At 59.2% G+C, this 106363-nt stretch overlaps 7 protein-coding genes and 1 long non-coding RNA gene across 20 annotated transcripts in view; 3 read left to right on the top strand and 5 right to left on the bottom strand.

Annotated features, from left to right (window-relative positions):
* CRABP1 (cellular retinoic acid binding protein 1) overlaps positions 1-1614 on the bottom strand; it is a 5968-nt gene extending 4354 nt beyond the window's left edge. Inside the window, exons 1-2 of the mRNA XM_045825042.1 lie at positions 1465-1614; positions 832-1010 (exon numbers count right to left, since the gene is read on the bottom strand). Coding sequence (XP_045680998.1) covers positions 832-1010; positions 1465-1534 — 249 coding nt within the window. The 5' untranslated portion in view covers positions 1535-1614. The remainder of the gene's footprint in view (positions 1-831; positions 1011-1464) is intronic.
* A 10973-nt stretch (positions 1615-12587) lies between these two features.
* On the top strand, positions 12588-23471 carry WDR61 (WD repeat domain 61). 4 transcript variants are annotated; one of them, XM_045825104.1, is made up of 11 exons: positions 12588-12634; positions 15218-15268; positions 15822-15849; positions 17516-17621; positions 17982-18154; positions 19636-19784; positions 19992-20085; positions 20447-20540; positions 21971-22063; positions 22520-22598; positions 23246-23471. In XM_045825104.1, exons 2-11 carry the CDS (start codon positions 15257-15259, stop codon positions 23333-23335), a joined length of 918 nt encoding a protein of 305 aa, XP_045681060.1. In that variant the 5' UTR covers positions 12588-12634; positions 15218-15256; the 3' UTR covers positions 23336-23471. The 4 variants fall into 4 exon arrangements, with proteins under 4 accessions (XP_045681060.1, XP_045681062.1, XP_045681063.1 ...); XM_045825106.1 differs by lacking the exon at positions 12588-12634 and adding an exon at positions 12647-12714; XM_045825107.1 differs by lacking the exon at positions 12588-12634 and adding an exon at positions 12727-12916.
* An 876-nt stretch (positions 23472-24347) lies between these two features.
* DNAJA4 (DnaJ heat shock protein family (Hsp40) member A4) lies at positions 24348-33957 on the bottom strand. The gene is made up of 7 exons (XM_045825035.1): positions 33636-33957; positions 30525-30705; positions 28667-28771; positions 27479-27706; positions 27154-27384; positions 26130-26230; positions 24348-26034 (listed from the first exon to the last, which is right to left on the bottom strand). The coding sequence occupies exons 1-7, from the start codon at positions 33765-33767 to the stop codon at positions 25819-25821; spliced, it is 1194 nt and encodes a 397-aa protein (XP_045680991.1). The 5' UTR covers positions 33768-33957; the 3' UTR covers positions 24348-25818.
* Positions 33958-40065: 6108 nt separating this feature from the next.
* LOC123809789 lies at positions 40066-47329 on the bottom strand. 2 transcript variants are annotated; one of them, XR_006784095.1, is made up of 5 exons: positions 47232-47324; positions 44760-44922; positions 44017-44121; positions 41805-42296; positions 40066-41625 (listed from the first exon to the last, which is right to left on the bottom strand). It is a non-coding gene; the product is annotated as an uncharacterized LOC123809789 (long non-coding RNA). The 2 variants fall into 2 exon arrangements; XR_006784094.1 differs by having other exon boundaries at positions 44760-47329.
* Positions 42776-68848, top strand: ACSBG1 (acyl-CoA synthetase bubblegum family member 1). 7 transcript variants are annotated; one of them, XM_045825082.1, is made up of 16 exons: positions 42776-43002; positions 43662-43804; positions 52468-52566; positions 53452-53552; positions 58050-58270; positions 58566-58654; positions 58874-58994; positions 61069-61149; positions 61238-61387; positions 61696-61872; positions 62546-62727; positions 63544-63774; positions 64426-64643; positions 65969-66108; positions 66517-66763; positions 68181-68848. In XM_045825082.1, exons 2-16 carry the CDS (start codon positions 43698-43700, stop codon positions 68264-68266), a joined length of 2250 nt encoding a protein of 749 aa, XP_045681038.1. In that variant the 5' UTR covers positions 42776-43002; positions 43662-43697; the 3' UTR covers positions 68267-68848. The 7 variants fall into 7 exon arrangements, with proteins under 7 accessions (XP_045681038.1, XP_045681037.1, XP_045681041.1 ...); XM_045825084.1 differs by lacking the exons at positions 42776-43002; positions 43662-43804 and adding exons at positions 48854-48966; positions 49499-49669; XM_045825083.1 differs by lacking the exons at positions 42776-43002; positions 43662-43804 and adding exons at positions 49044-49059; positions 49499-49669.
* Positions 68849-68980: 132 nt separating this feature from the next.
* IDH3A (isocitrate dehydrogenase (NAD(+)) 3 catalytic subunit alpha) lies at positions 68981-82039 on the bottom strand. Of its 2 annotated transcripts, XM_045825087.1 has the most exons (11): positions 81910-82039; positions 79933-79995; positions 77783-77866; positions 76152-76266; positions 74926-75113; positions 74308-74441; positions 73437-73539; positions 73271-73335; positions 72359-72443; positions 71779-71931; positions 68981-70359 (listed from the first exon to the last, which is right to left on the bottom strand). In XM_045825087.1, the coding sequence occupies exons 1-11, from the start codon at positions 81934-81936 to the stop codon at positions 70276-70278; spliced, it is 1101 nt and encodes a 366-aa protein (XP_045681043.1). In that variant the 5' UTR covers positions 81937-82039; the 3' UTR covers positions 68981-70275. The 2 variants fall into 2 exon arrangements, with proteins under 2 accessions (XP_045681043.1, XP_045681044.1); XM_045825088.1 differs by lacking the exons at positions 79933-79995; positions 81910-82039 and adding an exon at positions 78014-78147.
* A 2789-nt stretch (positions 82040-84828) lies between these two features.
* Positions 84829-94685, top strand: CIB2 (calcium and integrin binding family member 2). Of its 2 annotated transcripts, none has more exons than XM_045825030.1 (6): positions 84829-84975; positions 87710-87744; positions 89763-89874; positions 91402-91549; positions 93651-93846; positions 94152-94683. In XM_045825030.1, exons 1-6 carry the CDS (start codon positions 84925-84927, stop codon positions 94171-94173), a joined length of 564 nt encoding a protein of 187 aa, XP_045680986.1. In that variant the 5' UTR covers positions 84829-84924; the 3' UTR covers positions 94174-94683. The 2 variants fall into 2 exon arrangements, with proteins under 2 accessions (XP_045680986.1, XP_045680987.1); XM_045825031.1 differs by lacking the exon at positions 84829-84975 and adding an exon at positions 86521-86602 and having other exon boundaries at positions 94152-94685.
* A 327-nt stretch (positions 94686-95012) lies between these two features.
* Positions 95013-101531, bottom strand: SH2D7 (SH2 domain containing 7). The gene is made up of 6 exons (XM_045825048.1): positions 101356-101531; positions 100249-100338; positions 99334-99499; positions 98827-99042; positions 97098-97769; positions 95013-95758 (listed from the first exon to the last, which is right to left on the bottom strand). The coding sequence occupies exons 1-6, from the start codon at positions 101529-101531 to the stop codon at positions 95708-95710; spliced, it is 1371 nt and encodes a 456-aa protein (XP_045681004.1). The 3' UTR covers positions 95013-95707.
* Positions 101532-106363: the final 4832 nt, after the last annotated feature.

The raw sequence follows: 106363 nt of genomic DNA, 5'->3' as shown, positions 1-106363 counted from the left end.
GCCAAATTATGCCGGGGGAGCGGGTGTGCCCCTGGAGCTGCCTCACTGCATCCTTGTCCGGAGCCCCGTGCCCAGGGAGCCCACCTGGATGTCACACAGGCACCACTCAGGAAAGGACAAAACAACTCCTCACTCTCTGGAATGTTGTTAGTACTTTTTTTTTTTAAATACCAGGGAAAGGAAGACATGTCGCTTTTTATGTAAGCGGTGGCAGCAGCGATTATTTTTCCATCTGTCCTCAAAATGCTGGAGTAGCAGACCGTTCATTCCACTCCGGGCGGAGGTCAACCCAACGCGAACTTGCCCGTCTCTGATCCAGTCCCTTGCTCCCCGCCCCCCGCCCCCCGCCCGGGGTTCATCAGGGAGATACACGGAGAAATACAAAACTCTTGCCCTTGAGGACTGAGAGACAGAGAGAGCACTCAGTCCATTCCCAGCAGGAATCCGCCTTGCTTTTGGAAGGATTCCACCTTTTCTCTAAGGAACCAGGGAGGGCGGGCGGCAGAGGTGCTGATCCACCTGCGACAGAAAACCTGGTGGCCCTGCCGCTCCCGCTCCCCAGGCGCCCGCACCCGGGGTCGCCGCCAAGCGCTGCAGAAACCTCGGCGGGAGGCGGCTTAGGGATGGGGCTGGAAGCGAAGGGTTAGGGCTTTCTCCCGCCCGGGGCACCCGGCTGCACAGATGTCTGAAAACCGCGGTGCTCACGCCCTGCTGGAAAAGCGCGCCACAGGCTGCAGGGCCGGGGGGCGGGGTGGAAACGGGTGCGCGTAGCTGCGCGGCACACCGGCAGGGTGTGGGGATTCCCGGGCGATGCCCGGCTCTGCAGCTCACCCTGCACTTGCGTCCATCCACGGTCTCCTCCTCGAAGCCCTCTCCGACCTTGAAGTTGATCTCGGTGGTGCGCACCGTGGTGGATGTCTTGATGTAGAACTGGTCCCCGTCCTGGCGGATCTCCACGTGCGGCTTGGACGCCGCCGCCACGGCCACCTTCCGCAGCATGGCGTTCACACCTGCCGGGAAGCACGCAAGCCGCGGGCTCGGGTCCCTGGACTGGGGGCACCTTCCACACCCTCTGACTGCAGGTAGGAGCCTTAAAACGGAGCCGTTATCCCCTGGCCCCGTCCCGATTTTCCGGGTGAGAAAGTCAGAAAGAGTAAGTGGCTTTCCCTGGGAAGGCCCGGCTTCAAACTGAATCCCCAAATTTAAAGTCCGTGACCCTCCTTGGACTCCGAGAATAAATCTCTCCTCACAATTATCGAGCAGGAGATAAAGGCAGAGCCGTCGGGGAAGGCGCCCAGCACCCAGCCAACGTGCGCTGGACGCGCGGGCCCACTCCCGCTCATACACGGCGAGCACCGCGGATATATCTTCCCGGGAACTTTCTGCTGCCTGGGGCCGGTCCCCGAAACCCACCCCCCTGGGGGTTCCGCAGCACCTCCAAGGGTTGCATCCGAGCCCGCTTACCCAGGGCCTTGAGGAGCTCATCGAAGTTCTCGCTGCTGCGCATCTTCCAGGTACCGGCGAAGTTGGGCATGGTAGCGGCGGCGGCGGCGGCGGCGGCGGCGGAGGCAGGGGTGGTGGTGGCGGCGGCGGCGGTGGCGGGCGCACTCGGAGCTGCACAGCCGAGACTGCGCTCTGCGCCCAGCGCGCGCCCCGAGTCTACGCAGAGCGCCCCTCACCCCGCCCGCCTCGGCCCCGCCCTCGGCCCCGCCCCCGCGGCCCCTGGCGGCCGGGAGCCCAGCCCCCAGATCCGATGCCCCTTCTGCGCCCTGGGCGTTCTGGTCTCCAGGGTGCAGGCCTGCCACCCGCTGTCCTCCAGCTGGACGTGGAGGCGCTTCTGCCAACCGCAGGCCACCCTTCTTAAAGTGGGTGCTGGGAGAGGGTTAGATGAACCAAGATGGTTCATCACAAGGGGGTAAGTGTGGAAGGTGGGCCATGTGGACTTGGGGAAGCATTGCACCATTCTCTCCGCTGTTCTGTGTGTTTGAGAGTATCCATAATATAAAGTAGAGGGGTCACCCGGAGACGGCAGCCGCTTTCTCCCACAACCAGTGATGCCTCTGGGTGCGCCCAGCCATTCCCCTTGTGCTCCCAGTCGGGGACCCCTTTCCGCATCCCTTACGCATCAGGCGCCGGACCAATCAGAGCGAGAAGCGGGAAAGCCTGACCCCCAGCACGCTCCTGGACGTAGCCGCTGGAATCCAGCATCCCGCGAGATCCCGCGAACCAACCCCCAACCCCCGCCAGGGCCTCGCATCCTCAGGGCAGGGGGAAGAACAATTTGTGCCAAGACAGAGCTGTGTGTTCGTGGGTCCCCGTGCCTCAGCTACGCTACTGTGCGTGGTCTGAGGGGGGTGAGGCAAGAGTGAGCAGAAGACATCCACCAAGCGCACAGGGCCACAAAGTCACCTAGAAGGAGCAGAGGTAAGCCCTGGGCCTGTTGCATTTTTGTAAAGTTGCCGCTGCTTCAGCGCGGAGAGTGGATGGGAAGGTCGGACATCGCCAGGAGCACTGGAAGGGGTCCGTAGCCCTGTGCAGGGAAGGGTGGTGCTGTGGGCAGTGGAGACGTGAAGGGGACCGGGAGGGGTTAGAAGAAGAGCAGCGGTTCCCCTCCGCGCCAGTCGGGATTTGGGGCGCGCATCAGAGCAGCCTGGGCAAGCTCTGTTGACAGTCAGACCCCCGGCCCCGCCCTGGAGAGGTGGGTGCAGTAAGTCAGGGGTGCGGCCCAGGAAGCTGTGTTTCCCAAGCCTGCAGGTGACTGTCCTCGTACAGCCGCGTTGGCCCTGCAATCCTCCGGGACCCGCTGTGCCCTCAGGGCAGTGGGGCGTGGGAGCAGGAGGCCAAATGACTCCAGGTTTCCGGCTTTGCTTTCGGGGAGAAAAGGAAAGAGCTTGAGGCCTGGACGTCCTGTGAGGTTGAAGGACGTGTGTGTCCGGGGCGGCAGGAAGGTGTTCAGGATACCGAGGAAGCCAACGTGCATCGTGAACGAAACGGAGGGGCGAGCGGTGTGCGTCATTTCCTGGGCATATCTGTGGGGCGGCCTGCAGAACCCACAGCACTCCGCCCCCTGGAGGGCTGTGGAGCGCGGAAGATTTTTAAGGAGAACGGTGACTTGGTGAGATTGCGCGTCAACCAGACTCCTCCTCTGGCGTCGGTCTGGAGGGTAAATCCAAGGGCATGAGAGCTGAAGCCCTGAGACCCACGAAGGGTCCGCTGCAGGGTTCCGGCAAGGGGCAGAGAGCACTCGGGCCGGAGGAGGGCCACGCCGACCCGAGTTTGGACGGTCACGTCCGTCAGATTGGGTGTCGGAGGGGAAGGACAAGGACGTGTGTGCGTCTGGTTTCTAGCTGAGAGGGGGCATGGAAGGTGGGACCGCCAGCCCAGGGGTGCCGGTCAATCTCGTGAGAAGTCCTCTGAGTCCGCCTCGGGTGTAGTGGCTTTAAGATTCCTCCGGTCGCACAGATGGAGCCGCTCAGAGCGTGAAATTCAGTGAGGCGAGGAGGGAGCATCCTGGAGGGCCTCCAAGAGGAGGGGGGGTCCCTGTGCCCTGGTGGCAGCTCCGGGCGGTGGAGAGAGGGCCAGGTGTGGGGTGGCGGTGTGGGCGACACGGAGCACAGCATTGGAATGTGGGGGTACCTCAGGCTGCAGCGGGGAGGTCTGGCGGGGCAGCGGGAGGCCCGGGGACAGGGCTGGGAGTTTCTAGTGCAATTCTGGTGACACGTGGGAGGTGGCAGAGCCCCACCTGGGGGTGGCCAAGATCGGCAGTCAGGCCGTGGCCCCGTATGCCTTGGTCCGAGGACACTGTGCCGGTGAGCAGGCAAAGGCGGCTTCCCGGCTGAGCGGGCCGCCCACAGCCGCTCAAGCCTCCGTCTGCGGCTTCTCGCCTGTCCCCAGGGCGCCCTGGGTGTGCGTGGCACGCTCACTCACACACGTGCCTGCGGTCGGGATCCCCTTGGGGTTTTGGCCGGAACACTGATCTTTGAACCTCTGGAGCAAAGAGACTCTTGGAAGATCAGCTCCGTGAATAAATAGATTCATGGACTCGCTCTGTGTTTGGAAAGAACACTCTGAGCCCAGCATGGGGTTCACGGGCGGAGGGACAGACAGGGGAAGATCACTCCACCCAGACCAAATTTGGGACCGTGTGGAGGGGCCTCTAACTTGTGGGGGTGTCGGACTTTCCCAGGGAGGGTGACACGAAGCCCAAGCAGGGCTCTGAAGGGTGACAAGGGCCTTAGCAGGCGGAGAAAGGGGACACGCCGGCAGTCCCAGGCCGGGAGCCTCGTGCTCCTGACGGCTGCATGGGGGCCATCTGCAAGGAGCTGCCCGTGAAAGGGGCTCCCCTGGGTGTCAGACGGCCTTGCCGTCGGAGCACAGCACCCCGAGTCCAGGCCAGAGTGGGTGTCATCAGCTGTCTGCAGTCACAGCCCACTCCCGGTGTGTCCCCGCCGGTCGGGATTTTGGAGGCGGGAGCTGGGCCCGGGCCCCCTCTCTGAGTCCCCTTTGTTCTCTGCTGGCCCCTCCGCCTGACTCCTGACTCCGCAGACCCCACGCTGCCAGCTCCCCCCAGGCCGCTGACCTGCCTCCCTGTTGTCCCTGTCGGGGACGTTTCTGCTGAGGTCGGCTTCTTCTGCTTGGAGGGGCGCCAGGGCCTCAGCCTCCCGGGGCCTGCCGGCCTGGCCCCGTGCCCTCGGGCAGGCCGGGTTCAGGCTGGAAGAATGGAGGTCAGAGTTCAGTCCCGAAAGCTGGGGGCTCTGAAGAGGGTCCCAGTGGGGGTATTCAGGACGCAGCCGTGGGGCCTGGGGCCACGGCGCGGGGACAATCGGGGAGTCAGCAGAAGAAGACAAAGAAGAGCCGGATTCCTGGGGAAGGCTGGGGGCGGGGCCGCACCTGCCTGTGCCGGGGAGGGGGCTTCTTCTAGGTTAATGGAGTGGAAGGTGCAGGGGCTGGGGAGCTGGGACCGTGCAGCCCGAGGGAGAATACATACCAGCCGTGGGCATTTACTGAGGTCTGACGGCGCGGGGCCCTGTCCTAGGTGCTCCGTGAACGTTCATCCGTGCGTGCGGGCATCTGTCCAGCATCCGTCCATCACCAGGCCCAGGGACTGACCCTCACGCAGATGAAGATGCAGCTCCCTCAGCTGCTTTAAGACAGAGTTGGGGGTGAACCCGGTGGGTTGCCCTCCCCCTCTGCGGTTTATTGCACAGATGGGCACCAGAGGCCCAGAATGGGGGCGGCTCCTGGGCTCAGACCGCACCGTGGAGCAGGGGGACCCTGGTGCCCTGCCTGCCAGCCCCGGGGATCCTGGAACGTCTAACTCCCTGAGCTCTAACGAAGACAGCTCTGCTAATAGCCGGGACCGAGAACCAGGTGCAGCAGGTCCGAGTCTCTGGGCGCTGGGCGCAGCTCTCCAACGGTCCCGGCTTCCCGGGGCCCAGGGGCTTCCGGGACGTGGGGCTCTGCGTGGTGAAATGGGACCGTCCCCGCCAGACTGGGACGAGTCGGGCACCGTGTCCAGTGTCGCGTGAGCTCTGAGAGACGTGCTTTGTGGCTGGGCCCTGTGGAGACAGGTCCTCTCTTTTCTCCGGCGTCTGCCCCGGGGGCTGTGTGTCCGTGTGTCTGACTGCGCTCAGGGGGGTCCGTCTGTGTGTGTCTCCATCTCCGAGCCTCCGCACGCTCAGGGATGTTCTCCGTGTGGTTGTCTCCGTGTGCGTGTGCACCTCCCTGTCCACAACAAGCATCTGCTCCCCGGTGGCCCGTCCGGTCACACATGCCCCTTCTCCAGCTCCGCTTCCTTCCCCTCTCCGCCCCACTGCCCAGCCCAGGGGCTTAGTCCAGCCGGCCCCTCCAGCCTCCAGCCTCCAGCCGGCAGTCCCAGAACCATCACAGCACACTGTCCCCATTCATTCACCCTCAGTGCAGCCTCCCCTGTGACCCCGAGCTCTGCTGCCTCACACTTCTCGCCCCCATCTGGGCCTCCGCCTGCTCTTCTTCCCTCTCAGCACCCTCCCTCCTCCCCCAACCCTGGTCCTGGACGTCCTGCCTGCCCATGTCCTGTTCTGTGAATCCTTCCCGTGTCCCCAGGTTGGGTGAGCTTTTCTCCCTTGGCCTGGCCCTGCGGGTCTCACCGCAGGAGCCGAGGAGATAGAGGGAGCCCTCACGGTTCACTGTGCCCCCACAACCCCGTGTCAGGCACCGGGCTAGGCCTGGCACACTGTTGTTGAATTTCTACCACCATCCGGTGAAAGGGGACCAGAGCTCAGAGAGGCTGAGGCACCGGCCCAAGGCCACAAAGCTGGGAGGTGGTGGAGCTGGTTCCCCAGGCTGCCTGGTGGCTGCCCGCTGCCCCGGCCCCCTTGCCGTGGGCCCCCCACCCCCCAGCCCCACACCCACACCTGTTTGTGTGCATATCCCCCATGGTCCACGCAGGCCCCGGGCACCTAGCGGACACCCCACGAAGGTTTACTGAGTGACTGCCTGCTCTTGAAAATGACAACCTGAGCTTTCATTAGTCTGATTTACACGAGAGCTGGGATCCTGTGGGCTCAGGGCCAGGGAAGGAGCGGCTATAATTTATCAGGAAACTCGGCAGCCGTTCCTGCGTCCCTTGCAGTGCCGGAGGAGACGGTAAATGATGGCGGGCGGCCCTGTGCGCGGCGGAGGCCCGCCCTGCTCCCGGCGCGGAGGAGCACGTGACGGGCCCTCCGCCGTCCCCCACGTGGGCCCGTCCACCTGCTGCCCGGAGGTGCCACAGGGGGGTCAGCTGCCTCTCATCGATCGCCAGCTCAGGATGCCAAATGGTGCCTTTGAAAGTCCATAAAGAAAGGGACACCATCGGGGCCTGATCAATCACCGCTGCGTCTCTTGCGTGGCGCGTGCGGGCCAGGACAATGGCTGCCGGTCACGGGGCTCAGGCGCCGCTGCCGGATTAATGATCTTGGGGACAAGAGCGACGCCCACCTCCGCTTCTGCAGCCCCAGCAGCCCCAGCGCCCTGCAGCCTTCCCTAATCGAGGTGGAGAGGTTGACGGATGTGGGGCGTGGGGTCTGTGCGAGCCCCCGGGCTCCTCCTGGGGGCGGTGGGCAGGACAGCTGCTCTGCCTCCCAGATGTCCGGGGGGAGGCCAGTCCCTTCCCCGTCAGCCAGGCAGCTGGGGGAGCCCGGGGAGCCGCACCTGAGGGGCCTTGCAGGGTGAGGGCTGGGGCGCCGCTGCCCGCTTCTCCCTCCAGGCGAGCTGCGTGCCCCTCCGGGTTCGGAGGCCGCTCCGCTCCGCAGGGTGCGACGCTGCGCAGGGTTTTTGGCCTTTGATGGTGATTGCATTAGCGCTGATAACTCGAAAATTAATCTTCCTAATAAGACGCCGGCATTCCGGCGGCGCTGCAGACACGTCCCTCTCTGTAGGGCCCCGCAGGCCCCGCAGGACGTGAGTATTTAATTAACGTCCGTCTCCTGCTCGCTGGAGTGTTTGTAAATATGATTCACGGGCATATTGTTACCGCCACTGAGCACCGCGGCCGCTCTGCCCGCCAGCCTCCCTCCGCACAGCCGGCTCCTGGCAGCTGACCCCCTGGGGGGTCGCCCCTCCCACCGCAGAGCTGCCCCAGCGGGACTGGGCACCGTCCAGGGGCGGGGGTGGGGGGGGTGTCGGGCCTGCACACGGGCCCCCTGCCCGTTCACAGGACCCAGGGTGGCGATCAGAGGCCTCATTTCACACGGAACTTGGACCACAGTTGGTTAAGAGGCCTCACGAAGGGCCTGAACCCCCCTTGAAGAGGGGTTCTGGGGAGCAGGGATGACCCCCCATAGAAGGCAGGACTCCCCCGTGGCCCCCTCCCCTTCCCCGTGGTGGGGAGAGGCCAAAACAGGGTCCCAGGAGGTGCTGCCCGCACCCAGCGGGAGGGTCTTTGGGGCCCAGGTGACCTCTCACCTTCAGTGACACCTCCATTGCTACCTGGTGTCGGCGCCCCAGAGACAGGGAGACTGGGTCTCCCCAGGGAGGTGGGGTGTTCCTGGCTGCTGTCATTCTGAGGCACGTCCATGAAGCATTGCAGTGGGATGGCAGGCCCAACGGCCACTAGAGCCTCTGCCCCACGGGCCCTCAGGAGGAGGAGCGGGGAGTGGGACTCCCCGACTCATTAACAAGGACCCATGCATCCCCCGCCCTGCCCTCACACATCCATCTCCCAGACAGCAGACACGGCCGTCCTGGGGCATCACCCTCCATGTGGGGGTCGGGGGCAGGGCTGTCAGGTACGAGAGGGAACACTGGTTTGGGAAATTCTCTCCTGGTCCAGGCCACTTCAAAACCACCCTGGGGCCCATGTGGCCCGTCTCCAGGACCCTCAGCATCCTCCTCCCCACCCCCCCTCGGTGGGGGGTGAGCCTAGGTAAGACAAGGGGCGGGAACTGCCGTCCTGCCCACCTCGGAGATGCCAGGAGGGTTAACCTGGAAACGGCCCAGTCCTGCTGTCCCTCTGCTGGGCCCACTTGGAAAAGTGAGGCCGACTGCCTGTAAGGCCGACCTCCCCTTTGACGCAGGCTCACAGCTCAGGCCACATTCCTTGTGTGCAGTTTAGGAAGGGCCCCTGGACACGGAGTCCGGGCTCTGGAGGGGAGGGGAAGAGGTCATTCATCATCGAGCTGTTTCCTCCCCCCAGGCCTCTGCGGTCCAGGCCGGGGTTCTGCCTGCTCCTGGGCAGAGGTGGCTTTGGGTTCCACAGCGGTTCTCCACAGCGTAGTTGGCCTGGGTCTCTTCTCCCTGCCTCCCACCCGAGACCGTCCTGTGGGCAAACTCGCTCCAGGGACTGTGTCGCTGGATCTACTTCGAAGGGGGTGGGGGGGGTGTCTGTGGGAGCTCCTCACATTGCTCTTGTCCAGACCCGGTGGCTGATTCCTGAAGGGACCTTGGGCAAGTCCCCGGCTTCCTCAGGCCTCAGTTTCCCGGTGGCCCTCAGAACTCCATCTGCCCGGACACAATGCCAGCGGAACCCCAGCTCCGTAAGACCAGGCGCCAGCCCTCGTGGGGCTGGCACTAGCCCGGGGCCAGCAGAGTCCCCGCCTGACTCGCACAGCTTCCCCGGGCTCCTCTGCCCTGCTTCCTCGTCCGGCTGTCTCTGGGTAAGCCCGTCTGATCTGGTTCTGTCCAGTTTCCAGCCCACACCCAGCCTGTGTCCGTCCCGGCCCGGATGCCCCCCAGGCAGCAGGGGCCTGGGCACGGCCCTCATTCATCTTCCCCAGTGGCCCGGAGACAAAGGGTCTGATGTGTGTGCAGCTGGGCCTGCCCCCGCATCACCCCTCACAACCAGCACCGATAATGGGCCTCCAGTGAGTCCCCCGTGGCCACCTGCTGGCCAGGGGTGGCCGGGCACTGCCGCTTGCAAGCGCGGGGACCCGATGACAAAGCAGGTCTCTCGGGCGAGGGGGTGGAGCGGGAGGCATGACCGCGGCCCCACGGCGAATCCCATCGCTCATTTCTGACGGGGACGCATTGTGCCTCTCAGGCACCACTTGCCCCTGGACACTGAGCTGCCACGTTCATTGACAGGGGATCTGTGGAGGCAGCTACTGCAGAGGGGGACTTTGTCCTCAGAGGCCTGGCCCAGGGAGCCCTCATCTTCTGTGAGGACAGAATTATCCCCTGCGAGGCCGGAGCTCAGTACCCTCTGGGCTGAGAGCTTGCCATTGTTGAGGGCGTGTGTCTCCAGTGTGTGTGTGTGAGTGTGTGAGTGTGTGAGTGATCTGGGAAACTGGGTCCCAGGGACAGCTCGATGGGCTCCAAGTGACTGCAGGTTCATGAGTTGGCTGGCACCCAGGACTCCTGACCCCCCTCCCACCCTTTCGAGTAGGGCTCTCACATGCAGCTGGGCTTCCCCAGACTCTGGACGGCCAGGTCCCCCACCTGCAGTCTGTCCTCTCACACCCCGACCTTCCCTGGAACCCAGCCTGGCCTCCTTCCTTGCTGAAGACCCAGAAGGTGACAGAGCAAATGGGACATGGTGGGGTTTGGGGGAGTGCCAGCAGCCCTGGAGTCATGGGTGGCTACTCCCCAAAATCCCAAGGATCCGTACTAGAGGGGCAGGAGGCCGTGGACAGGAGTGGGCATCGGGGGCCTCAACACACACTGGCTCTGCCCCAGAGGGCACCTCGTCGGATGGCCTATGGGGTGGACACTACGAGGTACAGACACCCCATGTACTCTGGGGTCCAGCATGACACCCAAAGAAGGTGTGCACCTTCTTTGTTTTTTAATTTTATTTATTCTTGTTTAGAGAGAGAGAGGAAGGGAAAGAGAGAGGGAAACATCAATGTGTGGTTGCCTCTCCCGCATTCCCAAATGGGTACCTGGCCCGAAACCCAGGCATGTGCCCTGACTGGGAATCAAACCAGCGACCCTTTGGTTCACAGGTCCACGCCCAATCCACTGAGCTACACCAGCCAACACCTCCTTATTGCAGCGGTTTCTTCATATGGGTCAGCTACAGCACGTCAGTCACTTGAAACCGCCCACAGGAGCCGTGTGACCACCACAGCCGCTGGCAGGTGCTGCGAACCAGGGTTGGCTCCTCTCCCAGGAGCCTGCCGTTAAACCTTGGCCAGCACATCCCTGGAGCCCTGCTCCTCCTCACCGTACTCCTCCATCCAAGTGGGCACCCCCCACCTTCCCCACACCCTCACCCACCAGCCTGTCTTGTCTCCTTCTCTGCAGACTGTGGTGCCGGCTCACCCCTTCCACACCCAATTCTGCCACCCTCCCAGGCCGCAGCCTCCCCCTGGCAGGCCCACCACACTGGGCCTTCTGGCTCACCTGCCTAACTTGGCTGCTTCTTGGGTCAGCAGGTAAATGACCAAGAGGCCGGCAAAGTCATGGTGGGCCTGGCTGCAGCAGAATTCTGGGTGCTGCTGGGCATGACCAGCCCCTGCCTTTCTGATGCGCAGAGCCCAGTCCTTCAGCTGCCCTTTCACTCCTCTGGGCTTGTGACTTAGTCTCCCAGCATAGGGCGACTCCTGCCCATTTTCTGGGTGTTTCGGCCCCCATTTTCTGGATGAGGAAATTGAGGCCTGGGAGGCCTTCAGTGGGGGCCCCATAATGACTCAGCAGCATCTGGTCCCAGCCTCAGGTCTGGAGGTGGTGAGGAGGGCCACAGGTACCTGCTACTCCCCATCTCCTTCAGCAAGCCCCCCGCCAAGTGGCCAAGAGCAGGCGGAGACTGCCACCGTGTGGCCACCAGGAGTAAAGCCCTCGGCTGGTGGCTGCATTGCTTAGACTGTCCAAGCAGAGAGCCGGTTCCAGGTGCTTCTCTGGCTCAGCACCCCTGGAGCCGCTGGAAGAAGACGCGAAGGGCACCCTGAGTGTTTGAATTTGAACCCAACTCCTGCCTCTGCCCCCCTTTCCTTCCTGTGACCTGTTCCCCACCTTCCCATCTCCTAACCCTGTGGGATGGGGAATGAAAAAACTAATAGCCGTCCATCTCCCAGTGGGGCCCGAGTTCCCATCCTCATGCTACCTGCTGGCTGAGTGACCCTGGAGAAGTCACTGCGCCCCCTAGCGTCAGCTTTCTTCTCTGTGTGAAACACGGTGAACCCCTATGCTGAGGTTATAATCACGGCACCCTGTGTCTGTACCTTCGCTGTCCTAGCTCTCCAGATGTTTAAAGCCAACACAAAACTGTGGAGATGCCTGGGTCTCCCGAGTGGGGTTGTGTACTACAGTCGGTGGAAAGCCCATCTGCTGGGGCATGGGAAGAAAATATTAGACCCTCTGATTATCTTCATTATCTCACCCTTTTAAAACTCTTTTGTATTTGCTTTATCACATATAAAGTGTGTTAGCAGAGTAGCACATACACATGATTTAGAAATAATGTACCGCATGTATGTATAAATAATTTAACAACATGTATGTGTGGTCACTGTTTTGGGGGTCCCCTGACATTTTTCCATATATGTAGATATGAAAGAGGTCTTTTAAAAAAACAAACATGACATGTCGTTACTATTCATGATACACTCACATCTATTTTTTTAAATATAGTCTATTTCTTTTGGGGGAGCTGCATAGTTGAACTCTTGGTTGACAAAAACTGACTTAATACCCAAAACAATTTGCTCCAACTGGAAATTAACAGTAGCAGATTTGGAAGCAAGCGAACAGAGGGTGAAAGCCTCAAGTTTTCTGACAACAGGTAAAATTAAAAGGCATAAAGGTAACCGGTGTGCTTTGGAATCTGCCACACTAAGCTTGTGACTTGCATTTTTTAGAACAAGGTTCTATTTCTCTGAAAATTCTTAAACATCAGAACCCGGGAAGTCCTCAGGTTTAGTCCGATAGCAGAAAAGAAACGGAGAAACCCGAACCCGCACCTGCGACCGCAAGAACCTGAACCTGCACCTTGGGAGCAGTTCCCGCGGCTCCGCCTCTCGGGGAAATGGGCGGGGCGGGGCGTGGTCTCCCCGCCTGTCCCCACCCACTCCCCCCTCCAAGATGGCAGGGCGTCGGCAGGGGGCGCTGCGGCGCGCGCCGGCGCCCAGGAAGCGGGAGAGATGCCCCACCCCCCTCGTGAGTTCATCACCGTGCGTCGCTGTCGCGCCGAGTGCGTCAGACGTGCGCCTGGGCTGTGCGACCGGGCTTTGAGTCGGTGAGTGTGGCTTCCGGGCTGGTAGGGGTACTCGTCGTCCGGGCCACTGATGGCCCAGGCGGGAGAGCGGATGAGCCAGGGTGAGCTCGAAGCTGCTCCCGGCGCGGGCCCGAGGTGGCTTCTGTGACATTTACCCTGCTGCCTCTCGGGGTGCATCCTGGGAATGTTCGGTGCAGCCTGAAGATGGGGGCTGGTGTCTCTGCGGGATAGGTCCCTGTCCCCGGAGATGGAAGGACCGTCCCAACCGAACTTCTCCTGAGAAGGGCCACGCTGTGTCCCTAGGTAGCGAGCGCCCCATCACCGGACAAGTCCAAGCTCAGCCGGGTTCTCCGTGCTTCAAGTCCCGTGTGGTGTCGTGGGTCATTCATGCCAGAGCGCTCCCACCCAGGCACAAGGGGTGCCGTTTGGAGACGCAGAGGAGCGAGCGCGAATTCCGCTTAAGGAATTGTGACAAAATTGCCTCAAAGAGAGAAAGGGGCAAAAGCGGGCTTTGGGGTCCCCTGGGCTCTGAAGTTCTTGTTACCAGAGACTGGTGTAGGAGGTGATGGAGCTTGGTGGCCTCTAACATAGCTTGTATCACCTACCGTCAGAGCGACTTTGGGGAAGCATCCTTCACCGCTGTCAGCCTCACTTCCCGTGTCAGGAAGATGATAATAGGAAAACCTACCGACTGGGTTTTCTTACTGAAAACGAGGGTTCAGTGAGCTAATCCAAGTGTATGGGCCCGACTCAATACATTTTCAGATGTGACCCCTTGGTGGAATCACGCCATTGTGTGAGGAGGCTGCCTCTGGGAGGCCGGCTTCCTGCAAGCCCCCTACCCTTTCCTGTTTCCCTCTGTTGCTGCGTATGAGAGGGGGATTGGAAGGGGAGAGGGCTGGTGCCTGAGCAGAGGTTGAGTGCCAGTCACTTTGGCAAAGCTGTCTGTCCTACCCTGGGCAGCACCGGCTCTTGGATCGCAGAGCAATTGAGCACCACCAGCTTGGATGTGATCTTGACAGGCAAGGGTTATTCAGACATCGTTTGGGTTTTTTGTTTTTTCTTTTCTGTATTCTTGGAGAAACTTCACAGTAGCCTGTTGGATTTGGCAAAGTTAAAGCAAGTAACCTGAACCTGGATGCCTTAGCTGTGTGATCTCTTTTGCTCATGAATAGAATGGAGGGGGCCATGAACATGGGTGAGAGGGAAAATTACATCCTTATGTTCTCTAGCCTCTGATTGAAATTTAGCATTTTCTGCAATGATCAATGTAGGCACCAAATCACAATATTAACAGTGCCACTTTGTTGCAAGTAGAAATCACAAGTATCTTCATATTTGAGGATACTGTGTAAGTGCATCACAACTTTGAAATTATGGTAGTTACTGGGCTTGCTGCTGGGTATTGTTACATAAGGTATTACTAAAAAGTGACATGTTACACTCTCGCATGTTTTTTCTTTAATGTTTCTTTATTTTTAGAGGGAGGGGAAAGGAGGGAGAAAGAGAGGGAGAGAAACATCAGTGTGTGGTTGCCTCTCACACACCCCCCACCGGGGACCTGGACTGCAGCCCAGGCATGTGCCCTGACTGGGAACCAGACCCGAGACCCTTTGCATCACAGGCCCACGCTGAATCCACTGAGCCACACCAGCCAGGGCTCACAAGTTTGTTTTTGATAAAATCTTATTTCAGCATACAGTTGACCCTTATTATTTTCAGCATATGTATTTAAGTGCATTTTGTATTATTTATACAGCATCTATATATTCAGGGTCAGTGTCAAACTTGCCTATGAGCGAAAATTTATTGGTAGCGCCCAAATCAGTACTTAGAGTGCTTTTGCGGTCTTCTGAGGATGTGTGTGAGGTGGTGAGAAGTTCAGGTCACCTGTTGTACACACAACACAGATGAACAAGGAGGCGCTCACATTCTGCCTTGTTCAGCTCACACTGTAAACAGGTGCCCTTTCCGGTCTTTGTAGCACCATGACCTGTGCATTTTTGTGCTTTTGGTTGGTGTTCACTGTTTACTCTAGCCTCCAAGCACAGCGCCACAGTGCTGTCATAGTGTTCCTACCTGCAGGAAGGCCATGCTGTGCCCTGCAGAGGAAATGTGTGTGTGAGGTGAGCTTCATTTGGGCATGCAGAGTACTGCTGGCCAGGAGCTCAATATGAAGGAATTACCACTGCATAGTAAGTAAGATGTCTTTACATGGAAACACACACACAGCAAAGCTACGTATTGATTGATTAACGAAAATGTTGCCAGAAGCTTGCAGGACCTAACCGGATATTCCCCCTGGGAGCAGTAGAAGAGTAAAAGGCCCTTTGGTTTTAGTTCTCTGATGATCAGGAAGGAACAGAGACTGGACCCTCTGTGGTCAGAGTTGGGGAGAAGAAAACATGGGAGGGGGAAGGTGTTAGTCAAGTCCCTGGGCTCCAAGGGGCTTGTGACGGGAACTCCTGGGACTGACCCATAGGAAAGGGTCAAGGCAAACCCCTGGCAAAGGTTTGCCTGATTTTCTTAGTCAAGGGGAACCTCCTGTCGCCCCCTCTGTCCTGGTGACACCCCCCAACTGAAACCCTGGTGTTGTTTCCACAGAGCTGTCTGGCCTTCAGCCCTTCATCCTTGGCTAAGGAAATGACCAACCAGGTAAGGCCGGGGTGAGGAGAGGACACCAGTGGGTCTGTAGGCAGGTGTGCAGCTGCGGTGGGGAAACGAGGCTGCAGGCCCGCCCTGCCTCTGAAGGGCGGGGGCGGTGGCACCTGAGGGGTGCACACACCTGGAGGGGGATTATGTTATCCGAGTCTCACCAGGTTATGGAGGAATTGAGGAACTTAAGTGAATTTGTACCCAAAAACAAAGATCGGGAAAGGAGAGACACATCTTTGTAATAAGATTAGGGACAAAGTTAACAGGTTATTCTGTAGGCTGTACAGTTTTATACAACTGCAACAATTAAGTTGCAAAGTGGACTCTGAGCTTCCTGGTAGCCAGAGCACATTTATTAGTCTGTTTCCTTAGAACTAACTTATTCCTGGTGTGGCTCCAAATCCTGCAGGAGCAGGAGCCCAGGCGCTGGCAGGAGGTGAGGGCGACACCACACGGGGACTGTGTCTGCTGGGGCAAGCAAGCGTTTTAGGCAGGGGGTGTGAGACCTCTGAGATCTGACCCTGGGTTTAATGCGGCTCCTGTTCCTTTTCAGTACAGTATCCTCTTCAAACAAGAGCAAGGTAAGCAGCCTGTCCTGTTCGAGCAAATTCACCCGTGAAAACGGTGTTGTCTCTGGTGTCTCTTAAGATTCTTATGCTGACGCGACACCCAAGTGTACTCGCTTTGTGGCAAAATTGGCAGAGGTAGGTGAGGACAAATACACTTAAAAACAAACAAACAACTACAAAAATCAAAGGCATTCGGATGACAGGCTGGAGAGCTCCCAGCTGAGGATGTAGTTGTGAGCTTCCCAGCTGCCAGGTAAAGAAAGGAAATGGCGTTGAGTGTCGGCTCATCGGGAGGGTGAACTGGAGCCTGGCCCTGAACTCAGAGCTTGCTTCAGGGGTCTCCACTCAGCCCACAGAGGACCTTTGACCTAAATGGCAGCGGAGGACGTGACAGTGAGGTGGGGAGCGCCGGGACCCGCAGCAGGGGCGGTGGGCATGGGAGCAGGGGCAGGTCCGGGTCCCAGCCGGGAGTGTGGCTGGCCCGTGACAGAGGGCGTCGCACCTGGGAAGGGGGCAGCGGACTCTCCCTCATGCGTCTCAGCTCTTAGCACGGTGCGGGCGAGTAGGAAAGGCCCGGAGGGACGTGTGGGACGGCTGATGAGCGCTCTTCCGCTGTAAGCGGCTGACGTGCAGGTGGTCCGAAGTTCAGGCCGAAGCATTCTCCCACCCCAGCCGGGATGGGCGACCAGGGGCTGACCCAGCCTCCAGGCTGCAGCCGCAGATGCAGCCGGTGCCATCCAGGTCGCGCCGGGTGGGTGGGGATCGTCAGAGCCGTGACGCCGTGACTCACAGCTGTTGCTGCAGTGCCCTCACGTGCACGTCTGGCAGGGGTGTCCCCGCAGAAGTGCAGCCAGGCAGGAAGAAAGCCTCCACGCGCCGACACCCTTGCACGCCTGCCAGGGCTGCAGGCCCCGCGTGTGGCCCACGGGGGCAGCCTCCGCACCCACAGCTCCGGGGGGGCTTTAGTTACTGGGGAGATTGGCTTTGATTCCCAGCTCCGCCCTTCTTCGCTTTTGAGCTTGGGCGAGCTACGAGGCCTCTCCAGGCCTCTGCTTCCTCGTCTGTAAGAGGAGGGTGGCGCTCACAGTGCCTCCTTCCTCGGGCTGTGGTGGCGGTTAACTGAGGAACTCCTCACAGAAGGACTGGTGCCAGAGCTGGCCCTTCGGGCGTAACAACACAGCTCGCTGGCAGGCCTCCGCTGCTCGCAGGAGTCGCCTGCTGCTTCCCAGCGACCTGGCGGGTCGCTCTTAGCAGGCGTAGGTCTCTCTTCCGCGCAGTGGGCAGGGAGGGCGCCCCGCCGGCCCCGCGTGTTTCAGTCTGGTGGATGTAGCCATTCCAGACGGACGCATGCTGGGCAGCGTGTCCAAGTGGACCGGTCGTCGGACCGCTGCAGGACCGCCACCCCCCTGGCAGACACCAGGTGTGCCGTGGGCAGGCGGCTCCTTCAGAAAACTCCGATTCTCACGTGCAGCTCTGCAGTTGTGATAAAAGCTGTTCGTGAGGCAGGAGGCAGACAGGCGGATTTGCCTGAGAATTGTTGGAACTGTGTTTAGCTCCGTTTTATTTAGCACATTCAGTCTAGAAGTTGCATTAAGACTCTTTAAATGACTTTTACGTGTGTAGTAAATTTTACTCCAACCACGTGGTTAAATGACTTTTTAAATGTTTTCCATTCTAGCCCATGACGATGCCATCTGGTCAGTGGCCTGGGGGACAAACAAGAAAGAAAACTCGGAGACGGTGGTCACGGGGTCCCTGGACGACCTGGTGAAGGTCTGGAAATGGTGAGCACCCTCGCCCCCGACGGGCAGCCTTGGAGGTCGGGCCCTCGGGGCGGGGCGGGGGGGGGTTTGCTTCCGGGCTCCCGGGTGAAGTCAGGAAAGTGCTCGCTGTTGCCAGAAAGCAGCGGCAGCAGCGTGGGGCTGCGGAGGGGCGGCTGGCCTCTCGCCTGCCTTCCTGTCGTTCACTGCTGAGCCCCGCAGTGTTTCAGAAGAAGGCCACAGCTACAGCGTGGCCGCCCGTGGTGTGCCGGGGCTCCTCACACGCCTCCGATCCCCCACTTCTCAGACCCTGGGAGGCACGGTCGGGCGCCGGGCACGGTCGGTTGTGTGCGAAGGAGCCCGTTTCTTTGTCCCCCATCGAAGGTGTGATGAGAGGCTGGACCTGCAGTGGAGCCTGGAGGGACACCAGCTGGGTGTGGTGTCTGTGGACATCAGCCACACGCTGCCCATCGCTGCGTCCAGCTCCCTCGACGCTCACATCCGCCTCTGGGACTTGGAAAATGGCAAGCAGATCAAGTCTATAGATGCAGGACCTGGTAAGAGTCCACGGCCAGGCGTCCGGGGCCCGAGCGCCGCCCCTCAGAGGCAGCGCTCCGCGTCTGTTCGGGCAAACGCTGTCGTCCTTTGGGAGTAAAGCTAGATGTTAAAGGGAGCCGTTCCATGGCTAGGTCTTCCTCGTTCATCGGGCGTTTGTAAGTTGGTTTGCTTTTTGAAACAGACACTTCATAAAGTCTGTGATAGAGCTAAACGATTTTCCATTACTTTGAAGGTGTGCATTAAAATTCGTGAGAAGCTTTTATTTTAAGACTCCCCCTGGAGTATGGAGCTGGCGCGTCTGTGCTGGGAGCCACTGTCCGCCAAGAGCCCAGGCCTCCCCTTCACTGCCCTGCGGGCTGAGCAGTGCACCAAGTCCCTGGTCCTTTAGCCCCAGGGTTGAGGCAAGGGACTCGGGACGCAGCCTTTCTCTCCGTTCCCTGTGACCCAGCCAGCACCGGTTCTGGCAGGTGTGAAAGGGCAGGGCTGAGGGCCCGAGGGACAGGGCCTGGGTGGCAAGTGGACAGCTGGGTCATTCCTGCGTCTGGGCCCTGGCCCCACCAGCTCCCAGAGCCCTGCATGCCTGCGTCTGAAGGGGTGTCCATGCTCCCGGGAAGAGAAAGGCTAATGTAGCATCCATGGCCCACGGGTAGGCCCAGAGCCCACGGGCGGGACTCTGCCGCCCGTCCGTCCTGGCGAGGACAGAGCCCTTGAAACCAGTGCAGTTGCCCCAGAACACTATCCAGTGTGCCTTCCCGACAGTGCCTCTTCCCTGCCCTGCTCCCTGTGAATCTGTGCAAAATTCCTGGTCACAGTGTGGCTTTGTGTGAGAGTATTTCTCGTACATCTCCCTTTATTTGCAGTCTTGGGGAGGTGAAGTGTCACCCCTCTGATTTCACCCTGAACTGACGTACGCAGCTCAGCGAGTGTCAGTAGCGCCGGGTGCCTGTGCGGCCGGCACCCCGTCCTGCTCCCTCAGCCCCAGGCAGCCGCTCCTCTGCTGTCTGTGGCTGGAGTGTTGCCCTTCTGGAGAGTCTCACGTAGGTGGAGTCGTGTCGTCTGCCTCAGCCCATTCCTCCTCGGGCGCGACGTGTCTGGGGTCCCCCCTGCTCTGGCACGGGGCAGCCGGCCGCTCCTCTTCATTGTCTAGACTGTCCCCCCGGGCGGAGGCCCCACTCTTTGCCCCTCGGTTCCCTGTGGGGGACACCGGCCACTTCCCAGTTGGTGGCTCGGAGTGGCGCTCCCGTGCACACCCGCGCGGAAGCCTCGGCGCAGACCTGGTTTTCTTGTTCTCGGGCGGTTCCCGGCAGGGCCGTGGTCTGGTGCTGAGGAGAGGCGTCGCTGTCCCTTAGGAAGCTGTCGAGCGTTTTTCAGAGTTGCTGTACCATCTTATGTGCCCACCAGCGTTTTAAACGTTTTTAAAAGTAAGGTCACATCTTTTCTCACGGCATTTTTGTTTGTTTGTTTCTTTTTTCTTGTTCAGTGGATGCCTGGACGTTGGCCTTTTCTCCCGATTCCCAGTACCTGGCCACCGGGACTCACGTGGGGAAAGTGAACATTTTCGGTGTGGAAAGTGGGAAGAAGGAATACTCTTTGGACACGAGAGGGAAATTCATTCTCAGCATCGCATACGTAAGGAGACCCTGCTCTCTCGGCTCCCTGCTCCTCGGCTGCGTTCGCCCTCCCAGCCGGCTGGGTTCCCTCCTCGGGGCGCGGCCGCCTCGCCGCGGGGTGGCCTGCCGGCCGGGAGAGCTGCAGCCAGCGATGTGCGTGTGCGCGTGCTGGGTGGGGCTGGTGTGACGTGCGGCCTCACTCGTTCTCCACGCGTTGTGCGTGCAGAGTCCCGATGGGAAGTATCTGGCCAGCGGAGCCATAGACGGGATCATCAATATTTTCGACATCGCGACCGGGAAACTGCTGCACACGCTGGAAGGTGCGGCCCCTCGCTTCCTTTTGTGCCAGCGGGGGTGTCGGGCCCCAGGGAAGCGTCGTTGCTTCGCCGAGGGGCAGATGGGCAGTCAGTCTGCAAGATAGCCACCCCAGAAGCCTGGGTGCCTCCGAGATTCAGTTCCGTCCCTGCCGTTGTCACCCAAAGGATTGGCTGTGGAGCAACAGCTCAGGGGAAGGGGGCTGGGTCACATGGATGATTCCAGAACACGAGGCAGGGTCCAGTTTGTACGCTCCTCTCGTCCCTCCTCTCGGTGTCCTTAGAAGGGACAGAGCTGGTCGGAAGCTCACGGGAGGGGACAGGAGACAGCGGTCACCAGGTTAACGAGGGCCTTTGTGAACTGCAGGCCATGCCATGCCCATCCGCTCCTTGACCTTCTCCCCGGACTCCCAGCTGCTCGTCACTGCCTCAGACGACGGCTACATCAAGATCTACGACGTGTGAGTCACCTGCTGGGACACAGGCCTCTCCCCTGTGGACGCTTGTCTCTCACTGTCACTGTTGGAGACTCGTGTCGGGTCTTGGGGGAGCCCGTCCTCCTCCCCAGGACCCCCGCCTGTGAGTCTGTGAGTGCAGTGGGCCCTGCAGGGAGGTGTGCGCGGGCTGCCGGCCGGGTCAGGGACTCGCTGCCGTGTCTCAGGCACCCGCCTCTGCGGGGCTCACTGGTGGTAGATTCTGTGGGGCAGGTGAGTAGCGTGAAGATGGGGAGACAGAGCCCCGGGCTGTAGCTGCCTGGGGTGATGGCCAAGAGTTCCCAAGGGGTCGGCCACTCCCACTGGCCCTCCCCTGCCCTGGTCGCAGCCGTTCCGGGTCGGGGAGCCTTTTGTGGTTGGGGTTTGACCCGGGTATGGACAGGAGTCAGCACCCCCTTTGGTGGACGGCTCTCCTTCGGAGCCTGGTGTTTCCGGCAGCCTCGGTCCCACGCCCGTTGCCCCAGGTCTCCCTCGGAGGTGGCAGAGCGGGTCCTGACGCTCTGACGTGGTGCTGCGGTCAGCACGCCTCTGGCTCCCGGCTCCCGAACCTGGCGTTCGGATGCACGGGGAGCGTGGGCCACAGCCACGGCCGTGGGAGTCGTGGCAGCGCTCCTCTGCGCCGGTTCTGACAGCCCTGGAGCCAGAGCTGCAGCTGCCGGAGAGCTGCAGAGGACGTGGGCCCGGAGGGGCGGGCGGCTCTCGGTTCTGTAGGCCTTCGTCGCCGAGTTCCGTCCGTGCTCCCTCCAGCCGTGAGGTGGCCGGATGGAGTAGCGCCCCACATACTGCAGGGGGGACAGACCAGGCTGAGGTGGGGGTGCTGAAGGAAGACCCGGAACTTCCCACGGGGGCTGCATCCTTGCACCGACCCACGGGGGGGTGTTCACAGGAGTGAAGCTGCTGACCTCAGTCAGGCCTCAGCGTCGTTCTTCTGTTGTGGGTCATTTCACCTCACTTTTTTAGAACGTGAAAACGGCGGTAGCAACTGCACTTGCACTGTCCCTGGTCAGGTTAAAAGTGGTCTGTGCGGTGAGCTGTGGAGGCGCCGGCCCTGCCTGGAGCCTGCTGCTGTCCTCAGCCTCCCGTCCTCAGAGCCGCCTGCTGCACCCCTGGAGTGCGGCTCCCCCTTTGTTTGAGCTTCCAAGCTCCCTGCTTGTCCTGGATCTTACTCTTGGCTCTTGGCGGCAGTGACCCATTTGGGGTCAATGCTGCTGTGAAGCTTTCTTTCTGTGGTGCGTGATGCTCCTTCCCTGAAAAGGGGATTTTAGATCTCCTCATACTGTTGTTATTAAGGCCAGTAGATTCGGAGCAATTAGACAGGCAGAGTTAATAATGGACCCTCGGTGACTCACTGCAGAGCTAACGGCGTCTCCGTTTTCTTTGACACCTGCTCCTTTCAGACAACACGCCAACTTAGCCGGCACGCTGAGTGGACACGCGTCCTGGGTGCTGAACGTGGCGTTTTGTCCTGACGACACTCACTTTGTTTCCAGGTACTTACGATTCTTAGCCCTCCCTCGAAAGTGTGCACTGCCTTAAAATTTGAAGCAGGTTGACCCGTTTTTTATTCAGGTAGCCTTTGTTGTCTGCAGTGTTTTTATTTTTCGGTTGTGGAGTTAGTTGCCCTTAGCTGGAACAGACATGGATTCTTTTGAACAGTTCAACTCCCAGTTTTTCCTTACACACCGAGGATTCTGCCTTCAGGGGTTAAAGGGTGTGAGACTCCTGATGAGAACGCCGCAGGTGGGGGCCAGGCGGGTCCCAGCCTCAGGGAGGTGGCTGCTCTGGGAGTGGACTGCTGCCCCGAGGAGCCCGCGCCCTGGCCAGCGCCCGGGTGGACACAGGCAGAATGTGGTGGAGCGAGAGTGTGGGGTGTTGAGTCGAGAGTCCTTCCGACTTCAGACCAGCCTGAGAGCTTTTCTACTGCGAGTGTTTCCTTTTGCAAATAGTTCATCGGACAAAAGCGTGAAGGTCTGGGATGTGGGGACGAGAACGTGTGTTCACACCTTCTTCGACCACCAGGATCAGGTACGATGTCGGTGGCATCGAAGTGGCTCGCCAGCATTGGCCGACCCCCGCGCCAGACGCTCTCCTGTCCTCGCCGCGCTGCCGGGGCCGGAGGGCCAGCGGGCCCGGCGCCGAGCTGCTGCTGCTCGGACATCCTGCAGCCTGTGTCCTGTGCGCACTCTCTGGGCAGCGCTGGGCACGCGCAGGCCAGGGAGCATGGAGTTGGTCGCGCCACCTCCAAAGGCCCTCGCCTGGGTGCAGCCCGGCCGGGGCGGCGGGAGAGGGACCCTCCTGTTCAGCAGTCTCTGCTGCTTGAACAGTCATCACTTGTCATTTCGGGAGCTGTCCGAGGAAATGTTTTAATTTTTTAAAAAACAAATTTTGTAAAGGTTTTGTTTTTATGGGGGGGAAGGGAAGGAGAAAGAAAGGGAGAGAAGTGTCCATATGCAATTGGTTCCCTCTCGCTCGCACCCTTCTGGGGACCTGGCCCATAACCCAGGCAGATGCCCTGACTGGGAATCGAACCGGCGACCTTTTGGTTCCCAGGTTGGCACTCAATCCACTGAGCCACACCGGCCGGGGTGGAAATGAGAATAGAGTAAGGATATTCATTCATAAAGAATAAAGAAAGGCGTTAGCATAACTTTTTTTTTTTACTTTGCTTACAGGTCTGGGGAGTAAAATACAATGGAAATGGCTCAAAAATTGTGTCTGTCGGAGACGATCAGGAAATTCACATCTACGATTGCCCGATTTAAACGTCAAGGTTTTCCACGCTGATGCTGCAGAGAGAATGTACAGATCGAACATAACATTCCTTATCTTTGTAGCTTGTTTCAAAGAAATACAGCATTTATTATAGCAGAAACATAAATTTTGTAGATACAATATAAACCTTTTCATGTTTTATTGGAAATGCTGCTCATAACATGTCCTTAGTGTGAACACCAGATTCTCAAACATGCTCCTTCTCTGCGCCGTTTTCCTGGCGCACAGCGAGTGGCGTTGGCCTCCCACGGAGATCCAGGTACCTACTGATCCAGGCACAGCTTAGAAGTACAGGCTCACCCTGGGGTCCCAGGACGTTGAGTCGTGCGGAAGCTGTGACGAGGAAGAGGAGGGTGTGCTGCAGGGGACATCGGACTGGCTGGGGACGTCTCTCGGTCCTTCCTGTCTGGACTTCCCTCTATTTGCTGTACTAACACTGGCCCCGCCACACTCTCTGCTTTACCCTAATCGCAGACAAGTCTCTAGCTCGCTGGCGGGCACTGCTGCCGTAACAATCAATGCACAGGCTCCCGCCTGCGCCTGCTGCGGACTCCTGCCCCGCCCCTTGGCCCCGGCACCTGGGCCGGAGACTGGCTGCGTCCGAACAGGTGTGCACAGCTGACACCGGAGCTTGCTCTTCTCCTTGATCGTAGCGACACGCACCTGTACGTCAGGCCCTGTGCCCCCGCTTCTCTCTCCTGCCCCTTGCCCTGCTCGCCCCCCTGTGACCACACAGGCCCGGCCACACCCCCAGCCTGGCACGGCCCTCCCTCAGATGCTCAGGGAGCTGCTCGGCGGTGACAAGGCTGCCCCGCGCCCTGCCACCCTTTCCCACGACTCTGCTTCGTCAGAGCCGTCAGAGCCGCTGTCCCTGCAGACGCTGGCTGCGTCTGCCCCTGAGGGAAGCTCCATGGGTGGAGACTCCACTCCGTTCTGCCAGCAAGCTGGCGCTTGACGCTGTTTGTCTGAGGCCCAGAAAAGAAAACGCCAGAGCCCTTTGTCTCTCATACCAGCTCAGCTTTAATTTTAAAGTGACAAATGTACAGGTGGGATACATTTTAAGCCACACCCTCCAGATTCCACTCACGTGAGAAGGGAGGAGCCGAATGTAACTGCCCGCCGCCCACTAAACCGCTCTCCGGCGATCGTTTATGAGGAAGTCCCAGCCCGGGGAGAGGACGCCCCGCCGGTGCGCTCCGTCCGTCTGTACACGGGGGTTTCCACGCGGGCTCCGTCGGAGGCACGGGTTTATGTCTGTCCTGACCGGTGATCACAGTGGCACCATGGGCTCTCCCACACCCACGTTGAGCAGACTATGCTCGGCCCCCCGTGGCTCCCAGGGGGGCCCCTGGCTGTGCCGCACTCGCAGGTGCTGTGTGACCTAGCGGTGCAGGTGACGAGTGGCCTCTGCTTTAGCCCAGCAGCTTAGAAGGTAGTTTTTCTCCGTGACTGTTGTGGGAAGGAGGGGAGTAACGGTTCAGAGTTGAGGTAACCCCCCATTTAAACTGGGGCCGCCTGCCAGGAGCGAAAGAACCTGTCCTGAGCAGGGCGCCCGTCTGTGGCTGTGTGGCGGGGGGCCCCGAGTCTGGGCGGGCAGGCGTCGTGTGCCCCTGCGGACCCCAGCTGTGCAGGAAGTGCCAGGGGCAGACCACCCGCATCCTTCGTGGCTGCACCGAGGCTGCTGGGGACACAGGAGGTTTCATCCTCTTCCCGAGGAAGCACTTTGGTGGGCAAGCATGCCAACACTAGTCGACAGAAAGTCATCAAAACCACCAAGAACGAGGTGCAGGAGGCACAGGCGGACAGTTACGCCCGTGTGTCACTCACAACACTGGTTTGTCCTCAGCAGCAGGAGGAGGCCTGCAGGGTTCAGGAAGCCTCCAGGAGAGGCGACCAGACACACTGACGCTCCACTCCGTTCACTCGGGTGCAGGGCACCGGGAGCCCCGGCGGCCGCGGCCCAGTCCGCGTGGACGGGCGCCGCAGCCAGGGCCCGTCCACAGACGCGTTTCTGCTCGCGAGGAGGAGGGTCGGCAGGAAGCCAGACTCGAACGTCCAGTTCGCAGCGTGGAGGTCAGCCCTCGGCGCCTCCGCGGCGTGGGGGGGAGGGCGACCCAGACCAGACCGGGGGGTGGGATGGGGGGGCGGGGAGCTGCAGACCGAGGGCTGCGGCCCGGCCTGTGCTGCTGTGGGGGAGCCGAGGCAGGCGGAGCCTCGACGCGCTCGCCGTGTCAGCGCGGCCCCTGGCCTGCCGAGGATCCCGAACAGGGAAATAAACTGATTCCGTGTGCAGACTGGAGGTGGTTTACACTTAAAACGTTTAAATATAAATTAAGTTACAACAGGTTACAACCAAAAGAAAACCCAGAGAGACACTCAGCCATGGAAAGTGCTGAGCACATGCGCAGGCCACCCGACCAGGCCGTCAGAGCGATGCCGTTCCACTGGGCCGGCTGACATCCGCGGCGGGCCGTCAGGCTGCCTGGCACTGCACGCCGGCCCGCGGCCCGTCGTCCTCCTCCTCGTGGGCCTCCCGGTGCTGGCGCCAGCTCTGGTCGCTGGGGTCGAACTCCTGCAGCTCCACTTGGTCCATGTCGTCCGTGACCCTCACCTTCTGCCGGGGGGGCAGCAGAGCTTCCAGCTGAGAGAGCCTGTCCGGAGGGAGCCAGTGCTTTTCGGGAAAGACCACCTGTAGAGGGCGAGGCGGGAGAGAGCAGGAGTCGGGTGCTCCCTTCCCGGGGAGGCCGTCTGCTATGTGCCGTGAAGGCAAACACGTGAACTCACCAGGAACTGGATGATCAGGCTGCCTTTCTCCAGGGGCGCTTTGTAGATGGGCATCCCCTCGTTGCGCACGCACTTCAGGTCCCCGTGCTTCACCACCTCCCCTGCCGCGGCAAAGGTTCCGTTAGGAGACGGGGCTGGAGGGAGCCCCGAAGGGTCGGACCCCCGCCCTCCAGCCTTCCGTCTCAGACGGCCACGGGAAAAGGTGCTCACACCCAGGGAGGGGGTGCGTGGGCGGCTCGGCCTCCACCACACCTGTGCAGGTGTTCTGTGACGCAGATGAGGGACCCTAACTGCTGTTCTGAGGCAACTTCAAGCCCAGGTGCTAGCCTGGCGCCCCCCTCCCCCCCGCTCCCCGCTTCAGCGTGCCTGCTCTCCCCACAGCCCCTCCCGGGCAGGGGCGTGGGTGCCCTTGCGAGCTCACCCCCTCCTGGGAGCCAGGAGACTGATGTCTGCCCGAGCTAGCGGGCTGAGCAAACTCGAGAACCTTTCTGGTTCCTCAGGTAGCTCCCTGCAGCCCTGGCAGGTGAGTACAGACAGTCCTGTGGATGTCTGCATGGGTAAGCTGAGAGGTCTTTCTTCAGGAAAATTCTGTTTTTAAACTGTCCCTCGCATGTCGTCAACATCACTGAGGCTGGAGGAACGTGTGGATGGATCACAAAGAACCGCCTGACAGAAGAACGCCTCTCATCGGCTAGGTCTTCCTCTTACGCAAAAATTACGTTTAAAATTCTAGTTACACTGGCAGTTTCCAGGTAGAGTCTTAGAACCCCCAAGATTCCTGTTTGAGGCTCTTCCCTCCTCCTGCTGCCACTGTGAAATTTTTTTCTAGGAGATTATTTGAAAATCCATAAATTTCCCAAGCCACGCACGGGGACTTGAAACCTAGAGAAAATCTAGTCGCTAACGCGTGCAGTGACGGAAGGCGGCCTCAAGGGTGAGACCGGGCTCCGTGGGCAGCAGTCAGCTCCGAGCCCGAGCGCCCAGAGACAACAACGAGCACGGAAGCGCCGGGAGCCAGCGATACCTGACTTGGACGTGATGATGAGGACGCGCTCGTCCAGGGTTTGTATCGTCTTCTTGAAGCCGCAGAGGGCCTCCGACAGCTGGATCTTCATTTTCATGATCAGGTCGTGGCCTCGCCTCTGAAAGACGCTGTGGTCCTTCTGGTCCAGCACGATGATGACGTCCCCGGGCTCCAGCTCGGGCTCCTGGTCGCCCTCCCCGTGGAACACTATCTTCTGCCCGTCCTTCATGCCTGCGGAACGTTGTCCCCTCCCGATGAGCCGCGTGTCCCGCTCGGAACCCACACGCCGTGCAGGGCCCCCGGGGGCGCTCCCGTGCAGCCTCACCTTTGTCGACGTGCACCTCGATGATCTTCTTCTCCCGGACCACCTTGGCGCCCTCGCAGCCCTCGCAGCGGTCCTTGGGGTTGATGCGCTCGCCCTGGCCCTTGCACTCGATGCACACGGTCTGGATCTGCTGCACCATGCCCGGCCCGATCTGCTGGATGTGGACCTGCATCCCGCGGCCCTTGCACAGCGGGCACTTCTCCACGGAGCCCTTCTTCCCGCCGACACCTGCGGGCGGGGCGGGGGGACAGACAGACGGGAGCTGAGCTCTTCCCGGAGGGGCACGGCTGCTGCTGCGGGACAGCCGTGGGGGAGGAACCGCTGCCTGGACTACTTATGAACGTGACACGCGAGGTGGAAGTGGCAGGGTGGTTCTCGCTGCGACGACGGCCAGGTGTTCACATGGGGCTTCGACCATCTGTGTTTTTGGTGGCACCAGCCCCAATTCAGGGCTGAACCTCCATCAGCTGTGGCTGCTTCCACCCCGGGGGGAGGGCCACCCATGCCACAGGTGACCGAGCAGGGTGGGCAGTGGAGGATGGCCATCCGGCTCAGCCCGCTCTCTGTGGGACGGCGTGGCCCTGACTGTTCTTTAGAAATCAATCAGATTTTAAAAATTACATAGATCACATGTGCATTTAAGTCAAGGGTCAGTCGATTACAGCCAGCTGCTTGTTTTTGTAACTAAAGCTTTACTGGAACACAGGCGTATCCATCTGTATTGTCTGTGGCTGTGTTTGTACTAAGAGTTGAATAGTTGTGACAGAGACCATGTGACCCACGAAGCCTAAAACGTGTGCTATCTGGTCCTTTACCAAAAGAGTCTGCTGACTCCTAGGTTGGGTGAACTGCCTTATTTTCAAATTTTTTTAAATAATTGTCATATATTAGTGGGTTTGGAAGCGGCGGGGGGAGGGGTGGGGAGAAAATACCGACAACTGTAATTGAACAATAAAATAATTTAAACTAAAAAGTAAATAATTATCATATATTAAATAAATATGCAGTTTACATAAAAATATACAAACGAAACAAATTTGTTCCTCGGGTCGCCTGCTGGCAATCTGTATTTGACCCTCCCTTTGAAAAGATCATTCCATTTAATTTTTCTGAATTATAAAACACTTAGAATTGTTTCCAGATCTAAGGGATCAGAACTTTGAGAGTCATTGAAAAATTGATTTTTACCTTCACATTTCTCACAAATTATATTTTTCTGCAGGGCCAATTTCTTTGTGACTCCATTATATAAATCTTCAAGAGTTACAGACAACTGATGTACAACATTCTTGCCTTACCAAGGGGAGGAAAAGAAAAAGCAATTAGTAACATGAGTAAATGCACCACTGTATCAAATGCCACCCACAGGACACTCGTGTGAAGTCTCTCCAGAGACTCGGAGCTGTGCCTGTGCCACCGCCCCGCCCCCCTCCCCCCGCCGCAAGCTCATTCCTCTGGCTCTCTGCCAGTGATGAGAGCTAACCCCCTTCTAGCCAGGAGCTAATGAATCATTTGTAGATGTCAACACAAAGTCTTTCCATCTTTATTTCCAAAACAAATCTGAGGACAGCCAGCGAGCGCGGAGAGAACCTAAAGCAACGTTACAATGAAATTGATTGCCCAGGTTCTCCCCGCGAAAGGAGCCCTGTGCGCACAGGGGAGTGAGTGTGTGCCAACCACTCTCCGGACCTTTCACTGAAACTTCCTTGAGCCTAGCGCACTTGACTCTTTGAGCCCTTCTGTAATTTGTGGCCAAGTGGGAACTCTTTCATCTGCACAGGCAGGACAGTGGGCCTTTTGTCTTCAGGGTGGGAGTCTGTCTGCGCTGGCGCTGTGCCCGCCTGTCAGGACCCGGAGCATCAGGGCCCTCGCTGCTGCTCGCGGCCCCTGAGACAAGCTGTCCTTGTTTACCGGCTGTCAGCTTGGAGAGACGACTGAAGGAAGGGCAAGAAGCTGCTCATCTCAGACAGTGAGAGAGCTGGGTGAGAGAGGCCCAAGGCTTTAATCACATCTGCATCGTCCAGTCTACGAGCGGGCAACATACCCAGGCAGCAGGGCAGGGACTTTTCCCCAAAACACACGGCGATTTTCAGCATACGGTTCACAGAATCGACAGTCAAGCTTTCTGAAGCTCGACGTCAACTGTAACGTAAGAGCCAGTGCAGCCTTGTTTAGGGGCCTCTTGTTGGCCGCCTGCCACCCTTCGTAAACCTCAAGGCAGAACTTTCTTGTTCTGCTTTTGTCCAGGATTGTAATATTGGTTATCCGCCTGGTTTCAAGGTCCAGAGCACTTTATCAACAGTCTGCTGAGCAGGACAATGGGGGCTGTGAGAGATCACCAGGAACAGTCGCAGGTGACAGACAGCCTGCAGTTTGGCAGGAGGTAAAAGGTAGAAAAAGTGGGAAGAGCAAACCCCGGAACTCAGAAACTGTAGCCTAGGGCCGTTCAGCTCAGGACTAAATCCCTCATTCATTTCACGGGGATTAGACTGCTAACCCTAATGCATTCTGCAGAGGGAGGCAGCTAGGTTCTTTTACCGAGATGTTTAAACATAAAAGGGTAGATTTTGTTGCCTGGAGCGTCTCCTGAGCAGGCTGAGAAAAGGAGGCCACCCCGCACACAGCAGAGCACCCGCCCAAGACAGGGTCCGAGCCCAGGGCAGAGGCGGGGGAGGCAGGGCGTGCAGGCGGGCAGAGAGGTGCTCTTGGCAGTGACATCACTGATAAGCCCAGGAGGTGCCCCCATGTCCCTGAGGACACTCAGGAGCTCGACCCCAATAACAGAGAAAAGAGGGCAAGATGAACCTGACCTTCCTCCTTTCTACGCGCCCCTCCATCTTCTCCTTTACACGTGGTATTTAGAGGGTGGCAGCTTATTGCTAAGAGGTTCCAGGAGGCCTGGATACTAGACGCAGGATGAAGTAGTTAAGACTAACGGTTCCCAAATCACGACAAGTGTACCCTCTTAAGTCAGGATCTGTCCTGATTCCAACAATGAACAACTTGGAAACTGTACAACCTGCTTACGGCCTTCACGAGCATTTACCTCTTCTCTCTCTAGCCATCCGCCCTCCGCCGCCGAAGAACATGTCGAAGATGTCCATGGGGGAGGAGAAGTTGGGGCTGCCCAGGCCTCCCTCCTTGATCGCCTGCTCGCCGCCCTGGTCATAGATCTCCCTTTTCTTTGGATCTGAAAGCACTTCATATGCCTGGGATATGAGCTTAAACTTTAAAAGAGAGAAAAAAAAAAGAGCAATTAAAAAGAGATAAGGTGCCCTGGCACCTTAAGAGATAAGGTTAGAGCATCGTCTTGGTACACCAAGGTTACGGATTCGATCTCAGGTCAGGGCGCAGACAAGAATCAGCCAGCGAATGCATCAGTAAGTGGAACAACAAGTCAATGTTTCTCTCTCTGTCTTTCTTTCTCTCCCCCTTCCTCTCTCTCGCCCTTCTTCTTTCTCTCTCTAAAATCAATCAATAAATTAAATTTTAAACAAGATAAGCCTTGGGTTGTGTTATTAAGCAAACCCACCATATGAATGCAATGTCAGAGGTATTCTGCACCCAACCCCCCAGGGTAACTGGTCTGTCTGTTATCTGGAACTCAATTTTTCCATTTACTCCCCTTGTAAGGTGGGAGACACGAGGTGAATGTTATTAAGGGACCAGTGGCAGGCAGGGCCCCTACAGAGAACAAGGGACAGCAGCAGGAAGGCAAGTGTCTCCTACTCAGGTGGCACCAGACAGGAAAGTCATGGGGAACTAGGAGGCAGTAAGCCCAGGCCAGGACTTTACCTACAACCGGAGCCAGCCCGGGACTCATGAGGATTGCTTTACAGGGTTGCTAGCATGAAATTCAACTACAGATGTCTTGTGAGCGCCTATCGCCGCAGGCTGCAAGCACTGTGTGCAAACCTACACTTCCCCCCAAAGTCCTGCCCCTCCCGCAGTTTCCCCAATGTGCCAGTTACTGGCAAGGCCAGAACCTCATTTACTCTCTCCCTCCTGTCTCACCTGTCAACAAATCCTTTTGGCGCTACCTTCAGATACACGTATCTTCAGTGCCCTGAGACAGACAAAATACCCCATGTGTTGCATTCCCACCAAAAATGTGATCACTGGAATCCAATTGTAAAGAAAAAAATCAGAAAACTGAAATGGAAGGACATTTTGCAAAACTAAAATACAGGAAAATTAAATGCAATTTATGATCCTGGAATGCACCTTGCACTGGGGGGGGGGGGATGGCTCCTTTATGATTTTTTTAACTTTCATGAAAATCTTATTCAAATTGGGCCAAAAGAACAAAGGCATCTGGAGAGCCCGTTAAGGTAATAGCCAAGAATATATCCCTGTCCTTGCACCAGAGGGAGGAGCTCACTGAGTATCCCACGGAAACCAGCCACCCAGGAAAGAAGCACAGGCTCCAGCACAGAGCGCCTGACAACAAACACTGTGCCCAGTGCTAAGCAACACGGACAACAGGGCACAAAACAAAGACCGACGCACCAACAGCCATCTCAGTTATCCTGGAGCCGGTGGGGACGGGACTGCCTTAATCTATTTTTGAAGAGTCATTAATAATACAGTGAGAGACTTGGGAGGAAAGAAGGTTCCACCAATGGCAGCTGAAGTGGAGGAGTGCTACACACAGACTTGCGAGAAAAGAAAAGGTCGACACAGTGAGCTGGGACACAGCAGGGCCAGACAGGAGGTTATCTGGTGAATGAACGAACGAGTTCTCTTTAGGGACCATCGAAACTGAGATATCGTCCCCTTAGATTTCCAACCCCGCTTCCGCCTGCACTGCAACGATTTCCCTCCACGGGGCTCTCTCCTCCCACACGGAGTTCTTTCCATTGTGTTCTCTTGCTGCTGCCTCCATTCATTCAGCCAGCCGACAGGCACGCGTGGGCGCGGGGGGCCCTGCCGGCTTGGCACTGGGGAGCAAGGGTGTGTCCTGAGGACTCGCACTCAAAGCAGGCTGAGGGCCGGCTCAGCAGCTCAGCCCAGGGTGCAGGGGCCACCTCCTGGAAGAAGTCCCGCCTGAGAACGGGTGTCCGGGGCTTTCTTCCTTCTCTGGAAGATGGGCCCGTCGCCAGCTGCGGGGGACCTGCCAGGCTTGACCAGCAAGGGCCTCACTTACTAAGGGCCTTAGCAACACTAGTTCAGTGCTACTAACAAATAGTGGGTTAACAAACCAAACAGCGCGCCCGGACAGCTGTGCACAGGGCAGCGCCCACAGAAACGCATTTTAAGAAGCTGCTTTCGCACAGGACACCGTTAGAGGAGCCTGGTGGCACCTTCCTTCCCAGGGATTCTCAGACACGGGGCCCAGGGGCCGAGGGGCCCGCGTCCAGGGGTCACTGACACCCCGCAGTGGGCCTGAACCCAGCCGGCCTCAGACACATGGTACCGCAGGGAAGCTTTTTAACCAACTTGTGACAGCCCCAGTCGGCACCTGTGGCTAAATATAAATATTTTATCACTGTCTCCAACCGGCCACCCGTCCAGAAGCAGCTGTCTCCAGCTTGGCAGCCAGGTTGTTTGATATGAGCGTCGGTTGCCCCGACTAACTGCTGGGGGGGATAATGGGTCACTTCAAAAGGGCCCGGGTGTCCCTGCGCTCAACTCCTAGAAAAGCCCCCTCCTCCACTCCACCCCATCCCACCCCGCTGGGGACAGCCGCATTTTATAAGAAAATGACACGGCGTGAAAGGAGTGGGAAGGGCGACCCGCTTTCAGCGGGGACAGAGCCCGGTCGTCTGGGGACAAAACGCAGGCTGGGACCCGGGTGAGAAGGGCGAGCGGAGGTTTCCAGGACGCAGGTTCCAGGGGGGACTGGTCCTGAGGACGAGCTGTGAGTCATTTGTCACCGAGAGCCTGGAACATTCGCGTCAGATGAGGCCCCCCGCCTAAAAAGGGCGACGGGACCGCGCCGCGGAGTCTGACCAGGTTTCCCGGCCGGAGCGAGGGGCGCAGACCCCACTTCCGGCTCAGGGGTCGCCGCGCCGGGGGCGAAGTCCGTCCCCGCGGGTCGCGCCGCGTCAGCCCCGCCCCCCGCCCGCGGGCCCCGCGGGCCCCCGCACGCCCCCCGGCCCGCCCCCCACGTCCCGTCCGCGGCGTCCCCCACGCCGCCGGCCCCGCGCGGCCGCACCTTCTCGCCCTCGTCCGGGTTCTTGTCCGGGTGGTACTTGAGCGCCAGCTTCCGGTAGGCCTTCTTGATCTCCTCGGGCGCGGCGCTCGGCTTCACCCCCAGGATGTCGTAGTACTCCGTCTCCTTCACCATCTTGTCCCCGCGGCGCCGGCGGGCGACGCCGCTCAGGAGGCCGCTCCGCGCCCCGCCGCCCGCCCGGCCCGGTCACCTCACGGCCCGTCCCCGTCCCGTAAGCCCCGGGCGCGTCACGGCCACGTCACGGCCGCGTCTCGCCGCAGCCCCGTCACGGCCTCGGTCCCGTCCGTCGCGCTCCCGCTCGCTCTCGGGCGCCGGCGCCTCCGCGGCGGCTTTTATTGGGCGCGGGCGGTAGTTTCCGCGGGGACGATGACGCCACAAACGCCCAGAACTTTCCGGGGGTTTCGACGGCCGCCTCCTCGGACCTCCCGCGCGGGCGCGGGCCGCGCGGGGTCGGCGGGGCCGGGGACTCGGCCGGGGGCCTCTGTGCGGTCACGGGCGCCGGGCTGCGTGCGGGGACCGCGCCTTGCGGGGCCTCCTCGGGACGCGGAGCCGGCTGCAGCGCCGCGATAACGCCGGCCGCCGCTACGCCCAGTTCTGGGCGCCGGGCACCCCCGGGAGCGGGCCCGGCGTGGGGAAGGGGGCCGCGCCGGTGCCCCCGGGCAGGCAGCCGCGTGCGTCCCGAGATCCCGGCCCGGATCAGACCGTTACCTGCATCCAGCAGCCACTCGTGCCACCTCCCAACCCTGTGCACCCCCTGGGGAACCCCTGCCCTGACTTCTAAAGTACATTCACTGCGCCTGTTGGTGTACATTATGTTAATGGCGTCACGTGCTATTGGCATCAGTGCCCCCCCCCCCCCCGCGTTGGCCTTTTTTTCCTCGATGTCCGGCTGCTGTTGGGGGGCAGTTGAGTTGTTTGCAGAGCCGCCTGTGGAGCGCATTCTACGGTGTTCTCTGCGCGTGGATGTGACAGTTTTCTGTTGGATACACTCCCAGGAGTGCAGTTGGCTGGGTGGGTTGAGAGTGACTTGCCCCTCTTGCCTCCCCCCCCCCCGCCCACACCCCCCACCATAGAGATGCCTACTTGGTGCTTTGAGAAACCCCCTGGGGGACCCTTTGTGCCCCAGGCTGCACTTTGGAGAGAGGACAGTGGGCAGAAGTGGGCACAGGCGGGCTGCAGCCACGTGGTCTTCAGAGCCATTGGGATAAGCAGAAGGCCTGTAACTGCCAGGTGGAGACTGGTTCTGCTCAGGCTGCTGGGCACAGATAATCAGCTCACCTTGCCCCAGCCTCTGACCCAGGGTGGGGTGGAGGGACCTCCGATGCCACTGTCGCTCCACCCAGGGCAGGGGCTGCATCTCTCTTTCCCAGTCTTCCCGAGGCCCCCCACAGTGCCTAAAAAATGGAAGATGCTTGGTAAATATTTGTGGCATTTAACCCACCTTTCTAAAACACCAATGAGCCCTGGGCAGTTTGGCCCAGTTGATTGCAGCATCATCCCATGAAAAACAGGGTGGCAGGCTGGGTCCCCAGTCCGGGCGTGTAGAGGAGGCAGGCAGTCGATGTTTCTCTCTTTTTCCCCTCCTTCCTCTTTCTCTAAAAAGCAATAATAATAAAGAAGTCCACGGGTGAGGATCAAATGCCTGTGAGTTGAGGCTGCTGAAAGCCCCAGTGCCCCACACTGTCCTCACCTAGAGCCCTGCGTTTGTTTCCTGTGCTGCCGTCACGAAATGCCACCAGCTTGGTGGCTTCAGACAACACCAAGACAAGACAACAGTTCATTCCCTCCCGGTTCTGGAGCTCAGAAGTGGGCTTCACAGGGCTAACGTCAGGGTGTTGGCAGGACTGCGTGCCTCCTACAGACTGGAGAGAAAGATTGCATTTCTTCCCTTTTTCCAGCTTCTAGAAGCTTCCGGCCTTCGCAGGCCCCTGGCCTCTTTATCTTCAAAGCCAGCAGCACAGCATTGTCAGATCTCCCTGGGGTTGTGTCCGTCATGACATCTTCATGCACTCTGATCTGCCTGCATCCCTCTTATAGGGAAGGGTCCCCGAGATTACATTGGAGAAACTGGACGATGTAGGATAGTCACACCTCAAAGCCCTTAACTTGATCACATGTACAGAGTCCTTTCTGAGGGCAAGTTAACGCTCCCAGGTTCGTGGGAGTAGGTAAGGACCTCCTCGGGGTCCATGTCCACATGGTCGGTGCACAGGTGGGTCCTGCTGGCTGTCAGTCAGGTGCTCTTCCCCCAGCCCCGCCTACTCCCAGCTTCAGGTGCGGCAGCAGCACCCTCCCTCCCGGGGAGAGACCGGGAGAGAGTCATCCAAACCTCTGTTTTCCTCGTGGTGACCAGCCTCTGTCCCCGTTTAGAGCTTTCTAGGGTCCCAGTGATAAAAATAACAAGAGTAGCTCTCATTGAAAGTGTCCACACAGCTCTAAGTGCTTTCTGTGTATTGAACTCACTGCCACCTTGGGAGATAGGAATTACTGTCTTACAGATAAGAACACTGAAGCCCTGAGCGGCTGAGTAATGTGTCCAAGGCCACACAGCTTGTAAGCAGCTGTTTGGTCCCAGGTGTCCCTGAAAACAGCCCACGGCAAAGTGTATTCCCTGAGGCTGTGCTGGGAGCTGATCCCAGGGCAGAGAAGTGAGGGCAGAAAAGAAGTGAGGCCACAGGGAGGAGAGCACGTACAAGGCAGTGAGAGTGTTTCTGCCCACTGTTTCACAAGAAAATCCAGGTCTTTGCTCCGCCACATGGGACACCCAGACAGGCCAGTGCTCTGCACTTTGGACAGGTCTTCTGGGGGAGGGACCCAGTGGAGAGTGAGGACAAGGAGGTGGCAGACTCAGATCCTTCCGGTCCGCACCCCTCACCCTCCTGTGCTGAGTTGTTCATCTCATCTTGGATCACAGGAGTTATTTTGCTGTCCTCTTTGCTAAGCTGGTTTCAGTTAGGGGTTTCTGCCCCTTGCAACCAAGACTTCCCATTTTACAGATAAGGAAACTGAGGCTCAGAGAAGTGAGGTGACTTGGCCTGGGTCACATAGCTAATTCAAGAGCCGTTGTGGTCCCAGCTGGTGTGGCTCCGTGGATTGAGTGTTGACCGGCGCCCTAACTGCAAGGTCTCTGATTGGGGAGGTGTGAGAGGCAACCAATCAATGTATCTCTCCCACATTGATGTTTCTCTTCTTTTCTTGCCCGCTCTATAAAAGCAAATAAATAAAATCTTTAAAAAAAAAAAAGAAGAGGAGGAGGAACCATCAAGCCCCATGTCTGCCCTGGGCCATCCAGATCCACGGCTCCCCCGGCCCGGGCCAGGGAGGAAGGTGCCTCCTCGGCAGAGGGCGCTGCCTTCCTCTTTTTTGTCCCAGCTTCCTCCCTGAAAGGGCCACTCCCAGCCCTTGTCCCTGCTCGTTGGAATCCTGTCTGTGCCTACTTTCTTTTTTTTAAATTTTCAGTATAGTTTATCGATTATGCTATTACAGTTGTCCCATTTTCCCGCTTCACTCCCCTCCACCCTGCACACCCCCTCCCACCCACATTCCCCCCTTTAGTGCATGTCCATGTGTCATACTTATAAGTTCTTTAGCTTCTACATTTCCCATACTATTCTTGCCCTCTCCCTGTCTATTTTCTCCCTACCGTTTATGCTACTTATTCTCCATACCTTTTCCCCCTCTCTCCTCCTCCCACTCCCCTGTTGCTAACCCTCCATGTGATCTTCATTTCTGTGGTTCTGTTCCTGTTCTAGTTGTTTGCTTAGTTTGCTTTTCTTTTTGTTTTATGTGTGGTTGTTAATAATTATGAGTTTGCCATCCTTTTACTGTACATGTTTTTTCTTTATTTTCTTTTCTTAGATAAGTCCCTTTAACATTTCATATAATAAGGGCTTGGTGATGATGAACTCCTTTAACTTGACCTTATCTGAGAAGCACTTTATCTGCCCTTCCATTCTAAATGACAGCTTTGCTGGATAGAGCAATCTGGGATGTAGGTCCTTGCCTCTCATGACTTGGAATACTTCTTTCCAGCCCCTTCTTGCCTGTAAGGTCTCTGTTGAGAAATCAGCTGACAGTCTGATGGGAACTCCTTTGTAGGTTACTGTCCCCTTATCTCTTGCTGCTTCTAGGATTCTCTCCTTCATTTTTACCTTGGCTAATGTAATTATGATGTGCCTTGGTGTGTTTCTTCTTGGGTCCAACTTCTTTGGGACTCTCTGAGCTTCCTGGACTTCCTGGAAGTCTATTTCCTTTGCCAGAATGGGGAAGTTCTCCTTTATTATTTGTTCAAATACCTTTTCCACTTGTTGCTCTTCCTCTTCCCCTTCTGGTACCCCTATAATTTGGATGTTGGGACGTTTAAAGATGTCCTGGAGGTTCCTAAGCCTCTCCTCATTTTTTTTTGAATTCTTGTTGCTTCAATCTTTTCTGATTGGATGTTTCATTCTTCCTTCTGGTCCACTCCATTGATTTGAGTCCCAGTTTCCTTCCCATCACTGTTGGTTCCCTGTACATTTCCCTTTATTTCACCTAGCATAGCCATCATTTGTCATCTAATTTGTGATGAAATTCAACCAATTCCGTGAGCATCCCGATCACCAGTGCTTTGAACTGTGCATCTGATAGGTTGGCTATCTCATTGTCACTTAATTGTGTTATTTCTTGGGCTTTGATCTGTTCTTTTGTTTGGGCCTTTTTTTTTGTCTTGACGTACCTCTTACATAGTAAGGGAAAGAGCCTTAGGTGTTCACCAGGGCGGGCAACCCAGTTGCTGGGTTGTGATGCAGTATGTGGGGGTGGGGTCCAAGAGAGAACTATGTCGCTTGCTCTGCTCTCTGCCGGGTTTCAGTCCCTTCTTCTGCTTCCCCCAAGCAAACTGGGCCCTTCTGGTGCTGATTCCCGGGTGGGTGGGTTTGTGTACGTCCCAGGACCCCGTGGGTCTCTCCAACGCACTCGCCTGTGAGGCTGGGAGTCTCTCCCGGAACCTCAACCCACACAGGTGTTTTTCATCAGTGTTTTGAGTCTTTATTTTCCTGCGCTGGGACCCTGGGTTGTGTGGTCTGTCTCGCTCTCCAGTTTTGCCTGGTTTATCTGCACATGAATGTGGGACCCCCAGTACGCCAGCAACCTTGTACGCCAAGCCCCCTCCACAATCCTCCGCCTTGCTGAGTCTACCTCATCCAGACCGGTAGGAGGAGTGGAGTCGAGCGCCCGGGGTCTGCCAGCCGACACTTTGCACTTTTCGGAGAGTCCTCTCCACCTGGCCACCCGACTCCGCCCCTCCTACCGGCCTGGATGAATGTTACTTCTTTAACTCCTTGGTTGTCGGACTTCCATACAGTTCAGTTGTCTGTCAGTACTGGTTCTTCTTTTGTTTCTAAATTGTTATTGTCCTTATTTTGTTTGTGAGAGGAGGCACAGGATGTCTACCTATGCCTCCATCTTAGCTGGAAGTCCCTGTGCCTCCTTTCTTCTGCCCTGCTTGCGGGAGAGCTGTCTGGTGACCTAAACCTCTGAACCTCTGAGTCCCAGGGAGAGGGGTTTGAGCCTCAGAACTCCCTGGGTTCTCTGTGGAGCTGGAGGAAACTCAGCTCTGACTCTGGGACCCAACCTCCACCCCATTCAGTCAGAAAGGGATCCGGGAGGACAGGGCTGCAGCACACCCAGGTGCACTGGGGACCACAGCTGTGGCCGGGAGGCATCCTGTCCTGGGGTCCGGGCGGCGGCAGCAGAGGAAGGTGGTGATTGCCCGGTCCCTGAAAATGTTCCTTGGAAACCTGGGCCAGTGGGAGGTTCTGCAGCCACCAGGGGCCAGCAGAGGCTCGTAGTTGTGCCTTCTCGCTGGCCCTGGACCCGGTGGCCTCCAGCCAGAGCCCCAGGCTGCATTTAAAAACTTTAAAAAAATAAAAATTATGTCTTATGTATGTATGCACACGGTGACAGAAAAGGAGGCCAGAGGTTGATGTTCAAAGTTCACAGCAGTCCTCCTCCGGCCCAGCCCCCAAACACCGTTCTCTTTCCGTCACTGCCTCCATTCCGAATACCTCTCTCCTGAGGGCCTCGCAGTTGTAGAGCAGACGCCTGCCTCTAGACCTCAGCCGACCAGCCGGACAGGATCCCCGTGTGCGGCGATTCAGGTCGACTCCTGTAGCCCCCTCCCCGTCACGGCTCCTGACCTTGACCAGTGCCGTCGCTCCCCTTTCCTCTCCCCCCACGGACGCCCACAGCATCGGGCAGCCCTCAGTGAGGGTGTGAGCGACCCGGTTCCCTCCCGTCCTCCGCCAGCCCTTCCGGAACTTCCTCTTGTGACCAGGGGTGACATTTGCATCCTTTCATGAAAACAAAAATGAACGTTCCCAGCTTTTTCTGTAACAGATTCCAGAAGTGTCCTATGATGAAATGTTAGAGGTGGTACATGGACATTTGAAAAAACAGCTTCACATTCATTTTAATAAACCTTAGGAAATACCTTTGTGCGTATGAGGCAGGAGGTGGTCGGGAAGGAGGAAACTCCGGAGGGGCCCCAGGGCTGAGATAAAGGACATCCGTACTGGACAGAGACCCTGCTCTAAGACCAGCGGTTCCCGGTGTCTGGAAAAGCGCTGAGTCATGGTGAATGGTGACTTCACCTGCACAGATGCGGCGTGACCCGGCTTCATTGTAGCAGCATTGTCATAAATCAGCACCGTGCAACCCCCTTCTCCGGTGGCCAGTCACGGAAAATCGTGGGAGACCGCATGCACAGTAGCTTTAAAGTAATACAACTACTTGTACATGCGCAGTAAAAGCCCACCAAAACTAGCCAGGAAATATCCACCCTATACGAACAGGAACCCTCCAGCCCAGGAGGTCATTCTCTGCTCAGAGTTGGCCCACTTCCATGTCCCGTGGAGTGCACTATTGCTTAATACATCTCTCTCTCTCTCTCTCTATCTCTAACTCTAACTCTATCTCTCTCTGCTAGAAACTCTCTGTGTGTTTAGTTCAATTCTTTGTCCTCGATCACCAGGAACCTGGTTACCTGTGCCCACTTGTGACACGTGTGTGTGTGTGTATATATTATGAGCCCTTCCGTTTGTGGTTTCACGATCTAATTGCTTAGGATGAAGGTAGAGTTGACTTTTGCCTTACGAAGTGAATCGAGGTGAAGAACAGGTTTAAATGATGTACGGTCCCAGAGGTAGGCGTGGCGAAAGTTGTGAAAGGGGGTTCAAAGGTGGATCGGAAAACAGGTGTTGATTGTCAGAGGGCAAGCTGCGGGGCGAGCAGGGATGTGGCTGGGGCGGCTGCGTGGCCGGCTGCGGTGCTTTCCCTCCCAGTGGGCCGGGCCCAGAGACCGCTGTTGACAGTCACGCCGCCTTCCTGCTCGTCCCGTGACTTGTGTTTGCAACTTGTTTCCCGTGGTGTTCCTCGTCACCCTTCCTCCCACTGTTGTTGTCAGCCGGACCGCGTGTCTTCAGGTTCAGTCGCCGTCTGGGTCACACTGCCTGTCCCGTGGAGTCCCCCTTTTTGCCCGGGGGGCTCCCAGGAACCGTTCAGAAAAGGGGCTGCCACAGAGCTCGGTGTGCAGCCTCGGCCGCACTCGTCGGCCACAGGTCATCCCCCTGAGAAAGGCTTACCGAGCGTCTGCTCTGCGCCAGGCAGAGAAGGTCAGAGGAGGAACGGAAGGGACAGACAGATACCCCTGCCTCGCGGGAGTCTGCCTTCCGGGCCAGACAGGTGGGGAGGCACACAGCGCTGGGCGGGAGATGGCGGTGAGGGCGTGGTGCCGGATTGGACGGAGGGTCAGGGAAGGCCTCTCCGACACGGTGGCATCGGGTGACGACAGGGAGGTGAAGGAGAGTCAGCCAGTAGGGGGCATCACCCGTCCAGGCCAAGGGACTGTCCATACTGAGGCCCTGAGCAGAGAGGTGGGACGCAGGCCCGGGTGGCTGGGTGAGGTCACGGCGACTGCAGTCCCGCAGGGGCCTTCCTGCGGCAGGGGCGGGCAAAGTGGACCATGCTCAGGGCGGCAGCTCGCGCCCCCAGCTGATGGAGGGCTCTGCCCTCAGCTCACGCTGTTTTCTGAGTCCCTTCCAGCCCCTCCCATCCTGTTTCAAGGACTCCTCACTCCTCCCAGCCCCACACGCCCTCCTTCTTCTCACTTCTCACCTACTTTCGATCTCCTGTCTTATCTCCAGGGGTGGAAAAACTGGCTCCGTGTGCGCCCTCCCGTTCCAGGCCAGCAGCTTCTGAATCTTTGTTCCTGGAGTCTTTGTTCCTGCTCTCATGTGGACCCACGGGGAACTCGGCCTGCACTGGGCACCAGCGGAGGGTAGGGAGCAGGCAAGTGTGCAGAAACCAGGGTACCCCTCAGCACCTAGTGGTGCCACGAGGAAGCCCTGCCGACCCAACTCTGTGCTGGGTGCTTCCCAGCATTCCTAGCTCCCTCCTCACCAACACCTTCAAGACCCACCCTTGGGTGTCAAAGCTCAGGTGCAGAGGGTGGAGTCCCTTGCCCAAAGTCACTCAGCAAATAATCAGAAGAGGCAAGAGTTGAACCAGGCCTGTGTGGTGCCAGAGGCTGGGGTTCCCACTTCCTGTGGTTCCTCCCTGGTGCGTGCAGGCGTCCTCGAGGGTCTGCAGAAAGCCAGGAGCCCCCCCCTAGAAAATACAGACAGACGGACACGTAGGCACGTGCACATGCCCTGCACATAGCAACACACGTACACTTGTCACACACAGAGACACACAACATGGACATGGGCGTGCATGCACACACCACACACACACACCACACGTTGCCAGTGCCTCAGGCCTGCCGAGGCTCCAGGTAAGGACACCTGTGTCATCCTGTGTCATCCCTGGACTGTCTCTGGACTGTGTACCATGGGCTGGGCCCCACCTTGCCACACTCTGATGGTCCCTGGAGCACATCCGGTTCCAGCCAGCTAGCCTTACCCCCCAGAAGCTCTGCTGGACTCACTGACCCCTTCTGAAGACAAAGGACTCCCCACCAGCATCTCCTGTATGCAGTTATACTGGGCACAGTCATCTGCCCCAGCATGCACGTTTACCCAGAGCCTTGGAATGAAAGCTTATTTGGCATCTGGGTCCTTACAGATGTCGTTGGCCAGATGCGACAGGGGAGGCGGCCCTGCGCAGATGGCGGCAGAAACTGGAGTGGCGCATCCGCAAGCTGAACGTGGGGATTGCCAACCGCCCCCAGCAAAGACCCTTCCCTGGAGCCTTCGGAGGGCTCAGGCCCTGGCGACACTGCGAGGTGGCCCTCCGGCCTCCAGCCCTGAGGGCGTGCACTTCTGTCATTGGGAGCCACCCCCGCCCCCGAGCGCCTGAGGACTGACACTCGGTGAGTCCGGGGCGGACCTCGGCTGCTCAGAGGAAGCCCTCTGTCCTGCCCGCCCCCCGTCGAGTGTGGCTGCCAGCTCATCTGCCACTGCGCTTCCCTGGGGCTGAAGGACAGGCCGCGCTGAGGTGTAGGTGCCCTGGACGGTCCCCTTCCAGGTCCCCTGTATCGTGTGACCTAACTAAAAGCCTGCAATGTCTCCCGGAGGGCAGCACCTGAGGGTCCTCCTCGGGCGTCCAGTCTGCAGCGTGGGCCTGGGGGAGGGGGCCCGAGTGGGTGAAATCCATTCCCGGGCCCTCGTCCAGTGCCCGTGAGGCGAGGCAGCAGAGTGCGGGCAGTGGGGGTGCGGCTTGGTGCTGGGGAGGTTTTCTGGGGACCCAGAAGCCCTGAGCCCATTGGCCAGGCTTCCTGGGAGACCGGGAGTGGATTTGCATCAAAAAGAACACTGGCTTCATTGAAATTCTCCTCCTCGTGAGTGGAACAAAACCACCAAGGAAAGGAAAGTTTTCATTCTGAGCAACTGCACCACTGAGGAGCGTTGTGAGCTTCTAAAAATAGAGAGGAAGCGGCTCTGCGGTAGCCTCTCCCCCTGCCTGGAGCCTGCCCCTGCTGCCCACTCGAGGCCGGCCTCGCACAGCGCGAGACCGAGCCCTCTCTGGCAGGTTCCCGAGGCGGACGGCACACAGTTGTTGGGCTGCATGCAGCCACCCCCCAAGAACCCCAGCATGCCAGATAGCAGAGAGGTCCTGCAGGACGGCCAGCCGGACACGAGTCTGGGGACCACCCAGGAAAACTTGGGGACCGGGTGAGTTGGCATTCGGGTGTCTGTCCACCGAGCGCGAGGCCGGGGCCCGGACTCTGCTGTGTGAACCTGGGCAAACTGCTCTGCTCTCTGAGCCTCAGTTTCTCTGTCTGGGCATGAAGGGAGGGTCTGCACTGAGACGTGTGCCGTGTGGGGCTGCTCCCTGGTGTCCCCCGTCTGTGTGGCCAAGGGAGTGTGACAGAGCGACGACTCACCTGCAGGGGTGAGAGTCGAGCTTCGGCAGGATGGAGGAAGAGTTTTCTAGGCACTAAAGACGCTCCCCATCTCGTCGGGTACGTGGAGTCAATGACAGGCAAGGCCTGGGAGAGCCAAAGGGTCTGCTCTGGTCTGCTGTGTGACCCTTGCAGGTCACCGCCCCTCTCTGGGCTTCAGCCTCCCTGTGTGCCAGAGTGCAGTGGGTCGAGGTTCTCCACCGCCTTTCTACTGTGTGTGTCCTTCTAATCTGCGGTCCAGAGGGAGGAGCCCAGGCCCTGTCCATCCGGGCTGGGGGGACCCTGAGCAGGTGGGACCCACCCCGGTCCCGGAACCCCCCAGCATGTGGAACCCCTGAGCCCAAGAGGGGCACTTGATACAGGCCTTGGACGCCAAGGTTCAAGGGCGGCATCAGTGGGAGAGGTGTGAAAGGGCGTGTGGGTGGAAAGAACAGGGTTGCTGCGGTGAGGAGGCAGTGGGAGGACAGGAAATTCAGGGACGGGAGAGGTCTGGGTGGTGGCGGAGCACAGCACGGTGGAAGGGCCGGCTCTGAGCCCTCTGCAGAGCCAGTGTGTGTGGTGTGTGGCTGTCTCTGACGGGGCGGGGGGTGGAGTGAGGTGGGGGGCAGAAGGTGGGAGGGCGGAGCGTAAGGGAGTTAGTGTGAATGCGCCTCGGCACAGAGCCCTCCACAGCTGGGCAGAGGGCCCAGAGTGGACCCCGGCTTCCAGAAGCAGGGGCTCCTCACCTGCAAGGCCTCCAAGAGCCTGAGGCCCAGCCCCTCACTGGGCAGCGAGTCTGCGGCTGTGGACTGTGCTATCCATCGGGGGTGCCCGTGCAGTGCGTCCGGTGGAGACTCTTGCCTCTGTGGACCTGATGCAGCCCTGGCTGGAGGAAGGGCCCCAGAGGACCTGGAGAAGGGGGCAGTTGGTCCTGGGTGTGGAAGGTGTGAGTGCTCGGGGGCAGGCAGCAGCCGCGTGGACTGAGGGTGTGCTTAAGACGGGGCAGGTTAGGGCCAGGCGGACTCCTGGGTCTGGCTCGGCTGGTGTGGCCAGGTGAGGGGCGCCCAGGCATGGGGATGGCCAGGGCCACAGGAGGGGCGCAGAGGGGCCCCGGGACACGCGGCTGCAGCAGAAGCCTGGGAGAGTCTGCCTGGGGAGGGGAGTCTGGCAGCGGCATGGGGGTGGGCTGGAGGCAGGAGGCCAGAGGAGGGAGCCCGAAGGGTCAAGTCAGGCTCAGGGAAGGGTGGTGAGCAACCGAGCACACCCCACCTGGCGCCCAGCAGCCTCCCCCAGCACTGCCTGCACAAGCCTCGGTGCAGAGAGGGGTCCCCCAGAGCCAGGACTCGTCTGTCAGAGTGTGTCCCGTCATTAAGTGATGCACGACTGCAGTGATGACAGACACAGCCGACTGCCCGCTGCTGTCCTCGGCCCTCACGGAGAGGGCAGTTCCGACCTAGATGGAGCCTCCCACACACCCGGGCCGTCTGGTACAGCCTGCCGCTCCTGGGCTGCCAGCCCGTGCAGAGCATTAGTGCCCAGAACAAGGTGCGACTGAACCGGGCACGGGAGAGGACGACGCCATGAGAGGAAGCGGACAGGAGCTGGGTGAGGCCGCTGCTGGTGTGGCACAGCGCACAGGCTCCCAGCGAAGTCCTTGCACGCTTAGAAAGAGCACACTCTAGAATGTGGTAGAAACTCTGGTGCAGAAACACAGAAACCTGTAGCTCAGTCGTTTGTTGTCACTGGCAACAGGCGTGTGCTGCACACAGTTGTGTCTGCCCTGCTTTCGTGCACCTGGCCGGCCAGCCGGCAGTAGGCTTGTTTGCACCTGCACCATCACGCACGTGTGAGCAAAGCAGGGTGCCGCCTGTTTGGAGGGCTGCAGCGTCGCTGGGTGACAGGAAGTTTTCAGCTCTGCCATGATCTTACGGGGCCACCGTCACACTGAGGTCTGTCCACCGAAACGTCGTGGCTTTATCGTGAATCATCACATGCGTCTCACTTATGCACAAAACTCTTCAAAACACAGTTGAGGGGCAGGTATGCTGAAAGGGTCTGCAGATGAACGGTGGCGGCAGAGCAGCAGAGGATCGTGGGACACCCCCCTCTACACCTCCTTGTTTTCCACCGCTCCCCCCCACCCATCACTCCATAGCCCTGAGACCACGGGGTGCAGCCTGCTGGTTGAGAGCATGAGATGCCCACTCACCTGAGTTTGTACCTCGACTCTGCTGACCCCAAGACCTTGCCTGAGTTACATGACCTCTCTGCACCTCAGTTTCCTTATCTGTGAAGTGGGGACAGTGGCAGCAACAGTGCTGGGCTTTTGTGAGGACTAAACATGTCAGGTGCTGTAGGCAGCAGTGCCGGACCCACAGAAAGTGCTGGGTGCATGGCAGCTGCTGGCCAGCACTAGCATGGTTCCTGCCGTGCTGCTTCCCCTTGCCCCACAGGCCTGGCAGCCTGGTGGCACCCGCCTTAAAGCCTGGCCCTGCCCAGCACAAGCGGGAGGCCAGCCAGGCACCCATTGCAGCCCTGGGGAAGTTGGGAAGCCCTTTGTCTGTGACAGCTGAGGAAACTGAGTCCCACACAGGACCAGGGACTTGCCCACAGCCCCCCGGCTGAGGCAGAGCCTGGCCTACGATCCTGGTGTCTTGGTGCCCAGAGAGTTTCTCCTGGGCACGATCAGACTGCCTGCCGCCTCCTTCCGGGCTTGGAGGCCGCCCTGATGACTGACGCTTGGTCTGTGTGACTCGGCTCCATGGGGTTGGACACTCTGGGCGCTGCCAGCTGGGTCAGCAGTGAGGGGGCCGGTCACATCACTACACCCCCTCGACAGCAGCCAGGGGAAGGCCTTCAGGGCTGAGGCCTTGGGCCAGGGGCTCAGAGAAGGCCAAGGGCCCACTTGGGAGGATATGTCCTCGACCGCGCCCCTCCACTCCAGGAGACCGTGGGTCCCAGAAGTTCCCTGCCTTGGCAAGCCCCGCGTGAGCTGGGTCTCTCTGCCAGGCCCTGGGTCTGCACCCTGCTAAGTAGCCTTCCTTGCTGCCAGTTGCCCGGGGCTCTTGCCCTCTGCCTCGCCTGGAATAATCACATCTTCTCCCTGCCCCAGCCTGGGTCCGGTGCCTCCACAGCGACCTTGAATGCATCCTTGTTTATCGGCTGCCAGTCCTGTCATCTCTGAGCCTTCGAGGCAGAGCCAGGCTCCCCCTGCTCACCTCTGTCCCTGCAGTGTCTGCGCGGAGCCCGTGCTGCGCTGGCGGTCACGGTCGGTCGAGAGGCAGTCAGGGTTCACTTCCAGCTCCGGGAAGGTGGACTTGAGATTGTCACTGCACAGCAGACAACGCTGTGTTAAAGGGCACCACCCAGCACCTGCACACAGTGCTCTGGGAGGGGCTTGGCCGGGCGGCTGCAGGAAGAAGTGCGGGGCTTCCTGCAGGAGGAGGGTCTGCCAGGGCAGGGAGAGGGGAGGTGGCACATTTCCCGAGCCCTTCTGGTCCGGGAATAAGCCCGTTTGCCCGACCTCCTCATCAGTTTGGAAACTGCATCCAGCCTGGCCATCGGGCTGCGGGATGAGGCTGAGCAATTGGGGCACGGGTTCTTGCGAGCCCCCAAATGACCACCATCCTCACCACCCACGTCTCCCCAGGGCCACCTCCCATCGTTGCCACCAGTGCGGGAGGGAGAGCAGAGGACACGCAGGGGCGCCCTGGCTCTGTGGGGTTCGCTGGGCTGGGGTTCGCAGACACGCTTGGGATTCCAAACCTCTGGAACCCGAACCAGCAAAGAGCATCTGGGTGCACCGATGGGGACAGACGGTCTCCCCGCAGGCTTTCAGAGGGACTCGGGCCAGCACCCTAGGCCCAAATGTCAGGGTCTCCTGAGGTGCCATGGGCAAGGATTGCTGGGGAAAGAGGCCTTAAAGGGTCTGGATTCTGGTGGAGGGCAGAATTTTCTGGAGGTTGGCGCGCCGGCTGTGAGCTTAGTGCAGGAATCTGGGGGTCGCCTGCCTTCGGACTGTGTGGAGGGCCTTGGAACAGCTGCGTCCCCACCGCTGCCCGTGTGCCCTGCACCTTGGCCTTCACACGAGCGGGCTGCCTCCCTCTTTCACCTCTTGCAGCCACACTCGCCTCAGAGGCAGTGTGGGGTTCCGGGGTTGGGGTGGCTGGGGGGCAGGGCTCCACGAAACAGGGCCCTGGTCCTGGAAGATGCTGGTGTGATGCTGCGAACCTGCACGCCTCTGCAGTGAGGGAGGAGGTGGAGGGGGCACTAAGGGCAAAGGGCAGGGTGCAGGGATGCCTGTGACCATGGAGCGGGGGCTCTGGGGGCGAGGGTGAGGCGGCTGGCGGGGTTTCACGACGCAAACAGTGGGCACGCTGGCAGCACGTCCTCGGAGTCCAGGTCTCCCTCAGCCCTCGAGAGTCAGGCCCCGGTCTCGCGGGCCGGGCCCCCCCGTGGCGGGGTCTCTCTCACCTCGTGTGGAAAATGGGGCTCTGACCAAGCCCTCGTCAAAGCTGCTGAGAGGCCGCAAGGAGCCAGCGCAGGTGAGGTGCTGGCCTCAGCACGTGCACTCACTCAGTAAGGGAGAGCCAGGAGGGCGAGCTCCCTGCCCGTGGCTCCAGGTGAGTCAGGCTGCCGCAGCGACTGTATCCCTGCGGGTCTGTCCAGGACGACAGCCAGCACTGCACCTCCCCCACCCGCACCGGCAGGTCCCTCTTAGGTAAGTCCCACAGGTGGGCAGTGGGGCCCGTGCCAGGTGGGTCAGAGGTGTCTAGGGCCACACCTCGAAGGCAGCCCCAGGCAGACTGGGCTGGGTCCCCATTCGTGCCCAGCCCACTGTCTCATTACCTGGAGCCCAGGGCACCGGCGGTGCGGCTCCCACACTCACGGAGCCTCCGCTGAGCCCACACGGGATGTGGAGCTCCGAGCCTGCCGGCCCCCAGGAGGAGGCAGGTGAGCCCCGCCACAGCCAGGCCCTCCTGGCGTGCCCTCGGGAGTCCTCTGTGGGGTCGTCAGGCGGGTGGGGCTGTCTTCGAGGTGACGCAGGTGTGCAGACGAAGAGAAGTGAAGGGCGGTGGGCGCAGGCAGGGGCCTGGGGAGGCCGTGTGAGGGCGGCTCACAGCCTTGGTGGCCGCAGCTGGGAGCGCGGAGGGCCCACTCTCCTCCCGCGCGGGGTTCTCGGGACTTGGGGAGCGGGCCACATTCTCCTCAGGGAGCGCTCTCTGTGGTCCTGGAAGACGGGCCTCCCTCCTTCGGCCCCAAACACAGACATGGGGACTGGAAGCAGTGACAGGAGGGCAGGGGCTGTGGACCGGCCCTGGGGACGGGGAGCCAGGAGCCCGGAGGCAGCACCGTGGTCAGGACCGTGTGGGCTCGGGAGGGAGCAGATGACAGTCGGGTGCTCGGCCCGGTGAGTCACGGCCAGGAAGGCGGGCGACAGCCCTGGCCTAGCCCGGCCGTGACTCATGCTGTGTCTCTCTTGCAGGGCAGTTTGGTGGCACGGGGCCTCTCTGGGGCTGACGCTGCCCCCCTGGGGGACACCAGATCACGTTCCCTGAGGCTCACTCCTGGGTGAGCCTGCGGGGCACGGCCACCCCTCGGGGACCATGCCGGAGGCGCTCCTGCTCAGGTCTGCCAGCTCTGTCCTGAGGACCGTGTAAGGAACAAGAGCCCCCGGCCCCTCGCTGCCACTCGGGGGTGTACCTGGGCCCGGCATGGCCCCTGAACCCGCAGGGGTGGGTTTGGGGCGTTTCCACCCACTCGGTCACCCTGCTGATCTCACCAGAGAGCCTTCCGCTGCTTACTGCCCCAAAGATCCCTGGGAGCCCACCAGTGGTGACCACGAGAGCTGACTGCATCCTGGGCGGTTTTCACGTGTCACACTGCCCTCCCGGCAGCCATAGGATGGAGGCAGAATGTGGTGGCCCAGAGACGCACAGCGACTTGTCCACAGGCCCCCAGCCAGTAAAGCCAGTCGAACCCAGGCAAGCCGACTCTGGCGATCCTCAGTGCTGTGCTGTTCCAGGAAAGCAGTTACTGAGCACCGACTGCGGACAGAGCAGTGGCCTGGCTGCTGAGGGCTGAGTGGGAAGAAAGGGCGGCAGAAGTAAACAGCAGGTGGATGCTCCTCCACGAGGGGCTCACGTGGGGAGAGAGGGCTCCCTTCGACATGCGAGCGTCACACACAGGGAGAACTTGAGAGGGATTCGGTCTGGCCGGCGTTGGCTGATCCCCACGGCGCACCTCAGTGGTGCTCGGGGCCGGGGGACAGCGTGGAGTCAGGCGTGGGCCTGCTGTCAGGGAGCCCCCCAAGCCACAGGGGCCTTCAAGGGCCACACCTGAGTTGAGAGCACGAGAGGGTGCTGGGGGTAGCCTAGGAGGGCTCGCTGACGCAGGGGCCGAAGGAGGCTTGGCAGGCTGTGTCTTCATGCGGTCCCGGCCGCTCCTCTGGCCGGAAGGGCTGCAGGCAGGAGAGGCCCCTGGGCCAGAGGAAGGGAGGGAGCGGGCTGTCCCAGACTCCTCCGCCTCCCCCACCCCTCCCCGTGTCTGCACTCAGATGTGCCCTGGGAGTGTCGTCTCGCTCCCTGTGCTGCTGGGCAGGTGCTCGAGACGTGCTGTTTCTGTGAGCAGGGGGTGAGGCTCGGCGCTCCCAGCGAGTGAGTGAGCGGGCGCGAGCGCACCCCTGTCCTCGGCCAGCCGATCCTTTCCGGACCTCCCGCCTACGGAATGGGAGAGCGGACACGGGCACAGCAGCCTCCCCAGCCGTTTCCCCTGCACTGCGGGCTCCCTGCGGCCCCAGGATGGCACCCAGGCCCGCAGCCCTGCATTCAGAGGAGCCTGCTTGTCCGGGGTGGCAGGCACCCTGCGTGCTTCACCGTGGATGGTCTCAGGGTCTCGACGGCAGGAGTCACACCTCGCCTGTTGGGACGTTGTCCCTGCCACTGGGCCTCCCAGGGTAGCAGCAGGAACCGGGGAGGCCCCCAGTGCTCTCGGGGAGTCAGAATAGTAGAGACTGCTCCCCAGCAGTCCGCCAGGCTTGGTCGTCCCACGCAGTTACCTCATCTCCTGGTCAGCTGCAGGGGAGGGGACGCTGGGTCGCTGCAGGCCAGCCCACTGGCCGTGGGGGGAGCTGGCCGCCAGCGATGCCAGAGGGGCTTGAAACACCGGAACTCCCCACAGCATTGCCCGCGGTGACGTGCAGGCGGCAGCCACGCTGGGGAGGGCGCACGGGGTCATGAGGCGGGACAGTGTGGGCCGTGACAGACGTGACCCTGGGTGGGCGGGAGGAGTCACAGGGAGGCTCGTCGACCTCCGTTTCGGGTGACGAGCAGGGTCATGTCCCACGGCAGGGGCTCGGTCCGAAAGGTTCCAGCGAGGGCAAGGCCACCCTTCCCCCACCCGGGCAGTTGGGTGTGGGCCAGGCAGAGGGGCTGGAGAGCACCCTCCGTGGGCCGTCCACGAGGGTAAGTGAGGTGTTCCTGTCACGAGGAGGACAGGCGGGGGGCCGGGATCCACGCTGCCACTGAGGGAGGAAAAGGACTGGCTGGGGAGTGGACGAGAGCAGTGTCTGAGCTGCAAGAGAGGGCTGCCAGACGCCCGGGGACGGCCTCTCGGGGAGAGGGCAGCCCCTCCTCCCCATAAACAGAGGGCTCGCATCACGATGAGGGTGGACGCCGGGCCTCAGCTTCCTTAGCGGCCATCTTTTTGTTCAGTCTTTGGTCGACTGTTTTAAAACTAGAACCAGTTTACACAGTTTATTAGGTGGAAGAAATGCCGCCCGTCCCTTTTGATGGTGAGGATTCAAAAATAGACTTGTTTGTGAGGAAGCAGGGAGGAAGACGGGTGATTACAGCGAGGGCCAGCCTCCACTAATTTAGGGGTGGCTGCCCAGCTGCTGGTGGCAAAGGCCGGTCAGCTCTACACCCTCAGCTGCCCTGCGGCCAGCCCTCCTGTCTCCTGAGGATGGCCCGAGACACAGCACGACCTTGTACCAGCGTGGGACCTCCAGCCAGCTGTGCCCGTGTTGTGGCATCCCCCCCCTCCCCCCCCGTGACTATCTGAGCCCAGAGCTCAGGGGCTCTTGGGTAACATTATAGTCTTCTTCATCCCAAAGTGGAGGTGGTTTCTGCTCGACAGCCCAGGAGAGGATCGGCGGTGCCAGCGGCCAGCGTCAGCAGGACATGTTCTGCGGCGTTCAGAGCCTTCCGTTTCCCCGGCCTGGCACAGTGGGCCTCGCCGCAGAAGCACACTTTGTCTTCTTTACACCCTTCCGGCAGCATGCCCTCCACAGGTCACCACAGCAACGGTCACCGTAGCAACAGAAGGGCAGCTGAGGCCAGGCCTTGCTCACCAAGTTCCCAAAAGGGGATAGCTCAGCCCCCCACTCATCCCCCTTGTCTCCATCCCTCTCTTTTCATAACCTCCCGATGTCTTTTGCTTTAAAACCTATCTCAGGTTCTTAAGCAGACTGCCACCAGGTGGGCCCAGGTGTATTTGCAAATTTAGTTTGAACCCGTGGTACCTGCAAGGAGGGAGGCCGACTCTCAGAAGCAGGTAACTGGCCGAGCTGTCGGGAACTGGGCCCCCGACAGACACGGGCCCTCAGGGCCGCCCTGACTGGCCACACAGGTTGCTCCCCACGCCACTCTGGTGGGCTGTTTGCAGAGCTGGCGGCTGGAAAGGGTCCCCTCGGCTGTGTGGCGCTGCCTCCCTGCTCGGGTGTGCTGGGCGTGCTGGCCTCCGTCTGCTCACCCACCTGAGGCGGGTCTTCCCCGGTGTGGTGCCGAGGCACGGGGACCTGAGTTGGTAGTGGAGGCCCAGTAACCAAACCACCAGGGCTGGGCTGGCTGGAAGGGGAGTCTGGGGCCGCCACACCTGGGAGGCAAGGGGGGTCTGGGCCGGGCACGAGGGCACGAGGGGTGAGCCCCAGGCCTCCCCGGTCCCATGCTATTCTCCATGTGGGTGACTAGACAGAGGGCCCACCCACAGGCACCACCAAAGAGGAGAGGTCCTTGCTGGGCCTGCTCAGGACCTGGGAGACCCTGGGAACGCCCTCACTCCACTCTGGGTGTCTGAATGTGGCTGTTCTCAGTGCCTGTGGGGAGTGAGGGGTTGGGGCTCCTCTGAAAGCCTGCACTCGCCTGGGGTGGCGCCCAGCATCCTCTAGTGCCAGTCCAGGGGTTGCCTTTCCACACGGGGATACCGAGCCCAGAGAGAGCCGTGCACTTGCCCAGAGTCAAACAGCAGAGTCGAGTGGAGCCGGGCGTGGTTTCTCTCTCTGCCGAGCCCTTAGAGCCTGCAGGGAGAGGTGGGCTGGGGTGGCGGGATGTGGTCAGCCCCTGCAGGCGTCTGGTCGCCTGACCCCCGCTGGCCGGGACAGAGGCCAGGACCGAGGTGCTCGTCCGCCGTGTCCTGACCATCGTTTCTCCTCCCTGCCAGCTCTCTGACTGGTGGGCACACACTCTCCAAAGAGCCCCTAAGCCACGCTCTCGACTTCCCGTCCCCAGAGAAGGCAAAGGATGCTCCACCCAGCTCTCCAGGTAAGCCAGCCAGGAGCCTGGGCCAGGTGAGGTGCCAGCTGGACTGCAGAACCGGCCAGTGCAGGGGGCAGATGAAAGTCCAGGCGGAAGCAAGTAGGGCGGGAGCCGCAGGGCAGAACTTGGAGGGCAGGGCAGGTGGGATCGCCAGCACCAGCAGGGCCCCGTGTGACGCAAGGGGGTGGGGGGAGACTTTTTCTTGTGGAAGTTCGGGAAGGGCACAGGCAGAGACAGGGGCCTTCATGCTGCCCTTGGAGCAGCGGGGTGAGGGACAGGCCTGCCGGCCGCAGCTGGCAGGCTGACCGGGTCACAGGTCCCTTCGTGACCTTCCCGGTCAGGCAGTCGCACCTCATTCGTTTTCATCGGCTGCTGCCCGGCGTTGTGGCGGCAGCAGAAGTGCAGGAGGATGGACACGGCGGCAGCAGAAGGTCATGGCCTCTGTGCTCCGTGCTGTCCTTGGGACGGAGCCTTGCTGCTGCCCATTCACCCGCCCAGATCACCAGTTGGGGGCGAAGGGCTTCCCCCAGAGGCTGAGTTCTGGCTGCGAATCCTCCCAGCTGTAGGCTGCTCCGGGCGGCGGGGCGAGGTTTGGTGGGGGCTGTCGGTGGCAGAGGTGGAACTGGCCGTGTGCCTTGCATGCTGTCCTGCAGTTTGCACGTGCCCGGCCTGTCTCTTGTGGTTAGACGGGCCTGGGTTCGGGGCCGTGGGGGACGCCCTCGAAGTGGGACCTGCCAGGCGTCTCTGCACGGGGCAGGGACAAGGCCAGAACCAGGGCACACCAGGGGGTCTCAGCGTGGCCTTGGCAGGGAGCCGGCCTGGGGTGTGCCCTTCCCAGGTGTGGCCACTGCCTGTCATGCTTGTCCCCAGAGATAGAGAAGGAACCGGGCCAAGGAGAGGTCAGGCTGGTGTCTGCGGGAGGGGTCTCCTGTGTCCTCTTCCCAGGGCCAGGGCACCTGATGGCGGGCCAGGTCACCCCGGGAGGTCCGTCTGCGGGCCCAGGCCCCATTTCCGCAGGCTGGCTGGTGGTTCCTTCACTGCAGTGCTCGAAGGGCAGCTGGGTGTGCGGCGAGGCCCTGGTGCCCGGGGAGTCCTGCCTGTGGTGGCGGGACTCGAGGGGCAGGTGGGGAGCCAGTGTGGGGACAGCCCCCGGTATCCCTGGAGCCCCAGGAAAGCATGCGTGTCCCCAAGCCCGTGCCTGGGGACAAGTTATCCCAGCCCTGTGGCCTCAGTAGCTCTGCAAGCTACTGAGCTTGTGTCCCTGCGGCCATGGGTGCTGGGAACAGCAGGTCCCACTGGGGGCTGGCATGGGGCAAGGGAGGCACAGGCTCTGGACCCGGGGGCAGGGTGGGGAGCCTCTGTCAGGCAGGGGAAGGCCATTCTGGCTCATGGGGACCCTGGGAAGCTGGCTGGGCAGCCCGCTGAGCATGCACCGGTGCCTCCCTCCAGGGGCAGAGCCAGGCTACTGGGGGCTGAGCTGCACAAGCTTCTCTCCGCCATCCAGGAGCTCCCCTCTGAGGGTGGACGGGCCCAGGTGTGGGGCACCTGCAGACTGAGGGAGGGAGGCCTGCTGCCCGGGACCTGAGTGGCAAGGGCAGGCTTCCCAGAACAGGAGGACCCCCCTCTGGGCTGGGTCTCTGATGCCGAGGGGTCTGCCCCTGGGAGCTCAGTGTCTGGGGTTGGTGGTGAGGAGGCAAGAACAGTCTGAGGGGCTGAGGAGGCTTCTCGACACCACTGCTGTCAGCAGGTGCCCAGGACAGACGCCCCAGGAGACCCCGGCCCCACCCAGGCAACACCAGGCGGCCTCGCCGGCTCCCTCAGGCCTGGTGTGCGGGTCCAGCGCCACCGCAGCCCCCGGCATGTCTGGGTGCGGCTGCGGTGGCGCCCAGAGTCAGCACGCCTGAGAGCCTGCCTCTCGCCAGCCTCGGAGTCCCTCGTCTCCACGACCCCTCTGCCGCTTCAGGGGCCCCTCGGGGCTCTGCACTGGGGGGAAACTGGAGCAGCCATACCTGGGGGCCTTGAAGCGGCCCTTCCACAGGGCACGTTGCAGGGGCGTGAGAAGAGGCAGCTCTCTCTGCAGCAGAGACTGGGGGGACATTTGGGGATTGTGAGTGAGGCCAAGCCCTCCTCCCCTCACAGCTGCCCCCTTCTCGACGAGAGCACAGACCAGACCGTGTGCCCAGCCCAGAGGGACTGACTTGCGTTCCTTCCTTTTATCTTCATGGCAGCAGCGGGGTGGGCACTTGCTCGTTCTCATCTGACTGGGGGAACCGAGCACAGAGAGGGCCAGCGATTTTCTCAGGGACCCACAGCCCACGGAGGTAGATCTCTGACTGGGCACGCCGCATCTGGGGGACCTAGATAACGCGGAGCACAGCGGGGTCCCCCGGGCCTTGCCACCCAACTGCTGAGCTGGCAGCCTCTCTGGGAGCTCTTGGAGCCTTGCCTTCAGGAACTCAGATTCGCCTCAGTCTCCCCGAGTTCCCAAGGAGCTTGAGGGTCCTCGAGCCCCAGTCCCCAGATGCATTCCCAGGGGGCAGCCCGCCTGAGTCGGGCCGCAGAGCTGCCAGAACCTGACCTCCACACAAAGGCAGCCTTGTGCTGGCCCTGGAGACACATTGCTTCCTAGACCTTTGCAGGCTGAGCGTGAACCCTGGCCGGAATGAGAGGGGAGGGGGTCTGGCAGAGCAGCTGCTGGGGCTGGGCTGGGGCTGGGGCTGGGCTGGTGGAAGTCTGGTGAGGGCCTTTTCCACCCCCACTTTTCTAGATAATGCCCACACCCGCTGGGAACTCGGCCCAGCTTGGTCTCCAGCCCAGTGAGGCTGAGGGATGCACGGGGCCAGCCTTTGTCCCTTGCCTCTGCCCTTTCCCTGGCACAACAGGCAGTCGATGAGACACAGGCCAGGGTCAGGCCAAGACCGGGGGCAACAGGACTGCAAGCAGGGAGGGAGAGGGAGGGGCAGAAAGTGCACGCGGGGCCTTGGGAAAGCCCCCCACCCCACTTCCCTTGCTGCAGCTCCCGTGCCCAGGCTGAGGCCCCTGAGGACTCTGAGCATTGGGCTGTAGGGGGCCCAGGCCAGCAGGGCGGGCCCTTACCAGGCCTGCCTGGGGCTCTCAGGCATGCCGGGAGTGGGTATTGGGGGAGGGGAAGGCCCGGGACCCTGGACACATGGTCATTCATTCGGGTTAGCCCTCCCAAGACTGGGGTGGGACAGAGGCTCTCTTGTCCTCCCCCGGGGGTGCCCTGACCTCTGCTCGCAGGACTGCGCAGCCATGGGCCCCGCCTTCCAGGGTCAGCAGCCTGGGGGGAGTTGGTTAACAGGACGGAAGTTACATGAAGGAACTCTGTCCAGAGGTCTATCAGAATTGTACAGGGTTTTTCTCCTGGTCCAGTTAGCCCATTATAGAAACCTGTCCTGTGGGGAAGTCGGGGACCTGGGCTGCGCGTCAGTGGGGAGGTGGCTGAGGAAAGTGTGAGGTGGCCAGACAGTGGGGTGCTGTGCCCCCGCATCCCCCGTGAGAGAGACCGCCCTGTCTCGAGGTCACAGGTGGGGATTGGCTCATGGCTGTGTTTGCTTTGGCCCACAAAGTATTTTTTCCAAGTGTGAGCCAACATTTAAAAATCAGGTAACTACACATCAACACCCACCTTGCAGGTAACTCTTGTTTCCTTTCCAACTGGGTGCTGAGTCCTAATGTGACGGCCGCCCCCGTGGACGTGCATGTGCTGTCCTTCCCGTGGTGCCCGCCGGGCCCTGCTGCCCCCACAGTGAGGGCCGGCCTGGGCGCGGGGCCTCATCCTGGTCAGAGGCGGGGACATGAGAGCAGCCGGAGGCCTGCGCCACTGGGGTTCGCCCACACGTCCCAGGTCGCCTCCTCCATTCATTATTGACGATCCTACATTATTTATCTCGATGTGGGTACATTACTCACCTGGCCCCCAAGGGCATGTGGGGTTTGCTCTTCTCAATTAATATGGTAGTAACACGATCCTTTTCCCACCTTTGGGTAAAAAATTACAGCAACCAAGTAAAACCTATCCCCTCGTACCGGCGTTTCTGTGACGCGGCGCCCACATGGCAGTGTCAGTGTGCTGACCTGGCAGGGCCCGGCGGGGCCTCCCCTGTTCCTACCGCGTGCTTCTAGGTTACTTCGGGCCTTTTAGAACAAGTACTGTGTTGTGATCTTTAAGAAAAGGTGGTCAGTGCCGCAGGTAAAACCTGTGGCTGAGAAAGGGCTTAGTGACAGGTCGCAGCACTTCCCTCTGACCCTGGCCCCTGGCGAAGGGGAAGGGCCCCATGCCCCGCCCTGTCCCCGCTCTCCCTTCCCGCCCTTCCCTTCGGGGCTGTCAGCCCTCCTCCAGCCGCCTCCCACCTGTCCCAGCCCCTGGCCTGTCTGCCTTGTTGGGACCACAGGGCCCGCATCCCTGCCCAGGGGAGGAGCAGGGGTGGCGGGGTCGGCCCTGAGCCAGCCTGGCCCCAGCTGTGCTCTCCCCACCTGCAGAGGAGACGCTGTGGACCACCCGGGCAGACGGGCGGGTCCGCCTGCGCATTGACCCTGGCTGCCCTCAGGCCTCCCAAACCGTGCACCAGATGTTCCTCCAGGCCAGGGACAAGTACGGGCACCTCCGTGCTCTGGGCTTCAAGCGCCGGGGCTCGTGGGAGCACATCACGTACTCCCAGTACTACCTGCTGGCCCGAAAGGCCGCCAGAGGCTTCCTGAAGGTGAGCAGCCCTTGGGGCCAGCCCCTCCCCACCCCAGGCCCGCCTGCCGGGCACTCTCACAGGCCCCCACCCCCATTTGTGATCGTGTGCAAACCTAGGTGGACTGGGAAGCCGGACGCTGACCTGCAGAGGCCCTGGGGGGAGGGGGGAGCAAGAGCTGCTGGGTGACGGACCCCCAGGACCTTCTTGGACTGAGTGGGCCCCCGGGAGGGGCTCCGAGGTCTGGGAGGGGCCTTGATGGGAATGGGAGGCCCAATTCCCTGTCCGCTTACCTGGCCCGTCTCTCTGGCTACAGCTCGGCCTGGAGCCGGCGCACAGTGTGGCCATCCTCGGTTTCAACTCCCTCGAGTGGTTCCTCTCGGCAGTGGGCACTGTGTTTGCAGGGTGAGCGCCGGGGCCGGCCAGGGTCTGGGGGGTAGTGTGCAGGGAGTAGAGAGAGGCCCCACCATCCCCCACATCCCACCTCTTCCCTGAGACCCTGTGCAGAGCTGCTGGGGGAGCCCGGCCTGCTGGGGGTGGGGGCGGTGAGGGGCTCTCTGGGGCTGGCCTGAGGGGCGGGGTGGCCAGCTGCAACTGCCTGACCCCAAGCCTGGGCCCCTGCAGAGGCATCGTCACCGGCATCTACACGACCAGCTCCCCTGAGGCCTGCCAGTACATTGCCCTCGACTGCCGCGCCAATGTCATCGTGGTCGACACGCAGAAGCAGCTGGAGAAGATCTTGAAGGTCTGGGGGGGACTGCGGGGGTTAAGGTTGGGTGTCCCTGGGGACTTCCAGCTCGCAAAGGACTCCTCCACCTGTGGGCAGAGCCCTGTTCGTCCGCCACAACCCCTGTGCACGCACAGGTCACGGCACCGAGGTCCAGAAGGTCCCAGGGACAGGCCCCGTGTCACTCCAGAAGCGGGTGACCAGGCCTGGGCTGAACTCTCAGCCACCCTGCTGCCTCCTGTGACTTACTCAGGGCCAGGCTTCCTGCGGGGCCAGGGACCTGTGCGGGGGGAGGACCGGCTGCCCCGAGGTGGTGGGGGCCGCAGGGCAGGCTGTCAGGACAGAGCACACCTGTGGAGCCAGCTGGGTCTTCCCTAGAGGGCTGATGCCACCTCATTCACGTGAGGCCCCGTCCCCATGTGCACCACACAGGCATGCAGTGGCCTGGGGACACCTTGGTGTCTGGATGGGCCAGCTGCGTGCGGGGGGCTCCCCGCGGCCGGTCCGCCTGCCCACAGTTCCCGACGCACAGGCTGGCTCCGATCCTCACGCGCTCCCTCTTGGATGCCGCTGGCGTCAGTGTGGGAGCCGCAGGCACTGCGGACCTGCCTTCTCTTCCTGCCAAGGGCTCATCAAACGGGCTCCCTGTACCGGCGAGGGGACTGTCCCTCTGCTTGGGGATCCTGGTCCCTCTGCACCCTTTTGGGACCCTGTGATTTCAGGATCTCCATTCTGAGTGTCTCCATGTGTCTGACTTGGACCAGTGCTTGGGAGGGGGAGAGGAGGTGTGGGTGTGGATGGTTCAGCCCAGGGTGAACTGCCCTTCTCACCCTCCCCACCCCATGCACCAGGCCCTTCACGAAACCGGTGGGGGACAGGTTCTCCGGCGAGTGCCAGGTTCCTGGCTACCAGCTGTCCTAGAGCTCAGTGGGGCCCTGGTTCCCTCAGGAGTTGTGGCTCTGGGGGCCCCAGAGGCCCCTGCCATGAGCCGACCCCCTTCTCCAGCTTTCCGGCAGGTTCTGGTGGGGAGGGCTGGGCACTTCCGGAGCCCCCGGGAGGCTTTGCCTTGCCCCCTAGGGAGAGACCTCCTCCTCATAAATGCAGATCGAGTCCACATGCCCATCCCAGCACCACTTGCAACAGAAGAAGCAGGCCCACAGTTAGGAAACGTCCACTCTGGGCAACTGCCCAAGTTACGCTCATCAGGAAAGTTCCCAAACGCCAATTGGAGCGTCCTGTGGACCCCACCGGTCTGTCACCCCAATCCAGCAATCGTCAGAGGTGTGTCACCGCTCATCGCACTGATTCGTTCGCCTTTTGTGCTGAAATATTCGAAGGCAAATCTCACGTTGTCGTTGCCACCCCTGAAAATTTCAACGTGCATCTCTAAAAAAAGAAAAGGACACGTTTTAAAAAGTAATCATAGCAACTTTGTCACATTTAACACGAGTAAAACAGGCCCCTCACATCCGGTCCCCGCAGTGAATCTTCGCGGCCGGGTCGGTTCTGCTGAGCCGGGGTCCAGGCCCTGCGTGTGGCAGCCTCCGTTCGGATCAGAGCCACCGGCCCCCCAGCCCCGACCAGCGAGGCCCCACGCGAGAGAGGCCCACTGCCTCAGAGCTCGGAGTGGGCCCCCCACCACACCTGCTGCCTTCAGCATGCGCGCCGGTGAGCTAGCTGACCCGGCTCCCGTGTCAGAGCCTCCGGAGTCTGGGTCAGCCCTGCCGGACGGACGGACGGACGGACGGACGGCCTCGCACAGCTGCCTGCTGGCTTGTTCCTCTACCTCACACTTGCAGAGTGAACATTGTGGGGCGAGAACACCCAGCAGGGGGCGCTGCTGGCCTCATTTCGCAGCACTCACTAGGCAGGGGCCCTCAGGTGGGGACCACCTGTAGAGGTGCTGTAGGTGGCCGTGAGCTCATCCATTGTGACATTCCCATCGACCTTTCTCCACTTGTTATCTTTACCTGGGGGAGGCCAGTGACCTTTCCCACAGTGTCTGCCAGGTGGACTGACACCCAGAGATGGGGCTCTTCTCCAGAGGGGACTATTTTTAATGGAACTCCATCTCTTCTTCCTGCCAACACAGATCCGGACAAGCCTGCCCCACCTGAAGGCAGTAGTGACCTACCGAGAACCCCCTGCGGAGAAGGTGGCCGGCGTGTACACGGTACGGGCAGAGGGCCTGGGCGCCTGGCGGGGCCTGTCTGGGCCTGTGCCGCTGACCCAGACGGCCTGCTCTCGCCCTCCGGCTGCAGATGGAGGAGCTCATGGAGCTGGGGGAGCAGGTGCCCGAGGAGGACCTGGACGCCGTCATCAACGCCCAGCAGCCCAGCCAGTGCTGCGTGCTCATCTACACGTCCGGCACCACCGGCAGCCCCAAGGGCGTGATGCTGAGTCAGGACAACGTAGGGCCGGCGCCGCGTCTTGGGTGGGATGGGCTGGGCTGCCCCGGACCTGGGCGGTGGCCCCCAGCAACCCCAGGGAGGCCCCTCTGACCCGCAGCTCGGGGAGCAGGGATGCATGGGGCTCTCTCCCATCGGTGGTCCAGACCAAACCCAGCAGAGGAGGGGACCTGTCCCTGGGGTTTGCTGCAGGGAGGACAGACAGCCCAGGGGTGACCCAAAGAGATAGCCCACGCCCCCAGGTACCTACACTTGTGCGCACTTCCAGGTCTGGCGGGTGGACTCTGCCAGGCCGCCCGCTCTTCCTCCAGATCACGTGGACAGCACGGTACGGCAGCCAGGCCGGAGGCATCCAGCCATCAGCGGTGCAGCCGGAGGTGGTGGTCAGCTACCTGCCCCTCAGCCACATCGCCGCCCAGATCTACGACCTGTGGACGGGCCCCCAGTGGGGGGCCCAGGTCTGCTTTGCCGAGCCCGACGCCCTACAGGTCAGCCTGCCCCGTGCCCGGGTGGGTGTCCGAGCGTGTGCCAGGGCCCTGGGCGTGCACGAGGGACGGCCCCAGCTGCCGGGTGCCTGCCAGTCAGCATTGTCCCCGGTGCGTCGGCACAGCCCTCGGCGGCCGCGCGAGAAGGGAGCTGATGGCACTGCCTGAAGGAAAGTCGGGTGGGAGTCCTTCTGGGGGGCCCAGCACCGTCGAGGACGGGTCGTCCTCGGAGGAAGGTCACGGATGGTCGCAGATGGCCACCGCCTGCCCTGCACCTGCCGTAGCAGCTGCACCTGTTCTTTGGATCCTTGTTTTAGCCATAAGGACTTTCTCAGAAGTGCCCCGCACCCACCCGCAGTTGACTTGTGCCCATCTGGCATCTCATTAGCTCAAATGGAGTCACACGTCCACCCCTAATCCAGTCACTGCTTAGAGGGATGGGAAGTCGCCTTGAGTTAGCTGAGGAGGAGTTACCACACAGGACTTAGGAAGTGGCAGAACTACACCAGGGTCCTGTGGGCAGAAGAGAGTAGTGAGCAGATGGTTGCTGAGTTGCAGCCGACAGCACACCTGTGTGCAGGATGCCTGTGGTGTGTGCAGGGTGACCCTGGTGACAGGGCCTCCTGCCCCTGCTGGCCCTGAACCAGGAGGCCTCTCTCCCTCTGGCGGCGAGCAGGGGAGCCTGGTGGACTCGCTGCGGGAGGTGGAGCCCACGTCGCACATGGGGGTGCCTCGGGTGTGGGAGAAGACCATGGAGCGCATCCAGGAGGCGGTGGCTCAGTCTGGCTTCATCCGGCGCAAGATGCTCCTGTGGGCAATGTCAGTGATGTTGGAGCAGAACCTCACCTGCCCGGGCAGGTACAGAGGGCTGGGTCACACCCCAGTCTGCAGCCGAGGACCTGCCAGGGCAGGCCTCTCTGGGCCCGGAGCCTGTGCAGGGGCGCCGGTGGTGGCTGGGCTGGAGCCCCCGTCCTCTCCCCAGGCCCCATGGGACTCTCTGGGTTCTGTGAGGACTGACTCGCTGCCCCAGATGCACTCACCTCCCGGGAGCAGCTCCTGACCTCAGCAGGTGGCCAGAGAAGGGGCCACAGTGATGGGCTTTTCCAGCCTCCAAGTGACCACTCGGATCTCTCCTGACGCCTTTCAGCCGCCTCTTAAACTGCCCCCAGTGCCGTGGGAGGGTCAGGGGCATAGATCTGGCCTGTTCCGGTTCACAGACATTGCCCCGATGTTTCCTGGGGCAGCCTGTGAAGGTGCACGGTGTCTCACGAGACAGGTGTCCCTGTGTCTGTGCCTCCACTTCATGTCACACACGGAGTGAATGTGCATGACAGCCCGGCCATAGGCTTCAGATGGGCTCACACGCCTGTGCAGGCATGTCGCACACATGCTTCTGGCCTCGGCACTCACGCTCCGTGCGCACGTGTGCCCGTGCACAGTTGGCTCTGCCCGACTTCTGGGCTGAAGACTTGCTTGCACACCAGCACCCGCACACACACCTCTGTGGACGTGCGTGTTCACAGGCGGGCCGGTATTCAAAATATGTGGTGGTGGGTTCGGTGTCGGCCCCAGCCAGTCACATGGAGACCGGCCGGGCCAGCAGTGTGCACCGCTGAAGGACCCGCCCTGTTAACGTGTGTGTTTCTCTGTGGCCCACCCTCCCTCTTCCACCAGCGACCTGAAGCCCTTCACAGCCAGACTGGCAGATTACCTGGTGCTGGCCAAGGTCCGCCAGGCGCTGGGCTTAGCCAAGTGTCAGAAGTGCTTCTACGGAGCCGCCCCGATGACTATAGAGACACAGCACTTCTTCCTGGGCCTCGACATCCGCCTGTACTCGTGCTACGGCCTCAGTGAGACCTCGGGCCCCCACTTCATATCCAGCCCCTGCAACTACCGGATGGGCAGGTGCGTCTGGGGCAGTGTCCGAGCGCCCACTCCCTTGTCACACCCCTCAGCGCCGCCTGCTGACTGGCCCCAGAGCCTGGGCCCCTGGCCAGGCCTCAGTCCCGCGGCGCGGGTCCCTGCCGGTGTCCCGCGGCCTGTGGCGGGAAGCCGACTGACGGCCCCGGGATCCAGGAGCAGGGCTCTGACGGAGGGGTCCCCCTTCGTAGCCCCTTCCGTGGGGAGGGTGTGACAAGTGCCCCAGCATCACTGATGGCCCCCAGGGGGCGTCTGACCCCAGGGGGCGTCTGACCCCAGGGGGCGCCGCTCGGGGTCAGAGTGCAGGGGTAGGCCAGCCTTCGGGGGGCAGAGGGGACAGTCCGGTCTGCGGGTGAGTCGAAGGACCCTCTGTTGGGCTTAAATACCCCCCTCCCTGCTCTCCTGTCACAGAGCCTCAGGTTGTCCCCTTAGGGACGCCCGTGCGTGCATCCGTCCCCTGGGACCTCCCGACTGGCGGCTCCCCTCGCTCCTGGGCCCCTGCTGAGACAGAAGGGCCCGGGAGGGGCACCTCGTGGCATCGGTGGAAACAGAGGCTGGGGATCCCGGACTCTCGGGGGGCTGACCCGGGGCTAGAGGAACGGGCCCCTCTGACCAGGCCCCCGGCCCCCACCCCAGCTCCGGCAAGGTGCTGCCCGGCTGCCGGGTGAAGGTCGTGAACCGGGACGCGGACGGCACCGGCGAGATCTGCGTGTGGGGCCGCAACGTCTTCATGGGCTACCTGAACATGGAGGACAGGACGCGCGAGGCCATCGACGCCGACGGCTGGCTGCACACCGGCGACCTCGGCCGCCTGGACGCTGACGGCTTCCTCTACATCACAGGACGACTGAAAGGTGGGGGAGGGGCCCCGGGTGCCAGCACCCGCGTGCGCGGCGAGCAGGGAGCCCTCGGGCGCTGCCACCTGGAGGGCCGGCCGCTGTCCTCGCCCTTGGCTCCCGTGGGGCAGACGCGATCATTTATCAGCTCCGGTCACTGAGGAGGGCGCCCGGCCGTCTGAGGGCTCCCAGCCGGCAGATGGTGCAGCTGGGCTCAGACTCCTGGGCGAGCAAAGCCAGTGTTCCCAGAAGATGTAAAGGTGTGAATGGGTGTTTCCACACGAAACGTGGGTACGACGTGTAGAACACAACTTGGATGTGGAACTTTAGGACATGAGACTTGCAGGAAGTTTCTCACGAAGAACTCGGCTTTCCCAGGGAGTGAGCTGGGACTCCTGTGCAGAAAGGGGGCTTTCTGACTCCTCCCCGGGACCTGATGGCCACCTGGCCAGGTGTCTTGCTCCATTCTGTGTCAAGGCCAACACAGGACCTGTGCGCAGAGTGGGAGCAGCTCGTCTCTCCCGAGTCAGACGGACTCGGGGCAGGAGCACAGCGCAGCTGCGTCGGTCAGGCCGTGTGCACGGAGTGCCCCGGCGTTGCCGTCCAGCCTGGACGTAAGCCGGCACTCTGCGACGAGCAGGCCGCTGGGCTGAGGGCCTGGCCCGGGCCCTGCACACGGGCACCCAGCACGCATGCGGGTGAAAGGGCGGGCCGTGGACGGGCGGGCGCGGGAGAGCCGGAGGGAGCGGAGTTCTTGCGGAGAGGAGCGTCGCGCAGGCTTCTGGAAGGAGGCGGCCCGTTAGGAGGAGAGGACGGGGCGTCCCCGCGGGCAGGTGTCAGCAAGGGGAGAGGCTCCGGGGCGGGGGAGGCGCCGTGCCGCCCTTGCCCCAGCCCTGCGGTTGGCCGTCTCCCTGTCAGAAACGGGAAGAGTGCCTGCCTCTGTGCAGGCCTGCAGCGAGGCTTGAGTGAGTCGTCACACGTGGCACTTAGCAGAGTCCGCCCGCGGTGCCTGCTGTGCGAGGGGCAGGGCGTGGCCACGCAACAGAGGTGCGGTGGGGGGGTGATTCGGGGCTGAGGGGGAGGGTCAGCGAGCACCCGGGTCTGGTAGGTGTGGGAGCAGGCGGAGAGCCTTGGCCGGTGAGCACAGGGGAGTGAGCCCCGGGGGCTGCCCCCGTCCCAGCAGGTGTGAGGGAGGGGCTTCTGAGGGTGCTGCTGCTCCACCGCCACAGAGGGGCACCTCTGGCCTCCCCACATGGCCAACAGTGCTGCCCACGGCTCTGGCCTCCGGGCTGTGGCCCAGGCTTGTGTCCATGTTCATCCGGGGCCTGGCCTTGCCTCCCCAGAGCTCATCATCACGGCCGGCGGGGAGAACGTGCCCCCGGTGCCCATCGAGGAGGCTGTGAAGGCTGAGCTGCCCATCGTCAGCAGTGCCATGCTGATCGGGGACCAGAGGAAGTTCCTGTCCATGCTGCTCACCTTGAAGGTGTGTCTGTGGGTCTGTCCCAAGTGAAGCCACGTTCAGACAGGACACGCCTGGGTGTCAGGACTTCGTCCTGGGGCAGGCAGTGCTGTGGCACTGAGGGGCAGCCGCCCTGGGGGGACGCGCCTGCTGCCCCGGCCGGCACGATCAGCAGCCCGCTGCCAGGACAGGCTGTGTCTCCTAGCATGGCCTGCTCAGCAGGAGCACAGCCTGTGGGGCAGCACTCGGGGTGTCGTTGCCTGGGGTGCAAGTCTCAGGCCTCTGCTCTTTCTGCCGCAGTCGGGCGGCGGTCGCTCTCCAGAACCACAGCTCGCACGGTCCACCTGCTGGACAGCAGCAGGCATGCTCCTCCGAGCCCAGGCCGCATCCTGAGCAGTGGGGCGTGGACCTGACCCCATCTCTGGTCCGCAGTGCGCTCTGGACCCGGACACCTCTGACCCGACCGACCAGCTGACCGAGCAAGCCGTGGAGTTCTGCCAGCGCGTGGGCAGCCATGCCACCACGGTGTCCGAGATCGTGGAGAGCCAGGACAAGGCCGTGTACCGGGCCATCGAAGAGGGCATCCAGAGGGTGAACGGCCGGGCGGCCGCCCGCCCCTACCACATCCACAAGTGGGCCATTCTCGAGAGGGACTTCTCCATCTCGGGCGGAGAGCTGGGTAGGTTTGCGCCGGCTCCCTTCCCCGGGGCCCAGGTGCAGTGTGGGAAGACGGGGCCGGGGCAGGCCTGGGAGCGGCGCGTCCAGAAGCAGCCGTGGCCAGTGGAGGTCCCTGGCGGCCCTTCCCTCGGGGGGGCACTGCCCAGGGTGCGGGCTGTGCTGCTGTGTGTCCTTGTGAACACACGACGTGTGACTTTGACTCTGGGGCCACCGTCCCCTGAGATCACCGTGGGGCCACCTGCAGACACTGAGGCCGTGCTGGCGGTTGGGGTGGAGCCGCATGGCTCTAGGGGGCGAGGCCACCCTGACCTCCTGTGATGTCACCTCATCTGGTGGCAGGGACTGGTAAAGCCCTTCTGGACCATGGCCCACAGAACCAGAGGGACTCCGGCGTGGCCTCAGCCGGGGGCGTGGAGTCTCTCGTGGCAGCTTGGGGTGTTTTCACGGCCCAGGGGGAGTGGCCTGGCCTGGCTCCCCGGACCGCTCGAGGCTGACCCCAGATGCAGCAACACTGAGCTGCTGTCAGGTCTGGAGCGTCAGCCAGACGCAGGTGACTCTGACCCCGAGCTCTCCAGTGCAGAGTGAGCTAGCGCAAGCTGAACTCTCCGCCGCCCAGCACCTCGGGTCTGAGCCGTGTGCACCCTTGCTTCTGAGGGAGAGCCGAGGCCCCCCAGCCAGGCACCCCCGCCCCGTCCCAGGCAGTCAGAGAGCACAGTGTCCAGTGGCACACACGCTTCCCGGGTGCAGGCGTGATGTGCACATCGGTTACTGTTGTGTAGCACAGTACCCCCACGTTTAGCGGCTGCAATCAGTGAGCACCTCTCCTAATTCCTGTGGTCAGAAATCCAGGCAGCTAAGCTGGGTGGTTCCCGTTCGGGGTCTCTCAGGTCACAGCAAGCACTGGCTGGGCAGCAGCCCCCTGGAGCTCGAGGGGCTCCGTGTCCGTGGCTGTTGGCCAGACCGGAGACCCCGTGACAGCTGCCTGTGTGCTCACAGCACAGCAGCCGCCGTGCCCCAGAAGCGGCGGTCCTCAGCACCCAGGGCAGAGCCATATATAGTCTTGCGGTTTGCGTTGTTTGAGTCATTTCTTCATTCAAAGGACAGCACAGAAAATGCATCGAGGTCGGAAATGGGTGCAGGTCAAGGGTGAGGTGGAGGTGGCTCACGTCACCCCACCCCTGAGAGCAGCTGGCCTGCCGTGACCATTCTCGGAAGTGACAGACAGACGCCACTGCTGTGCTCTGCTGGCACTGCGACCCGTGCCAGTGGAGGGGTCGTGTGCAGCCAGCTCGGAGGCCAGCCGCCCATTCGTCCAGCCTATCCCAGACAGAGCTGCAGGGCTCAGCGAGCCTGGCTCTGACCACACGCCGCAGAGTTCTCGGAGGCCTCGTGCGCTCACGCTTTCCGATCCGCTTTAGGTCCCACGATGAAGCTGAAGCGGCTCACGGTTCTGGAGAAGTATAAAGACATCATCGATTCCTTCTACCAAGAGCAAAATAAGTAACGGGAGGGCCTCCTCCTCCCTCCGGAAGCCTACGGGCCTCTGGAGGGACCTGGTGCACGTCCTCTTCAGGACGGGTGCAGGGACTTCCGGCAGGCCTGTTGGGTCTCGGGCCAGGTGTGGCCCGGCGCCTGCGTGTGCCAGGTCTCACGCCAACAGCGGCCAGCGACTCCGAGCAGCTTCACGTGCACGTAGTTTCAGTGCCGCTTTTTGTTCAGGGGACAGGAGACCAGCTCGGCTTCCAGAACTGAAGGGCTGACACTTCACGGCTTTAGTTCCAGGTAGAATTTATGGGCCGGGAGCTCACTGAGCAGCGCGCCAGCGGCTGGCTGTGTGGAGGGAGGGGAAGTCGGCTCGTGTTACTGCAGGTGCCACCGGGACAGTGGCTGTCACTCACTCACTCTGGAACGTGCCGGACGGGCCACCGGCCAGTCCACACCCAGGCTGTCCCCAACACGCGCCTACTGACCTGCTGCTCCGTAGGACAGCTGCTGCCGGCTTGTATTTAACGCGTGATCTGGATATTAAACTTTTTAACGACCGTCAACCAGTACGTGACTTTTCTTGTCGGTTGAGCAGGCAGGACCAGCGCCGCCAGTGGCGGGCGTTTACCTGCAGGGCTGTGCACCACAGGCACGGGAGGGACCGTGGGCCCCCGGGGAAGCAGAGGCGCCTAGCGCGGGGCTGAGCCCCGGACCCCGAGAGCACACATCTCAGTCAGCTCTGGAATTCTTTATTAGTGTGAACACAAGAATAATTCACAAATTTCAACAAAACAGAGGAAGCAACAGCTGAAACAGTGAAACACACGTGAGATTGTAAGTCTGGTTACAAGCCTTAAAAAGCAGCCAGGCAGGGATACCTGTCCTTAAGGTATCCTGTGACCCGGGCCCATTATGCAAAGCCTCAGGTTTGTGTCGTTACACGAGGAGCAAGGGACAAGGTGGGTTGCCTTTGGTTTGGGGCCAAAGGGTGCCTCTTCGTGAAAACAGTGACTCGGCGCCTGAGGGTGCAGAAGAACCATGCTGGGGGAGCGGCGCCTGAGGGCCGAGGCTGAGCCCAGGGCCCTGCTGCTGGGCTGTGACCCGGCTCAGGTGTCTGCTGTCTGCAACCTGGCCTCTCCCTGGGGGTGCTCCGGGGCAGGGAGGGCAGCCTCTGAAACACAAATAGTGTGGTCAGCCTCTCAGCAGGACCGGCTGGAGGGGGACACGTGCTGCGGAAGGGTGACCGCACACAGGTCAGCTGCCACGCCCGACTGTCAGGTGGGGCCTCCGAGGCTGTTACCCATGATGCTTAGTGTGTGTCCAGTGAGAAGGAAGTTCGGCCCTTCACTTCATGAAAGGCTCAAGGTAACAAAATAATTCAATGTAGCTGTGTCTTTGTAGCCACCGTATCACTATATCTTAGTAACAAAAGTTACCTCTCGTATTTCTTGGATTTGAAGTCTTTATTCATAGTCAGTAATTCATATAAAGGACAGATCTGTGTTAGTTTTCCGTATCATAAAGAAATACACCGTAGTCACAGTTTGTGATGTGAACTTTCCTAGGAAATTTCTCTGGTGCCCGTTCATTTGATAAGAATGTCATGTTGTGCTATTATGTCAGTATTCTGTTTTATTTCTATTATGTTTTTCATAAACTAATGACAACTTTTTCTTTAGAAAGTTAGATGTTTTCTCTTATTAATGGCGTATCATATTTACAGCTGAGGAAAACGGTTTCAACTGAAGTAAAATGGTTAACAATGGTAAATGATACAGTCCACTTAAGAGCTTACAAAAAATGTATACCAAATAGACATCAATAAATAAAACAAGCACTTGGAAAAGTCCTTGGAAAGCACACCCAGGGGACGTCACCTGCGCCCTTTGCGGACTTGGGTGAAAGGCCAGGCCCAGAGGTGCTCTGTCGGAAGCCAGGAGACCCGGTGCGCTCGGAGTGGAACGTGTTCTCGCTCAGCTCCACGTGGCCTGGGCGGCGGGGAGGGGGGCGGGTGCCATCTGTAAAGTCTTAATCTAAGTCTTTCACTCGGTGACAGATTTCTTGTGTGAAGTCCGAGCATTTTGCATTGCCTCCCAAATCTTTGGTTAAGCTCTGAGAAGAGGAAAAAGCAAAAGTAAAAGTGTGTCTCATAGTACACCAAAGCAAGGATATTTCTGTTTAAAGCGTGTGGTGAGACACCAGCTGAGCAGGCTCCCCGCTGCCGTCTCACTCAGTTCACTTTAAAGCCAGCCCCACTCACCACACCTGCCGACCCCAGGAGGACGGCCGAGTCCCAAGGAAGTGTCTGACTAGGGACATGTGACATCTAAGCAAGGGAATCATAAATCCCATGGGGAATTTCTAAAGTTGAAAAAACCTAAGACATCTTTTGATCTGCTTTTAGAGGCTGGGAAACAAACACTAAGGTAATCTAAATCGCTGACTACTGCACCTCCGTCTACAGACAAGAAATCCTCCCACACAGCCACTCTTTCCCTCCTGGAGGGACTTGTTTCCCTCCAGCTTCTCCTCTCGGCACTCTCAGACAGACCTCCATGTACTGACCTGGTGTCACCGTATCCTGCTTAATTAAAAGGGCCTGCTGTGTAATTGGTACCCCTCTGCTAGGCTATTTGTGAACAGGTTAAATTCACAAATACAGCGTCAGAAAAAAACAACAAATGAAATCATATGCCCTTCAATAGGACTGCTGGGCTGTTGAAAACAGCTGGGGTTTCCTGTAAGAAGTAAGTAGCCACCGCCACCTCCGTGCTCCCTGGGTCAGAGGGCTCCGCCGCACCCCGCTGGGGCCACAGATGCTTACAGAAACGGAGTTTGTTGGGCAAGAGCCAGACTGGGTGAGAACCCCAGCTCTACCACATGAAGCTGTGAGGCCTCTGACAAATTACCTAATCTCTCTGTGCCTCAGTTTTCTCATCTGTAAAACGGAATTCATTATAGGACTTCCTTACAGAGTAATGAAGAAGATTGGCTGAGACGACATATACAAAGACCAGAGGGCGTAAGGACTGGGTTAACATCAGCCATTGCTAAGACTTTATATATTTCTGATGCACGCGGTACAAGTAACACCACGGTGTCGTCACAGACACCACTGCGTCTGTGTCTGCTGCTGGCTCCGGAGCTCCTGGAGGCCAGGACCTCATCCTATTCCTCAGTTTCTTTATGCTTCACACCTTGAAAGGTACACAATAGACTTGTTGGGAGGAGAAAAAAGCCGCATAGACAAAGGTGAGGGCCTTGGCCACGATCACATTGCCAGCCATGCGTCACCTGGGTCCCGACCGGCTCTGACTGTGAAACCTCTGCTCTCCCCACGGCTCACTCCCTGCTTCTCAGCCCTCTCCGGTGAAACACGTGGAGCCTCCCTTCAGGAAACATGCGCACACACATGTGCACCGCCCCCGGGTTCACTTGGGTCCCACGCGGAGAAAGCCTGTGTGGCACCAGGCAGCTCCCTCCCGGGAGAAACCACAGGAGACACGCGGGAGCACAGCACCGCTACGGTACCTTCCCGTCCTTAATGGTGGCGAAGCAGGCCGCCTCGATCTTCGCAGCGTGCTCGAACAGCCCCATGTGGCGAAGCATCATCACCGCGCTGAGCAGCAGGGCCGTGGGGTTGGCCATGTCCTTGCCGGCGATGTCCGGGGCCGTCCCGTGAACCTGCCTCGGGGAAACGCGGCGCAGTCAGGGGCGCGGGGCTCTTGGCCCTCTCTCCTGACCCGCGGACGCAGTCGCTCAGCAGCCGCTGCGCCCAGCTCATCAGACACGGGTCTAGCAACAAAGTTGCAGAAGAATGAAGGGCAAAAGTGATTGTTTCAAGAAACTGCAAAATTATGGACTACCTTTCCCTGTCAACTTCCAGTGAAATACTTCAACTGAGGAAGTTTAAATATTAAGGATACAACAGGGGAATGAATGAACCACACTTATATTAAAAAAAAAAAACTCACTGTATTAAAAAAAACATGATCTTCTTTTGACAACTGGAAAAACACAAAAGTTTGAACACATTTGTGCAGATCACCCCTCCTGGGTTCTCATGCCATTCTGGCCCCATTCCTGCTTTGCGTGTCAGCAGGGTCCTTACCGACTCGAAGATCGCGACCCCGTTGGCGCCAATGTTGCCACTTGGTGTCACGCCGAGACCTCCAATCAATCCCGCACACAGGTCGCTGGGGGCAAAGAACGTCAGGAGTGTGGGTTTGAAAACTAAAATGTCTCACCCAGCACCCAGACTTCCACTTTTAAATATCGTTCTCCACTGAAAGGAACCAGGGTTCCTTGGAGAAATGGCCATCTCAGGACTAGGGTAGGAACATCGGGATGATCCTGGAGCGTGTGACCGTGCCAGGCGGCAAGCAACAGCTCAGAGGGACTCGCCTGGCCAGGCCCAGACGTCTCCACGTGCACGATGGTGATGGTAATGCTGAACAAGAAAAATGAGTCCTAACTGATTGACACAGATATGTCAATTTGTACACATGGAACAAAGAAAAGTTCATCCCACAGAACACCCAAGTAAGGAATGTAAGAAGGAATGACGGACTCAGAAAATCACCACTTGGCCAACACCACGAGTGTGAGTGTGTAAAAAGAGGGAGAAATACAGTAAAAGTAAAATGTTGACATCTGGGGAATATAGGTTCTGAGTACACAGGAATTCTGTGTGCCATTCTTGCTACTTTTCTGTAAGTCTGAAATTATGTCAAAAGTTACAAAAATGACTACCCACCTCCTCAGTGATATAGAAAACATCGAGGTCAATCAATCAACCAGCCAACCAATAAAACACAGGAAGACTGTGCAGCAGAACCCGCGATCAGGGAGCAATGGCCAGGAGCCGAGATGGCGCAGAAATGGGGAGCAGCCCACCCATGTGTAATCACAAGACTGCCCCCAAACTGTTGCAGCTCAGCTCACGTCCTACAGCAAACAGGATTCATTTTGGGACCTTTATAAAAAAAAACACTACAGGCTACAAGGGTGCAACCAGACTTACCTCAGGATGTCTCCATACAAATTTGGCATAACAAGAACATCGAACTGGGATGGGTCTTGGACCATCTACAAGAAACACATGTGTGCATTCAGCAATCAAACCTGTGCAGCAGACAGACACACTGCACGCCGCAGAAAGGAGTAGGCCAGCAGGAATGCATACTTACATTCAAACATACTGTGTCGAGGTACATCTCGTTAAATTTAATGTCTTTACAGTTCTCTGCAACTTCCCTGCATTTCTGCAGAAAAAGCCCATCTGACATTCGCCTGTATTTAATCAAATAAAAACATTGAAAGCAATGTTTTCACTGTAACATTGTAGCAATGTAACACTGAAGCATTAAATTGTTGAAAGCAAAAACTTGCAGAAAGAAAAGCATCAAATCAGAGAAATAGTCAATTTCGAAAGCCAAGATGTGTGATTTCAGTTACAGTAAAATTATATTTTAGGAAGTGGTGTTACCCAATAAGAATTAAAATACGTATGTATTTATAAGAAAATGCTAAAATCACTTTAAAAGATTAACAGAATTATTTGAATGGTTTGACTCTTTTACATGCTCAACACTGTCTTAGGTCAGGAAACCTGTTTCTTTCCATGTTCACGATGGCCTTTATCCGCTGGGGCCGAGGAGAACTTGACGGGCTAGAATCGTGCACTGCGAGGGTGAGCATTGCGAGTGTGGACTGCTGCAATGCCCCTGAGCATGTGACCGTCTCACAAACACTCCCACTGTGCCATTTCTACGGGGGTTCCAGACTCTACAGCTTCCTTCTCTTTTATTCCTCAGTCCCTCCTTAAACTCCAGGACCTGAATTCCTGACCAGCCCCTGCCGCAAATCTTCTCCACTCACTCACCCCCGGAGGCACATTAAAAGTAGGAGACTGTGACAAGAGAAGTATCTGACCCTCCCACCGTTCAACAGGGTATTTTTTGGAGACATCAGGAGTCAGTGCACAAGCTGGACAGAAGAAAGTAAACCCTGGTGCTCCCCCACAAAGCATGACAGGGTGCTGGGTCTACAGGGACTCACATGATGTTGGCTTTGTGCACGGCGGTCACGTTGCTCCGGTGATTGTTCCGTGCATACTCAAAGGCGAACTCTGCGATGCGCCTGCTGGCCTCCTCGGTGATGAGCTTGATACTCTGCACAACGCCATCCACGATCTGAAAGAAGGAAGTCAAGACAGGAAGTCCTGCCTTGCTGGAAAGGGGCTGGCAACATCCTGGCACTAGATGGCTGTATGAACTGTATCGTCAGTGGCATGCGCACATGGTGCCAGCAGTCATGGCTAGCATCACGCATACAATGCATCAGTGGGGTGAATGTTGATCCAGCCCTATGAGGTAGGCTCTGGAAGCCTCATTGCACGGATGAGGAAAACTGAGGTTCAGAGATGGTCACCTGCCCAAGAGGACCCCTGCAAAGTCAGGATTCAAAGTTCACGCAGGGGGCGTGTTCCCAGGCCTGTGCCATTGCCTGAGCGCCCACGTGAGCACGTGGCCCAGAGACCCAGGGCCGAGACAAGCGCCCACACCTCAGGCCACAGCGGCCTGTCTCGGGAGCTGTTTTCACTGGGAATCTGAACAACTGCCCGAGTGCACGGGAAGCAACCCAGCTGAGAACAACAAGTATCTGAAGTGAACCTACCACATGCTCGATTCCACTGTACTCTCCTTCTGTGTTCTCTCGAATGGTGACGATATTTACATCGGTGTAAGGGGTTTTATAGCCTTCGATGGAGACACAGGGTCGGACATTTGCATAGAGGTCGAAGGTTTTACGCAGTAATAGGTTCATGGATGGGTGACCAGCAGCTATTGGGGTCTTCAAAGGGCCTGTGAGAAAGAACAACACCCAGATGACAATAGGATCTTCTCTTCTTTATGAAACACAAGTACATAGGTTTGTTTGAAACTGCTTTTTTTTTGGTTTTAACTTTCCATCAGAATTGTATTTAGGACCCCTCCTTTAACATGCATGGTTCGTGAACTAAGGGACACTTTTTTTTTTAAGATTTTATTTATTTATTTTTAGAGAGGGAAGGGAGGGAGAGAGAGAGAGAGAGAGAAACATCGATGTACGGTTACTGGGGCCCGTGGCCTGCAACCCAGGCACGTGCCCTGACTGGGAATCGAATCTGCGATGCTTTGGTTCACAGCCCGAGCTCAATCCACTGAGCTATGCCAGCCAGGGCAGTAAGGGACACTTTCACAAAAGAGCAAGTTGCTTGAAAGGACAGGCAGGTGCTCTGTTCGTGAGTTGAATGTTCTCTTCATCGTGGGTGAGTCCATCCTGGCTGGTCACCCTCGGTAATCACTCAGTGCCCACTGACCCCATCTCTGAACTTCCTTGTACCTGTGTTCTGCCTCAGACTGTACCCATCCCTCAGATTTAACTGACAGAAGGAAATCTCCTCAACGGAGATTTCTGGAACGTTCACTGAGCACCTCCTGGTTGAGGACCAAGCGTGACATGATCTAACCCTCACCACCATCCTATGAAGTATCAACTTGGTCACTGTCACTTAAAAGTAGAGGAAAAAACCAAAATTCTCTTTGAAAACCAAGAGTAAGAAATTTGCGCAGGCCTCCCGGGCAGTATGTGGCTGAGATGAGATTCAAATTTGATCTGTCTGGATCTAAAGCCTCCCCGTGCTAGGATTTTGAATCACGACCTAACTAAAGTACATTCGACATTAGCCAGTAATACTCTGTGTTTTCGCTGTGGAAAATATGTCCCAAAATGAAAAACACAGGATCTTACTGTGAGTGAGTGGCTTCACTGGAGGCTAGCTGTATTTGGCTTAAATGCATCAACTTTGAAAAACACAAGGCTGGGAGCAGGAATCAGCACCGCGCCCCCTTCAGAGCTACCTTTCAGGCCCATCTTGTTCTTGTCCATGGACTCCTTGGCTTCCGGAGGGATCATCCACTTTCCTCCCGGCCCTTGGATGGCAGTGACGTTCCGCTCCTCCCACTGAATGGGCGCCTGGACGCCACACCGCAGAGCACGGTGAGGGGGAAAGACGACGTGAGTGACAGTCCCGCACCATCATCACCAACACACTTCTTCACCTTTGGTGTGAGCGGTGAAAACACACTCTATCATAAAGGTCCAGAAAGTCCCTGGCGTGCAAGGACAGATGTCGTTCTCCAGCCTGCCCTGAGGGACTGTCCACCCCGTCCAGTCAGGCCCCTGGCTGCCACCTGCCCACTCCGGTTTTCCACAGCGCTTAGCGTGGCTATAATTAGAACATGGTCATCAGCAGAGAAGTGACAGTTCACAGAGATGTTACACAAAACTGATGAACGTGGATGAACTGGGAAGACACTATGCTAAGTGAAGTAAGCCAGTCACGAAAGACTGTATATCATAAGCTTCCAGTCACATGAAACGGACCGAGCACATCTGTGGAGACGATGTAGGTTAGTGGTTGCACGGGCTGGTGAGGTGGGGGCAGGGTGAGAGGGATGGCGAGCGGGGGGTGGCTGCTGATGGATATGGGGTTTCTTTCTGGGTGATGAAGATACTCTAAAATTAGATCGTGGTGAGGATTGCATAACTGACGAACGTACTAAAAACCTTTAAATTGTATACTTTAAGTGGTGAACTGTACAGCATGTGAATTGTCTCTCAATACGCTGTTAAAAAGAAAGCCATATTGCACAACCTACAAAGGCAGCAGTTTGAAGGCGTAAACCACAGCACCGTCCTTTCTTCCCACCCACATCCTTCAGCTCAGACACTCGCATCTGGCTGTCGCCACCCCGAGTGTGCCGGAGTCGGGGCAGAGCAAGGTGCTCGCCTCGTGGACAGCGCAGGGAGCGAGCCTGTTTTTCCGGTGCACCGAGGTGCTCCCGCACCAGCATCACTTCCTCTGCAGGAGTTCTGTTTACGAGCTCACGTAAAAAACAATGTGTGCGTGTTTTAAATAAACTGCATTCCTCAACTTACACCTGTTGGTACCATAACCACCACTAATTTAATCTTACACGTTTATCATCTGCAGCTATAAAGAGCAACAATAAAGCATCATGTGGGAAAAGGCCCAAATTTTCTAACTTCCCAAAACAAAACGGAGGCTGGGCTGTTAGGATAATACCTCACACTTGATGATAATACCACATCAGAATTTTTCCTAACCTTTCAAAATCTGCCATGTGGTGTTTTGAAACAGCAATTCTGTCCTCTTGGGCAGGAAGACAGAAGGCGGTAAACAGGTGACTGGGCCAGGCTGGGGGACCTAAGCCGAGGCAGGACTGAGATCCACAGAGACCTCGGTTCTGCCTTCTTCACTGCACAGAACTGGTGCCGATGTGGCGGCTTACAACACCCACACAGTGACAGTGGCCAACACCAATGCTCCAGTTACAGCCGTGAAGATTAACAGACCATACCAACTCCATGCAAATGCAAATGACTCACCCTAAGAGGTCACGGACTGCCACGGGCTAAGAAGCTCTTCTACAAATTGCTATTTAAGGTATGTTTAAAGTCCACTTACTTTGGCAGCATCAAAAATCTTCATAACCGAGGCTGAAATCTCAGGGCCAATACCATCTCCTGGAATTAAAGTTACCGTCTGAACCTGAATATAAGAAATCATCAAAGACGACAGTAAGAATTTCTTTTTGAAGGTTTAAAAAAGAGTATCATTGATAAAGAAATCCACTTTATGTGTGTTGGGGGGGTGCATCTCAAAAAGACCCAAATGCCATTAAGAAAACAGACCTACCTGCCCCCGGGGCTCATCAAAAAGGCAAGATTCAAGAGACTCCAGGATACTACTCTGTAGCTGAGCTCAGAGTTACAAAAACAATTCAAGTGGCGGTCTTTAGATAAAACAAAAATAAACTACCAGACTCCTCCCCTTTGTTATTTCTTTTCAGGCAGGCTACAAAGGGACCCATTAATTCAAGTCTGTAAAAGCAGAGAGAGCAAAAGCTTTCCACAGGGTTCTCGCTAAAACTGAGAGGGCTTCCATGAAGGCAAGTGCTCCCCCTCCACTGGGGTCCTGGACAGCCGAGTGGACCCACACAAACCCGGTCAGTCTCATCAAACACTTTACGACCGACTTCCAGACGCAGGTCTCAGAGAAGACGAGGCTTCACAGTAAGGGAGGGTCTCTGTTTTTCTGAGTTCCTCTATAAAACTGGCTCCTGAATGACAAATGTAATCGAAATAAACTCAGCAAAGTTGACTCGTAAGCAATGAGAATAGCTCATGTAATCGTACCTGCAAAGTCTGAGTTACACTCAGAGCGACAAGTGTATTTATAAAGTAGCCTCAACGATTTCTTTCAAAGGCTCCAAACCAAATGAAGCCAGCATTTCAAACGTAGAAATAAAAATGTGTGAAGGGAAATGATGAGAGGATTTAAATTAGTTAAGATAATATTCAGACCCTCTCTCTCCACTTAGAAACCATACATCAGTGTTGCGGACCTTCCTGTACCTGGAGGTCTGGCCCAGATAAGGTCCCTGGCCTTTTCCAGTTCCAGCTGCCTGCGCTACTTTTTTTAAATCCCTGGTTCAAGTTTCCTTGGTCTTTTGCCTTCCAGTGATACTCCCTGAGCAGGTGGACCTATTCAATTTTTCTGTACAACTGAAGAAATCCTTTCAAAAATTAGTGTCTCTTCATATTTCTTTCAAATATACTCCCCTCCCCACCAGGCTAATATTTTTAAAAAAACAGATAGCTTGAACACTAAGTCATAGCAGAGCGCAATGATCATTTCATTAGCTTTGCAAAACGCATTTCAAATGCCCACTTCACTGTCCTCCAGCTCCAAGTGCAGCCGTGCTCTGCATCTTTGCAGGAGCAGAGCCCAGAACCTCTGGCTGCTTCTTCCTGTTCTCCCAACATGTTGCAACAAATGTTATCAGGCCACCAAAAAAAAACACCCCACTTTATTCTACAATAGAGAAAGTAAATGAAAAAAATATATGCTTTAGCCTCATAGACGCCACATAGAATAAATAATATGTGATACGGGAGCATAGGAATCATGAAATCCAAACCAGATTCTGCAAGGCTAAAATAAAAGCATACAGGAGTCACTGACCCACAGTCTTAGAACGCTCCAAAAATGTGGTATCAGCTTTTAAAGCACAGAACTCTAATGCCGGGAGTTCCAAAAGCAGCGGATTTCATGAGAGACAGACACGGACGTGACGCCTATAAAGGCCACGGAAGGAAAGCATCAGCCTGCAGGATTTATAGATGTTGGAGATGCTCCTATTTGGCAGCCAATCTACCGTTTTTAGGGATGCTCACAAAATAAAAATGCAAAGCAGGTTTTGAAGCTTCTCAATGATTTTTTCTCAACGTGTACTCGTTTTGCAGAAAGAAACTGTCTTACCAAAATGAGACTGTGAAACAAAGTAACAGGCTCAAGGGAAATTTCTATCTATTTTTAACAAGGCTCTTTCCAGATATTAATATTACAGGCTTACATAGCGAGCTGTAATATAATTCTTTTTAAATGTTACCTAATAGATTTCTTCATGTTAGCCAATTTAAATATACAGTGTAAGTATGGCCAGTTTTCCCTAATTTTAAATAAATGCAGATAAAGGGCTACATATAATGTGTTAGAGCATCTTTCTTGAGAAACTTCTAAAAGGAAAAAATAAAAGATGTAATTATACTCACACCACCAGCAAAACCTCTGGTCACCTGTTTTGGGTTGTGAAATGCCCCCAGCAGCCGAGAGACCTATATTAATATCAACAAAGAAATGTCATGCACAGAATTAAACCACATGCATTAAGGGCAGAGATGAAGTCATTTCTAACAGCTGCGAATGCTGCAAGTTTGCAGAGATATTCAGGAACTTCCAAGTAATACTTTCTCATATATTCAATGCGGCAAGCTACCTCAGATCTGAAAATCTAGATACAGCATTCAGATTACCTTTTGCTTTGAGAACTTAAGTACTATATACTACTCCAAAGGCAATTTTATGAATGTACTTGTCAAAAGACCTTGAAGGTAGAAAGAAACTATACTTTCTCAAGTCAAACAATGGATTTTCCTCATAAGATACCTTGGAGGTACCTCCTGCTCCAATCTCTAAAGGGGAGAAAGTGGCTCCACAGAGGTCAGTGGACTGTCAAAGTTCCCACAGGAAGTCCATGCCAGAGGAGAACCTCCCTCGTCTTCTGATTCCACACCCCAACAGGCTCTCATGTGTGTTTTTTTTCTTGTAGGCCACACAAACTGACTGGCAAACTGAAGGCAAAACAAACTGACTAGTGCTTTGATTATCAACAGTGGTGCTTAGTCCCTCCTCTCAGTACCTACCACAGTTGAATGAGGTGCTAAGAGTGTAAGCTCAGTGATTAAGGGAATGACTTCTGTTGAGACAGAGTCACAGAAGCTGCTTCCCCTTCAGGAGCAAATGTGACATCACAGTCACCGTCACACACAAATCCAGGTCCGAAGAGGTACCAAGCAGAACCCAGTTACGGAATAAAACCGTTAGTGATGTCCGAGAAACTTGGTCTGTGTGATGACTGCAAAATAAATCCTCTGATAATCCCTTAGGAAAGCTTCAGGCATGTGTTCCTTCTGCAGGAACCAGGTGACTTCACATTTCTTTTATTTAAGCCCCAAACAATGCCGTGAAGCAAGTATGGCTATTTTACACATGGACATATTAAGGCTCAGAGATGTAAAGTAACTTGTTCAGGGTCACACAGCCACTTAGTTGCACCATCAGGATTTAAACCTAAGACTCCTACATTCCAATGTAGACCTTTCTCCACCAAATAACAGAGCATGTAGACCTCACTTTAAACTTAAAAAAAAAAAGGAAAGAGTGTCAAAATCTACAGGCAAAAGAATTAAGATTTTTATGGTAGATTTCTAGGGGACTTTTCTTGACCAGCACCAGAAAACCTGAGAGCCTGATTTCTCCTCCTGTGCCTATAATCTGTGGTGTGACCTTGGTCCCAGAGCAGGCAGAACGGGACTAAGAACCAGGAACATCCACCCAGTCCTCTGGGTTCCTCTCGGTCTGACACCGACTTCCTGCGTAACCTTGAGGATGACCTCTAAGGGCGCGAGTGAGCGCCACCCAGAAACCAAGAAGCCGCAGAGACCGAGCCCTGCCGAGCCCTCGCATCCCAGCTGTCAGGATCGCGGAAGCACTCCAGACCGCAGATCCTCACCGTAAAGGTGGAAGAGCTGCTGGTTTTCCTCTACGAGGGCTCAGATGGCAATTCTAAGGTGTAAGGTGTCCGTGTCCTTCCAAGGGGGCAGAGCCGCAGGGGCAGACCGGCGAGAGCTGGGCAGAGGCGGGGGAACCTGGCAGGAAGCAGCCTGGGGTCACCCACGGAACCTCGCCTGCCCAGAGTGCGCGGCCCGCGAAGGAACCCGGCCCGGCCAAACGGACCCGAGGAGGCCCAGCAGTCAGCGCGAAGCGGGTCGGATCTCGGACCGTCCAGATCCGCGCGGGGCCTGGGCTCCGGCCTGGGGTACCACGGGGAGCAGGGCCGCGCGACCCCTCGTCCTTGTCATCCCCGTCCAGCGCGGCCCTCCGGATGCGGGCTGCTCACACGCCACGCGTGGGTCACCTCCGCATCAAGCCCGCCGGATCCACGCTGCCGCCGCCCTCCCGGCACTCACCTTGGACATCCACGCGGGACCCGCCATCGCGTCTCTCTCTTCACCGCGGCGACAGAGCAACTCTACTGCGCAGTCGCGAAGCCCCGCGCCCGTTCACGCTCCAGGGAGGCCCCGCCCCCTAGAAGCCCCGCCCCAGAGCCCACCCAGGGAATTCTTGCCTCTCCTCCGCCTTCCAGAATACGCACCGCCTTCACTGGCCAATCGCGGGGCTCATCTCGTGGTGACGTAAGCAGCCAGGACCCGGAAGCTGCGCGGTTTGGCTCTCCCAGGCTTCTCCAGCTCCTCCATTCATTGACTCACCGTTTAGGTAGGATTGTGGCTCTGAGACTTCCAGTAACTAGTCACTTCTTACTATCTGTCTTTTTTATTATAACCATCCTTCTTAGAGTGGGTGAAGTGGTATCTCACTGGGACTTTGATTTGCATTTTCCTGAAGGCCAACGTAAATAAAGCCTTTCTTGTCCATTCTATTTTAAATGGCAATCCCTCTCCTCCCTAGTGTCTATGCCCCTTCGCTGATTTATTTTTCTGTAGCACTTATCTCGCTGACATACCACGAATATTTCACCTATTTATTTGTTTACTGTTTGTCTCCTCCCCAGGGATAAATTCCAAAAGGGCAGGATTTTTGTCCCGTGGTTCACTGTATTCTCAACGCCTGTAGAAGCGGTAACAAAGTGTCCCCCTGCGCTAGTCAGGGCCCAGATTTAAACCCACCGATTACCAGCTGTGTGACCGTGGGCAAGTCACCTTCTCTGAGACGATTTCTTCATCTGTGAAATATGATTATGACACCAAGCTCTATAGACTTAAGAGGCGTTTGTGGAATAATTTCCAGTAAATGGGCACAGAGCAGATAATCAATGCCACTTTCCCTCCATCCACGATCCCCGTGAACAAATACACTGTCTTTCTGGGGACCACACCCAACATCTGGGAGCCACAGGAGCACGTGACTTGGAATCAGAATGAGGTTGAGTCTTGCTTTGCTACTTTGTAGTTGGGTGGTGCTGGGCAAGTCACTTTTCCTCTCATCCGTAACATGGGAACTCCTCACAGCATTGTTGTATTAGTTCAAGAGAGCCTCATTCAGGGCACTAGCAATGATAGGGGACTTAAGAGTTGGAAAATTTTATTTTAAGTAATAGCTAATAAGCTTAGTAATCAATGCACAAATGCACAATGAACAAAGCAAAGCTTTGTTCCAGGAACTGAAAGTGTGACCTGCCCTGACTCCAGGAGACCATAAGCAGTTCCACCTTTGTTCCTCCAGAGGACTCCAAGCAATTCAAGATGATATCTGAGCCATTGTACTCCAGGGTGAGATGCCACAGCCCAGGACACAGCTAAAGACCACCGCCTGGGGCATAGCTTAAGACCGCTGCCCAGGACAAGAACATTGAAGTGTTGTTTTTTTTTCTAATCCAATTAACATTTCCCAGAATTTCAAAACCCCTCACCACACCTTGCTTATTCCCTGCTACAAAAACCTTGGCCTGGAAAGAAAAGACAAGATGGTATGAACTGGCCATCTTCTCAGATCACCAGCCATCTGAACAAAGTGCCCATAAAGATTCAATCCCTGTCCCTGCTTACTGGGTTTGGTAGTGACAGGCAGCCCGAACTCTGGTGTCTTTTCCGGTTTCAGCAATAGCAATCAAAAGGGATTTCTTATGGGAATTTTCTAGTCAGGGTGGTGCTTTTATTTTTCACCTGTGGGAGGAGGGACTCCAGAAATGAAAACTCAGTCTTCTGCAGAAGTTCTAGCTTTTCAACCTGGAAGGCTGCAATTCAAGTGAACAGAGATTAACAATCGTAAGAGAACGTGCCAGAGCAGGTTCTGAACACAGAATACTGGCCTGTTCATGAGGAAGAAGGGGAACCTTTGTAAAAGTGATTGTGTGGTTTGGAGAAGTTTCAATTTCTCCAGCTCTAACATGGGAGAAGGGGGAAGTGCAGATTGGGGGAATCTTATAAAAGCATGTCTCTGCTCTAAAAGTCCACATTCTCTGAATTCTTGGTCACATGTACTAACTTCTTTCCCATGTCTGAGGCCCCTATCCCACCTGTCCAATATAAAGAAAGGATGAGGACACAGCCTCTGAGTCCAGCCACTTTCTGCCCCTTCCCAACCATGGGCTCCTGGGAGAGTTACTGCACTACTCCAGTGCAGTGTCCTCGTTTGTGAGATGGAGATAATGCCTGTAGAATGGGCTGCCCTGCGGTTAGAAATAACTCCTGTGTGAGCTGGACCCCTAGAAGGCACTTGGCGGCTATGGCATTTGCATAAAAGCCACCGAAAATGCCCTGGCCTTTGTCACAGTCTGTGTCTGCACATAGTAAGTCTTTTAAATCGTATCAAGTCTCTAGCCTGTGTCCAAGGGCTCAAAGATACTCGAGCAAATCTCGTTCTCCCACCTAAGAGGCCCAGAGCCTGAGATGCCTCGCCCTGTTGCTAGTGGCACCTTAGGAGTAGGCCGCAATGACCCCTCCTTCTCCTCGAGGGACGGGCCGGAGAAAGGCCTGACCAAGGTCGCGTCCACAGGTCTGGGATACCCCGCCCCTTGGCCAGGGGAGCCAGGTCCCTCAACTTGTCCCCGTGTAGCTCTCGAAAGTATCTACCCTAGATCCCGAGCCGCACCCCTGCATCTCCGCCGCGGGAAGTGCCTGGGTCGCCACGCCGGCACCAGCGGGAGCAGGACTTAGCAGCAGAAGCATTTTTTCCCGGCCGGCGCCGCGTAGCGGAGCCACAGCGCCCTGCAGCCAGGGACCTGCATCTTTCTTCCGCCACGCCCCACTGCTCAGGCCCGCCCCTCTCGGGGACCACGCCCCGTTCAGCCCCGCCACGCCTCTCTACTCTGCCCCTCCCTCAAACCACGCCCCCACAGCTAGGCCCCGCCCCACCCTCGGGCCCCGCCCCGCCCCGACTACACCCCTCCAGTGGGCTGCGCGGCAGGATGCGTGCTGGGCTCGGCGTGCGCAGTGGGAGGTGGCGCCCGGCTGGCCGCGCGCATCATGGGGAACAAGCAGACCATCTTCACTGATGAGCAGCTGGACAACTACCAGGTGAGCCCGCGCCCCTGCTCGCGTGTTCCCGTCGCTGCCGGTTTTCCGAGTCACTCCTGGCCTCTGCCTTCACTCTGAGCATGACCTTGGGTGGGCCGCTGCTCCTCCGAGCCTCACCGGGACAGCGAGCCTCTGGAAAGCACAGCCGAGCTGCGTCCTACCTGGGTTGGGAGTCAGGTGCTTCAGCCCCCAAAGGCGGCTGCGGCTGTAAGTTGAGGTGTCTTGTCTAACCTGGGGAGTCTTCCTCTGGCCCAGCATGGAAATAATGGAACAAGGAGGCGACCCGTTACCAGCCTTACTTACCTGGTCACTCTGCCCCCACCTCCACCACCGAGCGCCCTACAGGCCCCCTGGACCCTTCCTCAGGAGGTCCCAGATGGGAGGCCGTGCTGCAGATGACGCCCACGCTCCTGGGTGCCTGCCCCTCCGGGTGGCTCTCGTCCTTCAGAGCCCTGTTGGGGTGACTCCCTCTGACTCCCTCAGGCAGAGGCCCTGACTGGGCTGTCACCTGTGTGCAGTGCACTTTGGGGACACGCCACCAGCAGGGTCTCCACAGCCGCCCTGCGTCGCCGTCAGGAATATGTATTTGGTGCTGGTCTTGAAAGGTGGGTCCTCTGCCTCCAGCAGCCCTAAAATGAAAGTGCCTCCCCCTGGGTGCCCTAGTGTGAATAACAGATTTCCCAGCTCCCCATGAGGACCTGACAAGGAATGGGGACCCACACGTTCCTTCAGCGTCTGTTGTGTATCAGGCACTATACTTCCTGCATTTACTTATTGTCAGCTCCTTCCATCCTGGGCCGGTGGATAATTGGCCCCATTTTACAGACGGGTAAACCAACCCATTCAAGACCCTGCTGTGGGTCTCACGGGAGAATCCAAATCATGAATCCCTGGTTCACTCTTTGTTGGGGGCGGTGGGGCTGTGTGTGTCCTTTGTCATCAGGAGAGACAGTCGCCTCCAGTGCGGCCTCACTGGAGGAAGTGTGTGCCAGGGGAGGGCGCTAGTGGGAGTGGGAAACCTGTAGGGGAAGGGGCTTTTGCTTTGCTGGAAGGTTCAGAAATAAGGCAGCCCTGCAGCAGGCCCATCAGGGCCAGCAGGAGGCGTTCCAGGTGGAGGGCGCAGCTTAGCTAAATGCATAGAGGTGAGCACAGGTCAGCAGGCAGACCAGGCTGAGGAGTGAAGAGTAGCCCTGTGGGGGCAGGGGCCTGGGTTCCCACTCAGACCAGCCTGGCATCGGGTTACCCTTTGCAGCCAGCCCCTGTGTTGGGTTCTGACCCTTTGCCAGAGCCTGGCTGGACCCTGCCGGGCTGCTGGGATGGGAGAAACGAGAGCTGTGAAACCTGAGAGCCTCACATGCCCCCCCCCCCAACACACACACACACCAACTCTCCAGGCAGCACCGGGCCAGCCTGGGGGTTGTGGGCAACCCTGAGTTATAGCTGCTCCCCAAGTGATCTGCAGGGTTTCGTGTCCTCCCGCCCCAGGTGCCAGTGATCCCTAAGGTTCAGGGTTCTTGCCAGACCACTTCTCTGCCTTGCAGATCCATCCCCCAGACCCCCTCAAGCTCCAGAGCATTGCTGGCTGCCTTCCCCAGACCCCAGGCTGCTCCTCCAGCTGATCAGTGAAGTATGTGTCCTGTAACTCAGCCTCCCTGGGGATCCCTCCCGTCTCCACCGCCAGGGCCCTGGCCAGGCCTCCTCAGTCTCATGCGGACTGAAGGGTCTAACTGTGCCGTTGCCCTCCCCTCCTTTCTGCCCCCTCCAGCCACCCACACCTTCTGCCACAACCCCTTGCTTTTCTCACCCCACCCCTTCCCTCCTTCCTTTCTCTTTCTTTCAGCAGACACTGAACACCACCCCTCTCACACAACTTTTTCCAAGGAGAAAGAGTTGCCGTTTGCTGAGCCTCAGGGCTCCCATCTCTGCCCAGGGAAACAGCACAGCCCCCCATAGGCTAGCAAGGAGGATGCAACAACACTGGATAGTCAGCTGGAGCTGGGCCGAGACAGAGAGATGAAGGGGGTGGCAGTCTTGGGGCACCTGGCCCCCTGGGTTCAGGCCCCTGAGAGCCCAGGGGGTCTCAGTGGTACTGAGTCAGAATCACAGATAACCATCAGGGGACCTCTCCCCTCCGCCCCCACCCTGCCCCCCAGCTGGGTCCTGTAGCTCCCTGGGGCACAGCCCTCCCACTCCCATGGACCGTGTGGTGTGGTCCTCAGCTTGGGCTGCACCCAGCAGCACCCGAGTGGCTTTGAAAACAGCTGATATCCCTCCCCTGTCCAGATGCTTCCAGTCACTCACTGCCACCATCTTCTCCCCACCAACCCCGCACCAGCCTCTCCACTGCCTCCCTGATGTGACCTTGTTGATTTCTGTGGCTTTGCTGCCAGGAAGGTGCTCCTCCCCTCCCCCCCAGTCTGCGTGCCTGGGACTCTGGGTCTCCAAGCATGAGGTTCCCTTCTCTGAGGCTGTGCCGTGGTGGAGGCCACCTCCCAGCCACTGCCCCTCCGACCCCTTAAGTGCTCTCCCTCACAGCCCTTGTCCCTGCACCCAGTCCCCTGGGTCAGGTCCAGAGCTTCAGGCGGTTTCTGGACCCAGGAGACTGCTGTCCCCAGTGGGCTGGGTGGCCGTGAATGTTCCGGCCCCAGCACTGTCGAGGGCCGCCCGTGTGGGTGGTCTGAGGAAGGAGGAGGAGCTGGGACTGCCCAACTGACTGTGCGTGTTCTCTCTACAGGACTGCACGTTCTTCAATAAGAATGACATCCTCAAGTAAGTGTGGTTCTGCTCGCCCCTCCGAGTGGGAGGGGCGGGGCCTGGGGGCGGGGAGGGGCCTGGGACCCCAGCGGGCTGGCCCCGCGGGTTGAGCTGAGGAAGAGCACTGTCTCTGTCGGCAGCCGGAACCTCCTGCCCCTCCTGGACCCAGATTTTTCTGCCAGGCATTGAACATCTGCTGGTCGTGTACCCGGCTGTGTGGTGGGTGGTCTCGGGCACATTTTCATGTGATCTTCACTGTCACCTTGTAGCGGGAGAATCCGACTTCATGCCCCGTGTGGCCGGCGTCACGTAGCTAGGGACTGAAGACGTGGCCTCGGACTCCAGGCCCCTTGCTAATTCCCTGAGTCCTGGGGCCTCTCAGACGAGGGGTCCCTGTTGGTCAGACCGGGGTCCCCTCAGGGCCCTCCTGCTCGGCTCTGATGACCTCTGACCCCTGGGAGCCTGAAAGTTCTGCGATGCCCCCACTGCCCTTGGCTGTCCACTAAGCGTGTCTTCCTTTCCCAGGATACCCTGGGCATTCCTTGGGGGTTGGGGAGCTGGGCCGAGACAGAGATGAAGGGGGTGGCAGTCTCAGGGCTCCAGGACCAGATGGCGAGCAGGGCGCACAGAACACCAGGAAACCTGGCCCCCTGCCTGGGCTATCGGGTGGCACTGAGAGCCTCAAGGGCTGGGGATCACTTTCCCTGCAGGTCGGCGGGCGGGCTGGGGCGGGAGCCACTGGTGGCTTCCCCAGAGGGCTGTGGGGGCCACGGCCCCGACCCCTCGGCTCAGACAGGCCGCTCTTCCTGCCTGCCTGCTTGGTGGGCAGGGACACCCCACCACCCCCCCTGCCTCGGCATCAGCACTCCTGGGCTCTGCTGCCACCTCCCAGGTCTGGGGCAGCCTCGGGCGACACCTGAGCCTTGCTGAGCCTCAGATCCTTCCATCAAATGGGGATCGTGCTCCCACCCCCAGAGCGCTGCTGAGAGGCAGGAACACCAGGGTGGGGTTTGACCCAGGCCCTGCTTCCGGGAGCCTCTGAGCACTGCTCCCCCTCCCCGCCTCCCTCCACCCCGATCCAGGTGGGTTTCTGGGCGAGCTGCACCCCAAGCACCGAGGAGGAGAGGTGAGCTGCAGGTTCTTCTCGGCAGCTCGGGGCCCCGCTCAGAGACACTGAGTCGGAATCACAGATAACCATCGGGGACCTCTCCCCTCCACCCCCACCCTGCCCCCCAGCGGTGCCCAGTTGCTCCCTGGGGCACAGCCCTCCCACCCCCACGCTGACTCGGGTGGGCAGCCCCCCACTCAGCTCCCTTCACTCTGGTGGGTAAGAGCTCAGCACCGCAGCCCCTCCATGATAAGTGGGCCAAGTCCTCATCCCTTTGGCACCGACAGAGGCCCACCCAGCAAGCCACCTGTTTGTTACTTTGTATCATCTATTTTAATTACTCTTGATTTTTTTATTCCACATGTGATACATGACCATAGAAAAATTAGAAAATAAAGCCAGTCAAGAGAGGACCAAAACATGACTTCTGATCCTCCCCTCTGCCCTCGAAATAATGACTAGGAACCTTTCCGGATATTGAAACTTTGGGTGCGCTGCTTTGCCAATATTTTCCCTTCACGCGTGTTTATCGAAGATTCGGATCGTGTTGTGTGGTCGTTTCTTTAAAATTGCTTTTCCTGAGGCCAATGGTAAAAATAGATAAGAAAAAATGATCTCACCAGCTCCATAATGCATTTAGTTGGAGATTTTGGTTTTCAGTGTTTTGCCATTATATTAGCCCTGCGGTGACACTGTGACATATGACCCTCACCTCTGGGATTATTTCCTGGCATAAAAGTCCACCCAGAGACTTCTGGGTCAGAAGATGTGTGGACTAGGAAAGCTGTTGATTTTTGTTGCCAAGTCACCCTGCAGCGGCATCAAAGCAGCCCGCCTCCCCAGCGGCGGTCAGCTGGCAGAGGCGTCGGCCCGGGCGTGGGGTCCAGGGGCGCCCCCTGCAGGGCTTCCTCTGCTCCCCTCGCAGGCTCCACGCGAGATTCTACGAGCTGGCCCCCAACCTCGTCCCCATGGACTACAGGAAGAGCCCCATCGTCCACGTGCCCATGAACCTCATCATCCAGATGCCGGAGCTCCGGGTAGGTGGGGGGCTGCCCGTTGTCGTGACTGCGCGGCCCTGAGTGTGCCCTGAACCTCTCTGGGCCTCAGTTTCCTCACTTCACTGTGAATAACTGAGCTACGTGTGGGGCTCTAGGTCGGCGCTCACCTGCTTGTCCCTTATTTACTTACTTTTAGAGAGAGGAGAAGGGAAGAAGAGAGGGAGAGAAACATCAAAGTGTGGTTGCTTCTTGCACGCCCCCTACTGGGGACCTGGCCCACAATCCAGACATGTGCCCTGACTGGGAATCGAACTGGTGACTCTTTGATTAGCAGGGCCGTGTTCAATCCACTGAGCCACACCAGCCAAGGCCGCTTGCCACCTTGTGAAACAGCCAGTCTGCTGTCCTTCTCAGCCCTTCCTTGGCTTTTTCAGACAGTTTCCTCTCCTGCCTTGCTGGCTGCAGCTTCTCACGGCTGGGTCATCCTTGGCATCACTTCTGGATTTATCTTGCAAGGACTCCTCTGGGGATCTTGTCAAAACACCTACTCAGGCTCGGGAGGTCTGGGGACCCAAGGCTGTGTTTTTCTAGAAAGCTCCCAGGTGGGGCTGATACCTCTGGTCCTCGACCACATGTGTATTGGACATGAAGATGTCATTCATGACGTCCTCACCCGTAATGCACGTGAGGTGCCCCCTGCCAGCGAGGAAGCTTTGGGGGCACAAAAAGCAGTTGTGTGGGACTTCACAAAGAGGCCCTCGCCAGGCCTCGGATGTGTGACTCAGGGGTCCCCGCGTGATATCCACTGGGGCCTGTGCCCCAGTCGTGACCTCAGTACTGAGGGACGGTGAGGCCAGTTCCGGCCCTGCGCAGGCACCCAGCCTGGCCTGCAGAGGGGATCGAGCCCAGGCCCGCGGGCCCTCGGACACTCGGGTGGGAGGCACGTGGTTGTCTCCGAGCCTCCAGGAGGTGTCCCTGCGTGATCTGGGGTGAGGAGGGAGTTGGCGGCCTCGGGACTGGTCCAGGAGAATCCGGGAGCTGGGTGGTGGCCAGCCTGGGGCCTGCCATGCTCTCTGACTCTTGCTGCTTGTCCCGTCCAGTTATCCAGCCCTTTGGGGGTCCCACTTCTGCCTCCCGCTGCGCTGACCTGGTCCGGCCTGAGCTGAGGGCTGCCCCTGCTTGGGGACGCCCTCCCCTCTCACACACCAAGGCGGAGGCCGCCGCCGTGGGCTCTCCTGGACATTGGGCCTGCCCCCTGGCCCCGCCTCCCTGGAGCTCACCCTCCAGTGAGCACGCCCTGGCTCTGCCAAGTTCTCTGTGCTCACCTGGGTGACACAACGGCACCTAACACCCCAGTGAGGTCTCGCAGGGGCTGGCCTGCTGCACCCTCCACACTATAACTCCTCAGTCCTCCCCGAGCCCAGTTAAGTGGGTGCAAATGTCGTTCCCATCTTACAGATGGGGAAACTGAGGCCCCGGGGGGGGTCGAGTAGGTTGTAAGATGTCTGGCCCTGGGGTCCTCCCAGCTAACCCACCCCAGGGAGACTGTCGTGGTTCTGTGTCCAGGAGAATCCCTTCAAGGAAAGGATAGTGGAGTCCTTCTCCGAGGACGGCGAGGGGAACCTCACCTTCGATGACTTTGTGGACATGTTCTCCGTGCTCTGCGAGTCGGCTCCCCGAGACCTCAAGGCCAACTACGCCTTCAAGATCTACGGTGATGAGGGCCGGCAGGGGAGCGGCTGCTGGGGGCCTGTGCCACTATGGGGAGGGAGGGTGGGCACTCGGGTCAGCGGGCCATCCAGTTCCTGCTGGTTTCCACCCCGGGGGACGCCGGGGACACCAGGGAGACTTAGAAGAATGCCTGCCCAGCAGGGTGGCCATTGCCGGCAGTTGGTGCACAAGAGACCCCATGGGGCCCTCAGAGCAGAGGTGGGACCTGCCCCACCTCGGTGGGGAGGAGAGGGCCCACAGAGAGAGGTTTCAGTGGGGCCTGGGAGGACTGGGGTGGGCGGGGAGGTGGCGAGCGCCAGGCGGAGGGAGCAGCAGCCTACGAGGACCCAGGACATGGAATGTGCAGGCCCTGGCAAGGAGGTGGGGCTGTGTTGGGGGCATGCAGTGCCCCCTAGGGCCGGGCTGTGGGGTGCAATCAAGGAGTTTGGGCCTGGTGCCCAGGCCACTAGGGGCCACTGAGGTTTCAGGTGGGGAAGGGCAGCTCTGTGTTCTAGAAGGGTCTCAAGGCATCAGCTGAGGTCAGGGCTGGAGAGGAGGCCTCGGCCAAGTAGTGAGGCTCCCAGAGGTCCCCAGGCTGTGGGAGGTGAGCCACCTTTTCTCCTGCCAGCCCTGCCCTCCGGTCAATGCCCCACCCGCCACCAGAGGGCGCTGGCCACCGCAAAGCCCTGGTTGTTCCACAGCGGTGGGAGACGTCCAGCCTACTGGCGTCCAGTCCTCAAGACTGTCCTCAGACAGGGACACCGAGGCCCATGGAGGGGCTGAGCCCTGTCCTGGACCAGAGAGCCTCGAACAGACCTCCTGTCCCCGGGGGACTTTGGTCAGCCAGGCACCAGGGGCCCCGTTTTTCACACAGGGAGTTTCACGTTTATTTAGAGGACTTGGGTCTAGATGCATCTGTGCCTCCCCGTGTTTGCACGTCAGAGACAGAACCCACCCTGCCTGCCAGCCGTGGTCGCTGGTTCCCAAAAAGCTTCTTGAGTTCCTCCCGTCACCCCTCGGGCCCTGAACACCGAGGCCCTGCTTCTGGGTGGGGCCACTGTCTGCAGAGAGTGGCTCCCTGCTCGCCTGGGCTGGGGGCAGCCCTGGGGAGATGGGGTCCGCCCTCCAGCAAGGGCCGCCCCCTGCTGGACCCCAGTGTCCTCATGTGAAACGGACACAGGCGTCCCCCTCTCTCCAGCCTGTCAGCCAGCACAGGCCTGGGCAGGGCGGGCACCTGTCCGGGGTCTGGGCTCCGAGAGGCAACACTGACCACCAGGGGTGTGACCTCAGGGAGGATCAGGGATGTGAGCTCCTGTCCTTCCCATGCCTCCGTTTCTTCCTCTCTGTCCCAGGGTTCTCACTGCATCTACTGGGTCGCTTTGCTGTGCAAACTCAGGGAGCTGGCGCCTGCCGCACTCACGTTGGCAGTTAGGCAGGCCCTTTGTCACCGTCGTGGTGTCAGGGTTGGAGCAGCGGCAGGGGCTGCGTGGAGGGAGCCCTCGTGTCCAGGCAGCAGGCCCCACCGGGCGGTGAGGTTGGAGCCGCAGCGTGAGGGCCGAGCAGCGGTCTGCTGGACTGATGGGTGTGAAGGGCCCCTCAGGCAGACGCAGTGTCCAGTGTGAGGACCCGGTTGTCAGGCGGGGACGAGTTTGGAAGGGCGCTGAGGCTGCTGTGGCGGGCCTGTTGCCCAGCATAATGACGCAGCATTCCCAGCACTGTGCACCCTGGCCAGCCATGGGCTCCCCCTGAGGGGTGCCTGCGTCTCCTGGCCGGCGAGTCTGGCTGGGGGCCGGGGCAACAGGGTGCCGTTGAGGACATGTGGCCTCAGCGTCACGTCAGAATCCTCCGAGCAGCCCTCTGGCCTGGATTCAGGCACTCGGCTTCTCTGGGCCTGGGGTCCTGAACTTTGCAAGGACCACTTTTACAGGGTCACTGTGGGGTGAAGACCCAAGTTCCCAGGAAGCCTCACGTGTGGGTGGTTGACACGCCTCAGTCGCACCCAGTGGGGGGCGAGAATCCAGTGTCCCCAGCGCGCGTTGGCGGGGCGGGGTGGGGGGGTACACGGCGTGCCCAGCCCGGTCTGAGTGTCCCCGCCTCCCCTGCAGACTTCAACACCGACAACTTCATTTGCAAGGAGGACCTGGAGATGACGCTGGCCCGGCTCACCAAGTCGGAGCTGGAGGAGGACGAGGTGGTGCTGGTGTGTGACAAGGTCATCGAGGAGGCCGACCTGGACGGCGACGGCAAGCTGGGCTTCTCTGACTTCGAGGACATGATCGCCAAGGCCCCCGACTTCCTCAGGTGCTGCCCAGGGCTACCTGTGGGCTGCCCAGTGCCAGGCCTCCTGGGGCCCCCCGGGGACTGAGGCCCTGTCACCATGCAGAGCCGCAGTGGGGTCCCAGGCCACACAGGTGGTGTCCCAGCCCAGCTCCCGTCCCCTGCAGGGCCAGCCCTCAGGCTAAGGGTGAGCGGCAGGCAGCCTGGGGTGGATCCCAGGGCACTGCCGGGCCTGCAGGCCACCCTTCCCTCGGTGTTAATAACACGAGCCCTGCGTCCTCCCAGAGAACTGTCCAGGCCCTGACCCCCTCTTCTCATTCTCTTTCTAGCACCTTCCACGTCCGGATCTGAGGCCCCGGCGGAGGTTGCGGGCCCCCAAGCCCACCATCCTCCTCTGCTGTCAACACGGTTGTGACCTCCAAGCTCCCAGCACGGGAGCTGCAGCCTCCAGGGTTTACACCCACGGACAATATCTTGGCCCTTGAGCAAAAAAAAAGCCTTAACCAGGGAAGGGGGAACGGGAGGAGCAGGGCCCTTCCCAGGCCCCCCTGGGGTTCAGCCCCAGGACACACAGCCCCTTAGAGGCCTTCCCTCGGTTCCCCGAGGTCCCTGGCACCCAGTTTTCCTGCCTCAGAAATGTCCCCGTGGGAGGGGAAGGCAGAGCACCTGACGGGGCGTGTGCGGGGGCGGGGAGACAGAGGTGGGGCGCCGATTTGACCACGTGTGGGAAACATACCCTGGTCACCCGGGGCAGAGAGAAAGAAAGAGGATGAGATTTTAATGGGTCGTGCAATCCCGCTGCACCCCCACAGCTGGGCTGCAGTCTGTGCCCCCCCCACCCCCCGTCCCCATCTCCCCATCCTTCCCCATCCTTCCCCACGTGACGCTGTGCAAACATGAGGCCCAAAGGGCCCTGTCCCTGCATCGGCCGCTCCCAGCCCTGCGGGGCCCTCCCTCGTGAGTGCTGCGCGCGCATCTGCGACCTGCGGCTAGTAAAACCCTCCGCTGTCCCTGTGCCGTCTGCGTCAACCCGCGTCGTGTGTATCAATCCGCGTCGTGTGTATCAATCCGCGTCGGGACCTTCGCCCCTCATCCTGGGAGCCCGCCGCTCTCAGCGCTTCTCCCCTGGACTAGGCCGTGCCTCCCGCTTCGGCGCCAACTCTCACTTGAGGGCTGGAGCCAAGGTGCCTCTGTGCCCAAGTCCTCGAGGGAGCCCCGCGCAGGACGGACGTCGCGTGAGAGATGTGCGCGCTTCCTCCGTGATGGTCGTCCTTCCGGTGACTGCGTGTGGGGCTCAGCGCGTGCTGGGCGCAGGCTGGTGGCCACGCTCGGTCCTGACAGCGCCCCCGGGAGGCACCCGTTTCTCAGCGGGAGGGGCTGCGCGGCGCCGAGGCCACCCAGGGGACAGTTCCCACGAGTGTGGAGCGACCGTGCTCTGCCCAGGATGGGCGGGGAGGTCACCAGGCGGCTGGTCAGTGTGTCTTCCGCCTCCCGTGTCTGGGGCAGTGGGCAGGAGCAGCCGGCTGAGGGTCACCCTCAGGGAGGCGGGGAAGTGGGTGGGACAGAACAAAGGGTCCCAGGGGAGGGGGGTCCAGGCAGAGCCACCCGACCTGAGGGACCACCGCCCTGCCAGGCCAAGCGCCCTGTGCCCTGAGCCTCCTGGGAAGCCGGGGCCGCCTGTCGGCCTGGGTCTCAGGGGAGGAGTGTGAGTCCTCCTCCTCTGGCCGGCTGGGTGGGAGGCCCCTCCCGCTGTGTCTCTGAGCCTGCTTCCGGCCCAGGCTGGGGGTGTCTGAGGGGTGCCTTCGGGTGAGTCAGGGCCTCTCAGGGACCCCTGCAAGGCCGGGCACCGGGAGACCCGCGGTGTGAGCTGCTGGAAGCCAGGCCGTCAGGGTCTGGGCTTCTTGTCCGCAAAGAACAGCCTCCGGAACCTGTCAGGCTGCAAGGAGGGAGAGGACGCTGGAGCCTGGGGTCCCCAGGGTGCCCGAACCCCAGCACTGGTGTCTCAGGCGGAATGGGGCGGGCTAGACATGGTGCCCCCAGGGACCAGGGAGGGCGGGGGCTTTGTGGCCAGGGGCAGCGCAGTCCTGGGTGCGGCTGCTGTGGTTCTTAGGCCTTTTCCCCAGCTGGATCAGCCTACGGGTCCAGGGGAGGGAGGGCCTCCTGGGCACAGCCCCTGCCCCCCAGGGAGGGGCTGGCCGAGCTTCCCTGAAGGAAGCCTTCCAGCTGGAGCTGGTCAGGGCTGTCCCCACAGGGAGTGGACTCTGCCTGCTCGTCAGCCCTGGGTGTGGGTGGGGTGTGCTGGGGCCCAGGGCCGAGGAACCGCCCCCCCCCTTTCTTATCAGAAGTGGTCAGAACAGCAGCTCTGTTCCCCGAGGGCTCTCCGGGCTGTGTCCCAAGCTTGTGAAGGTGCCCTATCCTCTCGGCCAGCGGTTTTCAACCTTGTGCATCTCACGGCCCAGAAACTAATTACGGAAATTCTGCAGCACACCAAAAGATAGATTTTTTTTTTTTTTTGCTGCTCTGACAAAGAAAGATGGGTATAATTTTGATTCATTTACCCCGGATGGCTCTTGTTCTGCTGGCTGTTGTCATTCTTTTACTTGACCATCTGGGGGAAAAGAGGGCAGTGCCCCCCACTAAGCAGGTATCACATGGTTTAACCATTCTGGCCACACAGCATGTGAAAATCGCTGCTCCAGGGGCAGCCGTCCAGCACACAGCCTGAGGACCACCGCCTCCTATAGGCGAGGGACAGGAGTACCTGATGCCCCGTTAAATTTCAGTCTCGGATAGGTGATGAACAGTTGCAGTATTTGGAGTGTACTCATGCTAAAAAAAGATTACTTGTTCTCTACAATTCAAATTAGCTGGGTAGCCCGCCATGCATCTTGCTCAGCCTGGTGGCCTTCTCTTGCTGGGGAAACTCTTGCCCAAAGCCACGTGGCCAGGGAGTGGCTGAGCCGTGACAAGTCAGACATGGAGCCCCTTCTCCTCCTCTCAGGGGCTCAGAGACCCCCGAAGTGGCCAAGAGTGAGGGTCAGGGACCCCGGTGTGCTGTAGAGAAAGACCTCAGAAGGGCCTGGAAGCGAACATCTGACACCCAAGCCTAACAGCGGCCTCCCCCACCACCCCCGGGCCCATGTGAGCGCTGGAAAGTTCTGGGCACCTGTGGTGCGGTGGGCGGCCTGCCCTGCCCCTGCCCGAGAGCCACGGATCCCGTCCACCACCAGCTGCTCCCTGGGAGCTGCCCGCCACCCACTCCCCACGGAGCCCACCTTCTGTGTCTGTCCAGGCTCCTTGCTCTTGGCTGCTGGGGTGTGTGGGTGGGTGTCACCAGGCTCTGGGAGCCCCCGGGCCCCTTTGACGCTGGCGTAGGCACAGTCTGTGGACGACCCCGACAGCCTGCCTCGGGGGAGAGCAGCCCGAGGAAGCAGGAGTCTGGCAGGGCCGCCCCAGCAGACCGGGACCTCCTCGTAGGTGCTGCCGCCTTGGCCCTGCACATCGTTGGGCTCCTGCAGGAGCAGCGCATAGGTGTCCTCAGTGCTGTCTGGGGAGCGGGGCTGGGCGCTATGGCTGGGCCTCAGGGACCCTGGACTCCGGGGGGCAGCTGAGGGTCCTCCGGCCTCAGAACACGGGGCCAGGAGGAGGCCCCAGGAAGTCGGAGAGACGGTCAAGCCCTGGTCTGGGCTGCCCCCGGAGAGGGCCGGCCCTGGGCTGTCAGGCCTGTCCTGGCTTCCATCTGAGAGTCTGCTCAGGGCCCCCTTGCCAGGGATGCCGGCCTGGCTGCCAGCTGGAAGTGGCCCGTGCCTGCCAGACACCTCTGTGCCTGGGTCTGGCGGTGCCTGCTGCTTCTTCCTCGGTTTTGCATATACAATGTTGGGGCCGCCAGGAGACTGGTCCAGATGGGAGGCACCCCTCTCGGGGAGGGGCAGCATCCCGGTGGGGGGCTGTGGAGAGAGGGACGGAGGACCTGTAAAGGTCACCGCCACTAAGAGGCTGATGGGTAAACTGAAGCATTCTCAGACCACCTGCAAACCTGTCTCGGCCTCAGTTTACCTGACAGGTACAGGGCTGGTTGTATGAGTTCGGGACCCAGCCAGCAACCATGTAGGACTCTGGGAATGGTCTTTGTCTTGATTCAAAGTCTGGCGTCACCAACTGTCCCTACCACCCGAGCTCCTCCTGCCTCTGGGGTGGTCCCCTGCCCCCCCAGAGCCCCTAGAACCCAGGCCCTTCAGAATGCCCCCCAGATTAATCTTTTGCACCAGCTGGGTGCCAGGCTGTGTCCTGGGTGCCAAGGACTCAGTGGTCGGGGGTGAGCACGTGCCAGCCTGAGAGGTGGCCATGTATTGCCCGTCACCGTCACACAGGCCGCCGCCATCAGCCTGTGATAACACATCAGCAGGCAACGTGCTGTTGGGTGCCCACTGGAAACGAGGAGGAACAAAGGGTCACGGGGGACAGAGCCACCGGCAGGAAAGGGGGCGTTTTGACAGCTTGGGTGGCTTTGCCAGGAGATGGCCTGGGAGCCAGGAACGGACGGACGCAGTGAGAGCGAACCGTGCAGGCGGCTGCTGGGAGGAGAGTTCAGGCAGAGGGACAGGAAGAGCCAAAGCCTGCAGGGGGGAGGGGCAGAGGCCTGCAGGGAGGAGGTGGAGGCGGAGCAGGGGGGCGCCAGGTGAGGAGCTGGGGGAGATCTCCGCAGGTGTTGTGTATGCGGGGGTCTGACAGCGAGAGGAGCCTCTGAGCCCCGCCCCCCACGCTCCCCCAGCCACAGCAGATCCCCCCCATCCTGCGCCCACTCTCTCATGCCAGCCTCATGGGAGCCTCAGGAATGCAAATGGGGCTCCCAGAGACCGGGCACTTGCCCCACACCACCCAGCGAGACAGGCCACACCAACAAGAGGTGGCCCCATTTGGCTTGCCACAGGCGGGCACAGCAAGCCACCCAGGGGTCCCCTGTGGGCCTCGTGTGTGGGCGCACCCAGAACCCAGAATCCTCACCTCCACACTCTGCTCCTCAGACAGGTTCCCGGGGCTCCCGTCCTGGCTCCTCCCCTTCATGTGCAGGAAGGAGACCTGGGGCTTCGGAGGGGGGCGGGGGCTGCCGGCCTTGTCTGGGGCCCCCGCGGGGGGCGCTGTGGCAGGCGGCTCCTCCAGGCCCAGGTTGGTCTGCCGGAGGCCCCGAGTGATGGCGTCGTAGAGATCGCCGTCCTCCGGCTGGGGACAGGGGAGACACGGCGGAGTGAGGGCCCACGCACGCCCAGCCTCCAGCGCCTGCTGGAGACTGCTTGCTAGTTAGGGAATGAATCACGCCCGCCGGGTCCCGAGCTTGGGGAAGACACTGCCTCAGTCTCCCCTTTTCAAAAGGGGGCCATGATCCCCCATGGTGAGTGCCCCCTAGCAGCAGCAAATAGGGAAGAAAAGGCTGGTGGCCCTGAAGGGTGTGCACCCCAGACCTGGGCAGCCGACCCGCCACCCTCCCCCCAGCCGGCGAAGAGGGGTGCCTACCCGGGGGCAGGCGGCAGCCAGGGTCTCCCCGAAGGGCTCCAGCTGCACCGCCTGGTAGTAGCGCACGAGCTCGGCCAGGCTGCCGTGGCTCTGGGTGTCCCCGGAGACCAGGTAGCGCCGGTTTCGGAGCTGGGTGATGACGAAATGCCGGCATCGGTCGCTGCCCCTGCAACACGACAGGCTGGCCTGACCCTTCGGGTTCCAGGCAGCCCCTGCGGAGTGGGTGCTGCAGGGCCTGGGAGCTGGGCTCCTGGGACGCCCGAAGGGGACAGGAGAGGGCTGGGCTGGGCCAGGGACAGACCCCGCTTGCTGCCAAATTTAAAGGGCACCACAAAATTCAGCCGTCGAGGCTTGTAACCCAGTATTTTAGAAGATGGAAATACTGAAAAAGCCAGGACAAACGAAATATCAAAGTCTTACGGATGAGATCCGGCCCCGCGCTTGCCTGAGGCAGCCTGACCCGCCCCACTGTGGACCCTGCCCTGCCGTGAAGGGGGCGTCCAGCCCCCGCCCCCACCGCACCTGCCCTCCTCCCAGGCATCCCTCCAAGTCGGCGGCTCTGCTGACACCTTGGTCTCCCACGCCTCTGGCCCTTTGCACAGGCAGTCCTGTCTGTTGGAAAAGCTTCCTAAACCCCAGGCACGCCTCCTTCTCTGCCTAGCAACTTGCTGTTCTTCCTTGTATCCTGGCCTAGAGGTTCCCCTGGGAAGCCTTTCCCTGTCTGTCCCCCCCGCCCCCCGCCCCATCATCCCCGTGGCCAGCTGGCACTCCATCCGAGCACGCGCCAGTGCTGCTGAGGAACTGTCCCATGACCATGGAGAGTGAGGGAGTGAGGGGGCCAGGGCCCAGCGAAAGCCAGGCAGTGCGGCCTGGGGGGGGGCCCTCTGCTTACCTGCATAGTGCGTCCTCCCTTACCTGTAGGACAAGATGTAGCCGGTGGCCCGGTCACTGAGGCGGATGAGGAAGGAGCCAAGAGCTTTGTCCCCGAGCAGCTGCTCGGCCTCCCTGGGCAGAGCACATGCCCTGAGTTGGGCTTGGGAGTTCCCAAGGGGGGGGCGCTAGCACGGTGCCGGCCCCGCAGACCTGCACGTGCTTGTTCAGCCCTTCCGCGGGTCTGGGGTCTGTCCAGGCCCAGCTCAGCAGCTCCAGGTTGGAGTCCTAAAGCCACATGTCCCCCCCTGCAACCCCCTGGGTACAGCCTCCCTGACCCTGGCCACCCAGCAGAAGGGCCATGCAGCAAGAAGGAATCCACATAGCTGGAGATTCCAGGTTTGCAAGGTCCCCACTTAGTGTGGGACGTGCTCTACATGACATTTCCTGTTATATCCTCCTTGTCAGCCCCAGGCCACTGTGTCTGCGGCTGTTTCTAAGTGGTGCCAAGTATTTTGCAGGCACGGTGGAAAATTCCAGTTGCCACCTGGTTTGGCAGCCCGCAGCCAGGGCATGCCTGAGGCACGGACTCACTCCCCACGGATGCAGAGTGCCTGCTGTACACAGGGCCAGGGACAGAGCTGGCAGCACCCAGTGCAAGCAACATGGGCAGCCCTTGCTTACAGAGGGAAAACTTCCGAGATAGTGAGAGCAGAGCGTGAAAACCAAGAACAGGCCTCTGGCAGGGAGGTCTGGTGAGATGGCTTGCAGAGCCAGCCCGATCGGAGTGCGAACCCCGCAGCTTGGCGTTTGCTCCTGGGGTCACTGTGCGCCCAGGGGACAGTCCCCACTTCACATGGTGCTGACAGTGCTGGACCTGCACACTGAGTGTCACGGTCCCCTAGGTGCTCATCAAGTCCTTCAGAGCTGGCCTGAACACACCCTGCTCCCAGTGCTCCTTCGTGTCCTGGCCTACATGCAGAGCGGGGGCCGGTGCCCCAGGGAACGGGGTGCTGCTCCCCACTCTGTCCCCCTGCCCACCGCCTCCCAGGGTCCCTGCCCAGCTCGGGGAGAGGGCAGGAGCCAGGCTTGTCCCAGAGTTCCCAGGCCACCTTCTCCGCCCCAAAGGGCTGCGGGCAGGGGCGGCCTTACTTGCGGGTGATGAATCCGTGAAACCAGGGGGGCAGGGCTCCGTGGTGCAGAATGAGGGGGGCCTGCGTCTCCATGAACCACCTCAGGGCCAGCTCCTGCAGCTGGGCCACGGCCTGGCTGTCCCCCGCCTCCTCGGGCCCCTGACCCCCACAGAGCTGCGTCGGGCTGCCCTCCATTCTGGCGAGCGCTGAGGTGGGGGCCGAGCCCCGAGCCCGCACAGCTCTATATCTGCGTGTGCGCCCACTCATTTGCCTGAGCCCTGAAACGCCCCAACCGTCAGCAGCACACAGCAGCCCTATTGTCACCTCTGGGCCGGCTGTTGGCACTGGAGGGAGGGGCACCTCTGCATCCAGAGAGGAAGGGAGGCCATCCCTGACCTGCGTCCAGCAGGGACATTGCCCCACTGGGCTTGGCCTTCTTCCCAAGGACCAGCCCTGACTGAAGTCCAGGGCACGGCTACTGTCCACAGAACCTTGGACTTAAATTCTGCATATGGCTCCCTCATGGAAGCCGCTTGCATTTTGGTAAAGTTCTGTGCCGATTAATTCCTCCTCCTTTCTATTTTCTTTTTTTTTTTAAGATTTTATTTATTTACTTCTCAAGAAAGGAGGGAGGAAGAGAGGGAGAGAAAGATCAGCATGTGGTTGCCTCTCACACACCTCCTACCGGGGACCTGGCCCACAACTACAGGCCAACACCCAATCCACTGAGCTACACCAGCCAGGGCTCAAGATCCATTTTCTAGACTCCTCCAGGGTCATTATGGGGTGTAAGCATGGCAGCATAATGGTCAAGAACGACAAAACATCTATGTAAGTGCAAAGAAGACAGAACCGCTCTCGATATAACACGAGTTTGGCCGTGGCTGCCCCAGGGCGGCCGTGACTGGCCAGGCTGAGCAGCGGCCGGTGCGGTGACGTCCTGCCTGGTTCCCGGTCCCAGGTGCGGGTGACATGGGTGCATTCGCTGTGGGAAAGTCCATGGAGCCCCGTGCTCGTGGTTTATGCACTCTTCTAGGCACGTGTTCCGCTTCAAGAACACAGTTCACTTCGAAAGTTAATGACGGTGCGACAGCCCTATTTCACTGGTTCCGGTTCTGGCAGACCAGCTAAATGACGTCGGGCAGATGGCAGCTTTTCTGGGCCTCAGCGTCTTTGTCTCTGAAACAGGGACAATAATACCACCTGTTGTTAGATCCTTAGTGTTTGGAAAAACAACGGATTAGAATTGGCTGTTACCTGGATGATGAGGATGATAAGGATGGCCTGGAACAATTCTGGGTTCTCCCCAGCCAGTAACCATTGTCATCATTACTGTCCCCTGTCATCCCGCCTTCACCATGGTCCTTCTGGGTCCCACACGCCCGTGTGCGGTGCATGCGGTTCAGCGGGAAGACCAGGCTGTGAAGTGCCGGGACCTCAGCCTGGGCAGCGCCTTCCCCGTCCGAGGGTCGAGCGCCACACCTGGACCCGGGGAATGGAGCGCCCCCTGCCTCACAGGCGGATGAGCGAAGTTCTGCAGGTCCCACTGTCCACACAGGCGCACAGCAAGCGTTTCCGGAGGGCCAGCCCCAGTGAAGGTCACTTTTATGGTCAGTTAATGTCCAGCCTTGACAGGGAGGTGTGGGCTCGAGCCCGGAGCCGCGGGAGGGGGCCGTCCATCGTGCAGTTGCTCCTGGGTGTTTCTGCCACGGTTACGAGCCGGGCATGCACTGGGGTCAGAATGGAAATCCCAGTCCCACGCTGGGAAGGACTGCGATTTCCCGAAGGGGAGCAGGCGGGTGGGTGGTCCACATCTTTGCCTTCTCTGACCTCTGACTGACGTCCACACGTCCTTCCAAGGCGGGTGCAGGGAGCAAACCTTAGGGTTCGCTGCCCCTGTGGCTCCGCCACCAACACAAATAGCAGAGATTTCTGTGTCCCGTGACAGCTGTTGAGGATGTCTGGAGACATCATTTTTGCTCGTGATTACCTCAAAATTACAGTAATTAGACCCAATGCTGGATCTTGTTATTGAACATGGAAATAAGAAGCACATCATAGCAGTGTACCACAAATATTTTAACAACTGCCTTTCAGTATAATTTATTGTCCTCTGGTATTCTAAGCATTTCGTTTTGCACATATAAAAACCCTATTCTGAGAAGTCCGTGGCTTTACCAGACCCCAAACTGGTCGACAGCGCGAAAGAGGCCGAGGGAGCCGGGGTCAGACCCAGAGTCGGGCGGCTGCCGGCACGCAGTCCTGGAAGTATTCAAATACAAAGAAATGCGCAGCTGCAATTTTCCAATGACGTGTTCTCTTTCCACCTTCCTCTTAGGTCGGACGCTTTTATGAGCGGGACCTGGGCGTTTGCATACGGAGACAAAGGTTTTGTGTACCGGAGGGGAGGCAGAGCCCAGGACACCCTGGGACAGGGGTGACGATGATTCTGAAGTCAGGCAAATAAACGGGGGTCTAAATTCACACTCGGAAGAAAGGTGGGTGAGGAGGGTGAAGCCCCGACCTGGGGCATCATGGGAGCTCCGTGCAGGGCGGGTGGGGTGACTCTCACAGGGTGCTCTGCTTCCCACTGTTCAGCTCATCCGTGTGGTTGCCCACGGCAGGGGGCAGGGGGGCGGCGGGCCCAGGGACTGGGAACCCAGGAGCAGCGCCCGCCCTCCTCCACCCTGAGGTGCCTTGAGGTGTAGACGAGGAGTTAAGAGGCTTCGGGCTCTGGAGCCCAATTAATGGGCTTAGGGTTCCATGGTGTCTCTGTTTGTTTGGAACAACGGGGAGGAGAGAGAAGGACCCACCTGGCACGGTTTGGGAGCTGGGAGCCGGTCCAGGCAGAGCAGTGGCTGGGAGCCGGTGTACACAGGCAGTAGACATCCGCGCAGCTCCAAGTCACCCCCGGGCTGGGGCGTCCCCGGCACCCAGAGCCTCTGCCTGCCTCAGCCAAACCTCCTCGTCGTGGGTTCTCCTCCCTCGAGGTTATGCTTCTCCTCTAGGGCCAGTAGATGATCGTGGACTGTCCACAAGGGGCTCTCTCTGAGGGTGCTCAGTCTGGCTCACCCTCAGACGAGGAAACCCAGTGTCTCCAGAAAGATGCTCACAGGCTGTGTCTCCGGGGCTCTTTTGGTGTGGCCCCTCGATGTCACGGAGGGAGCTCGTCCTGTCATCTCTACAGCGTGGCTGCTGGGGTGGGACAGCGATGCCCAGCGAGGCCCCTTCCAGCCACCCTCCCCACAAAGCTCAGCCCCTTTTGTGTTATTCCCAGGACAAGGGCCAGGCCCTGGGAACTTGACAAGGGCCTGTAGCACATGTCTGAGACCTGAAAACAAACCGAAACCCCAAAACTCATGCCAGTAATGGCTCCGAAATCTAAAACTACAGAAGTGCAAAATCAGCCCAGGCTGATGTGGCTCGGTGGATTGAACCCCACCTGCGAACCAAAGGGTTCAATTCCCAGTCTGCGGCACATGCCTGGGGTTCGGGCCAGGTCCCCAGTAGGGGGCGCTGGAGTGCAACCATACGTTGCTGTTTCTCTCCCTTTCTCCTGCCCTTCCCCTCTCTCTAAAAGTAAATAAAATCTCTTTAAAAATTACAAAATCAAAATGGACAAATGTATAAGGAACTATCCACACAACACTGTACTGCATCAGCTTCATGTAGTGTTGGTAAAACCTCCATCATATCTGAAAATGGTCTGGAGGTCGGGTCGTCTTTCCTCCCAAGAACCCCGAAGTGTGCGGGGGAGTGGAGGGGAGTGCCCTGCCCGCCCTCCGCCCTCCAGCCCCCAGGGGCATCCAGGCCTCTACCTGTCCCAGCCCTGGTTCCCTGGTCCCAGGGGGTGGAAACTTGGTCAGCACGTCAGGTGCCTTCGCTCTAAGAAAGAGACTCACGAGGTGTGTAGATTTGCCTGCCAATTTGGTAGGGAAATGAGGCCTCCTGCAGCCGCCCCCCCCCCGCCGGCACATCCTGGCAGGGGGGTCTCCTGGCGGGGAATCTCTCGGAAACTCCGCCACCTGCCTACGCTGAGAGCTTCTTGCTGCGGGAGTCAGGTCCAGTCCTTTTCTGGGCACCACCAACGGCCAGCAGAGCCGAAGAGCAGGGCCGCGCTGTTTGTGGACTGAATTAGCTACCAGGCTACTGCACAGCAGGAACTGTGAGAAGAGTCCTTTGCACTTACTGTCTTGTGTAAGCCTCACAACCGCTCTAGGAGGTAACTAATTTTTTTTTTGGCCATTTCACAGGTGGGAAAACTGAGGCACAGGGAGGCCAGGTAATCACACGGCCCCTCCCTTATTTTGGAACCCTCCCCTGACCTCCAGAGCCCTGGGCACCCCCCTCCCCGCCCATCAGTAAGGGTGGGAAGTGTGGAAAGCAAGGTCACTGCCGAAATTTCCCCTTTTCAGTGAACAGCAGCCACTTCCCTGGGTTGGCCACTTCCTTCTGGTCACTGGGTTTGCTAGAGGACTGAGGGGGCAGGCCCTTGGGCACCAAGCATACCCACATTAGTCACAGGAGGGGCCCAGCTGGGCTGTGTCAAGCTGGCCCCTGACCACAGGATGCTGACATTGAACCCGAGACACCTTGAGGACTAAAACATGCCCAGGAGCCATTGAAGAAGGGATCCAAGGAATTCAGAGCCACCAGAGGCAGCCCCCAAATTTCCACATAGGAGGGCCTTGAGGGGGCATGACCTGGTCAGAAACAGTGGGGGGCAGGGGGGGAGACTGAAGCTGCATTTGTTCAGAATTTTACATAAATCATAAAAATTGTCCAAACTGACGGTGGGGTGGGGAGTTATCAAGGAGATAAAGCCCCGTGGTGGAGCCCCTTCCAGCTCACGGCCCCAGGAATGAGGGGCGAGACATCGCAGGTGGGTTCATGAGGTCGCCAGCATCCCAGGGTGGCCTGGCAGAGGCCTGCGTGTTGATGAGACTTGGTCCTGGAGGCCATGTGAGGCCTGGGAAGGCTTGGGCCACTCTCCTGGGCGCCAGCAGTGGGCAGACACTCAAGGCCCC

This window comes from Phyllostomus hastatus, unplaced genomic scaffold (genome assembly GCF_019186645.2).
Source record: "Phyllostomus hastatus isolate PE091 unplaced genomic scaffold, TTU_PhHast_1.1 phas_scaffold_555, whole genome shotgun sequence".
Lineage (NCBI taxonomy): Eukaryota > Metazoa > Chordata > Mammalia > Chiroptera > Phyllostomidae > Phyllostomus > Phyllostomus hastatus.
The sequence above is the reverse complement of the archived record's forward strand: the minus strand, read 5'-3'. Positions and strand labels throughout refer to the sequence as shown.

Bases quoted from the DNA above. Each gene is read 5' to 3' on its own strand.
- DNAJA4 (XM_045825035.1), bottom strand. From the start codon at position 33,767: ATGGTGAAGGAGACGGAGTACTACGACATCCTGGGGGTGAAGCCGAGC. The intron at 27,707-28,666 runs GTAAAAATCAAT...CCCCGCCCGCAG, and splicing joins AATTTGTGAGAAATGTGAAG to GTGTCGGCGGGAAGAAGGGC. The intron at 26,035-26,129 runs GTGAGTTCACGT...CGCCCTCTACAG, and splicing joins GCCTGATCATCCAGTTCCTG to GTGGTCTTTCCCGAAAAGCA.
- CIB2 (XM_045825030.1), top strand. From the start codon at position 84,925: ATGGGGAACAAGCAGACCATCTTCACTGATGAGCAGCTGGACAACTAC. The intron at 87,745-89,762 runs GTAAGTGTGGTT...CTCCCCTCGCAG, and splicing joins AATAAGAATGACATCCTCAA to GCTCCACGCGAGATTCTACG. The intron at 93,847-94,151 runs GTGCTGCCCAGG...TTCTCTTTCTAG, and splicing joins AAGGCCCCCGACTTCCTCAG to CACCTTCCACGTCCGGATCT.
- IDH3A (XM_045825087.1), bottom strand. From the start codon at position 81,936: ATGGCGGGTCCCGCGTGGATGTCCAAG. The intron at 74,442-74,925 runs GTAGGTTCACTT...TCCTTCTTTCAG, and splicing joins ACAGTGGAATCGAGCATGTG to ATCGTGGATGGCGTTGTGCA. The intron at 73,540-74,307 runs GTGAGTCCCTGT...GATTAAATACAG, and splicing joins GTGCACAAAGCCAACATCAT to GCGAATGTCAGATGGGCTTT.
- ACSBG1 (XM_045825080.1), top strand. From the start codon at position 51,349: ATGTCCCACGGCAGGGGCTCGGTCCGAAAGGTTCCAGCGAGGGCAAGG. The intron at 58,271-58,565 runs GTGAGCAGCCCT...CTCTGGCTACAG, and splicing joins CCGCCAGAGGCTTCCTGAAG to CTCGGCCTGGAGCCGGCGCA. The intron at 66,109-66,516 runs GTGTGTCTGTGG...TCTGGTCCGCAG, and splicing joins CCATGCTGCTCACCTTGAAG to TGCGCTCTGGACCCGGACAC.
- WDR61 (XM_045825104.1), top strand. The intron at 17,622-17,981 runs GTGAGCACCCTC...CCCCCATCGAAG, and splicing joins CTGGTGAAGGTCTGGAAATG to GTGTGATGAGAGGCTGGACC. The intron at 22,599-23,245 runs GTACGATGTCGG...CTTTGCTTACAG, and splicing joins TCTTCGACCACCAGGATCAG to GTCTGGGGAGTAAAATACAA.
- SH2D7 (XM_045825048.1), bottom strand. From the start codon at position 101,531: ATGGAGGGCAGCCCGACGCAGCTCTGTGGGGGTCAGGGGCCCGAGGAG. The intron at 99,500-100,248 runs GTAAGGGAGGAC...GTCGTGTTGCAG, and splicing joins GGCTACATCTTGTCCTACAG to GGGCAGCGACCGATGCCGGC. The intron at 95,759-97,097 runs GTGGGCTCCGTG...CCCTCCTTGCAG, and splicing joins AGCCTGGACAGACACAGAAG to CCTGACAGGTTCCGGAGGCT.